At 44.8% G+C, this 124,331-nt stretch overlaps 2 protein-coding genes and 1 non-coding gene across 3 annotated transcripts; all 3 read right to left on the minus strand.

Moving 5' to 3' along the window:
- Positions 1-27,988: 27,988 nt before the first annotated feature.
- HSPA8 (heat shock protein family A (Hsp70) member 8) lies at positions 27,989-32,597 on the minus strand. The gene is made up of 9 exons (XM_036887644.2): positions 32,460-32,597; positions 31,556-31,765; positions 31,036-31,241; positions 30,635-30,787; positions 29,984-30,539; positions 29,570-29,772; positions 29,140-29,338; positions 28,696-28,928; positions 27,989-28,395 (listed from the first exon to the last, which is right to left on the minus strand). Exons 2-9 carry the CDS (start codon positions 31,758-31,760, stop codon positions 28,210-28,212), a joined length of 1,941 nt encoding a protein of 646 aa, XP_036743539.1. The 5' UTR covers positions 31,761-31,765; positions 32,460-32,597; the 3' UTR covers positions 27,989-28,209.
- LOC118913587 (small nucleolar RNA SNORD14) lies at positions 29,846-29,932 on the minus strand. The gene has a single exon (XR_005025266.1). It is a non-coding gene; the product is annotated as a small nucleolar RNA SNORD14 (small nucleolar RNA).
- Positions 32,598-35,303: 2,706 nt separating the features above from the next.
- CLMP (CXADR like membrane protein) lies at positions 35,304-113,521 on the minus strand. The gene is given in 8 exon segments (XM_036887645.2): positions 35,304-38,269; positions 38,272-38,516; positions 39,053-39,191; positions 39,707-39,829; positions 40,306-40,473; positions 41,114-41,315; positions 52,500-52,657; positions 113,219-113,521. Coding segments are annotated over 8 exon segments (1,116 nt in total). The 5' UTR covers positions 113,247-113,521; the 3' UTR covers positions 35,304-38,216.
- Between the last annotated feature and the right edge of the window lie 10,810 nt (positions 113,522-124,331).

Below are 124,331 nucleotides of genomic sequence, written 5' to 3' on the forward strand. Positions count from 1 at the left end.
TCCTTTCCACCTGCCCACCCCAATCACCAGTCCCTTCTCAGTGTTTCTGAGTCTACTGCTGTTTTGTTCATTCTGTTTTGCTTTGTTCTGTATTTCACAAATAAGTACAATCATATGGTATTTGTCTTTTTCCTCTTGGCTTTTTTCACTTAGCATAATACCCGCTAGGTCCATTCATGTGGTCTCAATGCAGGATTTCTTTCTTTTTATGGCTGAATAATATTCCATTGTGTATATCTACCACATCTGCTTTATCCATTCATCTGTTGATGGGCACTTAGGTTGCTTCCATGTCTTGGGTATTGTAAATAATATGGTGATAAACATAGGGGTGTATGTATCTTTTCCAATCAAGGATTTTGCTTTCTTTGGGTAAATTCCTAGGAGGGGAATTACAGGGTCGAGTAGTATTTCTATTTTTAGTTTTCTGAGAACCTCCATACTGCTTTCCACAGTGGCTGCACCAGTTTACATTCCCACCAACAGTGTAGGAGGGTTCCCATTTCTCCACATCCTTGTCAACACTTGTTATTTCTTATTTTTGAATAGTGGCCATTCTAACAGGTGTGAGGTACTATCTCATTGTGATTTTGATTTGCATTTCCCTGATGATTAGCGATGTGGAGCATCATTTCATGTGCTCATTGGCCAACTGTATTTCTTCCTTCAAGAAATGTCTCCATTTTAAAAAAATAGGTCCTCCACTCATTTTTTAATTGGGTTACTTGTTTTTTTTTGGTGTTGAGGCGTATGAGTTCTTTATATATTTTGGATGTTAACTGTTATTGGATGAATTGTTTATGAATATATTCTCCCATACCATAAGTCACCTTTTTGTTCTTCTGATGGTGTGAACAACTAATATTTATCACATATTTACTATGTGCCAAGAGCTTTCATAAATATTTTGTCACTGATTCTCTTCAACCACCCTATTATGTCAAGATTTGCTGTGTCCAGAGCACTTCCCTATTTGATGCCAGTCAGAATGGAAATCATGCCTCATTCTTAGTGAAATCTTTTTTCAAAGGCTCACAAAACATTTTTTTCATAATTTATGCTAGAACTTTGCCATGATCAATTCCAAGATTATTGATCTAGACTTTCCAGAATTTACCTTTCCTCTCCCATATTTGCCTGGCTTTTGTTTTCTGGCAACATTTTTTTTTCATACTTCTTTAGCCATTTGGCACTGTTTCCATGATGAAGTGGATTCAAGTGTATGGTTTTGGAAATACACAATTCGTAGAATAAATACAGCTAAGTCCTTTCTTTGTTTCTTACCCTCTATAATTCCCCCTGCCCACCCATCACCTCATAGAGCATAAATGTCACTTCACAGACAACTTGCTGAGGTGCCCCAACTTCTCCCTCCCGACATTAAACACAGCTTGACATGAAACCCTGACCAAGAGAAACTGGGCAAAATTTGTTGCTCAGTTTTATCCATTGCTCACATTCCCGTTTCCTTGAGGCCCACTGCCTGGTTTTTAACTGGGGCCCACTCTGATTATTTTTACACATATGGGACCAGGGCTGATTTTCTGAATTTGTTTTCAGCACAATAGTGCATTCTAATTTAAAAAAAAAAAAAAAAAAAAGAAAGAGAAAAAAAACCCATCATGCTTTCTTCACCTGCTCAGAGATGCAGCCCCACATCCCCATCTCCTTAAAAGCTTTCTGCAGCCCACTAAAAATATCCAGTGTTGACAGATGCAAGCTATCAATACAGACTCAAGATCCCAGGGTGAGAAGTGGCCAGAGGCAAAGTCTTGATAAACAGCTCAAATTGGCTCTTACTCCACAGGTGACGCCTAGTTTATCTGGGTAATTGTAAAGGGCATTTTACAGCAAATCAATTAAATGAAAATCTTTTAAACCCTTTTTAAATGGGGGAGAACAGGGAGGGTGGAAAGGGCCAACCTTTGTACACTAACAGGTGATTTTAATTGGAACCAGCAGTGTTATACCATGTTTTTGACCCATTCGGTAAAGGCAGAAAAAGAAATCAATGAATTTCCATCAGCATCTGCCCTCCTGGAGTCTTATAAGTAGAATGGAGACACGAACCCCAGTTAATGGCTTCATCAAGCACCTCACTGATTCTCTAACAGAATTAAAGAGGTTGCAGGTCTCTCACCGTTGTGGTCTACCATTGAGATCCCAAATGCCCCAGCGCCTGGGTGCTGCTCGGCGACACACTGGGGACCATCCTCCTCTTTTTAAGCACGGGCTCCTCTGCCCTTCCCCAGGCCCAGTCACCAGGACCTCCCGAAGCAGGCCTATGTCAGAGATGTGACACTGATTCTTTATCAAAAGCGGAACACAAGAACTTTAATTCTCCCTCCTGGAAATAAATCCATAGAGAATCCACAGAGCCTAACGGTCAGGAAGCTTGACTTCAGCCACGTATTAGCTGTGTAACTTTGGGTAAATTACTTAACCTCACTAATCTGCCATTTTCACATCTTTATGAGAGGGAGTAATGATACCAGCTCACTGTCTCATTGGGTGGCTGTGAGATGAAAAGTTGTTGAATGTCAATATACTTAGAAGTCCACGCAAAGATTTGAACAGGCAGAACATGCGCTCCCTCACTCATAGTAAGAGCGATGCAGAAGAAAACCATACTGAGATGCTACCTTTCATCTATCACACTGGCAAAAAGTCCCAAAGTTCAAGAGCATATTTTACTGAGGAAATGGTGAGGAAATAAGCACCCATTCATTATTCATGGGGACTCAGAGGCACCGCCCTATTACAAGGGGATTTGTAAACATCTAGAAAAATAGGTACATTTATCCTTTGATCCAGAAATATCTCTCCTAAGAATCTGTCCCAAAGATACACTAGCAAACATTCAAAATGACTTGTACACAAACTTCATCTTTGTTTTTGCAGCATTATGTGTAATTGCAAATTACTGGAAACAATTCAAATGCCCATCAATGACTACTTGAGTAAGTATGGTACATACGCACAATGGAAAACTGAAGCTGTAGAAAGTAATGATGTAGAGCGTATATGCTGATGTAGAGTGATCTCAGGACGTATTAAATGGAAAAAGCAAGATGTGGAACATATGTGTATATAGAATGTCAGTTTTCTGTGTAAAAAAGAAAAGAAACAAGTGCAAATATACATACCTATTTGCTTATATTTGCAAAAAGAAGCACTAGAAACGTTGCTTAAAATCTAATAACAACAACAACAACAAAAATCTAATAACAGTGGGGGAGGATTGGCAGGATCATAAAAACAAGATTTCTTTAAATATACCTTATATCAATTTGACTTTGGAAACATGTTTTATATATTAAAAAATATTACATAAAAAGTAATCCCTAAAAGTTAAAAATGAACAGAATTATAAATCAAATTGATGAATAAACACTCAGAGAAAATAACTATCCCAAGTGGTTTTAGCCTCAGTAATAGAGGAATGTATTCTAAAGACAAAGCTGGAGAGAAACTTTAAACTTCATTTGTTTGTATAATTGTTAGTAATAATATTAGGTTTATTATTTTAAAACTGTTTTATGTATTGTAGAATAATGGTAATAAATAATTACACTACAGTTGTCAGGAACCAAGATTTTCAAAGAAATAAGATGTAAAGGGTAAGTTTCAAAAGCTAGTAATGATCTTGGCAAATAAGGAGATAATGCAATACATCCTAATTTCTTTCTTTTTTTTTTAATTTTGGAAAGCGACCCTCCACATGGCCGGGAATCCAGAATACACTGAGTTTCTCCCTTTGCTTGGGGTTGTCTTATACTGAGAACTCATTATAACCAACAGAAATAGACTCTGGCTGCCTAAGCGGGGAAACGACTTATTAGGAGGCTAGTCCCAGGGACAAAGGCCTGTCACTCTCTGGGGAGAGCCTTTGAGCAGGGCATTCTGGGAGCTGTCTTGTGTATCTGTTGCAGCATAACAAACCGCCACAAAACTTAGTGGCTTAAAACAATGGCAATGTATTATTTCTTACAATTTTATGGGTTGGCTAGAAATTCTTCTGTGGGTTGCCCTGGACTGGCTCATGGGACAACATTCAGCTGGCGGACAGATTGGGGGCTGGGCTCAGCTGGGAAGGCTGTGAACACTGGGCCTCTCATCCCACATGGTCTTTCATTCTCAAGGAGGCCAAACCTGGCGTCTTCACACAGGGATGGGAAATGTTCCAGGGGGCTGAAAGGGTGCTGTCAGGCCCTGTCTGGGCAGCTGACCATCACGTCTGCTTTGTTCCGTTGGTCAGAGAACATCATGAGGCTATCTCAGATCCCAGGGCTGAAGAAGTAGAGTCCACTTCTTAATGGGAAAGGCCATAAATACTTTATGTTTCTGTTTAATCCACCAAAATCCGTCCTCTGGGCACAATTATTTGCAGCTCCTCCCATCAAGAAACTGAATCCACATCTCCACCCCTTGATCTGGACTGGTCTCGGGACATGTTTTAAATGGCAGAATGCCAGGGAAGACCTGGGCTACAGCCTCTGACCAAGGTCTTGCCCTTCCCCTCTTGGAGCATGTCTTTGCCACGTGAAGAAGCCTGGCCTAGACTCCATGAGCAGGCAAGACCCATGAAAAGAACACCATCCCAGGTCCCCTGCTGAGCTCAGTTCCAGTCCATCTGCCACCTGAATGCAGCTGCCTGAGTGGGCCCAGGCGAACTGCCCAACGTACTCACAGAATCATGAGAAATAATCAACTGTTGCTTTAAGCCAGTATATTTTGCTGGTAGTTTGTTCCACAGCAGTAAACAGGTGCTACGGGGGCCCTCCACAGCCAGAGCTGCGCAAAGGCTCTCTGAGTCGTCATTAACATGAGTGCTCCAAAATCTGGTGTCCAGGTCTCTTAGCTCCAAGTTTAATTTTGGAGTCTACTTCTGAATCAACCACCTATGGCAGGGGGTGAGGGGCCATGTCTCCCAGCACAGACGGGGGACCTAGGAGTCATCCAAGGTAAAATCTGTCACCTCCAAGCTCTGTCCTAAGGACTTTGCTATCTCTGCTTCCAGTCTTCAAACCCAAGTCCAGATAGGGTGATTCTCCTCCCTTGCTTCCTTTTAACACAGCTGAAAAATGCTGAAACTTTGAAAAAAAACTGTCAAAATTTCAAGAGGAACCAAAGAGACCAAAAACAAAAAAACACCCATCACTACCACCTAAAAAAAAAACCAAGTATATTATCATCTAAAGAACAACTGACGTGTGCTGACGGGCATCATGGAGTCTATCCGTCATTACTTCTCATGTGCTGCAAGTACTCTTGTCTCTGTTGCAGATCCAACAGCTTATCTTGACCATGCAACCCATGTATATCAGACATGGTCTGTTCTGGGAACTTGCCATTTACAAATTCCACTGGGGGAAGTTTTATTTGGGGAGACAGTAGTGCACAGTGTTTAATTTTATGAATTAAAGAGTTGGATGGACTAGGCTCCTCTTTTGTAAAATGGAAATAAAATGTAGTTGTAACTCTCAGATTGTGCTGCAGATTAAATTAAAAAAGCATGCATAGTATTTAGCATAGCTGGCACACAGTAAGTGCTCAATAAATGTTGTTACTAAGAAACTGAGAACAGCTGTGAGCACTGGGGCATGAGCCATTCATCTTTGTACCCTCAGAATCTGTCCTGCTGCCTATCATATGACAGGGGTTCAATGAGTGTTTACTGAATGAATCACCACCTCCAGGGGTCAGGGAGCATGACACCCAGCAATAAAGTCATCTGCTCAAGGTTACCATGCCACAGTACTGCTGCAAAGCAGAGCTTATAAATCACTACACTGTGGGTTTCCTTTGCGTCTCTCCATTCCTAAGTGTTTAGATCATACCTGACTGAGCATAAGTCTTGGGGAGAAAGGTTCAATCAAAGTTTCAAGTTTGATTGTATTCCTGCCAGAGCTGAGTGAGTGTCTGTCTCTCCTTTTCCCTGGGCCTGTGACAATCTCAACAAATAGGCTTTTAAATTAAGTAGTGATTTGGAATGTAAGTGAGTGCATTTAAGATGATAAGAGACAGAGAGATCCTAATGGCTGAAATATTTGTCATATCACAAATAAACGGAGTGTTTCGGGGAGTCACTAATATAACTAATTTTTTCCAAATCCTCCTCTGCTCTGTGTGAGAAGATGAGGTCAGAGCAGGTTGAGCCAGCCCGCTGTGAGCAGCTGTCGGGGGACTGAAGAGAATACTGATGGACGGCGGAGGCACCCGGATGGTTTGCCTCAGGAAACCAGAGCCCAATTGTTCAAATTAAGCTGTGGCTGCCCAACTACCGGCGGCAGGTTGCTGCAGATGAAAAGGTGGGGAGATGAATGTGCAGCCCTGGACTGCCTCTCCCTGGAGAGCAGAGATGTGCTGAAGGTTTGGGCCTAGCCCTGTGCTGGGCTGTCTGGAGGGAAGTGGGAAATAATCTAGTGCAACTCCCTCCTCCTCACCCCCACACCGCATTCTTGAATCTCCTCTGCAAGCAAACCTGAATCATGTCAGTCAAACCTCTTCTTGATGGTTCCCAGAGCCTGGGATCTCACTACCCGCAAGGCAGCCATTTCAATTAGCACACTCAGTGGAACCAAGAGGCCTCCTCCACGACGGCTGAATGAATATTCTGGGTTAGCGGTGGACAGTTCTAGTCAGCTAGGCTTGGTGATTGGAGTGTTTGGCTTACAGCCAAAAACCTGAGTTAAGTCTTGACCCCACCACCAAATTTGCTGGCTTATCTTCAACTAGAACCCAATACTTGCTGGGACTCCTCTGGTTTGTAAAAATGGAGATGATGTCCACCCCATGGCCTCTCACAATGCGAAGAGCTGGCGGAGAGGGAGAGGAGGTCGTTTCATCTGAACCTGGCACTAACCAAGGAACTCAAATTTAGATTTCGACATTATCTTGAAATAAACATACATTCAACCACAAAGAAACACAAGACTGAAAAATGTTCACTATGCAATTTGAAACTTAGGTGTCATTTTTGGGCCACACCTTCTGTTTAGTACATGCTAAGGAATTTTTAAAATAAATTTTGTCTGGGATAAGAATATGATCTTGTATTTTTTAAAGGATTCATTCATTCATTCATTCAACATAAAATTTTATATGTACCACAATTCTTGTCATATCAGTTTGGCATTTCTTAATATCTTGAGAGCCTAAAAAAATGGAAACAGTCCAGGCCTTTTTCTAAGAGGCTCTGTCCTGTCTGTTTATAAGATTATTGTTGTAAATATATATGATTAAGAATACAAAATTAGTTTGTTATAAAAAGGCTTTACATATATGAGGTATCTAGAGTAGTCAAACGCTTAGGAACAGAAAGATTCCAGCAGCTGGGGGTAAAAGGGGGAATGGGGAGTTATCGATCCATGGGTACAAAGTTTTGTTCTGTAAGACTGGAAAAGTTTGGGTTATACAACAATGTAAATACACTGAACACTACTGAAATGTACACTTAAAAATGGTTAAGATGAAGAGAGGGGCGGAAGATGGCGGCGTGAGTAGAGCAGCGGAAATCTCCTCCCAAAACAACATATATCTATGAAAACATAACAAAGACAACCCTTCCTAGAATAAAGACCAGAGGACACAGGACAATATCCAGACCACATCCGCACCTGAGAGAACCCAGCGCCTCGCGAAGGGGGTAAGATACAAGCCCGGGCCCCGCGGGAGCCGAGCGCCCCTCCCCCCAGCTCCCGGCGGGAGAAGAGCAGGCAGAGCGGGAGGGAGACGGAGCCCAGGACTGCCGAACACCCAGCCCCAGCCATCCGGGCCAGAGCGCAGGGCCCTGGATACTAGGAAAACAGGGCAGCAAGAACGGTGAGTGGGCACCGGAGGCCGGGTGTCGGAGGACATAAGAAAAGCGCGTGACCATTTTTTTTTTGCTTTTTTGCTGTTTTGTTTTGGCGAGTGCTTTTTGGAAGTCTTAAAGGGATAGGGACCCCAATACTAGGGAAACAGGGCAGAAAGACCGGTGAGCAGAGGCCTGAGGCTGGCACCGGAGAATAAAGAAAAACGAACGACCACCGTTTTTTTTTTTTTTTTTTTTAATTTAAAAATTTTTTTTCTCTTTTTTTTTTTTTTTGGTGGGCGTTGTTTTGTTTTGGCGGGTGCTTTTTGGAAGTCTTAAAGGGGCAGGGCGGGTCACTTAATCCAGAGGTAGGGAATCCGGGGTCTCTGGGCACCCTAACCCCTGGGCTGCAGGGAGCAGGGAGGCCCCTTACGGAGATAAATAGCCTCCCAGCAGCTCCTGCTCCAACGCGACTCCACCACTTTGGAGTAGCTGCCCGAGCCAGGCCACGCCCACAGCAACAGCGGAGATTAACTCCATAGCAGCCGGGCAGGAAGCAGAAGCCCTGTCTGCGCGCAGCTGCGCAGCACAAGCCACTAGAGGCCGCTGTTCTCCCAGGAGAGGAGGGCCACAAACCAACAAGAAGGGAAGTTCTTCCAGCCGCCACTCGTCCCAGCTCTGCAAACTATTCCTATCACCATGAAAAGGCAAAGCTACAGGCAGACAAAGATCACAGAGACACCAGAGAAGGAGACAGACCTAATCAGTCTTCCTGAAAAAGAATTCAAAATAAGAATCATAAACATGCTGACAGAGATGCAGAGAAATACGCAAGAGAAATGGGATGAAGTCCGGAGGGAGATCACAGATGCCAGAAAGGAGATGGCAGAAATGAAACAAACTCTGGAAGGGTTTATAAGCAGAATGGATAGAATGCAAGAGGCCATTGATGGAATTGAAACCAGAGAACAGGAACGCATAGAAGCTGACATAGAGAGAGACAAAAGGATCTCCAGGAATGAAACAATGTTAAGAGAACTGTGTGACCAATCCAAAAGGAACAATATCCGTATTATAGGGGTCCCAGAAGAAGAAGAGAGAGGAAAAGAGATGGAAAGTATCTTAGAAGAAATAATTGCTGAAAACTTCCCCACACTGGGGGAGGAAGTAATCGAACAGACCACGGAAATACACAGAACCCCCAACAGAAAGGATCCAAGAAGGACAACACCAAGACACATAATAATTAAAATGGCAAAGATCAAGGACAAGGAAAGAGTGTTAAAGGCAGCTAGAGAGAAAAAGGTCACCTATAAAGGGAAACCCATCAGGCTAACGTCAGATTTCTCAACAGAAACCCTACAGGCCAGAAGAGAATGGCATGATATATTTAATACAATGAAACAGAAGGGCCTTGAACCAAGGATACTGTATCCAGCACGACTATCATTCAAATATGACGGTGGGATTAAACAATTCCCAGACAAACAAAAGCTGAGGGAATTTGCTTTCCACAAACCACCTCTACAGAACATCTTACAGGGACTGCTCTAGATGGGAGCACTCCTAGAAAGAGCACAGCACAAAACACCCAACATATGAAGAATCGAGGAGGAGGAACAAGAAGGGAGAGAAGAAAAGAATCTCCAGACAGTGTATATAAAAGCTCAATAAGTGAGCTAAGTTAGGCAGTAAGATACTAAAGAGGCTAACCTTGAACCTTTGGTAACCACGAATTTAAAGCCTGCAATGGCAATAAGTACATACCTTTCAATAGTCACCCTAAATGTTAATGGGTTGAATGCACCAATCAAAAGACACAGAGTAACAGAATGGATAAAAAAGCAAGACCCATCTATATGCTGCTTACAAGAAACTCACCTCAAACTCAAAGACATGTACAGACTAAAAGTCAAGGGATGGAAAAACATATTTCAAGCAAACAACAGTGAGAAGAAAGCAGGGGTTGCAGTACTAATATCAGACAAAATAGACTTCAAAACAAAGAAAGTAACAAGAGATAAAGAAGGACACTACATAATGATAAAGGGCTCAGTCAAACAAGAGGATATAACCATTCTAAATATATATGCACCCAACACAGGAGCACCAGCATATGTGAAACAAATACTAACAGAACTAAAGGGGGATATAGACTGCAATGCATTCATTCTAGGAGACTTCAACACACCACTCACCCCAAAGGATAGATCCACTGGGCAGAAAATAAGTAAGGACACGGAAGCACTGAACAACACAGTAGAGCAGATGGACCTAATAGACATCTATAGAACTCTACATCCAAAAGCAGCGGGATATACATTCTTCTCAAGTGCACATGGAACATTCTCCAGAATAGACCACATACTAGGCCACAAAAAGAGCCTCAGAAAATTCCAAAAGATTGAAATCCTACCAACCAACTTTTCAGACCACAAAGGCATAAAACTAGAAATAAACTGTACAAAGAAAGCAAAGAGGCTCACAAACACATGGAGGCTTAACAACACGCTCCTAAATAATCAATGAATCAATGACCAAATCAAAATGGAGATCCAGCAATATATGGAAACAAATGACAACAACAACACTAAGCCCCAACTTCTGTGGGACACAGCAAAAGCAGTCTTAAGAGGAAAGTATATAGCAATCCAAGCATATTTAAAAAAGGAAGAGCAATCCCAAATGAATGGTCTAATGTCACAATTATCGAAATTGGAAAAAGAAGAACAGATGAGGCCTAAGGTCAGCAGAAGGAGGGACATAATAAAGATCAGAGAAGAAATAAATAAAATTGAGAAGAATAAAACAATAGCAAAAATCAATGAAACCAAGAGCTGGTTCTTCGAGAAAATAAACAAAATAGATAAGCCTCTAGCCAGACTTATTAAGAAGAAAAGAGAGTCAACACAAATCAACAGTATCAGAAACGAGAAAGGAAAAATCACGACGGACCCCACGGAAATGCAAAGAATTATTGGAGAATACTATGAAAACCTATATGCTAACAAGCTGGGAAACCTAGGAGAAATGGACAACTTCCTAGAAAAATATAACCTTCCAAGATTGACCCAGGAAGAAACAGAAAATCTAAACAGACCAATTACCAGCAACGAAATTGAAGCGGTAATCAAAAAACTACCAAAGAACAAAACTCCCGGGCCAGATGGATTTACCTCGGAATTTTATCAGACATACAGGGAAGACATAATACCCATTCTCCTTAAAGTTTTCCAAAAAATAGAGGAGGAGGGGATACTCCCAAACTCATTCTATGAAGCTAACATCACCCTAATACCAAAACCAGGCAAAGACCCCACCAAAAAAGAAAACTACAGACCAATATCCCTGATGAACGTAGATGCAAAAATACTCAACAAAATATTAGCAAACCGAATTCAAAAATACATCAAAAGGATCATACACCATGACCAAGTGGGATTCATCCCAGGGATGCAAGGATGGTACAACATTCGAAAGTCCATCAACATCATCCACCACATCAACAAAAAGAAAGACAAAAACCACATGATCATCTCCATAGATGCTGAAAAAGCATTTGACAAAGTTCAACATCCATTCATGTTAAAAACTCTCAGCAAAATGGGAATAGAGGGCAAGTACCTCAACATAATAAAGGCCATCTATGATAAACCCACAGCCAACATTATATTGAACAGCGAGAAGCTGAAAGCATTTCCGCTGAGATCGGGAACTAGACAGGGATGCCCACTCTCTCCACTGTTATTTAACATAGTACTGGAGGTCCTAGCCACGGCAATCACACAAAACAAAGAAATACAAGGAATCCAGATTGGTAAAGAAGAAGTTAAACTGTCACTATTTGCAGATGACATGATACTGTACATAAAAAACCCTAAAGACTCCACCCCAAAACTACTAGAACTGATATCGGAATACAGCAAAGTTGCAGGATACAAAATCAACACACAGAAATCTGTGGCTTTCCTATATACTAACAATGAACCAACAGAAAGAGAAATCAGGAAAACAACTCCATTCACAATTGCATCCAAAAAAATAAAATACCTAGGAATAAACCTAACCAAAGAAGTGAAAGACTTATACTCTGAAAACTACAAGTCACTCTTAAGAGAAATTAAAGGGGACACTAACAGATGGAAACTCATCCCATGCTCGTGGCTAGGAAGAATTAATATCGTTAAAATGGCCATCCTGCCCAAAGCAATATACAGATTTGATGCAATCCCTATGAAACTACCAGCAACATTCTTCAATGAACTGGAACAAATAATTCAAAAATTCATATGGAAACACCAAAGACCCCGAATAGCCAAAGCAATCCTGAGAAAGAAGAATAAAGTAGGGGGGATCTCACTCCCCAACTTCAAGCTCTACTATAAAGCCATAGTAATCAAGACAATTTGGTACTGGCACAAGAGCAGAGCCACAGACCAATGGAACAGACTAGAGAATCCAGACATTAACCCAGACATATATGGTCAATTAATATTTGATAAAGGAGCTATGGACATACAATGGCGAAATGACAGTCTCTTCAACAGGTGGTGCTGGCAAAACTGGACAGCTACATGTAGGAGAATGAAACTGGACCATTGTCTAACCCCATATACAAAAGTAAACTCAAAATGGATCAAAGACCTGAATGTAAGCCATGAAACCATTAAACTCCTGGAAGAAAACATAGGCGAAAACCTCTTAGACATAAACATGAGTGACCTCTTCTTGAACATATCTCCCCGGGCAAGGAAAACAACAGCAAAAATGAGTAAGTGGGACTATATTAAGCTGAAAAGCTTCTGTACAGCAAAAAACACCATCAATAGAACAAGAAGGATCCCTACAGTATGGGAGAATATATTTGAAAATGACACATCCGATAAAGGCTTGACGTCCAGAATATATAAGGAGCTCACACGCCTCAACAAACAAAAAACAAATAACCCAATTAAAAAATGGGCAGAGGAACTGAACAGACAGTTCTCCAAAAAAGAAATACAGATGGCCAACAGACACATGAAAAGATGCTCCACATCGCTAATTATCAGAGAAATGCAAATTAAAACTACAATGAGGTATCACCTCACACCAGTAAGGATGGCTGTCATCCAAAAGACAAACAACAACAAATGTTGGCGAGGCTGTGGAGAAAGGGGAACCCTCCTACACTGCTGGTGGGAATGTAAGTTAGTTCAACCATTGTGGAAAGCAGTATGAAGGTACATCAAAATGCTCAAAACAGACTTACCATTTGACCCAGGAATTGCACTCCTAGGAATTTACCCTAAGAACGCAGCAATCAAGTTTGAGAAAGACAGATGCACCCCTATGTTTATTGCAGCACTATTTACAATAGCCAAGAATTGGAAGCAACCTAAATGTCCATCAATAGATGAATGGATAAAGATGTGGTACATATACACAATGGAATACTACTCAGCCATAAGAAAAGGGCAAATCCAATCATTTGCAGCAACATGGATAGAGCTGGAGGGTATTATGCTCAGTGAAACAAGCCAAGCGGAGAAAGAGAAATACCAAATGATTTCACTTATCTGTGGAATATAAGAACAAAGGAAAAACTGAAGGAACAAAACAGCAGCAGAATCACAGAACTCAACAATGGACTAACAGGTACCAAAGGGAAAGGGACTGGGGAGGATGGGTGGGTAGGGAGGGATAAGGGGGGGAGAAGTAGGGGGGTATTAAGATTAACAGGCATGGGGGGGTAGGAGAAAAGGGAGGGCTGTATAACATAGAGAAGGCAAGTAGTGATTCTACAACATTTTGCTATGCTGATGGACAGTGACTAAAGGGGTTTATAGGGGAGACCTGGTATAGGGGAGAGCCTAGTAAACATAATATTCGTCATGTAAGTGTAGATTAGTGATACCAAAAACAAAGCAAAAAAAAAAAAAAGGGCAGTTCCTGTGTGGTAACCTCCAACGAGTTCTACACAAGGGTATAAAGGGCATATAAAAGTGTAGGCAAAGGGTCTGTTTGTGTTTATATAGAGGATCAAAGCCTAATTGGGCTACTCCGAAAATGAACTAAGATACGATATGAAAAAGAACTTCCAACATCTGCACTCTCTGGAAGACTCATGCCAGAAGATGATCATCAAAAAACCCCAACAAAGATCCACGCACTGCTACAGCTGTAGATGCACTCATCCCACCAGCTCCTGGACTTGCCATGGGAATGAGGAAGGAGATATCTAAGCTGGCCTGTGCATACAGTAAAACAACAAATTTGACTGGATCTATACTGTTGGAACTCAACCAAGAATTTGGAGAAGTGCAAATTGTAGCGCTCCAAAGTCTTACAACTACAGACTATTTACTGTTAAAAGAACATATGGCATGTGAACAGTCCCCAGGAATGGGTTGTTTTAATTTGTCTGATTTCTCTCAGACTGTTCAAGTTCAGTTGGACAATATCCACCATATCATAGATAAGTTTTCACAAATGCCTAAGGTGCCTAACTGGTTTTCTTGGTTTCACTGGAGATGGCTGGTAATTACAGATATGCTTTGGTTATGTAACTATACTCCTATTATGTTAGTGTGTGTGCGCAATTTAAGTAGTAGCTTAAAACCTATACATGCTGAAGTTACTCTACAAGAAGATATGTCAAAGAAATAATCAATCTTCCCATGTTTTCTTCCGCCTGCTACTTCTATAGCTTTTCTTCTTCCTTCCTAATTACAACCCTTAAATAGAATTCGTGCCTCATATCAAATTTACCGAGTATCATAATTCTTCCAAGTGGTAAAGATACCTCAAGACAAATGCTGGGCATAGAAGCCACAGGGCATAAATATGCAAAGAAGTAAAAAGCTAACCTTTTCAAACAATAAGGCTTCCCTCTCACTTACCAACTTCACATTTCCCTGTATGGCCCTGGAAGATGACTGGTTAGCCAGAGACGGGTAAGATTCCTCAAGGGAGGAACAACCTAAGACAGGCACAGTCGCAGGGGGGCTATCAGGTGAGAAATTGGGGATCAACAGAGGTGAGGCTTAGAACCTCACCCCCCTGTTCTGAGAGAAATCTTCTGCATACGTGGATGTTTTATTGCCCTGGTCTAGCTTGGATTAACACACAGTCTACAGGCACACACCTGATCATCTACATTTGCTCTCTTACAACACTAAACTATGTTTTCTACCTTTATCTTGTATCTACCTACCACTTCAGCATTTTATTAAAAATAATAATAATAAAGAGAGAAATGTGGTATCCACGTATAAATCAAGTATAAAAACCAAATGAGTATTCATATTTGAACTGACTGTTTAGAGTTCATAATGCATGAGCAAAACCGAAAGTTTCTGTGATGACTGCCCTTGTACTGTTCACTATGTAACTTATTCATTATGTGAGAATTTGTTCTACATGTAAGAACTTGTTTGTTATGCCTCAGAAGATTGGAGACTGACGAAAATTAGGCTTGGGGTGGATTAATGATTGTGCATTGAGCATTGAGTCCCCTATACAGAATTTTATTGTCGTTAACAACCATTTGATCAATAAATATGAGAGATGCCCTCACAAAAAAAAAAAAAAAAAAAAAAAAAAGGACAGACTTCCAATGGTAAAATAAATAAGTAACCGGGATGTAATGTATAGCATAAGGAATATAGTCAAGATATTGTAACAGCTTGGTAGGGTGATAGCTGGAACCTAGAATTATGTATATAAATGTTCTACCACTGTGTTGTACACTTGAAACTAATGTAATGTAATACTGTGCGTCAACTACCCTTCAATAAAAAATAATTATTTAAAAAAAAAAAAAACATGGAATGTAGAGGTATATCTAGTATATTCAGAGTTATGAATTACAAGAGATTTAATAGGAAAAAGATGAGATCAATGAATTAAAATGTCTCCATATGGTCAGAAAAAAAAAAAAATGGTTAAGATGGTAAAGTTCTACGTGTTTTACCACAGATATTTTAAATCTTAAAAAAAACTTTAAAAATGTTTAATATAAATATTAGATGTAGCTGCTACAATACTAGCAGCAATTACATACTGAGACTTTCTTTAAAAATGTATTGAGTATCCACTCTGCACAGTGCCACAGACTGTGCAAAGCCCTAGAGAACTACCAATTATAGGTGGTGAATAAATATAATATAGAATTTCCTGGGGTAGGGGGAAGGAAATTTATAAAAATCTAATAGAAATTAATGTCCGAGTGTTGGACGGCTCACCAAGTGGGAGTCTGGTCCACAGTGGCAGTCTGCCTGACCCTCAGCATGGCCGCAGGAGACTGCTAGAACAGAAGTCTGTTGCCCTAGACTCTAGTCTGGGCACTGCTGCAAGTTAACAACAACACAGAAATGATGGGTAAAAGAAGGAACTCAAGCCAGAAATCGTTGGTCCAAATCTCAGCTCTGTAATTTACTATCTGTGTGGCCTTGGGTAAGTTACTTAACCTCTCTTTTTCTCAGTTCTCTACCCTAGAAAAGGAGGAATAATAATAGCGCTTACCCGAGATGCTGTTATGGTTTAAATAAGCTATTTATCATAGTGTTCAGAACAATGTCTCACACAGAGAACAATGCTATATATAACTGTTAAATGAAATAGCATACTTCTCAATAAGTCAGTTAATTTTCTGGGCTTCAGGAAAATAATGGGGTGCAATAAATGATTTCTAAGACTACTTTCAGGCCTACAAATTTATTCCATACTTTTAGACATGAAGATTTTATAACCTCCCAAGTTATGTATTTAGTTTTGAACCAGTGTAAGTGGTTGTAATAAAAGCTTTCTTGATAGTAATTATGTCAGGGTCTAGTTAAGAAACCAGAAAGCACTTTAAGGGTCTTAATGGAGAGAGTTTCCTGTGAGGAACCGGTTCAATAGGTATTAGATAACTGACAAAGCCTAAAGTGGACACGGAGGTAAGAGAGAACTTCAGGAGCAGTCACCTCCTCAAAGGCTGGGGCCCACAGGGAAGGGGGCTGTCGGAGCCAGCAGCTTGGAGGAGGGCCCGCAAGGCCGGGGCAGACCTCTGAGGTCCGGTTGTGGCCGGTGCCTCCAGAACTTGGAGAAGAGCCTCACTGATCTGGGATTCAGGCCTCTGAGGCACACAGTGATATTAGTCCCCAGTATACTGGGAACTAGACCCAGCTGCCACTGTCATGGCGGAGGGCATTGCTGGGCGATGCTGTAACGGGGAACAAGAGGATGGCAGTCCCTTGTCCTTCCTCCTGCTTCCCTGGGTCCCTCTGATGCCCATGACCAGGGAATTAACGGGGATCCAGTTGCAAGGAGAAATGTGGCTTTCAGAGTCCCAGGCCCAGCATCAAGAAGCAGACTCTAAACAGATGGTTTTGGAGACAGCGACAGTAACTTATGACTGGCCCGAGAGCCCCCAAACTGCTTTCTGCTATTTCAGCTCCGCAGCAGATGCAGTTCTGACCTCCAGAGTAACACTGACGCGTTCGTTCTCTCCAACTGCTCTAACCTAGCTACCCAGCCTTCCTAGGCTTCCTTCGCCTGCCCAGTAGAGCCCTTGCTGATCTGTCCAGTCCGCCACGGGCTCTTAGGACAGGGAGTCTATGGGACTCCTGTCTGTGCCCCCCAGAGCCCGCGCACACGGAGGACACACCAGATGCCTTCTCAGCGTTGATGAGAACTGTCAGGTTGTTCTAAACGTTGAGAGATTAGTCCTCGTATTGAGCCCATATCAGCCTTTCTTAAGTGGTGTATCTGATACAGCGAATCACCCCACCCACTCCAGGCCTCAGTTTCTCTGGTATGATCCCAGTCCAGGCATTCCCCCAGGATGAGAACTCTGAATCCCACCTCACTCCTTTCCCTCTCGCTTGGCCTCTCTGCCCTTTCCTCCTCAGATCCGCCGGCATTCTAGAGGGCTAGCCAGGGGAGGTCCTTTAGAAGACAGGCAGCTGCTCAGGAGGAACTAAATCTTGGCAACTTTCAGGCACAGGGTCTTGCCCCGGTACTGCTCATAGTGTGGAGGGTGACCAAACAGGCATGAATCAGCCTCCCTGTGCTCAAATTTCTGCCATGTTACTTCCCATGTGACCCCCAGGTAAATAACTTATGCCTCACTTACTCAACTGAAAATCAGAATAAATGATGGCATTAAACTCACAGGATTGTTACTCTTCATGACAAATGAGACATGCTCAATACATACTAGCTATCTCTGAGTGCTAGGTACATGGTACTAAGGGTCACTTACTACCCCGTCATTTAAACCTTGACACACCTTGTAACTGGATATGTCACCCCCCTTTTTCTTCAGGTGAAGAAACGGAAAGTGTAGGGGCCACACAAAAAGGGGCAGGGCCGGGATTTTTGAACCCAGGGCTACCTTCAGAATCAGGGCTCAGGGGTGTTACTGCCCCCTATCGGGCACTTAAGAAATTTGCTGAAGCACCTTTGGTGTCTGGTGTGACTGGAGGCACCACTGACCTTTAGGAGTGATGTTTGCTGACTTACAACTGGGCACAGCTCAGTTCAGCACATCAAGGAAATTTCCACATCCCAAAGGACTTCTGAGTATCCTCCAGATATTCGTGTAGGTGGGAAAACTTTCCATAATTGACTATGATGTTATACAAAAATAACATGATTATTTTTGCACAGTTTTAAAATACACTGAATTTTCCCAGAATTCCTATGTCAAATGAGAGATGAATATCCTTTGTTTCATTTGGGACAATACAGAGACTTTGTTGCCATTTCAGAAAAACATGTCTTGAGAGCAGTGCCATGGATGTCTGTGGCACCGTGGCATCAGCCTGCATCGGTCTGCGCTTGTGACCTGCTGTCAGAAAAGTCCTGTGGCAGGAGTGAGCATGTACACATCTCACTAGTTCATTATGTCTTCGAGTTTAACTGAACTTGAACATTTATCTACTGAAACACATTATTTTATTGCAAGTTGTTTTTCTTTAATTCTCCTTCAGGTCTATAATTAGAACATTATATGGAATATTTTGGTTCTCTATGAATTTCATTTCAGCAAAGTAAAGAGGATATTAAAAAATATTTGTTATAAAAAAGTAATTCAAGCTCTAATAGGGCTGGGAACCTGTGCATTACAGCGTACACTTTTTAAAGCCTGGTAGGATTTAACTAATCAAGTTTCCATTCAAATTCACACGCTGGTATTTGGGGATCACGTAAGATTGTCCCTTTGTTCGTCTCTAGGCCACACCTCCGTTCCAATGCAAAATTTTGTCCCTTCATTCGACAAATATGTACTAGGTGCCTCAGGTAGCAACTACCTCTAAGATAGGTACTATTATTATTTCTTTTACATAGATGAGAAAACTGAGTCTCTGAGAAGTAAGTAACAACCTTGGTACAAGTTCTCAGAAGGGAGTTATATTTTAAAGAAAAGCATTTTCAGAGGGAAAACTTGTTGAGGTTTGCCCAGCTGGGGGAATATGGCACGAGAGACCACAGAGCTCCGACCCTGCTCCCTAGGTCCCAGAGAGCCAGGGCCTACAGGAAGGGACAGATGAAAACAAAGAAGTCTCCGCCCCCACCTCAGAGGATCTCACAGTCTGGAGGGCGGGATGCCAGGCACACATCTCCCAAATATGTGAAAACTGTTATACTACAGGTGCAAAGTATATAGGGGGCACCAAGTGGAGAAGTCACCAACTTGGCCCAGAATTCCGGAGAGGGAAGATTTCAGCTGCCTTTTGAAAAGTGAATAGATCACCAGGTGGGAAGGGGGCAGGAAGCCATCCTAAGTCCACAAGTCCCATCTGAGGATTTTATTCTCTCTTGGCTCTACCTATCTCCACTCTTCCCAGGCTACCTCTGAGAGCCACCTTTTGCGACACTTCCTGTTACTTCAGTTTCAGTCCTTTCCTTTAAATGGAAAAACAGTTCTCTTTTTCCATTCTTGTCTATGCTGGCGGTTAGGTCATGGATAGTTTGTCATGCTCAACAAATTTACCCTCAATATGAACATGACACTGAAACCCAACTTGTTAGAGAGTATCTATGAAAAACCCAAGGTTAACTTCATGGTGAAATATTAAATAAATGCTTCTCTCCTAAGATCAGAAACAAGGCAAAGATGTCCACTCTCACCATTCTTGATTAATATTTTTCTGGAGGTCTAGCTAAAGCAATGAGGAAAGGAAAAGAAGTAAAAGGCATATAGACTGGAAAGGAAGAAGTGGACCACCTTTACTCACAGACAATATGATTATTTACAGAAGAAAATCTCAAGGAACTCCTTAAAACTGTTATTAGAATTAATAAATGGAATTTAGCAAGATCACACAATACATCGTCAGTATTTTAAGTTCAGAATGACATTCCTGCACAGTAGGAGCAATTAACTGAAAAATGAAATTAAAAATGGTTCTAATTACAACAGCATAAAAATGTAATTAGGAACCAATTTAACAAAAGACGGGATATTTCCTCATTCAAAACTACAAAACGTTGACAGAAATTAAAGACAACCTAAATAAATGGAGAGATATATCATGTTCATAGATTGGTGCTCAATAGTGTTAAGATGTCAACTTTACCCAATTTAATCTATAGTCATAAAAATCCCATTTATAATTCAAGCTGGCTGTTTTGTTGGTTTTTTTTTTTTTTGCTAGAAATTGAGTTGATTTTGAAAATTTACATGGAAAAATAAAAGGGTCAAAACAAACTTGAACAAGAACAAAGTTGGGAAACTCATACTACCTGATTTTAAGATGTATACTATAAGGCTTAAGTAATCAAACAAACACAATCTTAACCAAATCTAACTGTCCCAATTATCTATCACTGTGGAGCAAATCACCTAAAATATTAACTTGAAACAGTAACAATCATTTATTTTTTGGGGGGTTGACTGGGCTCAGCTGACCAATTCTCATTCAGGGTCTCTTTCTGAATGAAGATGTAGGCAGTGGATGGCTGGGGCTGGAATAATGTCTTCATCTTCACTCACATGTCTGATATCAAGACTAGGACCACTCAACAGCGAGGGGCCCTCAAGCGTCTCTCTCTATGTGGCCTTTCTACATTAGGGCCTCAAGGCAGCCAGACCCCCCCAGGGCCCCTGAAGACTCCCACAGTGAACATCCAGAGAGCCAGGTGGAAGGCAGCATTGGTTCAAGAGTCGAGACTTGCAAGCTGCCAAGAATTAGCCATTAGAAGTCAGTCCCTGAGGCCAGCAAGGGGAGAGGGACTAAACAGGATACCCTGATGACATGAGTGTCAAAAAAAGTTGCAGACATGTTTTAAAACCATCACATGAATCAAGCCAGTGAAGGTCCAGAGGCAAAAATCACTCTCAGCCTAAAAGAAAGTACGGCAGAAAAAAACAAGAAAGCATCTGATAAAATGATGGGACGTGCCATCTGGGACTTGAGCTTTCCTAAAGCTTCCGATGGGATTTAGCAGCAACAGCAGGAGGGGAAAGACAAGAAAGTGGGGTGGGAGAGAGACTTTTCCCCACCTCGTATAAAATGTTGGCCTTATTCAACTAGATGAGGACGCAAAAATCTCACGTGCCTTCTCTCTTTCACCTCCAGTCCTTTTAAACATGCTGTTCTCATTGAGTAGCATGCCCATCCTCTTTCCCAAGACTATCTCCTTCTCATTCTTCAGGCTCCGTGTAGGCATTTACCCCTCCAGGAAGGCCTCCTGGATCCCCAAACCTGGGTCAAGCCCCCTTTCATGGGGTGCCATTAACTCCCTGTGCTTTGCTCCTCAGTGCTCATTAGTCTTCCTGCTACCTATTTAGTTATTGATGCCTCTACCTCTAACCAGAGTTGAAGCTCCCTGAGGGCACAAGACAGGATTTGTCCTCCTTTGTATCCACAGCACCCTGGTAAAGTTGACGAATGACTTAAGTGAGGATCTGGGGTATTTCTGAACTACACCAGGTCTCAGAGCCATACAAGGAAGTGGCTGCAAGATCTCTCCATTTGTCCTGAGCTATTGTGCATCACCTCCCTGCACAGGCAGACGAGAACTGGGCACAGCAGCTCTGACAGTGATCAGCTTGTCCCTTAGTGCGAACAGCCAACACTGCTGTCTGCTCAACTGTGGCTTCTCCAAATCAGCCATCTCCCCTTCCCTGGTACTGAGGAGATCGACCTGCTTCCCCTGAAAACTCATAGAGGCGATAATAGGAAGGGAAAAAAAAGGGTGGAGGGTAGAACAATCGGTGGCAAAAAGATGAACACAGATTAATAATGCCGACCTCGCCCTGGACACCCCAGCCTGGGCTGGGGAAGGTTCATGGTTGATACCCATTAGAGGGCTTAATGAAATAATTAGAATTCACACCCCAGAGCATCAAAGAATCAATACTGAGGAACTTTGGGCCACTCTGGGGGTGGCGTCCCACTGGCTTTGCAGTTCAGCTCAGCAGGCAGACCTGGTGGAAGTAAATGCAGTTGACTGGGAAGTTGCATTAAAAGAGGGCAATAATAGATTAAAAGCTGCCGGGATCCTGGAGCCCAGCCATTGCCATCCTTTATTCCCTACCTGGCCCCAATTCTGCCCCCTCCAAGCACTGTTAGATCAAATCGATGGGCTGTCAATTGACAGCACCAGCTACAGCATTAATGCGAGCTCACAAAAGAAGCCCGGCCCCGTATTACCACTTCTCTCGATTCCAAATTACCACATAATGCAGGCCACAGGCAGCTTGTGACATGGTAACACTATACACGATTTGTTGGGATTGGGCTACACATTTGATGGCTAAAGATTTCATCAGAGACTTGATGACAGAAATAAACTGCTGCCCACAGGGAAATCACTGAAAATAATAGAATTAGGCATTGTTTGGGAATCCGGAGGGACAGGGGCCGGTAAAGGGATAGAGGGGAACACTGTCCACAACTGGTAGCCTGCAGGGGGACCGGCTTCTGGCAAAGAGGCTGTAAGGAAAATACTTTTTCATTGGGCCCAGAAAGAGCAGGTATTTGGATTTTGTTTAGGGTTTACTTTCTATTTTTGTGCAAAAGCTAGAGGAGATTTCTCTTCTGTGATACCAGGGCATGCAACTGTTATGGGTTGAATTGCGTCTCCTGCTTCCCAAAAGAGATATAATGCAGTCCTAATTCCAACGACCTCAGGAAGTGACCTTATTTGGAAGCAGGGTCTTTATGGAGGTAATCAAGTTAAAATGAGGTAATGGAGGTTGGCCCTAATCCGGTAACTGGTGCCCTTAAAAAGGAAAATTTGGACAGAGAAACAGATCCGCATAGAGGGAAGACTATGTGAAGGCACACGGAGGAGGCCACCATGTGCCTGGAGTGCTGGCCCACAAGCCAAGGGACACCTGAGCCATCGGTGGCAGGGCAGGAACAGGACCACTTCTGTCCCTTGCATACTCAGAGTGTGGCTGGCCACTACCTTGGTTTCAGACTGCTGGCCTCCAGAACTGACACATTTCTGTTGTTTTAAGCCTCGCAGTTTTTGGTACTTCATTATGACAGCTTTAGTAAACATTAATAATAACTATTATTTAATAGTTAATAGTAGTACTAATAACCGATACTGAACACATACTCTTATCAGTCAGGCACAGAACTAAATGCTCCGCATATGCTGGCTCATTTAATCCTCATGACAAACCTAATGGTTGAGTATTAGAATCCCCACTTCATAGGTAAAGGTACTACTCAGCTTGAGAAAGAATAATTTGCTTAATTCACACACCTAGTAAATGGCAGAGCAAGTCTCAGACAGAAAAACGCGAGATACTAAATCAACAAGCAAATAAAAAGGTTTCCGGTGAAAAGCTCCAATGTCTTTTCAAGTGGTTACTTGCTTGCAGCCTTTCTTTTCAGTCCAATCTAATTTTTTTCAATCCCCGGGTGTGGATCCTGTGTCTACTTTGAGAGTCCACAGTGTCTCAATGGAAGTGCAGACATTAGCAAACAACAGCACAGGGGGGTGGGGGAAATGGGAAGAAGTTGGTCAAAGGGTACAAATGTCCAGTTACCGGATACGTAAGTTCAGGGGATTCAATGTACAGCATGGTGATTACAGTTAACAGTACTGTATTATTACATTACTCAAAGTAGCTAAGAGAGTAGATTTTAAATGTTCTCACCATGTAAATTGCAATGATGTGAGGTATTAACTAACACTACTGTGGTAATCATCCCACAATACGTAAATGTATCAAATCAACATGTTGTAGGCCTCAAATGTGCACAATGTTGTGTCCATTATGTCAGTAAAGCTGGGGGAGAAAAGCAACAGCACAACCATGACTACTTAGCTCCTTGAGAGTAAGAATCTTCTCTCGTATTCTAGTGTTCCTCCCTCTCTTCCCAGTTACCCATTCCTGCAGGCTGGCCCGGATTGTCCTCTCATTGCAAAGACCAGCTGTGCTGCCTCAGCTCACCCCTCACTCCACATACTGCCCATCTCAGGGCAACCTAGAGACATCAGGTGGTCCTTTAGGCCAAAGATATTGGCAGTCCTGTTATTGCCAACTTCCACTTGCCTATAGAGCTATTCCAGGCTTGATCATTTCCTCATCTCACGCAACTCTTATGTCAGCTCCCCAACTCTTAAGGGAGCAACCGTGGCAAAGAGCGACAGGGAGCCTGAGCTCAACCCGTCAGCCACCCTCCTACTGCTCCAGGGGCCATGGGCACGATCGAACCATCACAAAGCCCGAAGGGAACCTGTTCTACCACTAGGCTCTTGGGTACCTGGCTCCACCCTTTCTCATTGTTTGTTTGATGTATATGCTTGTAATGTGCTGGACACTGGGAATATAGGAGTGTGTGGATATTGCCTTCTTGGTTTTGAGGTTGGTGGTGAATTCTAGCATTTCATGCAAGTGTGACAAAAGTATCAGGAGTGTAAGTAAGTTTAGTGGTGAAGAGGGAAAAAACAGAGGCTTAAAATTAGGAAGAGTAGATCAGGAAAGACTTTCTTCTGAGACTTATCTTTTTTTCCTTCCATGTTTCAAAGCTCTGTCTGTTATCTACTCCCTGCACCCCCACCTTCACCTCCAAGTACCCTGAGCTCTCTTTGCAAAGCCATACGAGCAAGCAGGGCACTTGCTTAACTTACTTAGCTGGGAGGGCTTGTCCGGAACGTGAACGTGAATACTGGGTGCTGACTTCCTTCCTCAGCATTTGCTATGCTGTCATTTATGCAATCTGTGAAACAAAAGCACAAACCTTACTGAAAATGTTCCAGCAGCTTCCCCTCCAACAGCCACCCTGGTAGTCGTTTCCTAAATAGCTACTGGCATCTAGTGGACAAAGATGTCTTTACAGCCACATAGAGACCACATACAGAAAACATTCTCAACCTTTCCCGTTTAGTCCCAGCAGTCACTCCATTCCACCTTAACAGACTCCAAGGGGCTAGTTTTCCTATGAAAGCATTAGACCTGGAAAATTACAGATATTCAATATTGTTTGAGCAAAGGGATGTTTTCAGGCATTATCATTTTATGTCTATTGCATTTTTAGGCACTTAAATATTACAGTAATATTGTTGGGAATAAACGTATTGCTATGGCTTTGAACACAGTTTTTCCCTTAGTAATTTAGAAGTGCAGCAATTAAACTCTTGAGTAAAAATTGAGCTATGGTAATAGATGCAACACTTACACTCGAGTAAAATTTGAGCTATGGTAATAGAAACACATTTTAAAACACAGCCATGTTATGGCTAAGGAAGTTCAGCTGAAACCAGTACATAACTCTTGAAACTGGACATGGAGATTGAAAGACAGTGAATTGTTCCCTTTCCCAACCAATCCAGTTGGTGCCCCGTGCAAAATTTAAGAACCAGCCATCTAGGGCCATGACATTTCCTCTTATGACTACAATCTCCTTACAATTAATTCTGCAAAATTAAGTTTTTGCCATCCTAAATAGACTGATGTATACAAGCTAGACCATACTTCCATTCTTCCCTTATAAGGTTGTTAGATAGTAAATGGAAGTCATTTGCTAACTCTAAACTGAATGGAAAGTGCAAATTTGGCAAACATACTGGTCCTCTGGTTACTTCCTCTGCATCTTTCGGCTTCCTCTAGCATCTTGTACTTCTTGCCAGCGTTCCCCACAATAACTATGCCACCTTGTACTTTATAATTGTCCTGTTTTGTACACATCAGCCTCTCCCACTACCGTACAATCAAGCTAGAACACGTTTTTCCCAGCTTTTCTATCTACTCTTATGAGAGCTTAGCCAACAGCAGAAAATTAAAAACAAAACAGAGCAAAGTAAAAGACACGAGTTGCTAGGATCCTTCAATATGCAGATTCCTAGACTTCTTGCAAAAGGTGAAACTCCAAGTGTGAATCCCCAAGTACTGAAAAAAAACACCTGTGACATTAACTCAAAATAGAAATTACCAGAGCAATTAAATACACATTACATGTATTTTGAGAAACAAGATTATGGAACTCCACGGACTTAAAAAATTTCCTGTAAACTTGAATTCCATATGCTGTTAAAATGAGGGGGTGCTTCGTACCTTACTATGTTGCCACTTGAGGGTAAAAATAAGGGTCTTGGGAGTAAAGTCTGTGATAATGTGAATACCTGGATCCCCTCCCCCATGTATGATTTGAGGTTAAACTTCTGGACCTTGGTGTCATTTGTAAACCTTCCTGTTCAGGTTAACTGAGAAAATCTGGCAAAGCAAACTCCTAACCTCATGCCAAGGCTCAATTATTTTCTATTATACAGGCCTGGCAATGCACTGTTTCTCTGATCTGCATAAGGGAAACACTGCAGCTCTTCTCCAACTTCCATTTTCACTGATGAAACTCATGTATATAGCTTGGAAGTTCAATTTGCAATGGCCACCGTTTATCTTCAATGGGGCTAGGTCATGTGCTAATTTCATACTCATCACATTTGATTCCCACCCACTGCTTACCAAGATCTAATGATTTCAAAGATATAAAACTAATATAAAACCCAGGCCAAATTGTCATCAAAAAAGGTGAATAAAAGGAAAAACCACATGCAAATTTTATATATACTTAGGCCTTCCCCAAAGATTATGCATTACTTCAGATTTGTGACCTTTGGAAGAACACATAGAACCTCTATCATACATGGCACTGTAAGTTCCCCAGGACTCCAAACATTACATACACTGTTAGGCCCCTAAGGCACATCTAGTCAATGCTGGGAACCTGTTAAAAAATCAACTTCAGCTGTTTCAGCTATACTCAAACTGAACTAGGCTAGGCTAAGGCTGTTCAGTCATGCAGTTATTGAGCATAAACTGTAACCTAAGATACCTTAACCATGCTATTAGTTGGATTCTTCTAAACTGACCAATTTGGGCCACTTGGCCCCATCAGACCTTAGAAACTCTTGACCATCACCTTTATCCATGTTTCATGCTTTAAACAGACCCATGAGGGCAAAGTGACACACCCAATTGTTTCACAGGACTGATTCCAAGGAAGAGCACCTTTAACATGTAGCTTAACACCGTTTGCTATAACCTGGGTCTTAAGTTCAATGACAGTAACCCAGGAAAGCACCAGAGACCAATACAGACCTTTGCTCCAAAGCAGTATTATCTAAAAAGCAGTCCACTGTAGATTTGGTGGACTGCACTCAAGGCCAGCTTCTATACCTCTAGCCTTAAGCTCATTTGAGTTAAGTTTGTGAAGTTGGACATCAGAATTTAAAGGCTCAATGCTTTTTTTTGCTTTTTGTTCAAGGGTATGAAGGACCTTGGCCTGACTTAATAGCCAGCTCTGCATTATTACCCAGCCCTTGAGAACAGTAAAACCTACCCATAGAAAGCAGAGGCTTCAGAAGTGACACTACCTCTACTTAGCTGTCACTTTTGTACACCATAGGTCCACAATCCTATACACTTAATTCTGGCTATTCTCTTGCTCAAAGTAGCTGTAACTGAACCCTTGAATTTGTGATCTAGATAGTAAAATGTTTTGAATTCCTATCTGTACTTCCTCCCCAAGTTTTGCCCAATACTGAGATTTCCATTACTGCTATTTGAAGTTCAAACAGCACTTAAATAGGAATCGCCTAGTACCAAAAAGCCAATTAAAAATCTTCCTTGGCCATTTGTCTAAGCTCAAACACCTTCAGACCCAGATAGTTTTGTGTGACTCAATGGGCTCTAGCACCCCCAAAACAAATGCTATCTGCTGCCCTTATAAAGCATGGAGTCAAGACAATTTTATGGTGCCAATTTTAAATAATTTTATTTAAGACATTGCATTTTCCACTTATAATATACAGTGCTTATAAAGTGCAATGTTATTTCCTTTCCCTGTGCATATATTCAAGTATCAAGAATGCCCAGTTAACTTTAGCAGCTTAACTTAAAAACTGCCATTTAAAACTGCTACAAATTTGGGTCCTTCAATGTTTTGTGTGGAACAATGCTAAATTCTATTCAGGTTGGCTTAATCAACCTCTTCAATGGTAGGCCCAGAGGAGGCACCTCCAGATGGAGGAGCTCCACCCCCAGGGAAGCCCCCAGGCATTCCTCCTGGCATGCCCCCTGCACTCTGGTACAGCTTGGTAATGATGGGGTTGCAGACTTTCTCCAGCTCTTTCTGTTGATGTTCAAATTCTTCCTTCTCTGCAGTCTGAAAGGAAAGAAATACCTTATTACAAATTTTCAAATTACTTAGGTTATCTTTAAGCCTGACAGAATCTGCTAAGGCACTGGACAAGAAATCTGTTGCGGTAATATTTAAGTTGACTATACATGAAATTCGGGCCACTCAGACATCCAAGGAAGGAACATGCCAACATCTGGTGATTCTGGTGGAAACCGCGAATGTCTGGACCATTCATCACTGTGACCCAAGTTTGTAAATCCATCTACCTTAACTTTTGCTAAAGCCCTACCACCCCACCCTCAATTTTAAGCAGTAATTACAAACCTGGTTTTTATCAAGCCAGTTGATAATTTCATTACACTTGTCAAGAATTTTCTGCTTATCCTCATCATTGATCTTCCCTTGAAGTTTTTCATCTTCAACTGTTGCTTTCATGTTGAATGCATAAGATTCAAGCGAATTCTTGGAAGACACCTTGTCCCGCTGCTTCTCATCTTCAGCTTTGTATTTCTCAGCTTCCTGGACCATGCGCTCAATGTCTTCCTTGCTCAAACGCCCTGGGAAGTTTAATCAATAAATTTAAGCATGATTAAAACTCAATACCCCATTACCTATTACACTGCAACTCCATTAAGAAATTAAGAGTAATCATCTGGCTTAATACCCTTGGGCAGGAATGTTTAGAAGAACAGAACCATTATGACCCAAATTATAAATTATAAATACTAAGTAACAGTACCACACATTCAAAATTGTGCCTAAACTTACCTTTGTCGTTAGTGATAGTGATCTTGTTCTCTTTTCCTGTACTCTTGTCAACAGCAGAGACATTGAGGATGCCATTGGCATCAATGTCAAAAGTGACTTCAATCTGAGGAACACCACGGGGGGCAGGTGGTATGCCTGTGAGTTCGAACTTGCCAAGCAGGTTGTTATCCTTTGTCATGGCACGCTCACCTTCATAAACCTTGGTAGGAAAGAGATTACTGGGCAATTACAAAGGCTACTGACTATGCTAGTTCTAGATTTGTCCAAACATTAGTTAGGTAAGACTGATCGCTCAGACATCCAAGGAAGGAACTGGCCAACACAAGATGACTTCTGGTGGAAACTACGAATGGTTTTGTAGTCAATCATCACAGCAGGAACAAGTCTTCCCCCAGTGTTCATAGGATCTTACATAAATATAAAAACATACCTGAATGAGCACACCAGGCTGGTTGTCAGAGTAGGTAGTGAAGGTTTGTGTCTGCTTGGTAGGAATGGTTGTATTGCGCTTGATGAGGACTGTCATGACCCCACCAGCAGTTTCAATGCCAAGGGAAAGAGGAGTGACATCCAACAGCAGCAAATCTTGAACATTTTCAGATTTGTCTCCAGACAGAATGGCTGCCTGGACAGCTAGAATAAAAAAAAGGAAGCCAGTAATTAAAAAAAAGAAGCCTAACAACTTATCTTACTACCTAATTATCTATCGCTCAGACATCCAAGGAAGTTGGGCCATCATTAGCTAAGCTTTTGGTGGAAACTACGAATGTTTAAGGATCATTCATCACAGCGAGCCAGTTGTGGGCCTGTTAGAACTGATTTACCAGGATAATGGGATTCTTACCTGCACCATAAGCAACAGCCTCATCAGGGTTGATGCTCTTATTCAGTTCTTTTCCATTGAAGAAGTCCTGCAGAAGTTTCTGAATCTTGGGGATTCGGGTAGAACCACCTACTAGGACAATATCATGGATCTGGGACTTGTCTAGCTTAGCATCCCGCAGGGCTTTCTCTACGGGATCCAGGGTGCCACGGAATAGGTCAGCATTGAGTTCTTCAAACCTGGCACGGGTAATGGAGGTATAGAAATCAATTCCTTCATAGAGTGAGTCAATCTCAATACTGGCCTGGGTACTGGAAGAAAGCGTGCGTTTAGCCCGCTCACAAGCAGTACGGAGACGACGGACAGCCCTCTTGTTCTCACTGATGTCCTTCTTATGCTTGCGCTTGAACTCGGCAATGAAATGGTTGACCATTCGGTTGTCAAAATCTTCTCCACCTAAGTGGGTGTCTCCAGCTGTAGATTTGACCTCAAAGATTCCATCTTCAATAGTGAGGATGGACACATCAAAAGTGCCACCTCCTAAGTCAAAGATAAGCACGTTCCTTTCAGCTCCAACCTGCAAATTAAATCAGAAAACAATTACTCTGATTAAATTTCTGATGGCTTGAATCCACCTTTAACTTACATATGCATCACAAACACAGCCCATACCTTTTTGTCTAAGCCATAAGCAATAGCAGCAGCAGTTGGCTCATTGATGATCCTGAGTACATTGAGACCAGCAATAGTTCCAGCATCTTTGGTTGCCTGACGCTGAGAGTCATTGAAATAAGCAGGTACAGTGACAACAGCATTGGTAACAGTCTGGGAATAAGAAAAAAGGTTAAAGTCAAACTGTGATAGTCATCTGGTAAATGTCAGCAGCCCCATGATTACTGTCTCCTTGGGCATGCACTTCAGGTACAGCAATTACAGAAACCTGGTGAAAAAAATGGTATTGTCACCGAGTTTGATAGCTGCTTTAACTGTGTACTCCTGGTCAAAATTCCCCATTTGTCAGGGAACCTGGTACTGATTGGCTGTAATCTCCAGCACTATTGCGCACCACTCACCTTCCCTAGATAAGCTTCTGCAATTTCCTTCATCTTTGTCAAAACCATAGATGACACCTCCTCTGGATAGAAACTTTTTGTCTCTCCCTTGTATTCCACTTGGACTTTGGGCCTGCCTGCATCATTCACCACCATGAAGGGCCAATGCTTCATATCCGATTGGACAACAGCATCATCAAATCTACGTCCTATAAGACGCTTGGCATCTGTAAAAGGTCACCAAATGCAAACATCTCGTTACCTTGAGTTTTCCAATAAAATCCTCCCAGTCCACCAACAGTACTCAAATAACAAGACTAAATGCCTATCAACCCAAGGCCATAGTAAACGCATCCGACTTCTGTATAGCCTAAGTTTTTTCCCTGGCACGCAGAAATACCTCGAATTATTACCGAAACTATAAAGTTACTTGAGCTTTTATTCTCAGGGCTTTCATGGCTGCCTTACGTTCGTCAGTTTCTCAAATTACATGCTGCCTAAGCCACTTTAATTCATACCAAATCTTCCATTAGCAGCTTACCAAAAACCGTGTTAGTGGGGTTCATTGCAACTTGGTTTTTTGCAGCATCACCGATCAATCGTTCGGTATCAGTAAAGGCGACATAACTTGGGGTGGTTCGGTTTCCTTGATCATTGGCAATTATTTCCACTTTCCCGTGCTGGAAGACACCCACACAAGAGTAGGTGGTGCCAAGATCAATGCCAACGGCAGGTCCCTTAGACATAGTTGCTGTGGAAAAAAATGCAGTCCGAGTTCTATAAACCGACTCAATACTTAAAAACGGATTCTCTCTCTAGTCAGATTGTCAAAATACGACCAGCCTGGCCAAGAAAACGGTATTTAGCATCCCCCCCAGAAGCACTGCGCTTATCTGAAAAGCACGAGGGCGGGCGAGGGTCGCAGCGAATAAAGCTGCAGTGGAGGTGGCCGTGCCAACCGCAGCGGAGCCCTCCCCGGCCAGGAGAGCGCTGGCCCGGAGGGTGTGCGACACGGCGGGGCACATGGTCTCCATCCCCACGACCCCGTGCTCCCGGAGGAACAGAACACGCCCGGCTGAACGCGCTCGGAAACCCCCTCATCTTGGGAGGCGCCCATGGCGGCTTCCCTTTCTACGGGTGGTACTGTAGGAACAGCCCGTCTCGGATGGGAGCCAAAGAACGGCCAGTTTCAAGGCGCTCGCTCGCTTCCGCACGCCGAGCGCGGATGCGGCCCCGGCCCGCTCCCCGCCCTCCTCCCCAACGGCAGTGAGGGCCTGCACCCCGCACCCCGCCGTAGCAGCCCCGGGCCGCTGCCTCCGATTGGGGAAGGAGGATCGCCGCGCGCTGCCTGCGTTAAAGGCTCCGAAACCTCAGGGGCCGCCGGAGACGTTCAGCACGGGAAACACACCCAAGATACTACCACGGGCTTAGAGCAGAAGCCTTACCTGGAGTGTCAGCTCGGATCAGAGAAAAATCAGCAACCCAATAAACTACCGTCGCGTTCAATGAGACCGGTTTCCGCCCGCCACTCTGTCTCTTATACCCTGCCTCAGAACCTTCCAGAAGGGACCCACCCCTGCCGGCTGCCCATCATAGCTTCTTGACCAATGGGCGCGCGGCTGCTCTACAAGACCCAATGACTAACCCGGCTCTACCTCTCGGCCTCGCCCCCTCCCGCCCCATCCAGCTCCTCCTCGCGATGACGCACTCACCGCAGCGTTCTGGAACTTTCATTCTTGCCCCCGCTTCCCGGACGGCCAGAGAGAGGGAGGGAGGGTGGGGCCCAGATAGCCCGCGCGCGGGAGTCCTCAGTCACCTCAGGCCACCGGAGAGGGCGCGCCCGCCTCTGCGCATGCGCTCCCAAAAAGCGCGGGCGGGGCAGGACGGAAGGAGGAGGAATAGGGGCGGGCACACTTGGAAACAGCTAATGACAGCAGCGGTAGCTGCGATCTGGATCCGTGCGGAATGGGAGGACGGAGGCCGCCGAGCCTGAAGGGCGGGCTCCGGACCGGGAAGCCCGGGAGAGAAAACGGAAGTGGAGCGAGGACAAAATGGCCGCGAAGGTTGTCGTGCCCCTCCCCCCACCCGGATCCGCACTCGGTTCCCGTCAACCCTCCGGCGCTGTAGACGATCCTCTAGGCCCCTCTGCCCCGGTTTTCATATACCCACGCTACGCAGAGAGTGTGTTTTGGGCTAGGGCTGCCCCTGGAGGGCGGGGCGAAGGTTTCGGACCCCCACCGCCCCGCCGGGCGCTGCTAATGCAACCGTCCGGGGGCACCCAGATTTGGGACTGGAGGGAGTGGCTCGGCCGCCGCGGGGCGGGAGGGGAGAGCCAGGCAGGCTCCAGAGCCCGCCGTTCACTAGGGCAGCGGGCGATCGGCGGCCTCCGGCGCGGACGTTGGGCGGGTTCCGACCGTGTGTCCGGTCCCTTAGCGAAGTAAACGGCCGACCCGCTTCTCTGAGCCCGGACTCCCCCGCCACTGCCCGCCTCGCGACGAGAACCCCTCGGCTTCTGGGCGCAGCTCCTCCACCCGCCCAAGCCCCGCATTTCTCACTCATCCGTATTAGAAAAGGTGGAGAATTTTTCCGTATAGGCAAAACCAGGCACTGGGAACCTAGGTTCCTATAGCCTCGTGCCCTTGACTTAAGTTTTCTGAGTTTTATCTTCAGTAACATGAGGTAGTATATTTTTTGCCTTGATTTTTCTCAAAAACGAAACAAGTGACCATGTAGAGAAGCTTTGAAAATCTGACCGATCGAGCGCACGAACAGCAGCACCTAGAATCTGAAATTGTGCTGCAAGGTGACAGGTAGTTGAGGCCTTGTCATTCTGAGAGCCGTTTTCAGTACCTTTTCCCGTATGTTTTTTCAAATAGGCAGGACAGCTTAATATTACTATTCCATGGGCATATTTCTAGTAAAGTGGGCAGAAACGTGAAAAGATAAAAGACTACCTGTCAACTTGCAGTGGTGGTTGGAATTAAAAAGGTCTCCAGACGGTGCCTCCAAAAAGGTGGGCAGAAGCGTGAGGACACCCTGTCCCTGTCTAGCCCAGTAAAGCCTAGAGACAGGTTTAAACGTATGAAGGAAGAATTTTCTTTCCATATTTGTCTTTTGATAGGAAATGTCTTCTTGAATCCATGGGGGCATGTACTTAATTTCTCCCATCTTCCAAGAAGTTAATTATATATGATGCTTTTATAACGTACAAAGTGCTTTCATTTGTTATCTCATGTAATCATGAAAACCAGTCTCAGAGATACTTACTCGTCATCCTAGTATTAGGAGAAAAATGAGGTTCAGAGGTGTTACTTGTGGAAAGATAATTAGCTGACTGTTTTATAGTTAACGCTGTAGTGTGATTTCCTTTCCAGAAACACGTAGCAGCTCCACTTCGAGAAAGGGGAAGGAAGATGTGTATTATAGGAGGTTCCTTTCAATTTTTTTTTGGTAGCCGCAGCCTTTCTTTTCTCACCCAAAATATTAAGTACAATTTCTGAACAATTCCCAACATTTTGCAGCTTTTATAACTAACTTCTGAACTATCTACATTTCAACCATTGAACCGGTGGAAAATAGAACAGAGGCCCAAATCCACTGGTTTTGGGTGTTCCACCTAATAGCAGTGATTAAAGGAAGAACAGATAACCTCAGTTTCCGGTCACTCTGAAAATGCATTCTAGGACTTGAACTCTGCTCTTACGAATAGAATGATTCATAGTTTTACACAATGAAAGCCCAATATGATGAAAATCCTGTCTCCACCTCTTTAATTACACAGGGTTTCAGAGACATTGGGGATTTAAAATTAAAGTTTGGTTGCATGGGACTGCAGAGGAGAAATGTGAGGCCTAGGATTCCTTAATGGGGAATGGTGTCATGATAAACATTTTTGAGTGCCTGTCACATGCCCAGCACATGTTACCCCATTTAATTCTGAGAATTTTTATTCAGATTTATTTGAATCTCTTAATGTTCACTTCTTTTTTCAGATTTATCTGAACCCCTCAGCGTGTACTTTTCTTATGGCATTTCACCTTGGCGTAAAGTATTTACTTAGTAAATGTTGTTACTTTGATAAAGTCCTTAAGGGCAGAAACTCTATCATAATTTGGTATCTGCAGTACTGCTTAGCATACTGCCTTGTGAAAAAATAGTACTTGGTATATTTGTGACTAAAATCAAGATATAATAGATCGTATTAAATCTGAGTTTTTCTGTTTTACAGTTGGCAAAAAGCTAATACATTTCCAGTACAGGTTATATAAGCTTCAGCCTCTCCTACAATATCACGTTTACTTATTTATTTTTTAATTGCTGATACAGATGCATCTGTAATAAATATTTGGTTTTTGTGATCAAACAGTCCCAATAACAAGGCAACTTAAAAGTTAAAATTGAAATATAAACAGCTTAACATCAGAAATAAAGAAAAATGACATGTCTTTTTGCGACGGCAATTCTGAAACTTTTTACATAGTGTAACAACAAAGGCATCAAATTCATATTTCACACATTTAGGTCTGGTTTACGTCTTTTGTTGAAGTGGTTATTCTCTAATCGTCCATATCATCAGTGTCTTCTTTCTACAAACATTTTTCCTCCTACCGTTTAGTTATTTTATCCTTTCTGTTTCATATTAAAGAATTAAATTTATTTGACTTGCAAGTTAATGGAATATGGTTTGAAACCAAAAGTGGCTCAAACTATTTTAAGCCCATTTCGTTCAAAATGAAAAACTCATATCTGAACCCAAAAGACTGACTCAAAGAGAAAGTGCACTGTTGTTGCTAAAACCCCAGCACCTGTTCTCTCAGAATCTTCAATTCCTTAGGACTTCTCAGATTTTAGGTAGTAATGTGATTTGTGAAATTTTTTTGTATATTTCCAGTGTGAATAGATTCCCAAAATAATCTGGATATTCAGCTGGTGTTTTGGTCTTCTAATAACTAACAGGTTTAAATAATCTAAACCTCTGTTGCATGTAAGGGACTGATCCCTGCTTTCGAAGGCTTAGGTGGGAAACCTTAGGTTCAAAGGGAGTAACTAGTGTTAAGAGCAGGTTGCTTGTGATGGTATGGCTGCAGCCTCCCTGCTATACTTGTTTGGCTCAGGTACTCTAGAAATTACACTTCTCAGAATTACATAGCAGAAGTGACTTGTTAACTAGATACCACACTATCGGAAGAATAAGAAAAGTGGTGTTAAGTAAGGAGTTCTGTATCTTACAATGAGGCAGTGCTAGTGTAAGAAACATTCCAAATATGCCAGCCCTCTTAAACTGATAGCAGACATTCTTTACTTCCTCTGTGTCTCTCATTTCCCTTTTTTTTTTAGAGGAAGACAAAATTCGGATTAAAACTTTCACCCAGGGATAAACCCCTATTTCTTAAAGGATTTTAGAAGGAAATACATTTGCACTGTATGAGGGTTCTATTGTGAGGTTAAATGTAGAAATGAAAAACCAGGGAAATGAGGCAAAATCCCAGATCAGTCTTTCCCCCTTTAAGCATCTGATTCCCAATTTAGAAACTGCTTTCATCACCATATTCAGCATTACTTTTCCCTTTCCTTGTCCTGCTGTCCTTTTAATAACAAATATTTTGCTTTACAAATGGTGACCTGTTGACATTTGCAGTAGGATCCTTGAAGGGCGATGTCAGGTTTAGCATCCTTGCCATAGAATGAATTTGACTGGCAGATTAGTCAAAACTACTAAAAAGGCAAGTTACTGTCATTGGGAGTGGCTGCTTTTTATTCTCAGACACCTTTCTTCTATGAATCAGCTCTTCTGATAGCTATCCCGGTGAATCATCTCTACTAATTCTTTCCAAGATGCTGACAATTACAGTGTTAACAACAGTCACCAACCAGCCCTCTCCTGTCATATACCACTTGTCCTCACCAACTCTTACCTGTTATTTCCCTTTCTTTCCAGCCCAGACCTAGACTTCTTAGAGGCTTAGCTGGAAAAATAACAGATTTCTCTCAGTCTCAACCTGTCAGGAGGAAATGATCATGACATACTTGCAGTGCCATTATAAAATGTTGGCAGTCCCTGATCTTTTTGATAACTTGAGGCCTAGAATCATTAAAAGTCCCAGGTTCACATCCTTCTCCTAAAATGAAGGAAATGGAAGAAGCTCCAAGTTTGGTGCCATCCTAAATCTTCTTACTCCACGCCTTGACATATTAAGAGAAAACTGGTCTAGTCTAGTCAATCTTGAAATTCTGGTTTCTTACGTTCTCAGAAAGAAGAGAATAGAACGAATGGTATGTCAGATGATTTTTCAGCGTCTTTTAAAGATCTGGTTTACTCTAGAAGATTTCTTTGTATAGACGTTGTTAAATGACATGTGGTAAATGTTTTCCTGCTCCAGAGATCCAGCAGGGAAGTCCTTAAAAAGACATCTGATTTGAGGGAAAGCCCACAATTGTTCCAGTATATATATTTTATATTCATTAGTGACTCTCTGAACATCAAAAAGATGGAAAGTTGTTTACAGTCCCTTGTCGCACATTTTGGACTCCTTTTTTAGTTCTATGGTTCAGTGTAAGTAGGAAGATTAGTAGTGGACAGAATGGGAGAAACTCAGTCATTCGTCTCCATCTCCCACTATTTCAAATCCTCTTGAAGTTAATATCCAAATTTTGTGGTAAGCAAAATCAAGTCAGAATAGAAGAGACATGTCTCCTTTTTGAAGTTTCTTTGAAGCAGTAAGCCCCAGTACATGGTGCAGACAGGTGTGATATAAGGCTGTGGGTTCTGTTTGACTGTGAACAATCACAATTATTCAGTAGGTTGAAAAATGCATAGAATATTTATGAACACCACCATATTTCTTCTTGACAATGGTGAATCAAAGTATTGGTACAAAACATCTCAGGTGAGAAGTTTTAAGTGTGTTCATTTCCCCTTTCCCCAACCTTTTCTACCACAGGTCCTGGTCAGCAACACAGATTTGGATCTCTGGTCTGCAGGCACAATGAAATGCCCTTTTGGAGATGATCAGCTTACAGCCTTTTCCTTGTTTGTTGTCATATAAATGCTCATTTGAATCTGTTCCATGCAATGCTCACTGCTACTTAAAGGAACCTCTCATCTGGTTTGGGGGCTGTGTGGCTGGTGACTGAGTGCCAATGGCTGGAACAGTCCTAAGATCCTGAGTCCTAGGAAAACATGGGGGTCAGTCCACTCTGATTTAGACAGTTCCTGAGGCTCTGCTGTATCTGGGGCTCAAGCTGGGTGGGGTTCTGCTTTGGTCAGGGAAGCATCGTGGTCTTTCTTTGGTTCAAAACCTCTGACCTCGGGCCCCACGAGGCTGTACGTGTGGGTGGCCAGCCCTGGCTGGAGGGCCGCCTGGGTGGACAGTGTCCGCTGGCTGCGGGAGGCACTGTTTGCTGTGGAGTGAGTGGAGGAGGAGCCAGAGCGGGAGCTCCGGGAGCCGGAGGAGGAGGAACTAGGTTTCACGAGGCGGGCTTTCGGGGCTTCAGCATCTTCTCTGAAGAGGAGAAAACAGATCAGTGTTAATACTGGCAGGACTGGTTGCTTCCTGCTGATTTCCCAATAAGCTCCTCGGCGGTAAACCTCAAGTAATAACCATTGGGAGGCCGCCATTGAGGGAAATGGGACTCCCTTTCCCTGAGACTTAATGCTTAGCTTAAATACATTTATGTTCTGTCAGCCCAGAGGTCAGCCACGGGGAAGGTCTAGACTGCACTCCCCTTGACTGGGGGTTTGTCTACGTCTACTTTCAAGGCACATAAACTGGGCCCATTCTTCAGCATATTCCCTGTATAAATAGAGGTGAATCGGAGGTCATGTAAAGTTGATCTTTTAAGTGTCTGCTGAGGATAATTTCACAGTAAAGTCAAGGTAAACCAGACCTTCTGTCTCTGGGCTGGAACTCTATACCTAACAGAATAAACTTAACAAATTCATGGTTAAGAAGAAACAGGATATTTATGTTGGCTGGTCACGTGCAGCTAGCCCTAGAAAGGAAGCCTAGTAGAAGAGCGGATTTTGGATGAGGGTTACCGAATTTCATTAGGTCTCTCCTCTTCATATCTCCCTTTGTCTTTCCTTCGGATTAGCAGCCACACCAAGAGGAAAATCAGCAGGGCTCCAGCCACCATGCCTGTCACCGCTCCTGCGACCATGCCAATGCTTTGTGCATCTGTTTTCTCAGAAGCAAAAGCAGAAGTAAAACCAATCATAAGCTAGGAAATCATGAATTTATAAGCTCAGGACAGGATGTTTTCCAGATTTTTATCTTCCTGAGTTCCCCATTTACCTTCTCTTGCTGTTATGACTCCCTCTAGATATTGAAGGATAAGGATAGGGAATAGGTCACCCCAAAGTATGCCTCTTTGACATTAGGATTATTTTAGAGAAAACATGCAGAAGAAGCTCTGAAGAGCAGTAAGGGAAATCTACATTTATAAAGGAAATCTCCATTTGGTCCCCTTCTGGATATAAATTTTTTTAGGGGGTTGGTAAATCCACATGTTTGTAAATACAAAGTTAGCTACAACTGGGGGATGGTTCTTGGGACTACTGTATTTATTTTAGTGATAGCCATGTCCTTCTGGAAATGAAGATTGTGACTTTGACCTCATTCTTTATTGTGAATAAAAATGTTTCACACTGACCCACAATGCAAAAACAAAGACAAGCCTTTTGGATACTTACACCGTACAGTCACGCGCACCACACAGCTTTCCTTCCCGGCCTCGTTGCCTGCTGTGCACTGGTAGAGTCCAGAGGAGGATGTGGTGAGATTCTGCAGCAGAACACGCCCAGGGTTGTTGTAGTCTACACAAACAGGAAGAATGACTGTAAATTGCCTTGGTGACATGCTCTGTATTTTTTGTTTACTTCATTGCATCACTGACCTAAGATTCTCTAATAAAGTTTGGTAGGAATGAGAGAATAGAGAGAGAATAGATCCCTGTTTGGAATGTGGGAAGAAAAGGGAACGTTCTTTTAAATTGTAGTGTATCCTCAAATGTTACAAAAGATTGTGAATAGTTAAGGGATACTAAACATAATAATTAGATACGATGGGCTTATATAGTACATTTCTTCCTAATCTCTTCTACCACTTTCCTGTAACATTTGAGGACAGAAAAAACAGATTTTTCTGTCCCAGTTTATGGATGAAAAATGGAAGTGCAGAAAGGCTCAGCAGTGTATTCAGGGTCATGGTGAGTTGTTGGCCAATCCAGGTTTGGAATTCATTGAAAGAGTATGGTCCTGTTGTCTCCATAGACGGTAGAGAGATGACTTACCAATCCTAGATTTGGGAGGCAGATGTTCATCCTCTCCTTCCTTCTCCCGGATTCGCTGCCAGTAATACACAATGGGCTTTGTGCCCGAGGATGACTCACACTGCAGAGTCAGGTCGCTTCCTTCCGTCAGCTCTCCTTCCAGCTCACACTTGGGCTTTGATGGTCTCACTGGCAGAAAAAAAAAAAAAAATCCAAAGATTCTCAGTTACCAGATTCAACGGAAGAACTTGAGTCCTGTTCTTTTCAGCAGCCATCCCTTATGTTCACCTTTTGCATGGGGATTCAACAGCCTTTTGCTACCTGGTTACGCTTTCTATCACCCCCAGAAATACAGCCACCTCCATCCCCTGCACACACACACATCCAGGTCTTGCTCCTTCCGCTACTGCTGTTGTAATTTTCACTGGCTGCCTCAGAAACTCCCTCATCACTTTTCAAGGAGAAACTTATGTAATTGGAAATTGTAGGGAAGTTGAGTGTGATTTTACTAACACTGAGATGGACAGAACTTAGTAAAAAACAAATAGATTTGAATCATATCTGAGAGATTTAAATATAAGATTATCATTTAAATATTAGAGGATATTTAAATTTTATAATGGGCTACCATGGGGAATTGTGATAGTTTTTTCTTTCACTATGGCTAAAATACTGAACATACACACTTCTTTCCAGGGAACTGGACTTGGTGACCTCTGAATATATAGTAAAAAATACTGAACAAGAAGTTTTGTGCCACTATGATGCATTGACTATCCCTTGCAGAGGCCTTTAAGATGCAGACATTTACCTTGGCACCCTATCTTACCTAAGACTTTTAAGATGACGTGGCTCCACACATAGCGCCCTGAATTCTTCACCTTGCAGGTATACCGGCCCTCATCACTGGGCTTCAGAGGCTCAATCTGCAGGGAAGCATCTCCTGCCAGGAAGTTGGAAGCAAAGGCCACTCGGCCCTTCTGTTCCTCAGTCAAGTTATTGTAGACGTGACGGCTGGAGTATGTGATCACCTGCAGGGCAGACCAAGGCAGGGTCAAACAGTGTGGCTTTCTGCCTCCCTCCCTGCTGATGTCAAGATGAGGAAAGGGGGCACTGCTAATGGAGCAAAGCAGTCAAGCCTGGGCTGATTCTAAGGGTCCAAGAGACCCCTATTCTAGAGTTACAAAATACATTATGTTTGTCTAGGCTTTCCTTCTTGTAAGAATAGTGACACCTCATATTTGTGTAACATTTTAATATAAAGTAGTAATTGTTTCATTAAGTGCTCAGAACCATGTCATTTTAAAGGGATTTTAAATTTGAGTTACATGCTCAAGGTCACAAGCTAATTCAAGAAGGAAATGTACGATCATTTGGAATCAAGAGTTGGCTCTGAGGAGAATTGAGAAAACAGGATTAGGATGGGAGAGACTTACCTGTCCCCCATATACCCTTTCTAACTTTTGATTTTCCACCTCTTGCATGTGATATATTCAAAGTACACTAAACTTGTGCCAACTGCTTTTACATGTATTTCTCCCAATTTTTCCAAATAGTCATCCCCATTTCATAGCAGAACTTGCATTTGAACACATCCATCTAAAGCCATCTAGCCCACTGTTCTGCTATACTGCGGTATCTCCTGCTTCGTTTTCCTACCGCCACTCATTTCATTCCTCTTTAAGAGTTTGGAAATGAAGGACAGAAAGTGGAACTAAGAAATTGATTTGTTTTGTTCTTACAAAAGGTTAGCGTCCAGTGGAAGGGATTACAAGAACTGAGGAAAAGAAGTTAATGGTAAAAATGCAGGTCTGATACGGAGCCAGGCTTCATCATTCAGCTTTCCTATTTTTTTGGCTTCACCGAGGATTAATAAAATGTGAGAAGGAATTGTGTCCTTTCCTTTCATAAAATACACATGAGCTTCATGCCTTTGTTTTTCCAGATAGGGAGACCAGAGTTTAGATTTCCCCAACAGGACCAAAAAAAAAAAAAAAACACAACCTCTGGTTTTTTAACCCTTTCTGCTTGCCTTAGCCCATCACCTCACACGTATTAGTCACAGAAAGCATGCTGACCTAGTCCCCCAAGATGGCCAGCTTTATTTGTCCTGCCACTCAGCAGTCATGTTCTTAAACTCATTTGAATTAACTGTCAGCAAACATGGATGGAATGTTTGACTGCCTCCTATCAGATCAGGAGGAGGCTAAGCAGATGAGTAAAACCCTCTTCTTGTCTTCTACTAATCTATAATCTAATGGTATTAGCAAGGAGAGAAATATAAACATACAATAAGGAGTGATTAACTTGAAATACTACTAGAAGGAATGTCCCAGAAAAGTTGATGGCATTTGAGTTAGGCTTTGAAAGATGAGCTGACCAAGAGACGATAGAGGCAGGGTGAAGAGGGCTGCAGACATGTTCCAAATACACAGAACAGCACTAAAAAAAGGTACACAAGCAAACGGGAGTCTCCCGAGCTCATTTCTGGCAGCAGCTGTTCCAAATGGCTTCACTCTACTCACACCCGTGACCCCCATAATGCTGTGTAACTCACCAAATGCTTTCCTGGTAAGATCTGAAGCCATCCTATAATATGTCCATCAAGTCTTTCTCCATTTTATCAGAACATGTCAGTATCACCTATTTTCCCTCACCATCTCTCTGAAAAAAGTCTTTTCTCCTATTTATATATATTCTTTTTCTTCAGATATTCTCTGCAAATATTTATTGACCTCATATTCCTGGTACTGTCATGGGCACTGGAAAACAAGCAGGAATAAGACACAGTTCCTACCCCAAGGAACTCAGTCTTGTGGGGGAAAGAATTGGGGGAGAAGCAGGTAAGAAAATAAACACTCAAACTGGTAATAAGCTTAAAACATTTTCAGTATTTTTGCCCCCTCATTTCAACCAACAACACTATTGTTGTAGTTCTCATATCCTTATCTTTATCCTAACATATTTTGGGATCCAGTTGCATATATCCAGCTGCCTGTCCACTGCACATGTCTGTCTTCTCCAATGTATTCTACGTAATAATGTAAGTTAATGTTGCTGGGGACTCGGACATGCCAACCCCAAATGTGCCATTTTGCATATGCCTAAGAATTAACTTCAGCTGAAGGCATTTGAGTTTTTGGAATCCCTTATCTGCCTAAAAGCAGAGCCACCCTAAAGAACTCGGGTCATAAACCCCATCTGCCAAGCAATTCTAATTGTCCTGGGACACCAGAAGTCAACATCACACCTAGGCAGACATTGTCACAGACTAGCATATCTCCCATCTGTTCTTCTAGGGGCCCATTTTTCCTTCCCAAAAGTCATCTGCTTTTCTGTAAGTGCCCCTTCTCCCCCTCCCTTTCCCCTGCTGAGTTAGGCTTATGGAGCCCAAATCCTAACCACCCTTTGAGTTACTCATCCCGGGGACTCCCCTGTGTTCTATACATGGTGCACAGAAGTTAATACCCATCTCTTGTTTTTCTCTTGTCAATCTCCCTTTTTGTTGTTTACCCAAAACCAATGTTACATGTCAACTATATCTCAGTAAAAATGTATAATAAATTTTAAAAAGAGGAAACAAAAAACTGCCTTTTCTCAGTGTAATCTGGAGTTCTCCCGTGGGAGAACCTAGGCAGGTGGAGGGAAAAATAATTTTTCCCTTCCCTAGAGTTCCTACAAAGGCAACTTAAAAAAAAAAAGGTAAAATCATGATTGTGATATACATAGAAAATAAACATTTGTCAGAGATTTTCTTTAACTCATTAATGATAGAACCAGAAAGATGATATAAAAGAGTTGGACTAAAAGATTTATATTCTTTGTTCAAGATTCCTTTGCATCTCTATGAACAGAGCCATCTGCATTGCTATGGATAGGAAACATGGGCATCACCATCAGCATTCCACAGGTTAATTTCTGTTTCTGCAGAGATTTAATATAGGAGGAAAATTAGATCCTAATTCATCTCCAGAAAACTTCTAAGAATGAAGATGATGTCAGGAGGCAGCTTTCAGGCTGGTTAGGGAGAGAGCCTCATTGGTGGGTTGAGGGAGTCCCATCCCTTGAAGCTGCTCCCTGGCGCCCTCTCCCCTACTGCCGCCTCTCTTAGCAGGTGAGCGGTCTCCTGGTTGAACTCAGAGTCTCTGAGGGAGAGCACCTGAAGGGCTGCAGGGAAGAGCACTGGGGAGAGAGTTCCTTCTGACTGGTATGAGGGGTGGAGGGGGAACAGGAAGCTTCACCGGGACATCACCTTAGGCTGCTCCCGCAGGCCGAAATGAACTCCTCAAAGATGTTCAGCAAATCAGTAAGCATGACCAATCAGAGAATGTTTAGGAGACAGAAGAGAGTGGCCAGGAAAGGAATTGCCATCCAGAGGTGAGGCTGGAAATGTGAGCCAAGCTTGGACTTCAGTGTTGAGCTGAAGAGATCCAAGAAGACAGTCATTTATTCAACAAAATCTGAGCCTCCACAGTGTGCCAGCACCTGTGGCAGGTGCTTGAGAGATGTTAGTAAACACAACATGGAAAAATCCCAGCCCTTGAGGAGCATATACTCTAGTGGTGGAAAACAGACTTAGAAGGACATTGTATGGTACATCTGACAGTGTGAAATCCTGTAAAAATAATAGAGCAGGAAGGGGGTTGTGGGCCTGGTGGACAGATTACAATTTAAATAAGGTGGTCAAGGTAGACCTCACTGGGGGGTGATATTAGAGCAGACTCCTAAAGGAGATAGAGAACTAGCCTTAGAGCTATCTAGGGGAAAGAGAGTTCTTGCAATAGGGAAGAGCCAATGCAAAAGACCCTTAGGTGCAAGGGTGCCTGGCATGTTTGAGGAACAGCAGAGGCTAGGTAGCTGGAATGTACCAGAACAGTGGATGAGATCAGGCAGGTGGACCAGATCAGGCAGGGCCTCGAGGCCCGTTGTAAAGATGCTGGCTTTTACTCAGAGGGAAATGGAAGGGCTGCAATAGGATTTTGAGCAGAAGAGTATCATGATATGATTTAAGTTTTCAGAATAGGCTGTAGGAGGCCAAGAGTGGAAACAGGAAAACGAGTCTATTGGAGTGAAGATCAGACGAGATGCTCCGCCTCCAGGGTGGCAGCAGTGGAAGCGATGAGAAGCGATTGGATTGTGAACGTGTTGTGAAGACAGAACCAAATGGACTTCTCAGCGGACTGACTACCCTATTCAAATGTATATTTGTGGTATAAGGCAAAGGGTTCAACTATTACCAGGTTTTTGCATCCAGCTCATGAAAGGAGAGAACTTCCACCAGCCAAGAGGGGGGAAACTGGGCTGAGGTTTAGGGTGAGCGTGTAGGGTGGGGAGGGGGCCCAGGAGTTCCGTGTCGGACGCACTACCTCTGAGATACCTGTTAGGCATCCAGTGGAGCGTGGAGGAAGCAGAGATTCACGTCTGACGTTCTAGGGTGAGGTCTGGACTGGGAATGTGCATTTGGGAATTAAAAGCATGTGGATGGTATTTAAAGCCATGAGAGAGGATAAGATCGCTCAGGGCATGAATAAAAAGACCAAGAAAAGAGAAGGGAAAGTGAAGCTATAGAAATAGCAGATATCTAAATGCAAAGACGAGAACTCAAGAGTAAAATACCACCAACCTCAGAGTAAAACAAATGACTGCGATCTTGGATTTCTTCCGCTGAACATTCAAATCCAGGCTTTGCTCACAGGTCCCGCCTCACCCCTGGATAGCAACTCCTCTTTCTCAGAGATTCAGTGGGTTGAAATGTGAGACCACATGCTAAGGGAGGAGGTGGTAGGAGAGAGGGGGCAGGGGATGAACTTAAAGAGATCCAATTCCCCTCTTTATCATGCCAGTCACATCTCTCCCAACCTGGCCTGAAAACTTGCCTGCATTCTCTACATACAGGATGCCTAGTGCCTCCTGAACATCAGCTTCACGTTGAGGAATATTCTGAAAAGTATAGAAAATGCGTGATTTCAATGACATGTCCAGTGTTTACCCCCAGATAGATGTTTCCTCTTGAATTTCTGCATTCTTTTCAATAGAAGCAACAAGCTATGGAGGAGGGGACAGAGGGAAGGAAAGGGATTTGGCTGTGGGAATACTGAGTTGAGATCCTAGCTCTGAAATCCACCTTGGGGAAGGGCTTGACCTTTAGAAGTCTAAAAGGCATAGAGTCCAAATTTTCTGGAGATGAATTAAGGGCTAATTTTCCTCATGTATTAAAAGAAAATCAGGATAACGACTCTTATCCTACCAACTCTGCAGTCTTAAAGTAAGAATCTTAAGAGGTGTCTGTGAAAGGGCATTGTTCCTTTGCGCAGTGACCATTTAGCAACTACTCTGAGCTAATGAGGCCCAGTGCTTGGCTCTGAGCTTGGGAATGTGAATTAGACATAGAAGTGAAAACCCATCAACACAAAGCAATACATTCCATTAGGGCTTTTGTTCTTAATGAACATGTTTATGAGGTATTTATTTTGTGCTAGGCGCTGTATTAAATACTTTCCTAATTATTAACTGTTTACATTCAAAAAAGGTAGCATGATCCAATGAAAAGGTTGAGGAGATTTAGAAGTTAGTCTCTCTAATGAACTGCTTAGTTGTAGGGCCATTTTCTGTTTAATAAATATTTGTAGAGTGCCATCCATGAGGTGGGCACATGTCTTACTCTGAAACTGGGGCAGCTGCAGTTCAATCCCGCTAGAATGGGGTAGTTCTTTTGGGCTGTCCTGTATTCACTAATTAAAAGTTGTGCTTCCCATTGAGGCTGGGTATCCCTGGAAGTTCATAGGAGAGATTTCTAGCCTATTCTTACTCCTTAAAATGCAACCAACCTCATGTGCCAGGCTGTGGCCAGCACCATTTCTGAGTAATTTCTTAGTCCCACCTCACAGCTTTTTGTTTTTCTCCTAATCAGATAAAACCTATGAACTCTGTAAAAAAAGGTACATAACATACTTTTTTTGCAAGTAATTCCATGGGGTTCCTAGCATTCAACTAAAATACTATGCTTTATATTGAGACCAGGAACAGGTAGGAACCCAGTTCTTCTCCAGATATGGCATGTGTCTGTTGTGAACGTTTGCAGGGTGTTCTTGGCCCCACAACTTGCTGTGCTCCATAGGATGGACAGGTCTCTTGTGGCAGGGAGGGCAGTGGAAGGGGCTGCCATAGTAATGCCAAATCGGTGGGGACAGGAGGAGATACATTAGCAACAGGGAAGAACTAGATGCTTGAAAGTTTATTTCCTAAGACTGAAAGCCAGGAGCTGAAATTTGGAGATAGGACAAGACACAGTAGGTGCTCACTTAATGTTATTTTCTTTCTGACTTTTTCATATTTATGTACCACATAAGTGTGTAGTCACCTATGAGGAAGTCAGCTTGCATTTCCTAGGAAGAATGACGAGGTTCTAAACTTAGAAATCACTAATGAGCTGGGTAATTGTTAGGAACTCTTGGATTTTGTGGGCTTTGGGAGGCTGGTGACCTATTTTTGTCTGGGGGATTTCTTTCTTGTTCCTTTTAATATTTGAACTAACGTTGGGAGATACCTTTGTCTTGAAAGGTACATTTGATTTGGAGAGCCTTAATAAGTATGGTCCAGAGTTGAGTCTGGCTGCTTCGGGCTGCTGGAAGCATGTGATAGGTAGTAGGAGCCTTCAACTTTGTGACCAGTTCACATTAAGAAATACCTTTTCTTCATGACCCAGCACACAGATGCATACACATATATGACTGAAATATGTGTAGAACGCTCTGGTATTTTCTAGTCTATGTTAAAACAAAACATCTGCTTGCTTAGGATCTCCTACTGGCTCCTAATTTTGAAAAACACTGAACCAGGGCACCGTGATGGAGAGGGCTTGCTGGGGAGTCAGGTGGTCCACAGGATGTACACAGGATGCCTCCCCTTACAGGTGTGCACCTTGGTCAGCTAATTAACCTTCCTAAACCTTAAGGTCCTCAACTGTAAAATGGGGATAAGCCACTTCTAGGGTTGTTACAGGAGTGAGATAGTAAGCCCTCATGACCACCTTTATTAGGTTGATTCTTGGTTCAAGAAAGCCCCTATGGTTTCCAAAACTGTTCAGCCCAGCACCCCAATATCAGTCATTCCATACATTTGTATAGCAAAGCTCCCAATTCCCATCCCCTGTGCACACTGTGGACTAGAGCTTGGCCCTCTGAACGTGGCACCCAAGGCCGGTGCAGCCCGGACTACACCTCGTCTTTGCCCCTTGCTCTCACATCTCTTGAGAGCATAGTCCCCAAACTTGATGTTCCTCGATTCTGAACAATGTCCTCCATTGTGTTTTGTGTTAGATCATGCAGCTGTCTCCTTCTGAAATGCCTCTCCTTGTATTTTTGCTAAACAACACCTACACAGGCCTCAAGGTCTAGTGAAGGGCCACTTGTGCATACTTCACCTTTCCTGGCTCCCCCACTAGAATCACAACTCGCTTCTGCGAGTGTCATCGCTTTGCGTGCACCTCCGCCATCGCCCTTGGCACATCCAAGTAGGGCTGACTCTAGTCTGCTTTCCTCTCCTTTCCCCAGAATCCTGTTCTGATACTGAAATGAAGGAAAATGAATAACCAGGGTAAATATTTAACACCTTTGGAAAGGAGAGACTATATAAGTCCAAAATAACCTTAATATAAGTAAATAACCATTATTTAATATGAGAATTTTACACACACTTCCTATGCAGATCAGGGCTTGGTTACAGCCTAGCAATTCAGCTAAGTTTCTTCAGTTGTACACTGAATCTCAGACACTTGTGTGTCTCTTTGTTTTATTATGCTTTTAATTCTAGGACATGTAGAGCTGAGAATAAGGAGTGGATGAGGGTGTGATGGGAGAACAAGGAACAAAGATTTCATCCTTTTGCAAACAAACAAAACATTAACTGTATGAACTACAGCTGTTCTGGGGCTCTTTGTCTTATGACATTCCTGGGGAATTGTCCCAGATGCATTTTTTAGAGAGAGGAGTCAAGACAATTTGTTAGGATTCGTCTGGAACAGATGTATCAGCTCAACTTCCTGGCAGTTGCTCTGCTGTGTGATGCCCTGTGCAGACATTGTGAAACTGGCTCGAGCAGAGATGGGTGCAGGCCCCTCTCTATTTTTTTTCTCTAGCTCAAAACCAAAGAAAAGGTGAGAAAGGGGTGGCCAGAGAGGCTTGGCATGGGAATCAGAACTCCTCTGTCTTAATTTCTCCATCTGAAAAATAGAGGGCAAAGCTTTCTTTCTGTTGTGTGTTCCTGACTGACCTTGGGGAAGGTCATCATGCTGACTTTGAAAATGAACTGTTTCTCCATCCTTAGGACCAGTAGGAAAGTTCCAGAGTTCTAGTGGCCATGCTATCGAGGCTGAAATTCAAATATTCCTGAGACTGCCTATCCACCCCCAAATGTTCCCTGAATATCTGAGCATCCTAGACAAAAGGGATGAAAACATTTCTGCTCAGTTTGAAATGCAAAGCTAAATGTGGGAACTAGGTCGTTGGTTAGCCTACTTTAAGCACCACATCCTTTCTAACCCTTTCTCTATTTTCTTTCTGAGTCACACTCACTCTCATTCCCAACACCCTGGCAATTAAAAAGCTTTGGCAACCTTACCCAGTAAATTTTTATTATCCCCTTCTTGAAATCTCAGCTGCCCATGACTGTAGTTTAAGCCCTTGTTGTATAGCCTGAAACATTTCAACTGTTCTTGCTTCTGCTCGAGGCCCCTTTAACTTGGTGTGGTACACAGTGCCAGAGTGACCATTTGAAATGCAAGTATGCCTCTCTCTCAAAATCCTTCAAGAACTCCATCTCCATGACATTATAGGAAAATACCAATGCTCCCTGGGATGTTACACCAGACCTTTCACCTTCTGGTCTTGCAGTCTCTGCAGGCTCACATTTTCCACTCCACCTACATGAGCTGCTTAGGATTTCTCAGAATTTTCCAGCCTTTGTGTCTATGCTCTTGTGATTTCCTTAGGGCAATTCATTCTTTCAACAAGTGTGCCTTCTTATAGGAAGCTGTCCTTGGCCTCTCTCCTCCTCCAACCACTCTTGGCCATGGGCTCTTCCCTTTGTATTCATCTAGAGCACTGCTCATCTTTATCATGATATTCGTCACTTAGTTCTAAAACTGTACCTATGCATTTTCTCTTCAACTAGCTCCTTCACAACAGAGTGTGTGTGTAGTGGGAATCTAATATTTATAAAGTTTAACTAAATTGGATTTTGATCTTTTAGAACTTCCAGTTGTGCCAAGCTTTCCCCAATATCAGGGTCCCTGCATAATTAGTTCTGTCTGGTATAATTTTCTCCCCACATTCTTCTTATTTCCTATGGAACACCTATTATAATTTCAAATTATATATGAAGGTAGTATAGCTACTGTTTAACAGCCCAGGTACTAACGTCAGAGTGCCTAATTTCAAAACGCAATATGGGTGGTGGTAAGGAACTTTCTCACTTTGTATGTATATATATATATATATATATATATATATATATATATACATGCCTTAGTTCCTTATTTACAAAATGGGACTAATGATCCTGGTTATGAGGATTAAGCTCAACAGACTTCTGCCTGGCACAAGGCTAGTATTTATAGTTCTCTACTTCAATTTTTAAAAAATTATTGAATGACTGTACACTGTAAGCTCCAAGAAAGCAGAGACTCATATCTTTTTGAATAGTGTACCCCAATGCCTAGCGTGGCAGTCAGTGCTAAATAAACTCATGTAATCCGAATGGCTGAATAAATGACCATCCTTACCTTAGAGCATTAATGGAAGACAACTAGGAAACTATAACTGATTTAAGCCATATCTGTGCCCTTCTTGAATCAACAATGGACTTCCCAACCCTTACATTTTACTTGGCTACATAAGCAAGCAACTCTTTCTTTAGTTTAAGTGAAAACACTTGTGTGAAAAATCAGACGAGTAGAGTCCTCACTGGATTGTTATTAGAGGGACATGGCTCTCGTTTGCTTCCTTCAGCACTGACGGTGTCATGTCCATAATCCACTTACAGGATGTTGGAATAAACATGCTCAGGTTAAGGTGAACTTGCTCTGCAGACAACAGTCTTAGGATGATGTAATATGAGAACAAAATGACAAGCGGTATCAAAATAACAGGATGGTGTAGGCAGCTACTTAAGCAGGTTAAACTCCAATAGAGATCCTGGAATTTTTTAAAAGTGAAAACCTTAACTTCTTCCAGTACATACCATCTTAGGAAATTAGTAGTATAGACAGAGGAGAGGTAAGGCGAATCACTGTTTTGTAGGGGAAGAAGTAAAGTTCTGAACAAGAAGCAAAGTCTAAAGTCAGCTTCCTAGGTTATTTTGTGTGACTGTTTAAAAAAATCATGAAACTTTCAACAAAAGGATGTTCACAAGTAAGTCTGTGGGAACAGGGAATGAAAACAGTCATGCTAGAAAGGCTAGGCTGGGGGAGGCCCTGGGCTGAACGCAGCCAAGGCGCAAGGGTAACAGCAGTAGGGCACCAAGTTCTCGTTCCCTAGTGAAGATCAGCCCGGCGATCGTCAGCAGAGAAGCCCTGCCAGTCCTGTTCCTACAGCCAAAGCACATAGAAACCAACGGGCCACCGTGGCGGACCTACCCAACCTGGGTGCCAAGCTCCAGGGCCAGCTCCTTTATTCTCCAACTTGAGAACCAGTGTCAGTTCTTTTGCTGGCCAACTATACATGTGTTAAACATTTGCATTCATGCCCTAGACTGTTCCTCTGCATCATTATGTTGTTTGTCACACCACACAATCTTAGAGCTCCAAAGCTGTGACTTTCGCAAAGTGTAAGCACGGCGGGTGATGATGGCTGATGGCTTCTGAAGAGGAAGAGGAGCAGGCTTCCTAGTACAGGTTAGGGGTTCTGGCCCATTAGACTAGGGAATAAAGCCACTGCATCTTAGTCCCCTTCTTAAGAAGGACACTAACAGTGCAAGTTTCCTCCTTGGGCAAATGATAGATGCCATTCTAGCAGTTTTTACTTGCCATAAGAACACAGAATCTCTTACGTTCACAGCCCAGATACCCTTTCTTGTTTATAGTTTTGTATCTAGAGTCTTTCAGCTATAAGCTAGATAAGAAAATAATTCTAGTCCTTTCCACCCCAATAAGAAAGGCTGGAGGGCTGAGGGGGGAAGGCAAAAGCAGAGAAGGGGGGCCCCAGCTGGTGTACACCTACCACTTTTTGGTTGCCTTCGTTATCGGTGAGCAGCCATTCGATATCCAGGGTGTCTTTTTCTGGAAGCCCCAGCTGATGGTGACAGGGCAAAGTGACCCTTTCCTCTGCCACTCTCTTAATCTCAGTATGAGTCCCCAAGGTTCCAACACAGTAGGAAACTGGAAAAGGAAAACCTCTGATGAGTAATGCAGAAACCCGGCGGCAGAGCGTGGGAAGCAAATGTTACCACTAATGATTTTTGGGTCTCCCTGGGGGCAAGAGGCAAGTCAAGGTGCTGGAAGAATCCTGGACCAGAAGTACTAGAAGTCCCGGGTCTCCACTCCTCCTCCATTAACTGAATTCATCATTTCTTCATTACCCCCCTGAATTACACTCCTACGGCTTCCTGGCTTTCTGACCTTACTGGGTTTTCATGATGATGCCATCATACAGGTCAACAGCAACTGTGTTTTTAAAGTGTTCTCTCCCTTACTAGCGGAGGCTTCCAAAAGGACAGAAACCAAAGGGAAGGCAGGGGTTGGCATCCTCCCCAGAGCAAACTCAAGGCTGGTTCACTCCTGAGAGCCTCCTCCGAGGCCCAGGACCCCACAGACCTGTGAGTACTACAGGAATGCCTCAGTGATCAAGTGGCCCCCTTTGGGCAGTTCCTCTTTCCCTTAGGGGCACTCATTCTCTTATCCCCCAGCTTCCATTCCCTACAGCTTCATCTCATATGGCTTCCAAATATGAAAAAACCCTTTTTATCCAAAGCAAAATTCCAAGTTACCACGTTGGCATCCTGTCCCTCCCTGCATCCAATATCCATTTGGTCACAGGAGTTCAGTTCCATTTTTGGCTTCCTTTATCTCTAACATTCAACTTTTTCCAGGAAAGGTATCCTGTAAGCAATTCAGGACGCCAAGCTCACCTCTTCACCTTCCTATTAATCTTTCTTAGCACCTGGCGAAGGATCTGACATTGCTGACTCTGAAATCTACAGTGTTGCTGACTGATGAACTGGTATGATGAAATCTCACCTGGATGCCAGGGGTATAATGAGTTTGGCATAAAAGGGGTGCTTTAGCTCTGGATCCTCCTTTATCTCCTCACACAGTAATTGGGAAGCTCAGGACGCAAACGGTCTTTTTCGAGACCTTTATAGTGTCACAGCATCATACAGCCTCCAGACTGGAAGAGCCCCAAGTGCCAGGGCTTATGTGATGTCCTTCCTCTGTCCTGGAGAGAACTCACTCTGCCACTCCAGAGGGATTTGAAGCACTAAAGATTAAGGATCATGACTAACAGAAGCATATAAGCTACCTCTCTTATTCCCTGTTCATTTCCCAAAATTGATTAGCAGCAAAACTGTGGGAGGGACAAGGGCCTATATCCTTGCCTGCAGAGAAATGAAACGGGCAAGCAGGGAGCAGGGGAGACAGGTTCTCTTTGCAGGGGGCCGACCGGCTGGAGCTGCAGGGGTGTGGCCCTCAGAGGCACCCTCCCAAGAGAAGCAGCAGGTGGACTTCCAAGCTCTATGGCAAAGAAAGAAACCTGAGAAATCTCCTGGGCATGCGAAGGGGGCTTCAGAACCCCTTGTAGGGCCTTACTTCCTCAATAAGGTTTCTGTTACTCCTTTTTAGAACTTGAGGTTGCAGTAGGAGTGGCCCCATTTGGCTTTACACTGAGCACTCATCCTCTGGAGGAAGGATTATTATCTAAGTTTATTAATGAAATACGAAGAGGTTAGCAAGTTGCCCAAGATCCCACAAGCTAGGAAGTGACAGATCAGGGCTCCACCCCACGTCTGCCTCACTGCAGAGCTCATGCCCTGACACCCATACTATTGCCCCATTTTTGTGGTTTCCTGGATGTCTGGTTCTCCCATTGGCCTGTAAGCTCCTTGAGATTAGGTGCCATTCAACAGATTCACCACTGTGTTCCATAGCCCTCAGCTCAGGGGCTCTCCCACACTGCTCAAGGAAACCAGTGTCCAACACTTCTGGCAAAGTTAGGGAACCCAACACCAATTTGGTGCACACAGTAGGCACTTACTATACACTGAATAAGTAAATGCAAAGAATCAGCTGTGAAAGTTGCTGATTTGAGCCGCTAGAGGGCATCAGAGGCTCAGATTTGGTTGATGTCCCCAAAGGAACATGCTGGTGGGTGTTGTGCTTTGCCAGAATACCATGTTCTATTTATACCATATCCTGAATTAAATACAGCAGTACAAGGAGGGAGGCACTCATGAATACAAATGACTTTACCAAGGCAGGGAACCTCAAGATTAGAGAGCATGTACCTCTTGTCTTCTTTAAACCTCAGCATCCCAGACCAAGAGGCCATGGGATCCCTGCAAATTTCTCAGGTTCTCCTGTGCGTTTTGACCCACACCTGTTCTGCAGCCCAAGCAGACAGGGCCTGGGCTCTGTGTATCACTCTCAAGCCTGGTAATGCACAGGGGGCTGCTGGGCATGTCTGCATCTTGTGGTTAAGTGGGAAGGGGTTAATTCAAACACCCAATGGCCAGCCCTGGGTTATCTGCGCATTGAAGAACTTACCTTCCTTAAGAAAGACATTACAGGCCTTTAAAATTTAACTCATGAAAAAACTGCAGCCCAGAGAATTGAAGTGTCAAGTAATACAACTAGTTAGTGGCAGAACTGCAAGTAAGGGAATAGTCTCCACTGGGCATCTGGGACTCTTGAGGTATTTGACGGTGGCAAGGGGCGCTGGAAGGTGGCATGGTGAGGACTGCCTCTGTGCATGTGCAGAATGCGGTCATGCAGGCCTCAGGCTGAGCACAGGAGGGAGTGGGCACTGGCTGGAGGTAGGAGCAGAGAGAGGAAAGGGGGAGCCTGGTACTGACAGGAGAGAGTTGAAGAAGTTTTCAGACTAAACAGACTGATTACAAATGATCAACTCACCTCCCTTCCCCTCTGTGAAAAACTGTCCAGTATGTACTTTGTGTGTATTTACCCACATGAAAAAACTGTACTGAGTTCTTCGGCTGTCAGGTACAGTACTGGGAATACAAAGATGGTCCCGTCTCTTCTCTGACCTCAAACCATTTGCAAGCTAATGACTAATACTTTACATTTATTTAGCTTAGCTCATTCAAACGCATGGTCTCACGTGAGCCCCGTGACTGCGCATTGAACTCATGTTATCGTCTCTGTTTAGAGGAAACTGAGGACCATGACAGCAGATGGGCACTGTGGAGACACGAGCCCACTGCCAATTTTTATTCCATTCTCTCCCCCACACCAAAGGTCATTGCCTTGGCCTTGAAACAGGCTGGTTGGAAACACAGACATCATGCTTATCGAATGTGGATGGCACAGAGCAAGGAAGCAGAACTGATCCGATCAGACACGCTTAGGACATGTAATTACCTGCTAGCTGGGATCCTGAGCCAAAAGCAAGATGAAATTTAATAGAGACAAATATTAAAAAGTTACAGGTAGACGCAAGTAGAGTGTGGGAATGACCCAGACAGAGGACCTGGGAGCCTACATAGCTTATATTGAGCAGTAGCGTGATATGGCTGCTGAGAGAGCTGACGGGGCCTGGGTTGCACTCATAGAGGTTTGCAGTCCCGCACACGGGGGGCTGACAGCTCCACGGACTCGATACCACCAAGCAAGCACACCCAGAGCATCTGGGCTCAGTTCCCGATGCTGCACGGTGAGAGGGGACTTGACAAAAACACTGGTGTCCAAGGAGTTGTGACTAGGAGACAATGGGGTCTGAAAAGCATGTCACATGAGGAATAGTTGACACAATTAGGGTGAAAAGTTAGGAAGATGGTAGACCAAGGGGCAGCATGGTAGCTACCTTCCAACACTTAAGACACTATGAAACAAGTAACAGGTTCACTGGGTGTTGCTCCAGAAGAAGAGGTAGGCCCCAGTGGCATAACATCAGCCATAAAAGGATGGATTGGAAGATTTCCTACCTTTTTTGAGTTCTGAAATCCATTTAGGCTTAAAATGTCAATAGACTTCTAGCAGTCCTCTCTGATAAGAGAATGAGCTGTATCATTTAGTGAATTTTCCGTTATTGGAGTCATTCAAGTGGAGATATATCAGGGGCTGTGAAAGGAATCCTTCTATGTGGATGCTGAGCTCAGTATTTAAAGTCCATTTTAACTATAATATTGTATGAAATATTTATTGGCAATATTCAAGGTACTCCTAGTTGAATGAGATGCAAAGTATAAGATATAAATGTATACCATTATCTGCCAACATATTTTGTCGAACATCAACTAGCTCTTACACAGTTTATACATGTCTAGCTTTTTTTCCATTGTGTCAGCATTACCTTTAAGGATGGTTGAAGTGCTCTTTGAAAGAACTGAAAGGAACGGACCCCATGCAGTTAACAGCCTTTTTTTTCCTATCTGTGGATGTTTCAATCCACAAGGGGGCAGAATTTACTTAGAAAGGATTAGTCATGTCTACCTTTAATACAGTTCTATTCTTAGTAAGAAGGATTATAGTGGACAAAAATTATAGACTACCTTGGGTTTAAGTTTCGAAGCATATTATTGTCATTGGTGATTATATGCTAAATTTCAAACAATCTGCATTTCATTTTCAAGGGTTATGGGAAAAGTGGAAATCTTAGAAAGTATGATCAGGTATTTGACAGGAATTTATCAAAGAAATAGAAACATAGACTATTTTAATAATTTAAGGCCAGTGTTTTAATTTTTTCCAACTGAAATGAATGTTTACTTTGAGACCAAAAAAAACCCTGATTTTAATTGCAGAATTTATTATGAAACATCGATTACTCAGGCACTATGAAGTATTGTCTGTAGAGTCAATAAGAAAAGGCAAAAAGCTAAGGAACATAGGATATTCAGGGATACTGACTTCTATACAATGTCGTTAAACAAACCTCAGTGCTTCAGATTCTGGGTGCCACAAACAGGAATATGGACAAAATAGTTGGCATCTGTAGGGGAGTAAGCAGGAGGGCACATTTGTTCAGCAAATATGAATGGCTCCCTGTTACCATACTAGGTACTGTTGGAAACAAGGATAAATGACACTGTCCTTTGTCTATGAAAAGATCACAATAATAGAAAAACAGGCACCAAAGAAATCTATTTCATTCAAATCAATGTCAATGTGAAGGTCAGAAAGGGCTACAGAAATTCAGAGGAGGACAATCATCAAGGTGATCAGTGAGGGCTTCACAGAAAAGGAAATATTTAACCTGGGCCCTGAAGACTAGGTTAGAATTTTAGCATCAGTAATGAGGTGATGGTATTCCAAAGACTGGGAATGGCGGCCTGACTGCTTAGGAAACCTGTCGCTAAGGTGGCCTTAGCACCTGACAAACTGGAACATCACCATGGACCCTAAACTGGTCAGTAACATCACCAGCTGCATGTGAGCTGTGTCACCATCCTATAGACAGGGATTGACTGTCTGGGGCTAATGTTTTATCCTGATATCTCCAGTAACAATTGTCCGTGAAAGGACACTGACCTGGTCCTCAGGGATCTATCACCGTGCTGCTCAGAAATACATCAGTCATCGCTCAGAATTCTGTTCTCAATACTGTGCTAGTACATGTTCCATGCACAAATTCATGTTCACATATGCAGGAAAACATGCACATACCTGTCCAGAGACCCCATGTCAGTACACAGATCAGACAAGAATGTGTGCCTTTGATTCTAAAACTCTGAGAACCAGCTCCCTCCCTAATTTATTTCATTGACATGTCTACTTATAGCCTCTGTCTCATTCCAAATGCTAAGTCCCTCTCTAAATCTAAATCTTTTATTACCATTAACAGAGAGATTTGAAAAGAGAGGGGAAATCAAAAATAGACACAGAGTTACTACTGAAAGGGTACTAGTCAATTTTTGGGATTCATGGCAATGGAGAATTAAGATGATGCCAATAATTAAAATCCACTGACAAATTAAGGTCTCAGTTCAGCTTTTAACTTTGTCCTTCCCCTCCACCTTCCTATAAAAACTAATGATAAAGAGAAGATAATCTTCAGAGAGATCTCTTTACCCCTCAGCCACCCTCTTTAGGGATGGCCCATAGAGCCACGAAACTGAAAATGAATAAAGGAAAAACCTCATTCAAAATGGCAGTGGGAAATCCTGCAGGGGGCGCTCTCAATGCACGTGCTCCCGTGGAAGCTTACTTGACTACCCCAGCAGGAAGGAGGAAGGGTTTCTCCTCAACCAGCAACCCAGCCAATGAGAACGGCCACAACTCAATGATGATTAAATCACTACAAACCTGAACTCTTGCTCTCCTCCAATAGACTTTCCTTCCAATCAGCCCCTCCCAACTTCCCTTTCCTTATAAAAGACCACTCCTCTCTTTTGTACCGGCCAATGGTTTGGCACAGTTTGCATGTCCCAAGTTGCAATTCCTCTGCTATTCCCGAAAAAACCCATTTTGTGTATTTTATTTTCAAGGTTGACAAAGTAAACAAAAAGAATCAAGGGAGCTCTATTTTCTACTCACAGGAAAATCACCTCCTATATGATAAAAAAAGAAGAGTACACCTTTGCCACCAATTAAAAACCCCAAATGGAAACATTTATTAACAACAGCTAACAGTTTTTGAGTGCTTATTATGTGCAAAGCATAGTGCTACTTGATTTATATTAATTTCCATTTTTAATCTTCTCAACAACACTGTAAAGTAAGGACTGTTTTTTATCCTTATTCTACAGATAAAGACACAGAGAAGCAGAGAGATTAATTTGCCCGTCGTCACATAGTAAGGAGTAGAGCCACAGTTAAATCCAGCCATTTTAACTCTAACACCGATATCCTTAACAGTGTATTATGCTGCCTCCAAGCATATATATTTAACAAAAATTGTATTGATCTAGTGTTATGCTAGGGACCTTGTGATTTCCCTCAAAGCTTTTCATCTACCGTTGGTCATAAACAGAAATATTTCTCAATCTTGCTTTACTAATGCTCCCATATATATATATATATATAAACTCACACTCTTCCTTACTATTATTTGGAATAGATTAAACTCTGTGATTAAACAATGGCATTTTAGAGTGGGCCTTAGAAACTAGACATGGTTGAATGTGATGTTGATCAAAAGGTAGACACAAAAAAATAGTGCATGCTATGTGATTATATTAGAAGGTACAGAAACAGAAGAAAAATAATCTATGCTGTTAGAAGTCCAAGTAGTCGTTACTCTTAGAGGAAGAAGTAATGAGTAGAAGGGAACATGAAGCGGCTTCTAACATGAGGGCTAGAAGTACAACTATGTTCCATTTCTTGATTAGATGCTTATTATTTGGATTTGTTCATTTTGTGAAATTCATCAAGCTGAACACTTACGGTTGTGTTTTATGTATGCATATTATACTATTTATTAATCATCTATTGCTGCATGACAATTGTCCCCAAACTTACCAGCCCAAAACAACAAACAGATCTTATAGTTTTTGTGGGTCAGGAATCCAGTCACAGCTTAGGTGAGTAGCTCTGGCTTAGAGTCTTTCATAAGGTGCAATCAAACTGTTGGCTGGGGCTGTGGTCTGATCTGAAGGGTCATCTGAGGCTGGGAGAACCCATTTCTAAGCTTACACATTGGCAGGTCTCAATCCCTCACCACCTGGGTCTCTCCACAGGACTGCATCACCATGTGGCAGCTGGCTCCCCCAGGGTGAGTGACCCAAGAGGAAGCATAAGAAAATGCCTAAGATGGAAACTCAGAGGGGAATCGGTTGCCATATTCTGTTTGTTATAAGGAACTAAATAATTCCAGCCTGCACTCAAGGAGAGGGGAATACTAGGAGGTAGGAATTACTGAGAACAATGTTAGAGGCTGTCTACCATATACTTTAATAAAAATTTTAAAATTATACATTAACTTCCTCTGTCTCTCTCTTACAATGATAATCCTTGTCTTATAGACAGAAAAATTCTTTAACAATTCACTAGTTTTTGGTAACCTTAAGAGTAGGTTATGACATGAATTCTTCAATGTGTTTTATAGAAATGTAATAATATGCCTGATATTGCAGGATTTTTCAGATTTCACAATTCTTTCCCAAACGTATTTTCAGTTTTGTTATGCAAAGTAACTGGGAATTGTAGTGTAGTGTCAGTGTATCTGAAATTACTCTGAAAATTATAAAAATACTTCATAACATTAATAATATCTAGCATTTATTGACTGCTGTTATATGCCAGTTACTGTATGCTATGGGATATATATGTATGTATGTACATGCATACATTTATATATACAGATATACAAATATATAAATTAATCATTTAAACCTATGAGGTAGAGTTTTGTGTCATTTTACAGAGAAAAACCTAAGACTCAGAGAGATTAAGCAATTTTCTAAGACCTCAGAGCTAAGAAATGGTAAGCCAAGATTTCAATGCAAATTGTCTTGACTTCAGATCCCCTATGCTCCACAAATGATATAAGCTATAACCTTCATATCACTCTGACAATAGACTTTCCTGGAATATGTCATGGGGAAATTTTTATAAAAGCTGTGCTATCCTGATCTCACAGTGGGGAAAAAGAATTATCTTCAGAGATTATGCCAGGTAGAATGTGATAGAAAGACAGTAATTCCCTGTATGGTACTTAAATCCAACATTAAAGAATATGGTCGTCTTTCTCCAAGACACTGGTGCACCTGACCTAGGATCATTTGGTAAAGTGTTAGGAATATATTCTTACTAATATATTCTTGAAAAGTTGGCCATATGAATCATACCATTCATTTAACACAGACTCTTTTGAAAGGGCTTTAAAATAACTAGGGTATTAGCTCAGTTCTTAAGGACTGCAATAAGCTTTAATATGCTCTTAGATCAAGTGTGGGAGCAGAGCTATAATCAGGCTTAGCTCATGTTTCACAAGCAACATCTCAGAGGTTCCCTGCTCCCAGAGACAGATGATGGCCATTAAAAATCTGGACCTTGAGCTCTATGCTACTTAATGATGGTATGCAGATAAATCGGCTAAAGCAGACTTCAGCTTCTCACGTTAAGGCGACAAGAACAGACCCAGCATTGCAATTGGGCTCCCTGCTCCCAGGATAGATCCCTGCAGAAAATGTCAGGTCTCAGCAAGGGAGGATTTGTAATGCCAAGTCATTTCCCCTAACTTTACTTTCTTCTTGTCACTCACCCACACCCAAGTGACTCAAAGGGCCGCTTCGTGCTCATTTACTCAGTCATTCACTCATGAATTTATTCAAATGACCTAAGGATGAGTCTTGGCCTTGGCTTGTCAGACGATCTTTGCATTTTTGCCAGTGAAGGAAACAGGTTCCTGGTTGACCTCCCCTTCTCCCTGCCCACAGACCCAGCATACCTCGCGCTCCTGGGAGTGGAGTAGTGAGGGACAAGAAATTACCCAACTGCTGCATTTTTTTAAGACGGGTGGTTCCCAAGTCTAGTTACTTATTAGCATTGCTTAAAAAGCTTTAAAAAATTTTTTTCGGGTAGTCTAACATAAGCATATGGTAAACATTCAAAGACAAAAATAGTATACAGTGAAAAGTCTCTCCCCGACATCTGGCCCCGTTTCCCTCCTACAGGCAACACTTACTATCAGTTTACATGCATTGTGTGCCTCGCACTTGATTCACAGTTTGGCTGAACTTAAAGTATTAGGTTGGATATAATTTTCATTCAAATTTAAGAAGGCATTGCTTCATTGACATGTAACTGCCAGAGTTAACGTTGAGAAGTCTGAAGCCGTTTTTAATTCCAATCCTTCATAAGTGAGTCACCTCTCTTTTTCTCTCTGGAAGTTGTTAGAGTCTTATCTTCACCCTTGGAGTTGTAAAATTTGGCTAAGGTGGGTTTTGGGTCATTAGCCTTTTCTTCCCCATCCCTTCATTGTTAGGCTGCTTAATCTGAAAACTCATTTAAATGTCAGGAAATGTTATTTTACACCTAAAAATAGTTCCTTGGATTGAACCTCTACTTTTCTTATCTCTTTCTCATGTTGTTTGACTGAGTTGTTCCAGGAGTTTTTTTTTCAAAGGATCTCTTTGGGGGGCCATTATCAGGTAGTCATAAAAATCAGGGATTCACACACATTTACTGTACACTCCTTCCTAGTTCTATAACCTTCGACAAATTCTTTATCTTCTCTGTGCCTCAGTTTTCTCATCTATAAAATGGGGAAAATAACTATACCCAACTCATGGGCATTAAATGAGGATTAAAGGATGTTATGGGGATTAACTTAGTTTTAATGCATGCCTGGTACATAATACATACCTCAATATATATTGCTATTGTCATTATTAATCTGTTCCTTTTGCATAACATCATACAATTTCTTCCCTTATATCTGAGGATATTAATCATAGGGTTCCTTGCATAGTCACTGCTTCCTTGTTTCGCCGGCTTCTCTCAAATGCCTCAGGCTGGAGAGGGAAAGCTGTCCCAAAGCCCTATGAGTGAACGGGGCTTTTTGCACATAGCATTTCTCTGTGGGCTTTTTCATTTCACCCCAAATGTCAGTGTTTGTAGGCTGTTTCCCTGGAGCTGTTGTATTTCTCCAGAGGAGAATTCTTAAATCACACGTCTGTCAGTGGGAGGCAGGTACCGGCTGCCAGGGATCTCTGAGTTGGGGGGGAAAGGGTCAGGAGAGTCCAGTTCAGGGTCAAATGAAACCGCCTCAGAGAGGCGTCCGATGATGGTGGGAATCCTTGTGTCTATAGCTGCCCCTTGGCTCTGCCTAATGTCTCTGAATCTGGTTGTCCCCATTCCCGTCACTTGGGGGATAGGGGGTAATTGGGGTTTCTCTGTAGAGGGTGCAGAAGGAGAGACTTGCATCTTTTTTTAACATACTTTTTTCTCCTGATCCCGCAGCTCTGGGAACACACCTCGGCTCAGCTTTTTGCTGTTCCTGTGCAGCTTCCAGGCCTTGAGCCTCTTCATGGCTGGCTTGCCTTCCAGAAGCAGAGGGGTTTCGGCCACTGTGATTTGGAAAGTCCCTCGTCTTTCCTCCGTCTGCTTTCCTTCACCCAAACATCTACCAACGTTTCTTCCACCTTTATTCCCCCCCAATCCCTTTCTCTTGTCCTTGTGGATTTACATCCATTTTATTCCTTTACTTTCTTCTTAAATCAGCAAGTGTTGAGTGGGTCAGGCAGGTGTTGTCTTCAATACTGTAGGCATTTTTCCTGCACCATTTTTGAAAACAACTAAATACTTGATCATGTCTGTGGCTTTTCATCCTCCCACTTCCCCTGTTCAACAGACAGTCACCTTGCAGGGCTGTGTCCCCCAACTGTGACGCTGCCATCTAACCACATGCCCCATAGGGCAGTTCTTCAGGAGCAGAACCACGCATCCCTGTACTCAGGATGCTCCCATTGGAGACAGGACGGTCACACCCCTGTGGGAAAGCATTTCTGCTGCAACACACTTTGCTCAAAGAAAAGGAGAAAGGAAGCTTCTATTTCCTAGTAGAGTCTTTAACCCACAGGATTCTGCTTGGGAGAAAGGTGCCAGAAAAATGTGAAAGCAAGCCTCATCTGGAATGAGGAAATTGACCATCATTTGGCTGATTTTGACCTATGAAACCCATAGAGAAAAAGTGTGTGGCCATCTTTTCAATGACTTAGTTTCTTTCTTTTCCTTTTCCATCCCTCCCTCCCTCCCTTCCTACTTTCCTTTTTCCCATCCCTTCCCTCCCTCTCCCTCCCTCTCCCTCCATCCTTCCCTCCCTCCCTCCCTTCTCTCTCCTTCCTTCCCTCCCTCTATTTTGGTTAGATTGGGGCAGAGTGAACCAAGTCTTTCAGAACACAGTAAGAAGTACAGAAATCCTAGGGATGAAGCCATCATGCCCAATATAAATGAAACCCCATTCTGCCCACCAGAGCTTTTCCTCTGCCTTTGTATCTTTTGCTGTGTTTGCAACTTGGAAACCCTACCAGAAACTGAGGCCTTCCCAGGAAAAATCTTTGCTTAAATCTTTCATTTTCTCTGTGGTCTTTAGAAACCACGGTGGTTTTCAGTCTGGAATCAGCTTTTCTGGGCATATCACATGGCCCTCCAGCTGACCTTTCTGGGTGGATGAACTCTCTAGAACTCTAGCAGGGATCTGAAGATTCTTATTAATGAGAAACTGGGGGTGAACGCTCTGAAGAGCTGCACAGGACATGCGGGCAGAGGACCTTGACTGCTAGCTCCTCTGTCAGTCAGAGAGCCACACCCCACATATTACATTCCAGCATGGCACAGGGACTCTGTAGAAGACATGTGAGCAGGGTTAACACGGGAGTCCTGATTCCTGCTCTCATGGGGCACCCAATACACTTCTCAGTTATAGGAAAGGATCAAAGAACACTGTAAGGCAGCACAAAAGCGGCACAACCTCTAAAGCCACACATGCTCAGAGGAGATGGCAACTAGGGGATAATGAAAATCAGTGAAGGAAATAAGACTTCCAGTCAGTCTGCAGGATCACAGCATTTCAGCAGGTAGGATGGGAGACAGGCTGGGGGAACTTTGCCAAGTCAGAGAGGCAGGAATGGGCACTGGAGGTTTGGGCAGGAGTGAACGCATCACTCAAGGCTGGATTACAAGGGAAAGAGGAGGGGCAGAGTGGGAGGGAGCCATTTGAGGTGGGATTTAGAAGGAAGTTTCTAGAGAAATACTATTTGAACTGACCCTTGGAGAACAGCTCTCAGTATTTTTTCATGGTTGTTTTTATCTATTTTCCCAGCTGCCTGGTTAATCATTCTTTGAGATTAATTCAAAGGAGGTTTGGGACTTATTTTTGCTCCCCACCCACCCAACCCCTCTTCAATCTCCAGGCTTTTGGCGGGCTGTAGGGTCACAGGTGAGTGCGTTGACATAACAAGGATGTGGAGGCATTTCATTCAGCATACAGGCCTACCTGGTGGCAGGGGCTTCAAGTGTGGGTTGTGTCTCTGAAATAATCTAACAGCCACCTGCCTACATCACTTTGTAGAGTATCTGGTCATATCATGTCATTTCGTGTCCATCACTCATTTAACACATACTTATTGAGCACCTGCTAAGTGTCAGAAACTGAGATGCTGGGGATACAGAAGTGAACAAAATGGGCATTCTTCTTATTTCGTACTTCTCAGATCAATATGTTCATCTCCTTGGGGGTCATGGACAGTGTGACAGGGCCACATAGAGTCATAGAACAATCATGGAAACAGTATTTTCTTGGAGTGTCATCTTACTTAACAATAAGTAATTGAAAACAATGCCCTGTATAGGAAGTAGAATACAAAACTCATAAGCATTTTTAAGCTAAAGCAAGACTTTAAAGATATACCTTGTGGCAGGCTGTTCTGGGCTATGTCCCCAAGTCCCCAGAGGCACACATGGACGCAGCTGCCTTTAGGAGCACGTCATTGGGGAAGTGTGCACAGCTCTGCCCTACTTAACAACCTCTAGTGGCCTCCCCGTGGCCCACAGGATCGAGTGGGAGCTGCTTCGTGGGCACTCAAGGTTCTTCCGGACACGGTCCTCGGCCATCTCCCAGCACTCCCTCCCCTGGCTTCCTCATGCCCTGCCTACAGCAGGAGTGACCATTCCCTAAGCTCTTTAATTAATGAGCAAGTCTGGAGCACCCTCTAGGCTCCAGGATGGGGTGGGGGTTTGTATATGGCAAAACACATTCCTGCTCACAGCCACGCGGAGTTGTGCAGGCTTTTTACTGACTCGCTAGCCCTGCCTGGAACATCTTTCTCCCTCTTTCAAGGAGCCAGCTCAAACATGTTGCTTTGCATTTCTCTTATCTGTTTCCCATAGCACTCAGTAGATACTTCCATGATAGTTTTTTATCTTTTGTTGTATCTATATATATATTTGCTCATCTTTTCTCCCACTAGAACGTGAAGCTCCCTAGCAGGCACATGGATGCCTCCATTGTTGAAGTTACACAATACTTGTCGCCAAGTAGCCCCTCCAAAACCAGAGGCTGAACTCATTAAATTTTCAGTTGTACATAGAAGTTCTCGGGGAAGCTGATCAGAAAGCATTAGTTAACATGCTCATCATCTATCCATTCAGTAATTAACCATTTACCTGCTTCTTACTACTGAGCCAGGTAGGATTTTATGAAAGTAATACTAAACAAAATAGGATTTGCCTCTTCCCTCATAAAGCTTATGACTGTGTGAAGACTCACAGGAATAAAAAAAAATAATTGAAAGTGTTTAATTATACTAAATGTGATAAATTGATTAATTAAATCAAGCCTGGAGGTGTGATAAATGTTATCAAGGAAAAGTACAGGAAGCTATGAACATATAATTCCATCACTAAATATACTTTGATTTCTTAACATCCCACACAGTCATACTGTTTGATTGTAAGAGAATTCTTCATTTTTAAATGTTTCCTTATTCAAGCCTTTTGAACTCTATTGGGATACCGTCTCATCTCTTGAGGTAATGACTTCTTTTCCATATTGGTAAATAAAACGTCATGGACAGGGAAGGCAACATTGAGAGGACCAGCCTCCTTCACATTTAAAAATCCGAGCTGTACCTTCCAGAGGAGAAAATGATAGCAATTCTGCACAAATTGTTTCAGAAAACAGAGCAGAAGGAACATTTCCCAACACACTTTAGCAGTATTACTCTGATCTTGAAAAGCAGGTAAAGATATCATACACACAAAAGAAAAATCTCAGACCAATACCCCTCATGAACAAAGGTGCACTCATTACTTAACAAACCCAAATCAAGGAATAAATACAAAGGATAAAGCATCAGATCAAGTAGGTTAGGTGGGCTTAACTTAAAAATATCAATCATTGTAATTTAATTATCTGTATATATAGAAAAGGAGAAAAATAGTATCATTTCAGTAGATGAAGAAAAAGAATTTAAAAAACTCAGCATCTACTCAAGATTAAAAAAAAAATTCTCAGCAAAACTGGAAGAAAGGGAACTTAATTAAAAAAAAAAAACCAAAATAGAACTACCAGTTAAAAAGTGAAAAATAATTAGAAATCCAATCATCAGTGATCTTTTCTCAAATTGAGTCATAAAACATATAGATGTGGGAAGAACATTCTGGAACTTCTATGCTAATGGTGCATTTTACTGAGCACATGCCACGAGCTCTGCAAATATTCTCTTATCTTAATCCTTACAATTACCCTAATAAATAGGCATTATTTTTATTCCCATTTTACCGATGATGAAACTGAAGCTTGGAAAACTATAAAACTCATATTGCTTAAGGAAATACAGCCAATAAATGGCACAGGCAAGAGTCCATCACTTGGAGTTTGCAGTCTTAACCATTGTTTGGTGCTGCTTCTCATCCAGCCACTTTACCTTGTAAGGTAGGCGACTGAGGGTCAGGTCCCACTGCTGCAAATTCATGGCAAAACTGGGACAGACATTTTGACACCGGGGGCACTATTTTTCCCAGAAACTCTGTTACTTTCACATCTAATCCTCCCACCTCTTCCTTTTTGCCAAAACACACATTTTTCCTCTCTACATGCTCCAGGCCCAAAATACTAGAGAAATAAATAAAATTTAGAGAGTCAAGGATTGAATTTCGTCTCCTGCTCTGTTTAGCACTCAAAACCACTAAGCCACATAGAGGATGCTGCCCACACTGGGAAAAGAGCATGTTAAGGCAGGATTGGGTGGAATCCTCCCCTCACAGGAATGCAGATGGTGAGAAACTGAAAGTATTAAAGGGAAAAGGTAGTAAAGAAGGTAGGAGTGGGGGCAGAGATCACTGTATGGTATTTATACTTCTCCCAGGAATTTGAAATTCTGAGGCCTGAACAGAGGAATCTCAAGGGAGTAGGTGCCCCGGAAGGCCTCGAACTAGCCCTTTTGGGACAAAGATCAGTTCCCATCTTCCTACTCATAGCCACCAAAGCCAACTGGAGAGATGCTGGGAAGCAAGGCTCAGGAGCTTGCCCTGTTCCCTGGAAAGATCTGGCAAAGTTAAAAAAAAGAAAAACCCTTTGCAATCTGAGCAATGTAAATAAGGAAGAAAAATTGTATGGGCGGGTTAAGGCCTAGCAGGGCAGGTCAGGAGGGAGAACAAGACCAGCCTCTTCCTTTTCCACAGGTCGAAATTCCCTGCACGATGCCCTCACCCAGACAGAAAGGAGCTCAACTTCCCTGGCAGGCACGCACTGTAACTGGCACCAGTCCCGTGTCCTGCAAACGTGGGGCAATGGAGAGCAAGCATTTTGAATGATGAGGGTTAGGCTGTCGAAAAGGGCTGGTGGGCAGTTGGGGGGCAAAGTAACTGTTCACCAATCTAAAAGTTGGTTAAAAGTTGCTTCTAAACATCATGATCCACATTTGCATATGATATTCACACAGTAGACAAAGTGTGCTGAGACCTGAGAGATCTTTTTCCTTCCACTGGATTTCAAAAATAATATACATCTTTCCAAAATAGGATTTAGATAACGTTTTTGTTTCCCCCCAAATAATTTGACCATTGAGTTTCAGCTCTTCTCCTCCCTCAAATATAGTGGGTAAGAAATTTCACTTGCTTCATCAGTTCCACTAAGAAATACTTCCTGGTAGCCACAGAGGTTGGAAAGTAAATATGGAAAAGAATATTTTGAGTCATGGAGGGAACTCTTAACTCGTCTTAATTTTATGTATTTAAGATTAGAAGCAAAATAAAAGGACAATAACTACAAAATAAGCCCCAAACTACCTCCTCCAAACCCTTAAAATAGTAGGTTTTAAAACAGTGGAGAGTAGGCTTGGGTCAGATTGGAGTCCTGATTCTGACATTTTACTATGTGGCCTTAAGTAAGATAGTTAACTTTTTCAAACTTAGTTCTATTAGGAGCATAATAATAGTTCCTATTTCATAAGGCTATTGTAAGGGTTACATTCAGGAATGCTTGTTCTAAAGCATATAACCATAGTATGAAATATATCTTAGCTATTATTATAAAGAGCATAAAAGTAGAAAGTCATAATCCTAGGGAGACAGGGACATATATGTCAGAAGCCTCTAAACAAGGAGCAGAGCTGACCCTAAGTACTGAGGCAGGACCTCTGCTAGCACAAAGAGTACCTTTTTGGAGCAAACTGCAGAAGATAGGATTTATATCTCCCTCCAGGCTGATTCAATCCCATCCCAGGGCACACGGCCGGCCCACGAGTGGACAGCAGCTCTTAGTAAGAACTTGGCAAAGGAATGATTACTTTGGGGAATCAGCAGGATAAATACCATATGGTTCCACTTACATGCAAAGCTGAGTAGAGGGTTGATGCTGAGAAGGCAATTTCTTAAATAACAGTTACCCCAATGTTTCCCATTTCTCTGTGCAATGGGGTCATAACTGAACACCAAGGAATTCTAGTGTTGTTGGGATGACCTTGGAGGTATGTTCAGGGAAAGATGAGAAACTTCCAGGGACTTGGGTGTAGAATCGACAGGACCCAATGACTGGAAATGAGTTGAAAAAGTATCATAGGGCCAGACCAGGAAAAGTTTGCATGACACAGGAGGTTAGAGTTTATCTTTGACGCACAGGCAGCAGAGCGCCAAAGGAATTTTTCAGCAAGGGTGTTTCATGTTTCAAAGAGAGCTCTGTTAGCAATGTTTCAATCGACTGCAAGGAGAGGACTTGGTTTCAGGGAGGCCAGCTGAAATAAATCTGAGAGCAGCAATAAACAAAATGAACTGTTTTTGATCCTGTAAAATTTTCCTTTTTCCTTATTCACCTGCAGAACAAAATACTCCAGGAAGTTGTGAAAGATTGTTGCAGTGTTTGTGCTGACCTTTGCAAAAAGTTATTCCTGTGGAAAGGGCAGTCCTGATGTATTGAGTCTAAACTATAAGTAAGTACGGTCAGGACTAAGGACTGACAGCTATGTCCCAAGAGGGAAGGAGGAGGGGGTGCAGATAATGAAAGAGTCCTTCCTAGATTTTCCAGGAGTGCAGGCTAGGTGCCGGGTTGTTTGAAGCAGGATGATTAACCATAGGTTGGTATTTGCAGTGAAACATTTCATGGCTGGAACTTAGATTATGACTTTCAGGCAGTACTTCTGCAATGCAGGCCCAAAGTGTAATTTTAATAACTTGCCATTGATGGAATCTCTCTGATGGGCTCGCTAACAGCCTTTGGTTTTAGATGGGTCGGGCTGTTTGTCCTCGTTCCAAACTGGTAAGTAAACTCCCAGTGCCTGGTTCCCAAAGCCTCAGAGAAGTTTCCGTGCAACCCTTCCTTTCTAGATAACCAAATTAACCTTCCACGTGGAAATGCTGGATTTTCCTTGCTGACCCATTTTTTTTTTTTTTTTAAAGATCCCAAAGTGGTATCAAATTCCGAGGCAACTCTTTCAGGAGGAGGAAGGCGGAGAGCTAGTGGGGGCAGAAAGGCTGGAGGAGCCTGCGGGTCCCAGAGGGCAGATGGCCATCTCCCAAGAATAAACAGCTTCTCCCGCGGCGGCGCTGGGGACATGTGCTCCCTGTTTGCCTTGGACGGGCGGGCCCGGCGGTCTCGGGGTCACGCTCCCCTGGGACCCTGGGCGGCCCCCAGCAGCCCCGGCGCCCGGGCGCGCCGCTCGCCGCCGCATTTCCGCGCGGTGAGGCCGGGAAGGCCGAGCCGGACGCCGCCTCCCGAGGGCGGCCGCCCCCGCCGGGCCCGGCGCGGCGCAGACAGAAGAGCCGGCGGGGCGCCCGTGCTGCTTGGCTTCTGCGCGGCTGCGAGATTAAAACCACATGCGCGGGCGTTTCCGGGCCGCGACCCAGCCGCCCGGGAACTGCTGCCCAGGCTCGTTTCCCTCCTGCCTCTGCTTTCCGAAGTCAGAGCCTCCGAGGGCCCTGGACCACCCGGGTCCCGGCAGGAGGAGCAGTTGTTTTTTACTTTTCTCTCTCTCACTTTTTTTTTTAATAACGAAAGGGCATCGCCCCCTCCCACTCTGCACGTCTCCAAAATGACGGAAGATGACTAGAAACCCCCAAGACTTGTGGCCTCTGCCTCTGGAGACACCGCCTAGACCCAGATTTATCTACCTTGGGGAGATTTCCAACTCCCTTAGCCAGGACGGCGGGGAGGGGAGGACCCTCCTCCCCGCAGGCCCGCGCCCCACCCCCGGCGGGGGGGTCGGGCAGTGACACAAAACCATCAAACTGGTGTAAGATACACGTTAACCCTCTTTTAATTTGCAGGACTAATACATAAATATATTTTCATTATAAGAAAATGGACACACTTCAGGGCCCCCCTTGACCCACCTTCCTCCATCCTCCCCTTCCCCTGCCGAGGAATTCCCCTTACTAATTTCATGAATATTCTTCTAGCCTTTCTGCTGTGTAGTTATATGTCCGCGCATGTGTACGTACAGAAATGGAAAACTTGGTTTTTACATTGAACAAAAAAGGGATTTGGTTGTATGTATTGTTTGCAACTTATTTTCAGTAGGTTTTGGAAGCTTTCGTATGCTAGAATATAAAGATTTACCTTCACCTTGCACATGAGATTTGTAATTGTATAAGGTGGGGGGAAAAAAAGGCAAGCCAGAGGGATTAGCTGTAGCAGCTTGGCCGCAATTTTTGCCCATGGGCCAGTAATGCAGAATGACATCACACTTCGGCGCCTTGGTGAGTTTGATGAGCACACCGAGCCCCGACTGCATTACCCCTGTCAGTCTGCACGTCCCCTCCCGCTCTTCAGCTCACACCTCTAGTCCTCCCTGGAGGAGAAGATTCATGACACTAGCATGCTCGGTTCTGGGCCGAGCACAGGTCGCTCCCAGCTGGGTGAGGCTCTCCTGCTCAGTACAGTTGGTGCGTGGCTAAGTGCACAATGACTGCGCATAAAGCCCGTCCTCCCCAGCATGATTTCCTCTCGGTTCTAATAGTGAAACGTACAATTCCGCCACTTAGGTAGCGTTTCATAAAGGTTTAGGGATTTTTTTTCCTGTGACAATCAGATAGCCCTGGGAGGGGTAACTGACTGAGCCATCAGCTTCCATGTATTGGTTGGCGGGCAGTACCATGCGGTGGTTAAAAGCAAGGAAGCTGGAGTTAGGTGGCCTGCGCTGGAAATCAAGCCCCACCACTTAAAAGCTGTGTGACTTTGAGCATGTTTCTTAACTTCTCCGTGCCTCGCTTTCCTCATCCATAATGGTAGGTAAGAACATCATAACCTTTAAAAAAATTTTTGTGTTTTATTGTGGGTAAGAACACTTACCATGAGACCGACTCTCTTAAAGGGCACAATGCAGGACTGTTAACTATAGTTACCATGTCATATAGTAGATCTCTAGAACTTACTCATCTTGCTGACCTGAAACTATGCCCGTTGGTTGGCAACACCCATTTCCCCCTCCCCCCTGGAAACCACCATTCTACTCTTTGACTCTATAAAAATAACCATTTTAGATACCTCATTTAAATCCTTCTGTGACTGGCCTATTTCACTTAGTATAATGTCATCTTGGTTCATCCACATTGTCTCATATTGCAGAATTTCCTTCCTTTTAAAGGTTGAATGACATTGAATTAAAAAAAGAAGAGTGTGCACCTAATAGTGCGGTTGTAAGGATTAAATGAGATTACCCATGCAAAATGTTTAGTGCTTGGCACATGCACACTCTCAATAAATGTTGCCTCTTATTATGCCCTTTTTCTTCTTGTATTAAATGCCTTCTGTTTGGCGGAAATGTGAATCAGGCACAACCCTGGTGTCAGATCACTGTCAAGTGGGCAGGTAGACATGTAGACGAGAAGTAGGCCCACCCCTCTGCTCTGGGCCACGTCCTCGTTCCGAAAACTCTGCCCTTAAGTTTGTGTGACCCCGGCTTCTCCAGGGTCTCCTCCTCATGGGCGTGTCCTGTGAATACTGGTGCTGCCCGAGGTTCCACCTTTAGCTCTCTTACCACACTCCCCCTGGGCTTCCATGCACCAAAATGCTGGTAACTTCCTTCCGCAGCCCTGCCTCCAAGACCTCTTCCTCTACATCCAACAGATCCAGTTAGAGTAGCTCCCCTTGGATGTCCCACGTGCACCTTGAACTCAGGGTGTCCCCAGACTCCTCTATGCCTTACCTGGTTGAATGGCACTGTCTCCTACTTCCTCAGCCACAGCCAGAGTCCCACTTGATCCCTGTCTCCTCCTTTACACTCAGCCCACCCCAGTCCTGTGGATTCCATCTCCCCAACGCCTCTGACTCTGACCTCTCTCCACCCTCGCTGCCCTGCTCTAGTGCAGACCCCCAGGATCTTCAGTGAGTTACCTCGAAAATGGACTCCTTGCTTTCAGTTTTTTATACTTTCCAATTTTTCTCTACCTATTTTCTAAAAGGCTATTTTTTTTTTTAGGTTCAACTTTCATTCAGTATGGCAGAGAGATCCTTGGAGATCTGACTTTGCTTGGCTCACCAACCTCACCCCTTGTAACCGGTCCATCCCCACGCTGTGTTCTAGCTACAATGAACTGCTTCGTATTCGGCACAGGAACCGTTACACCTTGGTCTTTGTACTCACCGCTTCCTTCCCTACCTTTTCATGCTGCCTGTGGTCCCATGGTCTACCTTCCACTGGTTCCTTGAGACTTAGGGGGTCACATCAGCCAACAAGCCTCTCGACTGCTGCTCATCTCTTCCCCCAGCACTGGCTGCATATGGCCAGCCTAGCACTTTGTGTTAAGATGTCTCCCCTACTGAGCTGTCAGTGCCTGGAGGGTCAAGGCCATCTCCTTCCTCGTTGCATCTTTAGCCCCTTGTGCAGTGCTGGGACAGAGAACGTGTTCTGGAAATGGTTGTTAAAGGAATGAATGGAGGTAATGTGACTTACCATGTAGGGAAGCAGATAGAGTAGAACACTGAGTCTCAAGCAAGACTGTGTACATTCAAATCTTGCTTCTGCAGCTTACCTAGAATTAAGTTACTTCATCTTCCCACATCTCAGTATCCCCATCTACAAAATGGGGATAATAACAGTACACAACCTCATGAGTTAGTGTTGAGAATTAACTACGTTATTATCTGTAGGATACATAGAATAGTATCTGGCATGTTTTAAGTGCTTATGTCCTTATGCCTCTTGTATTAAGTACCTGCTGTTTGGGGGAAGAGGGGGAAGAGGGCACAATAAATGCTACACAGTGTGTGATATGTCTAGAGTTGAGGAGCTTTAGGGTAGCTTTCAAAGCTGGCATTTGACCCAGGCCTGTCTGACCTCAAAGCTTATGCTATTTCCACTATGCCACGCTGTCGCAGATTTGCAAGAATTCTGCACAAAGGCATTTGGATGGAATCTGAATAGAAGGGGAGAGAGTGTCAGTGGTGTGAAGTTCTGGCCGCTTCAAGCTTGCATGCAGAATGTGCCTGCTTATAGCAAAAGAATGGGGAGAAAATTTGCCCCCCTAATAGGATCACCTTAAGTTTATACGTTCATAAAGCAAGTTGCTTTTCCTGTTTTACTTTCCATCAGCCACGCAACAGCCACAGACTGTCTGTTGACTTAGAAGGTGGGAGGGCGCTAATGCTTAGGATTGTTTCCTTGGATCGTGGAGCTCTTTACCCCTAGAATTCAGACCTTGTAAGAGATGAATAGATCCTGTACTGAAGAACTCCAAGTCTGAATGCCAGATTCCCCTAAACTTCTGCCCTCATCCCATTTCTATTTCTCTGACAATTACAGTGGGAAGAAAGCCAATGGGTTGCATGGCCGACTTTCTGCATTGCCCATTTCCTGCCTCTGTTCTGTTTCTTAGGGGCTGAGGTCTAGGATGTTGGCTTGATGTCTTGACTTCTCCTTGAAACATCAATAGCACATTAAGAACTACTTCCACTCTGTCACAGCTGGACCCTCACAGAGCGTTTGCTAACTGCTCTGTGAGGCGAGGATTACATTCTATGTCCTGTATGATCAAAGCCTGTGCTCAAGCAAGGGGAAGTGGACTAGGATGTGGTGGGGGTGGGCCGGGTATCAGGGGCCCTGTATTTTCAGGAATGGTGTGTAAACGATGAGCAGTGGAGATGCCTGTACCGCAGAGGCCACACCACGTGGCTCTGAGGCGCTCACTGAGCCATGGTAAGTATTCTTTAGCTTCTCAAAATCTTAGCACTTCTGTGGATGTTTACTCATTGCAGAATGGGCATAGGACAAATTCAACACCATCAGGGAGCTGCCGCTCTTCCCATGGCAAGAATAAATTCCCGGAAGGCAAGGAAGAACTGTCTGTGACTGGTCTTTGTAGTTTTCACAAAACCTACTTACTGAAACAAATGGATTTAGGAGCCCCCAATTATACTTATATCTCAGGGGAACAAGAGAACAGCAGGTCACGAGATTCCAGCCCACCCAGGCCTCTTGATAGCTTTGGTGAGAGGAGAGCAAGCCACTGATGTATTTGGCCCTCCACCTTTCCTCACCACCTTCCTCCTGTAGCCAGACTTGTCCATCCAACAGAGGCCCTGCCCTGTGCCCTGCAGAGATGCAGGGTGAGGATGGCACCAGGAAGGAAGATGGGAGACCACCCAGAGCTGCAGAGGGACCTCTGCAGCACTACCAGGGTGAGGCCATGGAGAGGAAAACCATTGGTTGCTGCCTAGAAACCTATTCTACAAAATAAGCTATTTCACATCATCGGTGCCATTTCCCTGGCAATTCTGTGCAATGAAGTCCGTATGTAAAAAAGGCTGCTGCCTACAGTGACCTGGGGGTCCAAGCCACTTACTTGAGTTTCTTGGTTTCACAGAGCTCTCTTTTAGGTTGGATTTACCTGACTGCATTTGAGGCTGTGCTGGAAACACCTGTGAAGTGACTGACACTTGTCCTCAAGGGCCTTTACCTCTGTTTTTTTAAGTTCTTGCCCTGTCCTGTGCTGGCGTCCCACCTGCTCGCTCTCATTCATTCATTCATTCAAAGGTATTTATTTTACTAAGTATTGGGTATAAAAGATGAATAAAATACCCTCACTTTCCTGGAGAAACTCATAGTCTAGTGGGGAAGACAGATCTACAAACACATAATTACCGTGTAATAGCAAAGTGCTTATGAGGGCATATGGGAACGTAGCTGCACTTATGTTCTCCCTGCAAACTGTAGTCAGGGGTGAATCTGATAAATTAATTCAGGCTGAGATATGGAAGTCTGATGAGAACCAAATATGTTGCCCTTCCCAGAGGCCTTTTTACTTATTTTGCAACATCTTAATTTTTAGCGTGTTCATTAATCAAAACCAACATAGTATGACTGCTTACGTGTTTCCAGTTCTAGTACCAGTCCGCTAACTCAGGGTCTCATCACTTCACCCCGTTCTGACTTCTGCTAGCTCCCTGCCCCCTGCCTCTCACTCTCCATAGCATTCCTCGCAGCCCATCAGTTTAATTTGCCCAGAGCACAGTTCCAACTGTAGCCCTTATGTCCGCAGCTCAGGCAATTTAAACTCTCTCCACCTCAATCTGCACATTTATAGAATGGTTATAACGATGCCCTGCTGATTTCATTAAATATTTGTGGTGAGGAAATGGGATAATGTTTATGAAAAGTCTTAGTAACTGTAAGGGCCTATCCACAGTTATTGCTGTTATCATTTTACTACATAGCTTAAAGCCTTCAGTGGGACACAGTCGATCTGCAGCCCAGGCCTCCACAGTCCGCTTCAAGCTCTTATCTTCTCCTCGTTCACACAATGACTGCTCCAATCTCACAAAGGTGGTCTGGCCAGCCCCTCTGAGCGTGACTTCTTAGAGTGCCATCTGGGCCACCTGCCATGCGGCTCCTCCCACCTGGAACACTGTCTGTCCATCCTGCGCTCCCTCACTGAACCCTCGCCTTTCTCAGCTCTTCAGGAAAGGTTTTCTCCACCCCACCCTGTCTCACGGCCACCTCTCCGTCTCCCGAGTTCCTCCCGTGGCGCCACACACCTGGCAGGTAGCCCAGCAGCCATACTGACAGACTTACACAACTTTTCACATGAGTGTGAGTTGTTTCCTCCTCTAAATTAACACCCCTTTGTTAGGGGCTCAACTACATCCACCCAAAATTCGTTTGTTGAAGTCCTAACCCTCAGAACCTCAGAATGTGAAGGTATTTGGAGACAGGGTCTTCACGGGGTAATTAGGTTAAAATGAGGTCATTAAGCATACGTGGATGTTTTATTGCCCTGGTCTGGCTTGGATTAACACATAGTCTACAGGCACACACCTGATCATCTACATTTGCTCTCTTACAACACTAAACTATGTTTTCTACCTTTATCTTGTATCTACCTACCACTTCAGCATTATATTAAAAATAATAATAATAAAGAGAGAAATGTGGTATCCACATATAAATCAAGTATAAAAACCAAATGAGTATTCATATTTGAACTGTTTATAGTTCATAATGTATGAGCAAAACCGAAGGTTTCTGTGATGGCTGCCCTTGTACTGTTCACCATGTAAGAACTTATTCACTATGTAAGAATTTGTTCTCCATGTAAGAACTTGTTTGTTATGCCTCAGAAGATTGGAGACTGACGAAAATTAGGCTTGGGGTGGTTTAATGATTGTGCATTGAGCACTGAGTCCCCTATACAGAATTTTATTGTTGTTAACAACCATTTGATCAATAAATATAATAAATATGAGAGATGCCCTCACAAAAAAAAAAAAAAAAAAGTACACACTTCCAATGGTAAAATAATAAGTAACCGGGATGTAATGAATATAGTCAAGATATTGTAACAGCTTGGTATGGTGATAGCTGGTACCTAGAATTGTCACGTATATAAATGTTGAATCACTATGTTGTACACCTGAAACTAATGTAATGTAATACTGTGTGTCAACTACCCTTCAATAAAAAATAATTATCTACAAAAAAAAAAAAATGAGGTCATTAAGGGTGGGCTTTAACCCAAGAGGACTGGTGTCTTTACAAGAAGAGGGGTCCAGGGCACAAGCAGGTACTGGGAGTAGAGCAAGAAGAGGCTCAGAAGAAACCCACCCTGCTGATACCTCGGCTCTTGGAGTTCTAGCTTCCGGAACTGTGAGAAAATCAATTTCTGTTGTTGAAATTACCCAGTCTGTGGTACTTTGTTACGGCAGCCGTAGAAAACTAATACTAATACAGCCTCTGAGGGAAGCCACTTTTTATTTTCTCCAGAGCTCAAATAAGGGAAATATTTGCCCACTACCTTGTGTTTTTTTTCCTTTGGCTCCAGATTCCCCCCTGTATCTTTTCAACTAGGTTGTAAATTACTAAAGCGCAGGGCCATCTCTTCTACTGCACATACTCAGTGGGGCCTGGTAAAGGACTTCGTGCACAGAGGTCGTGTAAGAAATGCCTGAAGGGAAGGCATGTTGAAAAAAGTGTTTGAGCCACTGGGCTGATACACAGTGCCCTCAAAGGAAGTTCAGTGAGGTCATCTGTCCTCCTTTCTAAAGCTTTTCTCTAGGAAATTGTATCTCTTGCCATGAAATGCATCTGGCTGACAGAGTACAGAGCAATGACACTAACTGTAATTGACGTCGAAGCATCTCCCTGGACCACTGCTGATGGCGCTCCCCAGGTTCCAGGGCTTGCGTTGCGCCAAGCGCTGACATTCAAGCCTGCCCACAGTCCGGAACACTAAACTCTTCTCCTCTCTCCGGGCCCACAGCTGCCTCCAGCGTTTGAACAAATTAGAGTTTCAGCTATTTTCTCATTACAGGGGAAGGCGCAACTGAAAACTTTGATCTTTTTCTCTGCATTTCCCTTGGTCTCCTACCAGCTTCTCTCTCTTGAGTGCAGTTGCCATGACCACATCTGGCCCTACAGATTTACCTCTCCCACTTAAAATTTGGGCCCACATATGGAAAATACAAAACCTTCCTCCCTGATGCCCTTTAATAAAGCAGAAGCAGCCCGGAACCTTCAGAAGGAATTTTGCTATGAACTAAAAGGGGAGGGGCAAGAAACACGTATACAGAGTACCGCAGATTCAAGGAACTATTTGGTCTTTAAACAACCGGCCCACTTAATCTGCCCATAGGCACTATTCTTTCCACTTCTAGGCTGAAGAAATTCCTCTTTAATTCCTTTGCTTTTCTTCCTTTGGTTCTTCTTTGTTTCCTTTCAGAGAAGGCAGTGGCATTCAACACCTGTCGTAGACTGACCTTCTGGCCAAAAAGTGGGTGGATGGCCAACCCCGGGGTGAATACTGAGCCCTCGTACTTCGGCTCTCATCCCTCTTGGCAAGGCAGAGCCTATGTTTAACCGTGCCCTCTCGCCTCCTCCTCCACGCCCACAGTCAAGGACGATGTCCTGGCCCCCTGTCCTGGCTTGACTCCCATCTGTCAGTGAGAGCTGGTTTCTCTTCGTGATGGGAATATGGGCCAGCAAACTTGAGGGCACAAAACTAGCTCCCTATCCTAAAGCTCTAGACAGCTCTAGAACTTAGAGGCATGTTGGCTAGCAGGGCAGCCTTACATGGAGGCCAGACAGGCACTCGCCTGTTCTGTGGTACATAGGGGAGCACATTTGTGGGTTTGGAGGTCTTGCCCATCTGTGTTATCCATGTGACTGGGACCTTGAGAAGGTGGATATTTTATTCTGGACTTTCGTAATGTTAGACTGAAAGAGACTCTTATGTCAGGTATCATGAAATAGAGTACAGCACATGGAACAAGGTGACTATTGAAATTACGAGATGACCATTGGTTTGGAATCCGGAGGTCCAGGTTTGAGCCCTAGCTCTATCATTAATTAATTCAACGACCCTGGATAAGTCCTTTTCCTCTTTCTGGGTCTCTAAAATAATCACTGAAAGTATTGCACCGCAGTGTGGAAATGCTGATGGGCTCTCACTGATCAGAAGTTCTGATGGGCAGTTATACATGTCTTTGATGAAGATAATGGGAAATGAAATATGTAGTTTATGTAATTTGTTTGGGGATCAAAAATATTTCAGAATATGGGGCTCCCTGGGAGAAAAACAACAGAAAGATCCTTGTTGGTTAAAAAAGTTGGGAACTATTAGGCTAGATGATACAAAGTCCCTCTAACACTGACATTATAGCATTCTTGTCTTGTCATTGTCCAGGAAAAGTATGTGAAGCCTGGGCAAGTTGGTGCCTAATTTGTTGTGCCACAACAGATAACTAATGTGGGAAGTGAGGGAGAGGTCTGCTCGCCCCAAGGCCGTCTACCCCACAGAGCATTTGCACAGCTGGAGGAAGGACACACCATTTGTGAGACTTGTGGGATGGAACCCAGTTACGCGCCATGCCACAGACAAATCCCAGAGATAATGCTTTCCTCCTCCATCTGTGCAAAATGGTGGGGAGACATGGTGTACAGAGGCCAGGCTAGGACCCCCCTCCATAAGGTCTCCCAAATGATGCTTACTTCTTCCTAGAAAGATTTGCTTAGCATCCCTAGCAGTTCCCCAGTGCATGCAGCCACAGGAAAACCTCCAAGGACGTCACCAATTAGACTCTTTCCAAGACTCTTTTACTTGGCTAATAAATTATTTTGGTTAGTATTTCTATTGAATACTGAGGCTTCTCACCAAAGTAATGTTTAACAGTTTTAGAAGCAAGAACACTGAGGGATACACTTGACTCCCAGGAGAATGGAGGAATCATAAAGGTTAAATCCCTGGGAGCAATTTATCAGCTGGCTCTGCATTCCAAAACAAAACTCAGAGGAACCTGATGAGGTGACCGTCACTGTCACGGAATATTCTGAGTAGGTTTAGGACATCAGGCCTAACCTTAAATAATCCCAGCTCAGGAGAATCCTAGAATGTCAGAACTAGAGTAACTTAGAAATCACCAGGACAACCTCTTCATTTCAGGAATAAAGAAATGAAGGCCCAGAGGCGGAGTCACTTGCCCAGGTGTAAACGAGGGAGCAGAGAAGGGGGCTCCACCCTCTGGATTTGAACTGCACATCGTTTGTATTGCCCTCCTGGATGCCCTCCAGAGACTGAGCAGCCATCGCTTTCTCCTAAGGGAGGTGGTGGACTTGACTCAGAAGGCACCTGGGGCTTCCCTGCAGTCATTTATTAAACAAATATTTCCCACTCCTTACATGGTTGCTTCTGCACACAGCCCGTAGGCTCAGTCTGCAAGGCTTGCTCACACAGATCGGTCACTCCACCTGAAAAATACTCTACGCTGCCTGCTCAAACTGTGATACTCAGCAAGCCTTTGTCTGGGTAGGGAGAAGGGGTAAGGGAGTGTGCTCTGGAAGGCAGGGTTAGACACCTGGGGTTCTGACACTGACCACCTGAGATCTACCCTGGGCTCTCAGGCCGGTCACATACTGCTTCTCAACCTCAAAGTACCCTTCCGATTACAGCCTGCCCTCTCACCTATCAGGGAACACAATCCCTTCTCATGGGTAAGCAGCTGACTCTCAGTGTGCCTAGGTGCTCTAATGCCGCAAACTTGGTAAAATGCCTCTCCCGGAGAAGACAACTTAGGAGCGAGAAAATGGTGGGGAATTTAGGCAGTGTGGAAGGCTGATTGCCCATCTCCACTGCTACAGATCAGACCTGGGGGCTCCAGAGACAGAGCTACCATGGCCTGCTGGCTTTAGGTGGACTCGTGCACCCGTCTGGGCCCTACCATCTCCCTCTTTAAAAGGCATTGCTCGTCATTTTCTCATACACGTTACGCTGTTGGGTATATTACTTTAGTTTTGTGATAAATCATGAAGCCAGTAGACTACCTGGATGTCTGCGGTCCTGAGGATCAGGCTTAGGGCAACAATCATCCTGGTGTTGTGCTTTGCTGTTAAACACTTTATCACTTTTAACACTTTAATCTGCTTTATCACTTCTTGGCTGGTGGACCTGCCGAAGTTACTTCACCTCTCTGAGCCCCAGGTTGTTTTCATCTACAAAGGGTGGTGCTTAGTACTACATAGATCCCAGGGTGGTTACGAAGATGAAGTAGGATCATTGTATAAAGGACTTCACAGTGAGGCACAGAGAAAATGCTCAGTGACTATTAGCCATGACTCCTGCCCTCCTACATCTGATTCATTAGTCCCCATTATGTGCCAGGAAGTGTGCTGGGCCCTGGGAACTCGAATATAAAAGATAGTTGTTCCCTCAAGAAGTTCATGAAGTAGTTGCTAGGCAGGCCTGGTTCTAACACATTTGGAAGATGTGGGAAAGACCAATAATGTGTCAAAGCATTAGAGACATGAATGTGCTTAAATATGGACATATATCCATTGCTTTTATAATGATGAAAACAGTGTCTGGAAAGACCAGGAAAAACCCAGTATCTCCCGGGAACTATATAATGGCTACTTTCAGTGACAAGATAAATATCAGGCTTCGAAACTTCCCGAACATGCTCACATGGAGCCACTGTGAAGCCAGAGCTGTCTGGTGCCCGTCTTGGGCAAGCCTGGGCATGAGAGGAAGGAGGAGGAAGAAACAGAGACCCAGGGGGTGAGAAGGGTAAATAGAACCTTCTAGAGTCTCATTTGGGCCACGGTGTCAGGCAACGAATGACACCCTTCAAGTAAGTGTGGGCATCATCTGAGTATGACAGGTGAGTGAGAACATGAGAATATCCAGCTTGCTGGATGGAATCAACAAATTTGTGTGGTCCATCGGTTACAATTTACAGTAGCTTTACTGCTTCAATCTTGGGCTAACTATCTCACACTTAACAGAATAGGGGATGTTCAAGTGACAATGAGAAGGCAGTGAGGTAAGTGCTATTGTGGTGGAGAGGCGCTGAGCTGAGTGGTGCCAGGGGGCACGGGGAGGGGCAGCTCCCTGGGCTGGGGGTGAGGGGTGGGAGCACGCTGAGGAGGGCTGGGGCGCCCTAAGACTACGGGCTGAGGAGGTGTTTTCCATAATTCTCTGCAAATACTCAGTTGATTAATAACTGTTGCTTTCAAAAATTCTTTTCAATTTCAAGTCCAAAAGAGAAAGAAATGAAGAATTTACTTATTTTTTTAGTACATCTACCATCTTTGTTATTAAGACCTCCTACCTAATGGCGATGATGATAACTTAATTTTTCTAACAAGCTATTAAAGGCTCTGAGAGTCACAAAACAAACCCTGGTGATAAGAATTTATTGCAGTAGTCCAGGTATACTCTTAGGCACTTCATTTTTTTTCCCTGTGAAGGTAAATAAATACTGACATTTGGGGAAGGACAGTCCTTAGAAGCAGGTTTTGCTGAGTGGCTTCTCTATGCATTTCAGTGAGTTCCTAAATGCTGGCTCACATGAACACTGAAGGGAAAATCAGAGAGCGCAGCAGATATGCAACAGAGGGACCTTGGAAACAGAGCCGAGGTATGCCGAGTCATTTGGGCGGCTCAGGTTAGAGGCGGGTCTTTGATTTACCGACTTTCTAAGGTCTACAGAATGAATGGCTTTGGCCTCCTCCCCTGTAAACATCTCAGGCACGAATCCTTCGAAGAAAGCGGACAAGGAACTTGCCTTCCCTTGTGTATTGACTGAAACAGGCAACTTTCGGTTTCCTTGGCTTTCTTCTGGCAGTGACACTGAAAAGGGGCAGGAAACGCTGTTACTCATTCAAAGGTATTTCCTGTGTGCAAACTTGGTGCCCAGCCCTGGGCTCTGCCCGATGGAATTTGCAAAAGAAGTAGCCTAAAACTTGGTCTCTAGCTGCAAGTTACTTATAATCTATTTGGGGAAGTAGAACTAAGACAGATGGAGCAAATTAATTTCAGCCACTAAGTGTGAAATCACACTCAAGCTCTGTGACCACTGTGACCTCTTTTCTTCAGATACCGAATGGCTGGGCCTCACCTCTAGAGCGGTGGTCCTTCAAGCCATTTTCAGACCAGCCTTAACATCATCAGGGAACTTGTTACAAATGCTAATTCTTGGTCCCATCCCACAGTCCCTGGGGCTGGGGCCAGGTCCAGGACTCTTGTTTTAACAAGCCCTGGAGGTGCTTATGAGGAATCGACACTCAAATTCGAGAACCATCTGATCAATAGGCCTGGAGTGGAATGTGAGGGTTTGTGCTTCTGAATATTTCCAAAGTTTCAGAGAGAGATTGACGTGAGGCCAGGATCGGGAATCATGGTGCTGAGGCCCAAGAGATGCAAGGACGCAGAGAGCACTGCCCCAGACACGAAGGAGCTCACAGTTTCGTGGACTATGTTAAACTGAAAGCTACTGAAGGCCAGAGAACAGCTCTGTCTGGAGGGAAGTTCCTGGAGGAGCTGGAGTTCAGCCTGAAGGATTCCAAATTGCTGCAGGAGGACCTTTTAGAGGGACAGATGAGCAAAAGGGCCAGAGGCAGGAAGGAGTGGAAGAGCAGACAGCCTGCTCTTTGTCCAGCTCTGAAGAAAGCATCCATTTATCCTTGAACAAAATTTCCTGCATGTCTACTCTTGCAGCTGATTATTTATGACTTACAGTTTACCAGTTCCAAAAAGGATATGAGGTGGTTTACAGTGTTAAAACACATCTAATACAGGAACATCAAAAATGCAAAGAGAACAGGGTCCCATTACAACAAAGTGGGAGACACATCTTTCGGGTACCTGGGATGAATTAATTGAGGGCTTGCTGGGAGCAAGGCCCTGCGAGAGGTGCTAAGGGATTTGCTGAGAGATGCAGGAGCCCATAGGGAAGGTGAAAATGCACCTAAATAACCATTTTTGGGCAAAGAACTATGGTGGTTTCGACATCGTTTCCAACCCATGGAAGTAGACGCCCACGCCTCGGAGGAGGGAGAGGGTTTGGGTGCTGAGGTTAGGGCCACAGCTGGAAGCAGGAAGGAGCATCAGTGAAGGAAGAGTATCCACAAATTCCCCCAAGGTGAATGAGCAACAGAGATAAAGAGCAGGATAAATCCCTGGGAAGCATGATATTTTACCCACTGAAAAAGTGGGGGGGCTAAACCTTAGAGGGTCTTAACTCAGTTGGAGAAATTTGTGTCCAGCTTGCTGGGTGGCGAGGAGTCACAGAAGGCATGACCACAGGGGAGTAACACGAGGGACACCGTATTTTAGGAAGGTGGATTTAGCAGAAGCATGCAGGATGGAGTGGAAGCAGAGACTACAGGTACGGAGACCTTTTGGGGGCTTGGGTCTAATCTGCAGAGGAGCAAGGATGGCTTGAGCTGACACTGACAGAGAGAGAGAAAGAGAAAGAGAAAGAAAGGGAGTTGAAAGAGAGGCTTTGAGTTCATAAACTTCAGCTGGCTACTCGCAGTGTGGTCCTGGGACGGCAGGGCCAGGATCACCGGGAGCTTATTAGAAACGCAGGACCTCAGGTTGCACCCCAGGGCCCTACTGAATCGGAAGCTGCATTTTCACAAGAGCCTTGGGTGATGCGAATACTCAGGCAAGTTAGAAAAGCACTGTTATTGGGCCTGGCAACTTAACTGAAGGCAGGGAGCAGGGGAAGGGCATGCTAAGACAATGTCAGATGCTGAGGTTTGGATAATAAAGGTATGGATAAAGTGAAAGTTCCTTTGGCCAGGATTCTCACCCTGGCCCTGGTCGGTTAGCTCCCTACACACGTGTGTGTAATACGTTGCTATTGAATCTATATAAATAGCTCTGTCCAGTGCTCTGGGAGACACGATGGCATGGCTGCATGGCTGCAGGAGAGCAGAGGTTGGAGTGGTGGCAGCGCAGAGGACAGAGACCGAGATGGCTTGGGGGGCAGAGAGGCCCAGAGGCCGAGACTGGCTTGCTGCATGCAGACTTGCTCTGAGTGGACGGGATTCTAGTGACTGACCTGCCACTGTGGGAATAAAGTTGAACATAAACCCTTTCACCCCAAGAACGTTCCATTGTCATTTTTTGGTCTCATTGACTCCATAGTGAACTTGCCTGGGGCTGAAACCCATTGGCAAGACAAAGGGGTTGGGGGCAGAGTCAGAATAAGTTTGCTTTGAGCCTGAGAAGACCAGACTGATGACGAGCTGTGGGTTCAGGGCCCATAGCTGGAGGGAACTGGGAGCCAGACCACTCGCTTCACTCCTGTGTCTTTAATCCAAATCCTTGTATGGTGGGGCCACTTAAATCACATCACATAAAATTTTCTCTGTAAAATGAAGAAATGACAATATTGTCCAGATTTTATAAGTTTCATAGGGAAAAAAACCAAATTGCCAACGGTAACATCATATACTACCATCTAGCAACAGAGTGCTTGCTAAAATAATTTACTTCTGTGCACATCAACAGTAGCATGCCTACCAAAAACTGCCCTTATTCATTATACTCTTTTAGCTCCTTTTTACCATATAATTTACCTATTTTTTCATCTGTCAACCTCAATAGACTCTTCTTAGTTTTCCCAGTACTTAACAAAGGGCCTTATGATAAACCCATTGGGGCTTTTTTAGTGTGTTTTTTAATGAGGAAGAAAGCCAATCGATAATGTTGCTCATGTAATTGGACATTAATGATACCAAAATAAAAAAAGAAAAGAAAAGAAAACCAATCGAGTGAGAGTAGCTATCTGTACTGCTTTAAACATCTGATGTTTTGGCACATATCACATTGTGCTTGTTTATTCATCTGCCTCATATAGGAAGAGACAAGTTTAATCATTCTGCTGTTCCTAGTAGTGAACCCAGAGTCAGACATGTAAAATAAGTGCCCAATAGGTTCGGATGAATGAATCAATGTGTAGTTTGCACTAAAAGGTTTTTTTTTATTAAGGTATTATTGATATACACTCTTATGAATGTTTCACATGAAAAACAATGTGGTTACTACATTCATCCATATTATCAAACCCCCACCCATACGCCATTGAAGTGACTGTCCATTAGTGTAGTCAGATGCCACAGATTCACTATTAGCCTTCTCTGTGCTACACTGTCTTCCCTGTGATCCCCCACACCAAGTGCACTAAACATAATACCCCTCAATCCCCTTCTCCCTCCCTCCCCACCCACCCGCCCTCCCACACCTCTCTCCTTTGGTAACCACTAGTTCTTTCTTGGAGTCTGTGAGTCTGCTGCTGTTTTGTTCCTTCTGTTTTGCTTTGTTGTTATGCTCCACAAATGAGGGAAATCATTTGGCACTTGTCTTTCTCTGCCTGGCTTATTTCACTGAGCATAATACCCTCCAGCTCCATCCATGTTGTTACAAATGGTAGGATTTGTTTCTTTCTTATGGCTGAATAGTATTCCATTGTGTATATGTACCAGATCTTCTTTATCCATCCATCTACTGATGGACACTTAGGTTGCTTCCATATCTTGACTATTGTAAATAGTGCTGCAATACACATAGGGGTGCATCTGTCTTTTTGAGTCTGAGAAGTTGTATTCTTTGGGTAAATTCCAAGGAGTGGAATTCCCGGGTCAAATGGTATTTCCATTTTTAGTTTTTTGAGGAACCATATTGCTTTCCACAATGGTTAAACTAGCTTAGATTCAAACCAGCAGTGTAGGAGGGTTCCACTTTCTCCGCAACCTCGAAAGCATTTGTTGTTCTTAGTCTTTTCGATGCTGGCCATCCTTACTGGTGTGAAGTGACATCTCATTGTGGTTTTAATTTGCATTTCCCTGATGATTAGTGATGTGGAGCATCTGCACTAAAAGGTTTTTAAAACATGGTAATAAACTCTTTCTAAAGTTAGTAAGAGGGACCTCAGAATCCTCAGAATTGAAACTAACCAAAGAATGTTATAACATAAGCAAGTATGTTTTCATTTGGCCAAGGAAGAAAGGATGTCATACCAGATCCAGAAGGGTCGCCATCTCTGTAAAATGCTAGGGAAAGGAACCTGAAAAACGAGATTCTGACAGTGTCATTCCACACTGTGCTGGAAACAGTCTGTTCTTCCAATAAAAACAGACACCTCCTCAACCTGGAGACAGCTTCTCCAGTTATTCCAGCCTAATGGAAGGATCCCCATATCCACTCTAGCAACTTCTGGCCTGTAATCTGGCCTCCTGAGGTTATATAACAGCCCCAGCCCCCATAGGAGTGATCTGAACGAGTAACTAACCTTGGTATAAGGTAGAAGCTGCTAAGAACAGCCTGACAGAATAGAAAGAGGTTTGAATCCCAGCTCCACCATATGCTAAATCTGAAACCTTGAGCAACTGACTTGGCTTCTATGAGCCTTAGTTTCTTCATCTGTAAAATAGGAACGAAACTAACCTCTCAAGGTCATGAACATTAAAAAACAAACTAGTGTGCATAAAGCTCCTAACCCAGCATATCGTTCTCCAGCACAATACTGTCAGTACTCCATGCCCACGCCCTGCCTCTGCCCATCCTTCCCTCACCAGCCCCCAGCTACCCCTCTCACGGTTAATGAGGACACTACTATTCCGCCTCCCCGCAGGTGCAGGCAGGCCCATGGGGACCACCCCAAAGTACCATTTACCTGGGCCTTGGCAGCCAGCCACCCTCTCCCTTTATCATCATTTGTAGTTTGCTGGCTTACTAGCAATTCACTGAGCTGACTTGGGGGACAGGGCTCTTTTTACCTAACCCTAAGTCCGTGGGACCATTTCCAAACGCTCCTCTCAATCTTTCAACCTCCCAGCAGAAACTGTGGAAATCACAGTGAACCAGAGGGGCAGAACTTGCCAGAGTCAACTGCCCAGACGGGCTGTGGACTTTGTCTAGCTTCCCTCCGCCAAGCACTGCTAAAAGTGCTACTTCCACTATGTATAGAAGTTTCTTGAATTCGATTTCAAGGGAAAATTAAAGAGAAATTCAAGAGGCACTGCATTTCCTGCCACAAAAGCATCCGGACTTGTCCTATCTTAGAACTCCACTAAAAACTCATGCTTTGTGGCTATGATCTTTCCATTCATGTCATCCCACCTCCCTCCCACCTTCCCCTTTGGCACTGGCTTGTTTTTACCTCACAGGCCTGAAGGAGGAGCAGTTGAGCCCAAGTTCTGGGAAATGTGCAGCACTTGGAGGTAGGGAGGCTTCTAGTAGTTACTGCCTGCCTCCCCACAGGCAGGTGCCTCTGCTCCAACTTCATCACTTTCACCCAACCCTAGGGCTACACCGACTCGGAGGGATTGACTATAAATGGTCACGGGAAGCAGCCAGAATGCCAAGAGCTATTAGCCTGACAGAGCTTGTGTATCAGTCTGACAGCTTCCACAGCCCAGAGTCTACATGGAATCCCAAACAAGCCTTTGTTTCTTCCTTCCCAACTATAGGCTGCCTGCCTGCCTCCCTGGTCTTGTTTAAACAAGAGCAAGCAGGCTGTGTTTGGACTGGGAGGCTGGTGGCCTATCCCCACTGCTGGAGAGCTGGTCAGCAAGTCACTTCTCAGACTGAACATAACTGCTCTCCTGCTTTGGGGTCTTCCCGACTTCTAGAAACTGAGGACCCCAGGAGTTTCGTCATCTCAGAAATTGGCAGCCAAAAGTGAGACAGGTGCATACTAGTGCCGATCGTTTAGGTTTGCCCATAGCAATAATCACAGTAAACGTGACTATGTGCTGGGGCACGGCACTAGGCCATTTGGGGCAATGTGCATATAGTGCTTCGTGCGACACTTAGCGCGTGGTACATGTGACAAGTGATACTATGATTATCCATAATCCTACAGATCATCCCACAAACAGGTATTATATTATTATCCTTTCTTCTTTCTTTCTCTTTTGTTTTTTGGCAGCTGAGGATACAGACACTCAGAGTTCAAAACTTTTCAGGCCTTCATGGCCATCAAGTCAGAAAGATGCAGTGTGCAGTCGGCTGGCTGGACTCCAGAGGTTTTGCTGTAGCACCCATCCTGGGCCACCTCTTACCACAGAGGCAAGGGGATGACTGCGGATGACAGCCCCAGCTCTGAGTAGGTCACCACGGCACCTGCCAGGATAGTTGAAATGAACGACCTCTAAAGATCCTTCCAGTGCAAACTGCTATGACTTTGAACTCAGTGAAAGGGGAGCCAGCTCCTCCTGGTTGAGGAATCTGCCTCTTTCCCTGTCCAAGGGAAAGCTGTGCAGATGTGGAAGGAGATGAAGCCCCTCAGGAGGCAAAATGAAGAGCCTGGGCTCTCTTATCAGGCCCAGGGAAGAATGATGGACCCACTGCCAGGGGGAAAGATGCGTCAGACAGCAGAATGCCTGACTAAACTGCTTAAACTGACCACGGGACTCCAGCCTGCCAAGGTCAGCAAAGGAAGTGAGACTGGAGAAAACTTTTCCAAAGAATCTGAGCTCAAAATGCTGTCTGAGCTTGGAAATCTGCCCTTCTGATTTCTTCTTTCCACTTCATCCACTGCTTTCCTCCAGTCCACTAACTCATACGTGGGCTTTTTTTCACAGAGCAGCTGCAGAGGGAGGATCATATATCTGGCTGGGGCAGAGCTGTAGCACCACACCCCTAAGTGGGCGCTGGGGCCCTCCTGCTGCAGCCAGGAAACGCCACCCACAGCAGCCTCTCCCCATGTACATCAGGACTCAACTGACTTCTTTTTGAGGCTTTTCTCTGAAGGCCCTTCTTTCTTTCCAGTCCTGGAAACGACTGTAGTAGTTGGGCTAGTTCCTTGGAACGGAGCTGGCTCGGGAGCCTGCGAACCTCTGGAAGGGCTTTTCTCCTGCTCCATTGCCCTGCGGTGCCCCTGGGAGGGAGACAGGACACCCGCTCTGCTGTCCCTACCCACGTCAGCACCTTTCCCAAATCTATCCTTTTACAGCCAAAATTCAACCTCCTCCAAGAAGCCTTCTGAGATAGATTCCAGAAGAATCAATCTCATCCTGCCTTGTCTCCGTGGAATTTATAAGGCTCATATGCTCCTAATTATGTTCTCATTTATACTTCTCTGAGTCTTAGATTTCTCCGTTTTGCTTTTCCTTCTTTGTTTTGTGTATTCCACTAGATCGGGGAATCCTTTAAGAACAAAAAGCCCCAAGTTTTCTCATCTCCCTTAGCCCTGAATTTTGCAGTATCCAGTCTGGGCTTCCCACAGGGCTATGCTGCATCCCTGCATGGGTTCACTTTGTCCTCTGTCTCCAGGACTGGGCCATAGAGAGCACAGTGGGGAAATCCCTGGTCTTCAGGGACAATGGGCCACCATTAAAAAGGGGAGAGGCAGAACAGAGCTGGTCCCCCAAAAGATAGGTCTATTTTTGCACCCTGAAAACTGGCTGTCTGGCCCCTGATGGCAAAAAAGCTCACAATGCTGGGCTCCCTGGAGAGAGCTGGGCTCAGAAGGTCCCCGAGGAGGTAGGTGCAAAGAGGGAGAGATTCTGCTTTGGCTGCAGGAGGCTCTGGGACTCCCAGGGGAATCCACAGTCCTCATATATATTTATGTGAACTTAAGATGCTAATGAGTGTTTTGGAGCCAAGAACCCTGCTGGGCTGTGAACAATCAGCCCTACTCTTAACAGCCTTCTGGTCTGCAGGGCTTTAGGTTGAAATTGCAGATCTGGGTTTGGAAGTGCATCTGACATGGACACCTGCCTGGGTCTATAGCAGAATCACAGTGGCCTCTGGGAGGCAGCAGGGCTTCCCACCCTGTTTCCTCGGACAATATTCGAAACCTAAGTCTAGCTCGGGTCACCTTGTCCACCTCCCAGTTTCTGAGAAGGACAGGATCCAGGCCCCCTTACATCATAAGGTTTTTACCCTATTTTGAAGGCATCGCCCTTTCTCCATCATTCACCTGCTCCAGTGATAGCAGCCTATGGAAGTCCCCCTTTTGGCTAACTGAAGTCTGTTTCGCAGCATCGAAGCCTGCTTTATGTTGCTGCTTTCGAGAAGGAAGTCCAGTTAATAGCCATCTTATAAAGACTATCTACTTGTTATTAGAACTCAGTGCTGCCTCCTGTATCCCAGCTCTGGCACTGATTTCTTTAATGAGTGAACCCTGGGCATCTGTTCCACTCCAGGCACCGGGCATGCCAGCCAAGGCCAGTGAGTTTCAAACTTCATCCTCACAATCATATGGTCTTATAATTGTGGGGGAGTGGGGAAGGGTGGGAGCAAGAGACATTAAAATACATTTATTACAACAATTTATGATATTTGCTAAACACGGAACATTGGGCAAAGTCTTTGGGAACAGAGCCAACAGCAGCCAGCTCTGCTTGGGACTGACAGGTAAGAGGTCACAGGTAAACTCACCTCTGAGCTTGACCTTAAAGGGCGGGTAAGGCTTTCCCAGGTGGAAAAGGAGGGAAAATGTGTTCTAAGCAGAGGGAAGACGATGCATGAGGACTGGAAGATATGAAAGCGTCTGGCTTGTAGGGAAGAGCAGATCATAGGAAGCCTATCTTCCAGTCTAGGGGCAACAAGTTTGTATTAAGCCAAAGGTATAAACCTGGTCATTTTAGAGTCATAGACAATAATTCTGGAGACAATACAGGCTAGGCTGGGAGGCGGGTGGGATGGGAGGTGGGAGGGCAGTTGGGAAGCCGCTGTACTTAATTTAAGCAGAACAGAAGCCAGTTTAGGAGTAACACTTAGCTATTTAAGTGATTTTTAAAGTAACCTTTAAAAAATAAGTCACACATACTTACTACACAAAACTTAGAAAATAAAGACAAAAATAATGAAGAAAATAACTATCACCTATAAAATTTCCTTCCAGTCTTTTTTTCACACATTTATACACAAAGTTGAGATTTCACTATATATCCAGTTCTGTAGTCTTTTCATTACTCAATGTTATATATATCACAAGCATTTATCCAAGTCATGAAAATTCTTTGTTTTCTATTTTCCTAACAGTATTATATTCAATCATATGGATTCACATATAATTTATTTAACCACTTTCCCTATTTTGGGACATTTAGTTTGTGCCAGTGCTTTTACTTCAATGAACATTTTTGTACACAAACTTGTGCACATTCTATCTGATTATCTCTTTAGCATAGAGTTCCTAACAATGGAATCATTGCGCCAAGGCTATGAATAATTTTAAAACTCCTAAAGCAGACTTTTAAACTGTTCTTTAAGTAGGTTTGCGCTGTTTGCACCCCAATAATAAATGTGTGGCCATTCATGGAGGGACTTTCTAAAAGGCTACAGTTTTCTTTCTTTATTGTTTGGATGACATGTTTCCAGGGGGCAGGAAGTGTCACCCCTCAAACCCTTGGGTACAGACCAGGAACTTCCCTCTCTTCTTTATCATTTATTTCCTCAAAGCCAACACTCTCTTTCCCAGACTTCTCCAGACTAATGATCAATAAGAGCAGATACGCTTTGCTTTAACATCTTACAAAGGACAGGACAGTTGGATGAAGGTCATCCCAGAGCGGGCCACGCGTCCTCATACTGGGGAGATCCATGCTGGCATGACGGCACAGGCAACTGTCCACGATCCAGGACTTTTCCTACGGCTAGAGCCACCGCATAGCCTGGATTTCTGGGAGACTCCATGGTTCTGTCCTGTGACTCCTCAAGTATTCTCATGCTAGTCAGACCACAAACTTGCTTATATTTGTGAAGAAATATTACATGAACATATTCACAGACACATGTAGATGTGGGTTGAAACGTCTGTACATGCCAGATGGGAGTCTGGGCATAACCGCAAAGGAATGACTGCACAGTCCTGGCTCATTACACATATTTTAATGTATATGATCTCATCTGGAGGGCTGGCGTGGTTAGGGAACAGAGCAGAGGCTTGCAACAAGATATATGCTAGGCTGCAACTTCGGCCAAGCTTCTAAATTTCTCAGAGCCTTACTTTCTTCCTTGGTGAAATGGTAGTTGCATCTCTGTTTTGCAGATACAGAAATTGAGACTCTGGGATAAGTAACTTCCCTAGGGTCACAGAGCTGATAGAAAAATGGAGCTACCCCAGGGGTCCTACTCCCCACCAGATTTGTAAAATTCCTGCCCTGTGAGTCTAAACTTCTAACCTTAAGCTTCCCACCTGATGTCAAGGCCAGGACTTGTCCTTCAGAATAAGCTCTTCTTACACTTATTTCAATGCCCCTTTTACTGCAATATGTTCCTCTTTTCACTACAGTATATTTTCCTCTAAACCTAGCTGCTCTTTGGGAATAGGACATAATTTGAAATTTATTTATTTATTTATTTTTTGAAATTTCTTTTTGTTGCATTATTATGCCCAATGGGAAGTCCCAGCCATGTCTGTCTTTCCTATCCAGGGAAGCAAGATGGTGAAAAGGAAGGGATGGCACAAGTGAAGATCATCTGGACTTCAATCACCGTCTTTCCTGAATCTGGCTCTTTTCCCATGTGGATACTTAAACACTATCTCCCAAAATGTCGTATTTCACATCTAGGCCTGAGTGGGTCTCCTTGAGCTGATTTGTTAGGCACTGGAAAAATAAATCACACAGCCTCCCACTTGCTTCCCCCTTCTGAAAACGTGTCTGGTCTCTGGGGAGACTTTGCTGTGGACGACCTTGATGGCCTGTCCATCTTCTGAAGAAGGCCCTTCTGTTTAAAGGCAACATCCTGAAGTCCTTCATATTCTCTTTCTATTTCAGGCCCCCATGGATTTCCTTTAATCTAGAAATTAGGAAACACTTAGGGTTTTTTTTTTATGTTTGTTTAAGGGTTATTTAATTCATACCCTGTTACCCAACCCAGCATTTTTTCCCTAGACTTAAGTCATCTGGTTTGTGTTCATTGTGAAACATGACAGTGGGATGTTAAGCTTTTGAAAGTGCAGGCAGGGAAAAGGGGAGAAGGCTCTATCTTGCAAACGTGGTAGCTTTTCCTTCAACTTTCATGACCCAAAAATGTAGTTGGAAGCGTTTCAGCTTTGGCTGAATTATGATTTACGTGGGCCATTGCGTTTGTCGATTAAGGCTGCAAGCTTGTGAGTCTCAATAGCAGCTAGGAGTAGACCTCAATGGGTCCCACAAAGCAAAGAGAGTATCAGAGCAGGATGTTTGCCATCTGGATCCTGCATAAGGAGCTTATTACTCCAAAGGATCACATCCTGGCCTCTGCCTCAGGTGGGAACTTGAAGGTTCTTCAAAGTTTTCCCTCCTAGGGCTGTTGGAGGGAAGTTTTCTTATCTACTGATTCCCTAACTCTTGGGTATAAACTGGTGCCACTGGTCCATGGTGAAATTTTCATAGCTTCATAGACGAAGTAAGAAAACATATAAACAATGCAATATATATGGTGTAAAATGAGACAGTGTTCTAAATACTTAGAATGGTGCTGGGCATGCAGTTGGCACTCAGTAAATATTTTTTGTAGACAGAGGGCTGTCCTTCTATGGTTATCAACTGTCTGTTTGTTATCATTGTTATTATTGTTGAGATACCATTTCTTTTTAAGAAAAATTTGTACAGCACGATGGTACTTTGTATTTCTGTTTAATATCTACAGTCTGCAATATTTAAAAAATGGGCCTCGGTTTCATACCTAAATTTATTTTTGAAATTTTACTGGTCCCTGAAATCTAAAAGGCTGAGCAATGCTAATTTAGGAATGCCTACACTTGAAATTAAATTGTGTCTACTCCATAAATGAATTTCTTTTCAGTGGACCTAAGGAGGCATAATCACTTGGGCCTTTCCACATCTGTCCACAAGGAATGGCTCTTTCTGGACAGGGAATTAGATGGGTGGTCCACAGCAGCACAACTGGGTATATTTATTTCCAAGGTCAAGATGGAGCAAATAGGACCCTTGTCACTGAGATTCCTCCAGGCTTGCTCAGAACTCTCTCTCCCACTTGTACCTGTCCTCTCCTGGCTCATTAACATCTGCTGAAGCTATTTTCTCCCAAGGGACAGCTTCCCCAATGACAGCAGTAGATTTCTTTCCATTTCTTTCCATAAGCCAAGCGTGCCAAGCCTCACCTTTGCTGAGAATTAACAGCATATGTAAAGAAGACAGTGCGTGTACCTCTTGCATCCTATTTATACCACATGAGTGAGAATGGCCATCTTTGATGTAATATACTAATACTTCATGTGTGACATCTGCTGTGAGAGACACCTGGGGTAATGCCCTGCTCAGCTCTGAGGTCTTACACACTGACCAGCTCTCCCCTGAGGTTTAGGACAAGGTGGGTCATTCATTCATTTGTTCAGAAGTAAGGTGGCACACTATGGGTTAGTCACTGCTGACGACGAGGAGATGGAGCAAACCAGGATCGTGCTTTTGGAAAGCTGCAGGCCAGAGAGTGAAAGAACTCATGTGTGGGAATGATTACACTTCAAAGGGTAGAGGGTGACTGGTGACATAAAGGGAGTTTAGACATAAAGGACTGGTGACATTTATGGGAGTTGAGAGCAGACAGAGAGTGCCTGGATTGAAAGGAATGAAGATGGTCTTAGGGGAAAGATGGTGTTTAAGCCACTTCACCTATCCTAGAGCAAGCCTCTCTCTTTGCATTCAGAGCCCTTGCTGGAAATCCTCACCACTCTGGGGTGTTTTTGCTCTTCTGATATAGTGTGTGTTTGGGGGTGGGAGGATTTCAGGAGGCGAGGGCGAGAGAAAAGACAGGCAGCTGGGAAGACGGCAAGCAGACACTGACCCTGTGCCTCCTGGAGATCCCCTTGAAGGTTCTGGGGGGTCGTCTCACCTTTGCTGAATTAAGAATCTAAAATGAGACTCCTCTGAGCTGGAGGACCAGCCCCACTGGGTTCCATCTTACTTAATTTTCAGCCCCAAAATCTTGATGGTTAAGTTAGTCTTGGACACAAATGGAAGGTCTGTGGGAATCTGGAGAAGCCAAACAGGGCTGGAACTGTGGGCACTGGCCTCAAGATCAAAATAAATCTGAAAACTACAAAGTGGTATGGAAATCCACAAAGGGAAGCTGAAGGGTCCTCCCCAATTGGGTCTGCAGCTAAGTCTGGGATCTGAACCTTCCCCAAACCTTTCCAGGAACAGAGACAGGTTTCCATCTCTCCTGAGTCCTTCTGGCCCCCCCATAAAAATAAGAACCTCAAAAATGTATTACTAGGGATAGCATCCTTTTGTATTTATGACATATATTTAAAATATCTTGACTGTGGTGATGGCTTCAGTGGCACATACATATGCCAACACTTTAATAAACTGTATGCTTTACATATATGTGGTTTATTGTCTGTCAATCGTATCTCAATAAAGCTGTTTTTTAAAGACTTATAATTGGTGTCAAATAACTCCCTAGGGCAATGCAGTCAATAACTCCAGGCTCTACCTCCCCTCCCCTGCACAGATTAGGCTCCCCTAAAGGGCCCTGTTCAGTGCTAAATTTGTCTGTAGGGGAGGGTTACAATGGGAGACATCCAAGTTTGCATGGTCTCTCACTCAGATTCCCACTGTCCTCGTTTCATCCCTCACCCCAGCACTTTCTCATTTTCACAGACTAAGAGACCCCGACTCAAATCCTAGATTACCATCACTTCCTGACATTGGACAAATTACTCCTCTGGGTCTCAGCGTTTTGCTCCTGTAACGTGGAGGTTATCTTAAGGTTCCTATGGAGATTAATTTAGCCTATATATTGGGTGCCTGGCACGTCACATGCCCTCAGTTAATGATAGCCTATTATGATAGCAAGGGAGAATGGTTAAAGGAAATGGGAAGGTTTGGTTCTAAAAGAGAAGGGCAGAATGGAAGACATAGAGGAAAGAACTTTCTGCAACCCACGAGGCTTTTCAGTAGAAGCAGGATGTGTGGCTATGATGTAGTAGAAAGGACACTGTCTCTGAAGCTTACTGGCCCTCTGTCTTGGGGCAAGTCACTTAAACACCCTCCCTCTGAGCCTCAGTTTTCTCGTTTGTTAAATGGGGGCTGACACTGCATTCAGGGTGATTGTACTACGTGAGGTGACATGTACATGAACATGTCCCGCACAGTGCCCGGCCCAGATGATTTAAAACCTCGCTTCATAAGCTGGAAGGCGCTTTACTTGCGAGGCGATGGCGGCAGTTCCTGATCTTCGTAGCCTCGGTTGGTGGCAGTTTCTAGGGAGGGCGACTCCGTCTCGGAGCAGAAAGTCCCTCTCAGCACTCAGAGCTGTCCCAGGGTGGAAAGGGCTCTGTGCGAGTGTTTAGCATCCTGTTGTTTGCCCAAATGGAGAAGGGACCATCATTTCCACAAAGGAATTTCTGCTGAGGGGAAGGGGATACGGACCGACTTGTAAAAGTTTTCGACAAGTCTACATTTGATCTTGTGTGTCAGGAGGAGAGGAGCTGGGAAGGATGGGGAAGGGTGGAGGCCGCACAGATGAGCTGACTCTCATTATAAGCAATACTCCAATAGCAGACCCTATGGCAGCCAGAGGGACTTGGAAAACCCGAGGTAATGGTGCTTTCCTTCCGTGAGGCAGAGGTGGCGGGGTGTACGCTGGACATCACACGCCTGGAAGGCTGAGTGTGCCAGCAGCAGGTTCGGAAATTCTGGGGAAATCACTCTTGTCTCTTAAAACAAGAAACAGTCATGCCCTGGCATGGAGCCCCAGGGCAACCAAGTACCCTGGCTGGAATCAGTAGGGAGCATAGGTCAGTACCATGGGCCCCCTTTGTAATCTCTAATCCAGGAGGCTGTATTCCTGCAAACGTTCTTTGACGATTTATATATGCTTTAAAAACCTTGGAGTTCTGAATTGCTGAAAGTGCATCGGGCTGCTAGCCAGCACTCTGGGCCGGAATCCCAGCTCTGCCCTTTACTAGGTATATGAGCTAAGGACGCCTCAGTTTCTTTCCCTTTCTTCCTGAGAGGTATTTTCCATGGGTCAGCAGCACTGGCTGGGAACTTGCTGGAAACAGAATCTCAGGCCCCACCCCAGACTTACTAAATCAGATCTTGCATTGTAGCAAGATCCCCAGGGGATTCATAAGCACCTTCAAGGTCAAGAAGCACTGGCTTAGATGACTTAATAGCACATTAACTAATGGCACCGGCAGCTCTATAGTCGGACTGCCTAGATTCAAATCCTGACTTGATGGCTTACAGCTGTGCAACCTTCTGTAACGGTACCATTACTCTCTGTACCATACCGTGTCCTCCTCCGTAAAATGGGATCCCAATGGTATCTATTTGGTAGAGTTGTTATGAGGATTAAATGAAATAATGTGTACATAGATCTTTGCACATAATAAGGGCTCACTGCATGACTTTCTTCATTTATAAATTTCTCTGTTGCTACGTATGCCATACAGAACAGAGCATGTGTTTATTCACCCAATCTCTGAGCATCTCTCTCCATGTCAGACATGTTCTATGCACTGAGGATACAAAAGTCAGTGATATAAAGTCCAGACTCTTGTAGAAACAGACAGTAGATGAGTGTATGAACAGAGGTAAGGATTATTTCAGATTGTGATGACCGATAGGAAGAAAATATAACAGGGCGAAGTGAGAGTGAGCAGGCGAGGCTCCGGTTAGACTGGAGAAGGCAGGTGGGACTCAGACAAGGTCTCACTGAGGCAATATTTGCACTGCAACCTGGAAGGCAAAGAGCCAGCCTTGCAAAAATGAGGGGTAAGAGCATTCCAGGGCAAGGCAGAGACAAGGGCAAAGACAGTGAGCCAGGTTCATCTTTAGGGCCAGGGTCTGGGGCAGGGAGAGCCTTTATGGGGTCTATTCTGCATGCAAGGGAAAGCACTGGGGGCCCGGCCAGAGCAGCAGCAGGGAGCTTGGGGGCAGGGAGGGGCTGAGGGGTGCAGCTGAGGGCAGCGTCTCACACTGCCTGCAGTGGGGAGGCTTGGAGGAATCACCCGGCTGTGCTGCCCTGGCCTCCGGTAAAGGAACACTGCAGAGCCCTCTACCTGCAGAGTGCGAAGGACCTAGAAATTCCCCATTTCAATTTCTCCCAGTGCAGGGTGGAAACTGAGGCCCAAAGAGGGAGGCGCCCAACCGAGGTCACTTCTCAGTGCTGCCAGGGGAGGTCCCCAAATTGGCCTCTGAACTACAAATGTGTGTTATTTCCAGAGTGAGACTGCACAACCCTTTTACAATCGTCGCAACCCCATGTCTTGCCCCTCTCTCTTCCTCTGCCCCCAGGCTCTGTGGCTCCATGCTCCTGCCCCCTCACTCGCCCTGATGCAATGCCTCCAAGTCATCGTGTATCACCTCATGTGACACATATTCTTGCTCCACGTTAGCTGAAGTCAGACCCTACACCTTAATGACTACTCTTTTCCTGAACTCCCATTTCACTTCCCGTCTGTTCCAAACATTTGGCATTTAATTACATTCTGTCTGGCATCTTTCACCATTTCCTCTTCCCTCTGTCAGGCTGGTCCCCCACCCACACTTCAGTGAGTGGGGTCTTGCATCACATACGGGTCCATCTCTACCCACAGAGCCAAGGACACAGGAGTTACTGCCTAATGGAAATCTGCATCTTCTGAGAGAATCCACCCACAAACCAAGCCCTTTGAGATCCCAGGGAGAACAACACACACAGGAGAAATTGTTCTAAAACCATCTCTCCCTATTATAAGAAAAGCAATGGTTTCATTTCATGGTGTCGGTTTCATGTCATGGTGTCAGGGTGGGATGAATATCACAGCAGAAATCAGCTTTGTCCGAAACAGCTCTACCTGAACGGATGAACACATCCATCTCCAGGCCTGCCCGTCGTGCCCTCCCTGGGGCAGCCCTTAGCTCAGAGTTCCTGCTGGGCATGTGACTTGGAATAGAGAGAAAGTTGACAAATGTGGGTTATGCTTCTTTTAGTACGAGGCTGCTTGGCAAGCCCAGAAACACAAATCTCTTTTCCTACCTCGCCTGCTGCCTGTTATTTTAACATCTGACAGTCAGGTTTGAGAGCAACGAGATGAACAAAAGATGACACACCGCCACCATCATTGAAAGGACTTGGAACAACTGCTCTGACCCAGGATTCCTCTGAGACAAGACAAGGTCTAGAGAAGCTGCCAGCGCATAGGAGGACTTGGCCAGCCAGCTGCTCACCTGGAGCCCAGATCCAACCCCTTCTGCTGATGTCCAAGCAAGGCAAACGTCACGGGGAAGAAGAGGCCAGGTAACCATTGATAACTTGTTTGCAAAGCTGGGGTAGTTCTTGTGACAAGGAGCCAGGCATAAAAATGAAAACCTGTAGGTTTGTGGTATCACTTTTGGAGCCTCATTATTCCTTCAACAATAACTATTAAGAGTCTACTACTTGCCAAGCACAGCTCTATTATCTGTTTTGACTTCTATGCTTCTAATCCGAGTGTCTGAGCACCTGGCTCCAAAAAGCATAGCCTGCTGTGGCCCTTGCACATACTCCAGCTAATGTGCTGTCTGCTACTGACAGCTCCAGCCTCTCCCAGTAAAAGGGAGAATGAATCAGAGCCTTTATAAGAATGTCTTCATTTCAGGGGTAGACAGAAGCTTCGCCATCAATCACTTCATGCCCATACGGCATGAAGACTCCCTCCAGCCTCTCACCCCAGTTGGGTCAGATGTGGGACCTTGGTTTCCTCTCTTCCTCAGCCTATGAACCTCAGTCTCATGTGTCAATGCACACCAGCTGAGGTTATCACAGAGCTTTTCCCAGGTCAGATAATGCAGGGGCGAGTCTTCTGTTTCCCTGTCTCCTGTCCTGCTAGAGTCCCTCCACTGTTTTCTTATGTTCTGTGGAGATCCCACACAGATCTTGCAGAATCTGGTTCACTGGGTCTGGGTGGGGCCTCAGAGCCTGCATTTCTGACAAGCTCCCGTGATAAAACCATGGCTAGTCTGAGGATCGCACTTTGACTAATGAGATATTTCACTACTGGGGGACCCCAGTGAATGTTTGTCTCAGGACTCTTCTAATTTTGCTAAACTCCTGTGTTCCATGTGCTGAGAAAACCCCTCAGTCCTGCACCTCTGAAACCACGAGTCTTCCCAGAGTACAGAGCAGCCCTACCTGGTAACGATCTTTCCCAGTGCCCTGCAATGCCCACTCAATGAGGGGAGTGGGGATAAGGAGCAAGCCAGCGAAGAGCCTGCCATGGGACATGGCTGTCGCTCCCAAGGGGGGCTGCCGGCTTGGGGAGGCATGTGACAAGCACACTTTGGGAGCCAGAAGGACTGGCTTCTTGTACTAACTAGCTGGGTGACACTGGGCAATTTTCTTAACCTCTCTGATCCGTCTCTGTAAGATGGAGGCTGACAGTACCTGCCTCACAGTGCTGTCACGAAGAGCAAAGGAGCTACAACACGCATTAGCACTAAGCCTGCAAACAGTATTGTTAAAATCGCACCAGCACTTCCTGAGATCACTGACTGACTTGTTTCTCCTGCTTGCCCGGCCTCAGTGATACTTCGGTATAATTAGCAATGTAAAGGGTGAATCGGCTGAGACTGAGGAGAAAGAAAGAAGCGGGGAGAGGACCTTTGACTCCATGTACCAGGGAAGGAGCCCTCTGACTTGCCCTTCACCCCTGAGAAGCCCTAAAAGGTCCAGGGAAGGAATTGTGCAGCACGGCTGGGCTGCTTTTGTTCCCTAGTGAGGCTCACGTTTAGAATATACTGGAAGAAACCACATACCCCGAAAATTACTACATGGAAAGTAAATCATCAAAGACTAAAAGGGCTGAAGCGCTACAGGTTGCCCACAACCAGACCTAAAGCAGAGGGTTTCAGGGTGTCGTGGCCCTGCCCACGTGCCGACTGCTGACTGCTCGGCTCTAACACTCCCCTTACAACAGCTGGGAGTCGGTCCTTCCACGGACCAACTAAGTGTGGTTAACCCCCAGGTGGCAGGATTTGGAGGTGCGCTAGGCAGGCCCCATTATCTGCAAATATTTCCACCATCTTCTGTTCCATGCCTAAGATTACTATTCCTTCTTGGGATCTTTTTGATGACGAATACTCTCCACTAAACATACTCTAAGAAGAGGTACCATCTTTACTTTTATAAGCTTACACTTTACATTTATCAGCTTGGTCATTCATACCAAGCTGCTTGCTCACCCATTTATCCCTTTCCAAGTATCTGACACATGCCAGCCCCTGGGCCTGGGACTGTAGACCATACGATACTGTCCCCTGCTCATGATCCACAGCATAGGCAGAGAACCCCCGACTATAATGTCATGTGACAGCCGCTATGGGAGTCCAGATGGGAGGGCCACGCTCTGCCTGGGAGAGTCAGGGAAGCCCCTGCAGATGAGACAGAGGACGGCGAGCCTGCGGTCCGGAGGGGACAGTGGGCGCCAGGCAGGGGAGAAGCAGTGAAAAGGTAACCGAGCAAAGGGAAATGTCAGCCCCACATGGTGGAGTGTTGAAGGGTACGAGCAGTGAGGCCTGGGGGCTGACCAGGGGCCGAGCAGTCCCACTAGCTTAGGATCAGCTGGGAGCAAACCCTTTGGGGATGGGGCTCTCTGGAGGTTGTAGAATGTGGATTTGGAGAGGTGGGAGAGCAGACAGCAAGCAGAAGAGACGCAGGTGAAAGGTGAGCCTTACAGAGTCACCTTTGTCTTTGGTTTTTGTGTTTCTGTCTCTGTCCCTCTTTCTATCTCTGTCTCTTGATCTCTCGTGTATGTCTGTCTAGGTACGTTTCTCTCTCTCTCTCACTGTGTGCCAGGTCTGAAAGCAGGCTGCCCTGGGCCCAGAGAGACAGAAGAAGAGCAAGGGGAAGGTCGGGCTAAGGTGCCAGGCTGTGAAGGACTGTCACCTGGATCCCTCCGGGCTTGGGGAGCTGTAGGACTCCGGGAACAGGGAGCGAGAGGCAGTGGAGCAGAGAAGGTGGCTGCAGAGAGGTGGCCCCATTTCTGCCTCCCCTCCTTGGAGGGTGGAGAGGGGGTCTGGTGGAACCTGCCGCACTTCTTTGCTATTGGCTGGAGCAGGATTGGGGAAGGGGGGACAGCACCAGGGGAAAGCAGATGGAGACCAGGCCCCCTCTGGAAGCCCAGACTCTACCTGCCTGGCCCAAGAATTCATTCTGAGTAGGAATTCTAGGTCTGCAGAAATCTGGGACACTCAGTTGAGCCCTCTGAGTGGGGAGGGAAATCACACTCTTTGCTGTTCAGGTCAGTGGGAAAAAAAAAAAAAAAAAAAAAGACGTTTTTCTTCTCACCTTGAGGTTTTCCTTTCTTCCCAAATCTAAAAAGGAAATCTAATTCAACACATCTTGAATGTGGGTGTTGGGTTCACTGAATATAATCTTGGTCAGAACACATAAGTGCCTCAAAAGTGGGGACTGCAGGCACTTCTACCTCCTTGTGGGGGCAAATCCTCAAAGACCAGGGGCATCTCGGTCCCTGGTGGCTCCCTATCTGCGTGTCACTAGATGGATGTTATCCACCTGTCTTTCTGCTCCCGTCTTCCCCAGATCAGTGATGAAGCATTAGGCAAACTTAGCTGCAAACTTCCCTTTTGCTACACTCAAGCAACACAGCCTAGAACAGGACACCTTACCACTGCAGTCTCCCCTTCTGACTTAGAATACAGGCGTGAACGTCCTGCTTCACGGGTTGTCATGAGGATATGAGAAATTTCTTGTTTGAAAGTCCTTAGGACAATGCCTAGTACATAGTAGGTGCTCCGTAAAGCATGACTTGACACCCAAAGCAGAAATCAATCACCCAGTATTTGTGCAGGCTGGGGCAGCTCACACGGGCACAGGTGTCCCGGAACATGCAGTGGAGGGGACAGAGTCCAAAAAGAAGGCTTGCTAGGGTAGGGTTTTAGCAACCTGCGCACAGTGTGCCAAGCAGCGTAGGGAAGGGCGCCTCTTGCCCAGGGCTACATACACAAAAAGTTATTCTCCTAGAGCAGTTCCAGACTACTGGGGCACAGATGGGGTCTCTGCACCCCTCGGGGTTCTGGGGCAGGGTCCTGCGAACTTGTCTGCAAGCTGGAAGACCAGCACTGGCCAAAACCCTGAAGGCTAGTCCTGCTGGCCTGGGATCAGCTGACTTCAAGCACACCCTTCAAATACCCCCTGGCTGGCCCCCTACAGCAACTTTTATTTACTTTATAATGTACCAATTCCTGACGTGCATTCGCCTCATTTGATTCTCACAGCAGAACTATGACATTGTTGTTAGATGCCAACGACTGATGGGAAAACTAAGGGTGGGAAGGGGAAAGCCCAAGGTCACACGATGATGAGGTGGCTGGGCAGAGCTTCCAGGCTGGGGTCTGAGTTCCCCAGAGTGGTGCTCTTGGAGAAGTTGCTACACTGCTGGTCCACACACAAGGCTAACATGTCTTCGCCCTGCGCTTCCTTTGAAGGGTGACTGAAAATCATTGGAACTGTCACTGGAAGTAATGAGAAGTGACAGAGGCTAGGTTAGAAGGCTCATTGCTCCAAATTTGAACCATCTCCACAAACCCAAGCCTAAATTTAAACAATGCAGTCACAAAGTCATTTCCCTCTCCAGGTTTCATTCCCCCTCCAGCTCGGCAACCACTCCCAACAAGAAAAGAAGCAAGACTACATCAGGGGCTGAATCCCTGTTCAACACAATGGACATCTTTTAGAACAGAAAATTCCTTCTTGGCATGAACCTATTTTCTTTCCATGCGGACAAATACCACTGAAGCTGTGGGCAAACAGATCATCACGCTTAATTATGAGATCCTATTTCATCAGGTGTTATTTCCTTCTCTTTCTCTTTTCTTTGGTTTTAACATCCCATGAGGGATGAGGAAATAGAATAGCTGTGTAGCTGGCAGGTTGTGGTGAAGAATGAGACCATAACTTTTAATAGGCAAGGACATAGGGAGTTCGATCCCTCCCGGAAGCACCTGGCTAAGTGCCAAGGACACACACCACTTAAACATCTTTTCTGATGAGGGTGGCGGTGACCCATCAACCCATCAGCTATTTATTTAGCACCCGTCTCACTGATGTCAAGGGCTGTAAGGGATAGGGGAACATCAGACACAGCCCTTGAAGACCTATGATGCAAGAAATAGCCTATTTCTACAAGGCAGTGCTTCATTAAGTTGCTTCCTCCTTGGGACTCCTAGAAACCTGGGTACTTTCCGTGATCACAGCACTTTGGTGTATCTGTAATTCCTTGTTGAGGAATATTCGTCCCCCATCGACCTCTCAAAACCTCGCACAGGGCCTGAACTATAGGAGGCACCAACCCTCTGTAATTGTTCTGTGCATGAGTGTGCGTGAATGAAGTAGAAAATGTTACAGTGCACGCGTGAGTGCTAAAGACGAGCCTGAGAGGGAGGCCAAGATGCTGCCGGGCCATGCGTGAGACAGAAGAGCTCAGAGAGGCTGCTCTGTAAACACCAGAAGGTCAGCGAAGTTTTAGCTTAGCTTTTTCATCCTCTACTGTTTCTGTTTCTCCGCCTTCCTCTTCTTCCTGTCCCTCCATCTCCTTTCGTGACCTGAACTCTCCAGTTGCCCTCGGCTGCATCCCTTCGGAAAACCTTCCAAAATTCCACAACCCCCTGGGGACCTATTCTGAAGCTGGGTGCCCATTTTCTCTCCTCAGTCTGGGCACAAAGGGAACAGCCATCTCCCCTGCCTTCTACTGAAACAAAGCAGCCTTCAGTCTTATCACCCACAGACATTGGCTGAGGCTACACACAAGAGTGATGCAACTGACTGCCACTAACAAAATAAAGGTTGTTTGATTTCAGCATTCTTCCCCATCTGGGGCTACATGGGGCCAAAGGAAATAGACTTTTATTTTTCAAGAATTCAGACCGTTAGGAAGCTCAGATAACCAGAATTTTTTTCTTTTTTTTGGTATACTTTGCATTCTTTCTGGGGGGATGGAAAACAAAGAAGTTGAAATTTCTAAGAGCAGGAATTCAGGAAAAGCAACATATAGGGCAAGTCATACCTAAACACACACCTTTACTTTACCTACTGCCTCAGGACTGTGTGCTAATAAAGGGGGTTCATGCTTCTGACCCCGAAGCAGAGCAAGGTCACCACAACTATAACCCTGAGTACAAGAGTCTCCTGATTAATTAGAAGGAACTAGTAATCCATGTACCACATATACAGTAATTCTGAGTTATAAACAATAGTCATTAACCCAAACAAACCATTTGTTACCCACTTGGATGGAGTTGGGGGGAGGGCATTGGTGATAAATGTTCCAACTGAATTTTCCACTGTGAAATTTATCATTTGGCATCCCGTAAATGAAATCTGCCTCAGCCTGACCCTCTCTTCTTGGTAACATGGAAGCCTTGATTTCAGAATAACTAACGTGCTTCCTGGCCAATGGAAAGCAAATGATCTTGGGACTCTAAAGGGCTGTGTTGGTGGCCTGGCTCAGCTGTTTACTAACAGAGTAATCTTGAGAAACTCACTTTATTTCATTAAGCCTCGGTTTACTGATCTGTAAAATGGCATAATAATGACATTTACTCTCAAAGAGTGATTAAGGATGGGATGAGGTATGTTACTCTACTTTGTAAACTGCTAGAGCTTGCACAAATGTTAGAAATAAATTCTACCATCATAATATGTTTATCCATGTAATCCTCTCACATACTACAAATAAACTAAATAATAGATAATTTATATTTCAAAACCCAACCCCAAGTTCAGGTCCATGCAAGGAATCCATTAAGCTGCACACTTATGCTCACTGGGTGCCCTTTATTATATGTGCATTATGCCTTAATTTTAAAAATTGAAGAGAATGCTGAATGCTTGCAAACTGTTTCACACAATAGGCCCTCTATACAGAAGGCTACCCTGGGTGTCCATGCTTGGGGCTGTTTTGCAGGTAATTCTGCTTAGGATGAGGTCCTTTTGATGAGTATTTCAGTTACTCAACTTCCTGGGCAGAGGTCTCTGGCCACCCACCCTGACCTTGGATGACGCCACCAGGACCCATCCATCTACCAGGATGGAGTCACTCCTGCTCTCCTCCCAGTAGGTAGTCAGCCCTTCTGGATTTATAATCATATACTACCAATGCCATGAGTGGACAGTGCCTGAAAAATATCAGAGAAGCACGCTGACACCCATGTGTTTCTCATCACAGCCGCATCTGGACCAGCCAGCAGTCTCAGAATTAAAAAAGAAAAGTCAGAGAATGTTAGGGGTATAAGGAAACTGAGAGATACCCTTAGCCCAATAATTGAATCTGAAGAGAAATGAACACGCTCAGGGTGGTATGACTTGGTCAGAACAACCCAGCAGCTATGAATGAGCTAAAGCTATTGACTTCCCGTTCTCTTCCTTGGGTACACACCCACATCTTCATATTACACAGGGCACTGCAGAAGTTTCCAGGATTTCCAGTTATGATGGCTAAACTGAAATGTTACAACATCTGCCCTATTTTTTCAGGCAATGTCTCAACATAAAAATCAATGCCAATTCTCAGCATTTAGCTCATTTAACTGAAGCATCTGAAGAACAACTGTGATCTTGGAATTTAACTACATGAGCTGAAAAGGAGGGAGAGACATTTTCTGCTTCAAAAATGTGTGACAGGACAGATTATGGAATTAGGGCTCCGGTCTCGGCTCCTCAACTAAGCTAGCTGTTTAACTTTAGCCAAATTCTTTTAAACTTTGGTTCCTTCTTCATATTAAAAGAAGGGTTAGGTTTGGATCAAGGATTTACTTGGGATCCAAGGAAGGGTCAGGGCGGGGCGGGGGGCTGCCAATGAATTCCTAGAAGTTATAGTCAAAATTTGATGTATAGGTGTCTTTTTCTAAGAAGTGGATTCATGGTTTCTACTGGATTCTCAGAGTGGTTTGGGATTCAAAATTCTTAGAACCACTGATTTAAATAGTTTCTTAGCTTTCCCCTAGTTCTGATACTTTTAAAAAGTGTCTGTTTAGTTTATCACCACTCCGTATGCTCATGACAAGCTCATGCGTACGCTGCCCAGCACACACAGGAGAAAAATAGGATGAGACAAGATATGAGCCTACTGGGAATATATCATTATTATGACCATCAACATTAATGTGGGAAGATGAGGGAAGGACGTGGAGTCCTGCTAAGACTTGTCATCAAACTACAGACCCGCGGACTATGCCGCCAAGTCTTCCTCAGACTCATTTACTGGGAAGCGAAGCTCGTTCCCTATCCTGGCAGAAGCTTCAAACGAGATGTCTATCGTTGATCTGGTACTAACATACTCAGTATGACAAAATAAGTTTGTATAACAAATACATTTTCTGGTCCCTGTCCATGTAATGTTCTATGTATGCTTTTAAAAAAAATAGTACTGGTCCTATTTGCATTAACACAAAAGCAAACAGTTAAAACAGGGCTCTTCATCACTGTGTTGTTCCACAAAGAGCAATATTCCTCCAAGTCTTTCACCTCTCTTGATTTGAAATGTTCCAAATGTTTTGAAAATCCAATTATTTTAGCAAATAGTTCACAAGCTTTGAGTTTATGCAAGGTACTGGAGGTGGTACACAACTGAGTAAGACACTGTCCCTCTCTGCATGGAGCTTACACTCTCATCGGGGTACCAGATAAGCATTCAGATCACTATAATACAAAGCAGCGTAACAGAAGAGCTACTGAAATTCACAGGAAGGAAAGAAATCATGGAGGCCCCATGGGGGAGGCGACATGGGGAAGGTGAACAAGATTTTGATGGGCAGGGGCAGAGCATTCAAGGGCATTTTGATGGAGGGGCTATCATAAGCAAAAGCATGGAACCAACAAAAGCATTGGGCATGTTTAGGGCATAGGAAGTGATCCAGATATCCTGGAGAGTTGTTGGGGGTGGGGAGGAGTTGTGAATGATATTGTGTAAAATCTTACACATGAGAATGAAGTGTTCATACTTGATATTATAAAGCAATGGAGATGCTAAAGGATTATGGAAGAGAAGAGTAAAATCATGGAATTGCAGAAATTCTGAATTCAAGATTCCCCATGCACACCCACACTTTCCAGGCAAGGGAGTCAGAACAAAACCCCACACAGTTTGCCAGGTTCCTAAATCCAGTCTGTTTGCATTATACCAGCCGCCTCACAAGGTTACTCTGGAGCAGTGTGTAGGGTGGAGAAGACAGCTCAAGCAGGAGACCAATGAGGCAGCTATTACAGGAGTCCAGGAGAGAAGTTTCGGTGGAATCCTGAGGATCTGAGCACCAGAGAGGGGTGGGGTTGGGGACTGAGGAGGGTCTGGGAAAGGGGGAGCCTATGAAGTCCCCTCTCTCTCCTCCAGGGAGTTCAGAGCATCACTAGTTCATTTACATTAGAGATGCAGGGCATTTGATTTCACTCACGGCAGGTCCAGAAAGCATGGAGTCAACTGATGCATCTTTGTTCAGATTATGACCTCTGAGCCCTCCTAACTCCCCTTCAATACTGTGCATTCTCTAGTAAAAAGAGGCCAGAAATCACACAAAGCAGCCCTGGAACTGTCCCTTTAAGGGGCCAGTAGAGAATTTTAGCATTCAGGCAAATCTGAGGGTTTCTTTCTGGCTTTGCTAAAGTGTGCCTAGGCATTCCACCGTTCAAAACCACTTCGCACAAAGGATCACCCAGCCCACAGGAGTGCTTCCCTGGGGGCTTCTGACTGACGCAGGGCCAGCAGTCAGAGAGGGGTTCACCCGGCTCACATCAGCTCTCCTGCTTTGCTCCTTGTCCAGACCCTGCAGCTCTTCAACTCTGTGACTTTCTACTTTAACAGTTTAATCAACTTAGACCTGGGATGTCATGAGTCTGAATACATCTGACAAAGACACAGGTGTTGCAAAAGCTTGACAGTAGGTGTGAATGATGAACATCCAGTTGGCAGAATTCTAAGTCAGTTATGCCACTTTCTCTCTCCTGCATGGTCTTCAATGTGTAGCAATTTTATAAAGACCGAGCCAAGAAGGAAATCATGAACGGTAGCTTCTGTGATAAAGACAGAGCATCAGCTCAGCAGGTCAGCTTCTCACCAGAGGAATGGTTATACAAAGCAGGCACTCAGTAAAGAAGGGCCAGTGACCTGATGGTGCCTTTTGATCCGTGTCTTGGTAGGTTCCCCTCTCCCTTCAGCTAAGGAGGCCAACTATCTTCAAAGCCAGCTGATTTCAACTGACCATGTGGGTCAAGGTCACTCCACCTGCCGCTGTTAAGTGGGCCCAAATGGTGCCGGTACAAAGCAGGTGTGGGAACACTCTGAGCTTTGTTTCCCTTCCCGGGGCCCCTCCTTTAGGGCAGGACCACACTGGCATCTTACACTCCGTGAGGAGGACTCTACACATGGTGGTTCAGTGAATAATCTCCTCTGGAGGCAAAACAACCCGCATTCAAATCCCATCTCTGTAAATTATGAGTTTATGGCCTTGAGCAAGTTATCTGACCTCTTTACACCTTGATTTCTTCATCTGTAAAGTCAGGATAATGGTGAGTAGTCAAAAGGGTTGGTCTACTAAATGAGTCAACAAGATAGTAGGTATAAAGTGCTCGGCTAAGCACTTAATGAATTCCAGCTGTTTTTAATAATGGGGCTCTTACCTCTGTGTCTACTGAACATCTGGTTGGTAGCTTAAGGGTCAAGCCCAGTAAAGGTGACAAAGGTGCCATCCAGATATGCCAGCTGTGTATAAGAACAGTATGGCAATACTTGGCCAGTATCTAAAAGAGCTTAGAAAATAGTGGTCCTCCACCTGCCCTATTTGAGCAATAGTTTAGGCTAACCCACTTTTTTTACTCCTCTAACCTGGTGATTATTGATGTGAGGCTGGCCTAGAAAGGTGTGCATATGGCCTAGCCAGTTTGTAAGCTTTCAAAAAAAAAGAGAGAGGGAGAGAGAGAGAGAGAGACAGCTCTAGACATCTATTTCACGGTTATTTCTTAGTACGTCTTCATTTTTGTTTGGGGGTTTTTCTAGACATCAGGCCCCGTCAGACTCCTGGTGTTTAAGGCTGTCAGAGCTAGAAGGCACTTAGGAACCACCTATGTGGCTTGCTTTGGAGCTAAGGAAACTGGAGCTCCGGCTGGTGAGCGAGTTGTCCAAGGTCACCGAGCTAGGCAGTTCAAAACCAGAACTAGTTCTCTAGGGGCCTGGTGTGCAGGGCCATGCTCACTCTACCACACGGGCTGGCTCTGGTTTTTTTGGACTCCGGCTAAGTTTTGGTCCTGTCTCCAGGTGGCCCTGCCTACCAGGGTGCACAGGGACTCTTCTTCAGCTCTCCCACCGGCCCTTCCCCACCCCAGGCCTCAGACACTCCGTCTGGCCTCTGTCTGTTCTTGCCGGCATTCATCCCTGACCTGTTCCGTCCTGTCCTGTCTGCCAAGCTGCAGGCTTTCGGTCCACGGGGGTCTGTGCTTTAGGGCCTCCGAGGCCTCAGGAGTCCTGCCTGGGGCCACCCAGAAGGGCTGCATGTGGGGCTCTTTTCGCCCCACAATCTCTTTCTCTCTGCCCTTCTCTTTCACTCCATTTTTTCTGTCTTCTTGACATCTCTGCTCCCTCAGTCCTTCTCCTGGGCTTCACAGTCCTTTCTCCTCTTTTCTCTCTCCCTCCCACCCTCTCCCTGGGTGGACCTCTTCCTTCCCTGGGTCGTGCTGGCGCTGGCACCAGCCTGGTTCTCCTTGTGCTCTGCCCCGTCCCCCTCCCACCCTCCCCTCTCTTCCCCCATTCCCTTCCTCTTACCCTTCAACACATCTGTTTCTAATCTGAGCCCTCAAGGCGCCTGTTTGAAACAAAAAAGCTCCCCCCACCCTCAGGAACCTGGCAGAAAGAATCCCTGAATAAACCTTCCCTCCTCCAATTCTCCTTCCCTCGGATACTCCTGGAACTAAATGCCACCCGCAAAAGGACCCTCCACATCAAGCGCCTCTCGGCCAAACTCGCCCAGGAAACACTCCCCCCCCCCGCCCCCACCGCCCCAAGCCTGCTCCGGGGCCCAGATGTGCGCGATCTTCCGATGGCCGACCGGGTGGCCCCGCGCTGCCGGAGGCGCTCGTCCGCAGCCGGGAGGCCGGGACTGGGGGGTCGCGCGCGCTCCAGGCCGCGGAGAACCTGCTCGGGGCCACCCGGACCCCCGCCCCGCCCGCAGCACTCACCGAGCCAGAGGAGGGGCAGGACCGTCATCCCGAGGCCGGGCGCGGGCACGGTCCGGCTCAGCCGCTGCCGGGCGCCGGGGCGGCCGGGCACAGCCGACGCGCCGAGGGCGAGCTGGGCGCGGCGCCTCGGGGTGCGCGAGGGGCGGCCGCGGCCATGAGCCGGCGCGGGAGCCCACCCCGCGCCCCGCTCGCGGGTCCCCGCGCTCCCGGGCGCCGGGGGGGCTTCCAGCGCGGGCCCCACGCGCTCGCGCCGGGCTCAGGGCGCAGAGGGCGAGGCGGAAGGACGCCGCCGCTGCGGGGAACACTTTTCCCTGTTTGGAAAGAAAAAGGAGTGAAGAGCGAGTGAGGGGGGAAAAGGGAGCCGGGCCACACGGCTGCCTCCGCCGGCCGCCCCGCCCCGCGCCCGCTCCCCGCGCGCCCGCCCCGCGGGCCCCAGGCCGGGGGAGGGGCCGCCCGCGCGGCGGCGGCAGCGGCGGCAGCGGCGGCTGCGGCTCGGGGTCGGCGCGGGGAGGCCGGGGGCGCCGCGTCGGACCGGCTCTGCGGGCGGAGAGGGGGGGGCGCCGCGGCCGAGAGCCGAGCGGGAGGCCCCGTCAGCCGCCTCCGCCTCCGGGCCCGCGCCCGCGCCGTCCTGCTCTGTGCCCGCGTCTCTCGCGCATCCCTGCCGCTCAGTCTCCGCTTCCACTCCCCTCGCCAGCCCGCCCTTTCTCCCGCTGCCATCTCTGCCTCCTTCTCTCACCTCCAGCCGCCTCTCCTCACCCCTCCTCCCCGCGCCTCTGCCCTCCCCGTCGGGTTTGTCCGGAGGAACCCGCACGCTGACCACAGGACAGTGGACGTGGCGGTGGCCGCTAGCACAGCTAAGCGGCGGGCCGGGCGGGTGCTCTCCCGGCTTCACGCCGGTTCGGGCTCCGCAGCCACCCTTCGCCTCGCCCTGCCTGGGCCGTGGGCATGGGCCCCTCGGCTCTCCGCGGTCAGGGTCTCCGGCAGCCCCTCGGAGCCGCGCTAGGCGCAGCCGGCCGGCTCCCCAGGGGGCGGGTGGGAAGCGGGAGCTCACGCACCGCGCGTGGCCGGAGCCCAGATGCGCACCAGCCCCTTTCAGCAAGCAAGGAAGGCAGTGGGCACTGACTTAGGTGCCTCCCGGCGAGGGCCGGCGCTCCGGGACCCCGGGACCCACCAAGCAGGACGTCCGGGGCTGGAGGGGGTGGGCTTCGGGGCTCTGCCCCCGAGGACCCTGCAGCTCGGCGGAGGCGGGAGGGGACCGCCACGCTCAGGTCTGCACTGCGTGGTGCTCCTGCCCTGCGCACGCGTCTTGGGGCTCTGAGAAGCCCTGGACCCGCACTCTCTGGTCCCCAACCTCTGGAAGGCCCTGGAGCAGTGGCTTCCCCTTCAGCCGCTTAGCGTGAGGAACCGCTTACCTTCAATCTGTGGGTTGCTTACCTTGAAGCGATTTGAGATGGGAGGTGGGGGCGGCTGCAAGAGAGATGAACCCCTCCCGCCCGGCAGGCAGGCTGCCCATCGCATATTTGCCCTGCTTCCTATCCTCTTCAGGAGTTCCTAACTAATCCTTCCCGGCTACAATGAAAAGCAGCCCATTACATAGATGAGGAAAACAGAGGCTTGGGACTCTCCTAGGGTCAGCAGAAGGGTGGCTGTTGTTGGGGCTTTGGGACCGGCTGTAGGGTTACTTTAGTAGAATTACAATGTTTACTTACTCCCCTCCCCCGCTTCTTCAATAACTATTTATGATCCATCTGCTCTGTACCAGATGCTTTTTTAGGTGGTGAGGACACCAAGTGAATAGAACTTGGTTATTGAAAATTTTTAAAACATTTGGAACTAGTCATGGTATCAACTATGGACCAGGGATCATATTAATCAATATTTATCTTTTTATTTAATTCTTTTAACAATGTTAAGGGATAGACTTCTTAAATTCTGTTTTAAAGAGGAGGAAACTGTAACCTAGAAAGATTAAATATCTTGCCCCAGATCACAAAATATTAGAACTCCTCTCTTCTAATGTTAATATTCTAAAATATTGTTGTTTTATCACACAATATTTAAAGGTTCTCTTTGACTCATGTTTTTTTTCATTTTCCATTATATACTTCTTGTCTAATCAAGGAAATGGAAATACAACTATAATTTGTATGTGAATGTGTTGAAAAAAATGTTAATTCGTCTAAAAGGCTGAAGAAGATGGGAGGGAAACTATATAGAGAAGGTGACTTTTTGTTATTTCTGCTTCAACACTTTATTTAGTATTTTGATATAATTTCAGACTTACAGAAATGTTGCACAAATAGTACAAAGAATTCTTGGATACTCTTCACCCAGATTCCTCCTTTTTCTTTCTTTCTAAAGGAGATACTTTCACAAAAGTTTTCAAGTGCCATCTCTAATCCTCCACCCCTGTGGCCTTTTTCATGAACCTGGTGACACCAATTATTGTGGAGAGCTGGTGTGCACATGGACACAGATGTGTGTGGGTGCAGGCAGACGTGTTGAAACCCACATTGCTCAAGATGAAGGTAACAAGACGCCTTCAGCTCCACATCATTGGTCAGCAGCATGGGAAATGGTTTCACTAGGCTGAGACTGGGCCATAAACACTCAGTTTTCCCAGGTCCTAACTCCTATATACAGTAGATAGTTGGTATATTATATTCCTTGAGGAGAGTCCTGGGGCCCGTGGAGATGACTGTCCATAAACCTGAAATCTCTTTTCCATTGTTGTACATCTCTGGGCTAGAAGAGCAGAGAGCCCCTGGGGATGGCTTGTAATTCAGCAACCCGTTGCCTGCCCACGCCATGTCCCACACTGTTGGTCTGGGTGCCATGGGGACCCAAAGAGGTATATGACAGCCCTTACCCTAAATGGACCTCTCAGTCCAATGGGAGAAAAAAGAATACCAACATGTGAGATATTTCAACAGCAATACAAGAAAGTTATGCAGTTAAGTGCCAGAATAAATTATCCTGACAGTAAGAAACATTGGGAATTCCAAGAAAGGAGGGAGCACTGTAAGCTGGGCTGGCTGCAAAGGTCCCTTGGAAGGACAGTTCTTGAGCCAGGCCTCAGGTGATGAATAGAACTCCATCAGAGGAGGGGACGGGGAGGCCGATGAGGCAGCATTCCTGGACAATGACCTGGTCTTAGGAAGAGCTTTGTTGTATTCAGGAAGGCATTGAATGAAACGAAATACATGAAATGAAAAATTGGTGGTAGTGCAAAATGCCCTGAACAGCTGGTGTGAAGCAAAACTGTGAAAAGTCCTGAATGTGAGGCAAAGGATTTTGGATTTTGCTCTGCAGCTCCTCTACACTCACTGAAAAAAAAAAGAAGAAAGAAATATATGTATATCAGAAAGGATCTTGATGAGAACCGTATTTTAGGAAATATATATTGTCGGCTTTGGCTTAGAGGTGACCCCAAGTGCTGGCCAAGCCTGGAGAGCTTTAGTGTCCCTTCATGTCCATCAAGCTCCCTGCCCTCTCGCTTCACTGTGGACGATTTTCTCAGTATTTGTAGTGATTTGCTCCCACAGCTTCAACACAGTACCCTTACCCTCTGCCCTCTAGGGGGAGCCAAAGAGCGACAGCCTGTACTTCTCTGATTTCAGGGTAGGCAGGAAACATTGGACAAAAAACCTGAGGTGGAAGAGCTGGTTAGAACCTGTTGCATTAAATGGGGTGATGAGATGAGGCAGGTGTAACACATATACAAAGATACTTGGAAGAAAAAAGATCCCAGAGGTTAGATATCTCAAGTTCATTGTGGGCGGGGGAGGGAATGGAAAACAGCAGAGGCACCAAAGGTAAATAAAAGTGATCTGATATATCGTTACATGTGCTAAGATTAATAGCAGCCATTTATTGACGCCCTCGTACATTCCGTCATCAATAAGCCCCACAATGCCGTATCACAAGGAGGAAGGCAAGGTTCAGAGAGATTATGTAAACTGCCTATCATTTCATGATCAGTTAAGTGACTGAAGCAGGCTCTAAAGTCAGAAGACTGACTGTGTTATTACTACTGACACACTAGGGAAATCAAGTAAACTCATTGGTGGGGGAGAAGACACATTTAATTTGAGACGGGGTAATTTTGAGGGGATGATCAACCATCATCTCTCTACTCATCTATCCACCACCCACCCATCTTTCTATTTGTTTTTTCAATCAATGATTCGGTAAATCTCTGTTATGCACTAGTATGTGCCCAGCACGGGGAAACTAATGGTGCACAAAGCAAAAGCTGTCCTGCCCCCCAGTTGCCTGTGGTGAGTTAGGGAAGGTGGGGGACACAGGAGCCGTCACAGTGTGAAGTGAGAACAGCTCTGAGAGGGGACGTGCAGGAGCTGGGGCGCTGTGGGCTGGACCCCGTGCCAGGGGCAGCAGACAACTAGGAGGACCTCCTGCGGAAAGCCCTGGAACCCGAGGGAGGGGGGGCGACTCTGTGCCACAGCCTCCTCTCCTAGGACTCTGGGAAACCTGAGGCCATGTCTTCCCACCTTCCGAGCTCCAGTGTCCACCTAGGCCCGGTTGCCTCAGATGGAGATACGCGCTCAGAAGGGTATTTAAGGGAAGGCAGCTGGGGGATCACGGAAAGAGCTCCGGGCTGGGAGGCGGAGGGATTGAGTTCTCAGTGGCTTTGAACAGCTCACGTGACTCCCCGTGGCCTGCCTTCCCTCTTTTCCCATCACTGGGCTGAGGAAGAAATGAGGTGATGGTGAAGGTGCCTACCCCGGTGTTGAACATACAGGAGACTCAGTAAATATTTGTTCCAGCTGAAACTTGAATGGAGTTCATAGAATTCCATTCCCTGCTGTGAAAAAGAGCCAACTTCTGTCTCATTTCCTTTTTCTATTAAAACCAGGTTATCTTTATATATTGTTTCCTGTCCTGCAAGGACACTTCTTGACTTGGTGATTCAGTGCACTGGTCCTTTTTCTGACTCAACAGTAAGAGGTCCCAGCTGGCTTTCAGGGTCTTCACTGGACAACTTTTATTGCGGCTGTGTCTGAGGAACCTGGTGAGCTGACAGTGGCTAAGGAGCAAGGAGTTGTCCCAGAGGTAGAGAACACAGCTGTTTGCTTCCCAGGGGGCCTGGGAGTCAGGGAGAGATGACAACGGCTGGGCTCTGCTCTGTCTCATGCCATAAAAAGATAGTCCTCAGCTGCGATCTGGGTGGCCAGCCAGGTGGCAGGGATTTGGGGGGGCCAGTGTTCCTATAGGGCATTTCTTAGTGCAGAAGTAATCTGTGCCTCCATCTGCCTGCCAGGACGCAGGATGTACAAGCAGGCCCCTTGACCCCAGTGGGCTTGGAGGGGGCCGATGGGAGAGTCGAGAGCCAAAACAAAAAACAGAGGTTTGTGGAGCTGCTGAGCCCAAGGATTTATAGGCAGAATCTTTGCTCTACAAATCACTTCTTCCCTGAGATCTGGGAGCTCCTGGCTCCTCCTCACATCCTACTTTCAGTTCCTGCTAAAGTAACACCCTCAGAGAAGCAGTTCTTTGGTGGAAGACAGGCTGATTCTAAATTCCTCCTGCGCCCCTTACTGTGCCTAACTTGGGCAAGTTTCGTACCCTACAAGCGTTCACCTATCCGATCTCCTACACACACCCTTAGTTAATGAAACAATACATGCCATGACTCCAAGATGCATTGTAACCAGATCTGAAGGGGTTCCTTTTACTTCCCTCAAACTGGGAAGATAGCATCTCCTTCCTTAGAAACACACAGCAAAAGGCATCGTGTAAAGTATTCCTGGGTTTTCTCCCTTCCTCACGTCATTCCTGTGTCTGAGTGGAGATCACACTCAGGTTTTCCTTTGATAAATAATACTCAGAATTACCCATGCAACAAGCTGTTATAAGGAAGTGAAATGAGAGGAGAAGAAAATTAAGCACTACATTTCAGATCTTCGATTGACAGGGATATCAGAGGCATGCAGTCAAACTTCCTTATTTTACTGAAAAGGACAGGCTCAGAGAGCAACAGCAGCTTGTCTGGGGCCACACAGCTAGTCAGTGGCATGGAAGTGATAAGAACGCTAGTCCTATTCTGTGTTCTCTTCATTTGCCACTGTCTCATGAAAGGCTGCTGTGAGCCCATGGGTGGCCAGACCCACACCTGGCTTCATTCTGCAGCCAAGCAGAGAGCAAGGTGTTTTTTCTGTGAATCCAGCAGCGTTTTCCTCTGTGACGTGTAAGCCCCTGGCAGAGAACACAAAGTGCCAAACCAAAGGATAGAAAGAGTTCATACCTTCCAGCCGCGGAAAGATGGCCTCCTGTCCCCAGTGAGCATGAGCTCTCATGTGCTTCTCATTCATCTGGGCCTGAAAGATGTGTTCTAGCCTGTAAGCCTGCATTAGTTCCACCTCTGTGCAGCTGCTGTCTCCCCTAACAAGCTGGATGGGTCCTTCGAGTTCCTTTAGGTTGAACTTCCTCATTTTGCAGACTGAGAGCCAGGCAGGGGATGTGCTATCTCGGGGTCACACTTGAGTTAGAGGCAGAGGCAAGCTTGAGACCAGTTGCCTAGCGACCAGCCCCAATTCTCTTTCATTCTCTCTTCTCAGCGTGGAAAACTATCACACAGTCTCATCCGAAAAGGTCAGGAAATGAGAACAGAAAACTGCACAGTGTCTGCTGGCAGAAACAGGTGTGACAGGGCCCAGGGGAGAGCTGGAATTTTTTTTTTCTAGAAATGGATGAGACTGTTGAGAGCACAGAATAAAACTGAGGATAATATCTGTGAAGCCTGAATATGCCACTGGTGTCCTGTAGGGAACTCGTATTTTTGTGGGTTGAGATGCTGGGCGCTGTCACCAGCTGCTTGCAGCTGTTCAGTGACAAAACTGATGTCTGTGGTAGCCAGGCTGAGGAGAAGGAGGAGGGAGAAACATTCCCCACCTTCCCGACCACCATACACCCACAAATGCATGGCACAAACTCAGGCCTCTGTCTTGCATCTCCCTGGCGACACTGTTCCCAGGAGGAGGGCTGAGGTAGGACGACCGTGGCCTGAGCCGTGCACAGAGCATGAGCCGTGACATCGGACCAGGACTGAGCCTGTTTGGCCACTGTCACTGAGTTACCTAGATGATGTAACATCTGAGTTTCCGTTTTTCATCTGAAGAAAACAGGGATGCTAGTGTTTCATAAACTCTCAGTTCTTTATGAACGTGAGGTCAGCATTATTACGACTATAAGTTATAGAAGATGGCATGACCTAATTCGAGTCAGTCATTCTTCTCTGGGCCTCCTGTCTCTCAGCTGGAGTGGAGTATCAATCAGTCTAAGAGTCATTCCAGGAAATAAGCCAATCCGGGAGTTTAGCAGGAGCCCATGATAGATGCAGACACAGCAGGGCACACAGAGGAAGCGGAACCTACGCATAGGACACACGCTGGGGCTTCTCCCCTATGACTTCCTGGGGGGTTGCCGAGTACAAAGACAGGTCTGGGAAGACCCTGTTCACTGTGTCGCCTGTCCCCATTCCCCGCACAGCTCCACCACAGAGGCTAAAAAATCAAAACCCCTTCCCAGCCTGCATTGCCCCAGGGTAGGCCATGTGACACATTTCTAGCCAATGACTCAGGCACAAGAGAAGTTTGCTGGAGAGCTTTTGGCAAAGATTTGCTTTATAGCATGTGCAAGCAGGAACTGGATTTTGCTTCTAAGGGGCATCTGGTTTAAAGGGGGACATTTAACATGCTCTTAAATAACCATAAGCATAGGATAAACATAGCCTTTGGCCTAAGGAAGGCATAGGGGAAGTGCTGTCGAATGGAAAAGGAAGGAATGATTTCTTCCTACATAGTGATCAGGGATTCCTTCATGGACGAGGTGGCATTTGAGGTAGATAGGGCTTGAACACCCAAGGTTGGGAGAGGCAGCCATGTCCCCCAATCCTCATCTCATCAGCCCTGAGCTTCCCCACTATTCTGAACCACATTATAGGGAACCCAATAGTTGTTGCCAGCGGATGTCATTATAACCTGGATATAATCAGAGATAATTACATCGTGTACTCACAGGGAATTTCCCCCCAAAGTCCTTTAAAGATACTATCTAACTCATCCCCCTTCAGTGGGCGGGGGTGGACCAGGAATAGAGAAGGAAACACACAGGCCTAAAGTGACGTCCCAAGATTCTAGAGCTGTTTGGGGAGCGAGTTTGCCCCCTTGGCCATAGTCTTTCTTAGAACTCTCTGCTTTCACCTTCATCCGTGGAGATGCACACCCTCACCTGTGTGGTGTGCACACGTGCCTTCTAATTAGAGAGGGAGGGGCCTTTATCTAATATACAGCATATCATGAATTCTCTCACATAGTGAATGCATATGAAATTACAGTGAGGAGGCTCTGTGCTCCGGGTTCATTTTCCCTAAAAGTAAGTCACGGATCTGCTCAAGTTATCAAGTGCTTTCCCTGATGACCAGTGAATACACTCATATGAAGGACACAGGATGGTCAGACTCATAGACAGAAAGTAGAATGGTAATTTCCGGGGGGCCCAGGGCAGAAGGGAATGGGGAGGTGGTGTTTAATGGGTTGAGTTTCAAGTTTGCAGCATGAAAAGAGCTCTGGAGATGGATGGTGGTAGCGGCACAACAATGAGAATGTACTTAATGCCACTGAATTGCACACTTAAAAATGGTTAAAAGGACAATTTTATGCTATGTGTATTTTACCATGATAAAAAAAATCATTTACCTACAACATCACTCTGTTTTAAAAAATCTGCTTCTATACTGTCCAGATGAGATCTGACCTCTTCTGTCTTTTGGGGCTCATCATGGTAGAATTCAGGTTGCTAAACCTCACATCAGAAAGCCCAGATTCAGATCTTAAATGCTATGCTTGTTTGAACTTATTCCTACTGAACCTCACTTTCCTCACTGTTAGTCAGATACAACAATATCAGCTTTGATTACTTCACTCAGCAGTGGTGAAGATCCAGTGAGTTAAATTATGTGCATGTTGTGCTTAGCAAACCACAGAACACCAAACAAATACAACAGATTTTTCAAGAGGACGAGGAGGCTCTCTCTGAGACCTATTATAATATTTTCCAACTTTTCTTGCCAAGAAGTTCCTTCAATCGCACCTAAATTCCTTCTAACACAGCTTCAGCTGGCTTAGAAATAACCTTTCCCTTGGGACATTTCCAAATCTCTGGTTTAAAGAGTCGTCCATCTGGTAGGTCTCAAAGGGGACAGCAGGGACCATAAGAAGAACCTCTTAGAACCACTAACTCTTTGGGCCAAGGACAGAATTCTTCTCCAGGTTTGGTTGGGTTTGCAAATTCCTCGGCTGTCATAGCAACCTTCAAAGCAAAGGAGGCCTGTTTCGTGTCATTTCTGACGGCAGCCTGGGCTGGGAATGTGCTCAGGTTGGCCCAAGTAAACAGTGTTCACTAGTAACCACTCTGTGCCTCCCGCTCTGAGTCCCGGGACGGGCAAAGCAGAGAGCTCGCCAGCCTCAAGACCTCTGGCTGAACAACTTCTCTCCTGGTGTCACTCTGCTCACCAGGTGGCTGCCTGGCTTCCAAAGGCTCTGCCAGATCCACAGTGGGGAGGCAGTTTCCGGGAGAGGGCCACTGGGAGCTGGGGTTAACTCCACTGCGGAAGCAAAGGTCTACACCCCATGTGAAGATGGACAAAGATGGCCTGGGGAGAGGGTGGCTGGCACTTCAAATACACCCATTCAGGTCACAGGTGAGCTCTGCTGACTTCACCAAACATGTGCAAATGGGGCTGTTGATCTCTAGGGCTGGTGCTGGAGACCTAAAACTGTTGAAGATCTAAAAAAATGTAATCAGTTTCACAATATACAAAGAAAACCATAAGAATAAAATTAGTAAGTATCTCACCACATCTGCAAAGCTGTTACATGATTTTTGTTGTTATGTGTATCATCATGAGATTTCTACCTATTTGAAAATAATTCATGGGGTCATTTTTCATCATTGGCAGGGTTCTTGATTATGTGCGGTGATCACCAAGAAATTATTATTGGGCCAAATTTCAAAAGTAAAATTATAAAAAGTATGGCAATATTTTATAGTTAAAAAAATTAGAGATTGGGTATATTTTAATATGCTTAATATGTTATGGTGTGGAGCCCCTAAAAGCACCTATGAAGGCCTTAAATGTTCCTACTCATTGCTTATACATTAATTTTTCTCTCTTTTTCTTTCTTTCTGCCTCCTTTTCTCCCTCCCTCCCTTCTCTCTCTCTTTCTTCCTTCCTGGCTTCCTTCTCTTTCTTTCTTTCTTCCTTTCTATCTACGGGCACGATACTGTTGCTGTCTGATACTGAAGCACTATGAAATAGTGGGGAAGCTCTATGAACTCTGACTGCTTGTCCTCTCACTGTAGGAACCCGGGTACATTACCACCTGGTCTTCTGGTAACATCAGTCCACTTGTAAATGAAATACTAGCAGTTGCTTCCAAGAGTTCTTGTGCAAATTAAATTACATAGTAAAAATGTTTTGTCAAATGCCGGATGCTGGTATTATTAATACTCAGAGTGGTGCTCACCCCCACTTCACCAGTCATCACACAAACCCTGATATGCCCTCTGTCCCCTGGGACATTCCTATTTAAGCTGTACAGGAGCCATGTCTATGTTTCTAGCTCTTTCTGTGCCCTGGTGAGTACAGTATCCTGCCTTAAAATCAATTTCATTAAATCTGTTTGATTATGATGTTGCTTCTCCCCTTGGGTGATACTGGAAATTACTGTGGACAGATCCGCTAATTCTGGAGATGTGCTGCGGCATCAAGTATTCCCTCTTTAGTTGCTGGATCCTGCAAGGAGTTCAGGGGCTCTCAGAGGACAGTCCGGGGCAGCTGATGGCGACTAGGGGTACCATCCAGAATGGAGATATTCCAATATTTAGTATAGAATATTTAATAACAAGTATATGAACTGAATATCCCAATGTAATCTTTTATTAATTTCTTCATTTATTCAGTCTGTCAACACTTAGTTTTTGAGCAGCTTCTTGTGCAACACATTAGGTCAGACACAGTGGGGGATATAAAAAAAAAGCAAACAAACATACCCTACAGAAACAAAAGGTCTAGTAGGACACCGGTGGCATA

This window comes from Manis pentadactyla, chromosome 13 (assembly GCF_030020395.1).
Source record: "Manis pentadactyla isolate mManPen7 chromosome 13, mManPen7.hap1, whole genome shotgun sequence".
Lineage (NCBI taxonomy): Eukaryota > Metazoa > Chordata > Mammalia > Pholidota > Manidae > Manis > Manis pentadactyla.

Excerpts from the sequence above, each read along its gene's own strand:
- HSPA8 (XM_036887644.2), bottom strand. The coding sequence starts at position 31,760 with ATGTCTAAGGGACCTGCCGTTGGCATTGATCTTGGCACCACCTACTCT. Across the intron at positions 30,788-31,035 it reads CAGAAGCTTATCTAGGGAAG|ACTGTTACCAATGCTGTTGT; the intron begins GTGAGTGGTGCG and ends TCTTATTCCCAG. Across the intron at positions 28,396-28,695 it reads ACTGGCTTGATAAAAACCAG|ACTGCAGAGAAGGAAGAATT; the intron begins GTTTGTAATTAC and ends CTTTCCTTTCAG.